Source organism: Phaethon aethereus (genome assembly GCF_964289735.1).
Source record: "Phaethon aethereus genome assembly, chromosome: 2".
Classification (NCBI taxonomy): Eukaryota; Metazoa; Chordata; class Aves; order Phaethontiformes; family Phaethontidae; genus Phaethon; species Phaethon aethereus.
This window is the reverse complement of record NC_138582.1, coordinates 166,534,233-166,678,411: the sequence shown is the minus strand read 5'-3', so window position 1 is coordinate 166,678,411 and position 144,179 is coordinate 166,534,233. Positions and strand designations below refer to the sequence as shown.

The following is a 144,179-nucleotide window of genomic DNA, read 5'->3' as shown; positions in this document are numbered from 1 at the left end:
CAGCCTCTATCTGCAAACGCATATCAGAAATTTCCCCCGCGCGCTGCAGCTAAACCAAATCACTCTGGGCTGACAGAACCAGCTCTTATCAAAGATTAAGTGAGCAAAGATTACTCTTTATTTTCTTATTTGGGGCTTTCATGATGTCTGGCCACACAGGTCTGTTCCTCTTCCATCAAGGCGGAGAAGAAGATGCCTAAAAGCAGTGCAGAAGAGGCTCCTTCCAGGTGAGAAGTCCTGGGAAGGAGGGTTATTCCGGTGCCAAAGCCGCCACGCAGGCTGTCACACTCACCCCTGCTCCTCCCTGAGCTGCCTGCTGCTGATCTCAGCCCCAGACCCCGACCGTGAGACCACTGTGTTGCTCGATGGGTCACCAGAGCCTTTACCTCATCACTCCTATGAGTCATCTTGACTCCTTTTTCGTAGCACAAAGACAAGGACTGCCAGGCTGGAAGCAGGAGAGCATGCAGAGCTGCAGCAGGACCAAACGACTCCTCTAACGTTAACAGCAGGTGATAGATTTTCGATCGCTGCTTTGTTTTTCCCTTTCCCCATCACCCCCTCACCAGTGTGCCTCCGGTGCCCTTTGCTTTGTGTTTCACTGTGTGTGTGTTTTTTTAAAAAAAAAATAAAAAAGCACCTTTTACACCATTTGCACATACGAAAATAGCAAAGGGAGCCTTGAACAGAAGCCGCATTATGTTTGTTTGGAGCAGTTGCCTCCTGCCAGGCGTGACGTGACGCTGCTTTCCAAGTCTCGGCGTGTTTCGGAGAGCGTCCATCCCTCCTGCAGGCGCCCAGGACAGCCGGGGCCAGAAGCCTGACAGCTCTGCTTGCGGCTCGCACGGTCCCGTGCAACCCTTGCGGGCGGCTGGCCACGGCATGAATCACAAGCCCTGTTTGCTTTTGCAGGTTCAGGCTTCTGGTGGGCTTGAGGCTATTTTTGTCCCTTCTTGGCTTATCCAAGAGAGATGGGTTGTCCTACAGCCTGTGATTTAGCCTCTTGAGGATAAAACCCTTTGTCCCAGGCTTCCAAAGCCTTTAGAGATGAAAATGGGTGGTTTTGTTTTCCTGGGAAAGCCTAGATAAAACCAGGCACGTTTAATTTCAGCCCCTCATAGGGAGGTGCCCGTGAAGACCAGAAGCAGTGTAAGACATTTACCACCTTGGGCTCACAGTCCCTAAAGCCCACGGGTCCTGAGGAGTGTGACAAGCTGTCTGGGTCTAACTATGGACACGTACTTTTGAGCCACGGGGTCCTCAGTGCACAAAATCAGGAGCTTCTGGAGGTGGGATTCGTCTGGTCTATTTTGGATGCCTACCTCTTGGCATTCACTACATCTCCGTGGCCTGCAAAGGGACGTGACACGATGGCATCCAGCGCCAGTGCCCACCCAGGGCATCCCATCCTCTGCGCCTGGGAGAAGCAACCGGAGGCGACAAGGAGACAGCCGGGCACCAGCTGGGGAGCTCGCTGCCATCCCCATGCAGGAGGCCAGACCAAGCCGGCAGCCGCCCGGCGCAAGGGGAAAGGAGACCCAGGCAGAAAAATATCTCGGCAGAGCTGTGAACCTCTGAGGACACGAAGTATTAGGATATGCCCTAGCGTTTGGGTGCATAAATATTAAATAAGCTGCAGAGAGGAGGAGAGAGATGTCTGTGCGTTGGCAGCCCGGGGCAGGGAGCAGGAACGGGGCCGCTGCGTACATCCCGACACAGCCTTGTGTCGGGCACAAAACTGTCAGTGGGCTTGGACAGCAGCACCGAGCATCCCTTGGAGGGGTTCTGCTTTCATATGGCAGCTCTTCAACAGAGGCTGGCCCTGAGGTTTCCTGCTTGTTGTCTGGACTGAGACACTTAGCAAATCCCATGTAGCTAATTACACTCCAGTTCAATGCCTCGTAGCCTCTGGTGCCATTTCTTATGTTAATTAGCAGTACCCAGCGGGGGAGCACGCGTCCCCACTGTGTCTTGCTTTCCCCTCACCACGAGGAAGAGATGAAGACTGCTGATGGAAGCTCTCCTCCGTGTCCCACGGAGACGGGAGAGAGGGACATGCTCCACCCCACAGCTGGATTTGCTGCAGCCATTTTATTGTGGTACCAGAAGCAACCAGGTCGGTGGGGTAGAAAATGTCCCTTGTCAGGACCTGGCACACAGCAGGAAAACTCATGAGATGGGTTACAGTGTGGGCAGCCAGCTGCAGAAGGAACAGACATCCCTTCTCCTTGGGCCAAGTCTTCTGGCCACGCTCCCTATGGCATTACCATGCTGCAGTGTTTCCTGTGGGCTGAGCAGCTCGTAGCACCTCTGGGGACCTGCCTGTGCATTAATTTAGTCTAGATCAATCTTCTCCGGGTCCTGCGAGGGCCAGCTCGGCTGGCAGCATCTGAAGCCCATTGTCGGCACATGAAATCTAAGCAGCACGGAAGCAGGCACAGGTGGGGGACAAGCAGCCGCTGACTTTGCTGCAGAACCATTACATCTTGGCTCAAGAGGAGGAGGCTGGAGGCAAAAGGCCTCCAGCTGGCACAGTCCCAGTGGCTCCTTGGCGCTGAGCACACAGCCAGTGGCATGGGGCCCAAGGAGGGCTTGCATACAACTGCAGCTGTGAAATAGAGGTGCCTGAAGCCCTGGTGGGCTGAAGAGCCAGCCAAGTGATTGTGGGTCTCAGCTGCGAGGCAGAGATGTCTCCAGCATGGCTGACAGGAGTAGGACACACCTTGTGAGGCACCTGCAGCCAACATCGCTCATCTTTCAGCCAGGAGATGGTCAAACACAAGGTCTCAGACCCAGATCACTTGGCTGGTGGTCCCTCAGGCTGGGTCTTCGGTTCCAGAGGAGACGGTGCTGGAGGAAGTGTCTGGCAGTGGTACCTGACCCCATAAAGGCAGCAGAGGCCTGGGCAGCTAGAGGGGATCTGCAGTGTTTGGGTGCAGGTTTGGAGAGCAGCAGAGCAGGGAGCATCAGTCTGGACCTGTCCTCTCAGCATCAGGACAGCATCCCCAACTTGTGACCTCTGGTCCTCCAGAAACATGTCCCCTCAGTGAGCACCTGCAGCAAAGGGGAGGCAGGGTCTTTCCCTCCAGACCTCTCCTCCCATGGGCATCTGCAGGGACCTGACCATTTATACCAGCTAAAATCCAGCCAAACAGCTGTTGGGGTCCTGCACAGTGAAAAATCCCCAAACTCCAGCCGGCAGCTAGTTCAAACCCACTGATACCCACAGGCACCTGGAGCACGGGGAGGCCCTGGGACACCCACTCGCCAGCGAAGGTGCCGGGGTCCTGTCGTGGCTCCCTCGCCGTCTGGCTCAGAAAGCTGCAGTCGTTGCCTCTCCCCACGCCACCCCACCGCATTTTTTTTCTTTTCTTCTTGGATTAAACAAACCCTGCGGTGTTTCCAGCGTGACTAATTCCATAATGACAGCAATATCCCCTGCCTCCCGTGCAGCCCGGGAAGGTGCCAAGTGCCATTAATGTGCTGGTACACATTGCTATTGCATAATCAGCTGGATCTTCCCGGGGGAAAATGAGCTGAATTGGTCTCCTTTGCTGGAATAGCAGGGACCAACGGGGTTTCCATGAGAGAGACTGTTATAAAAGGAAAATCCATATGATGTCATCAGAAACAGCCTTGAAAAACTGCTGTTGTCTGACAAATGCCAGAAAGGAGTCTGTATCTCCACCTAACACACATTTACGTGGTTGTGAAAGTGAAGGGGTTCTTTTCTTCAGTGGTCTCATGCTTCATACACTGTCACTCTCACACACTGACTGGTTCTGTTCATTTCTTCACTCCCGGACTGAACCTACAGCAAAGGGTGCAGCGGGGTTTATCCAATACCACTTGAATCGACTTGAGTTGAAATGTGCTCCGTGTATCTGTTCCTCACCCTGGGCTGCCAGAGGAAAGTCCGGACAGCCCTGGGACCACACCTGGAGAGGCTGAGCACAGCCCCCAGACTCCTGGTGAGATCTCGGCACGATGCTTTGCCCCCCGGATACCCCACCTCTACAAGGAGGGGTGGTGATGTGATGTGGTGTGTGATATCTGGTTGTTACATACCAAAGAAAAGGAGTGGCTTAGTTTCTGTCCCATTATCCCAGAGAAATTTTGGACAAGTATATAGATAAAGAACTGAATTAATTATTCTGTTTTGACAAGGAAGATCCTATGCATAAAGTCCCATTACTGATGCATTGCCACGGAAATGGGTGGCAGGAGGGAGGAAATCCCACCTGCAATACCTCTAACATAATACCCTTCCTTGTGCCCAAAATTGAAAGCCAATGACTGGAAATACACCCAAGAAAGGCTTTAACTTCCAGCCGTTAAATGTTGAAAACTGACACACCTGATGATGGATAGTACTATGCGAAACATCTCTTTAATTTCATTACGGTTGCCAGCGATAACAGCCGTTGTTGGCTCTGATTTCTGGGCTGGCTCTCCTGAAGCAGGGGCGGGTGGTTCCCCATCCCCTCCTCCTGGGATTCACGGCTCTGGGTACAGCCCTACGCCGACGTTCCCGCATACCCCTGCAGTCCCTCTTTGCTCATCTGCTCAATTTCCCTGACTTGGAAGCACTAACCCGTACGTGGGACGTATGAATGTTCCAGATGACTCTGTTTATTATTAATAAGTTTCTATACGTGTATGAAAGTCCCTGCAGCTCCCTGCAAAATGAACCTCCAGATGCAGATTTTGTATTGCTTCCCTTGGCCGCCTTTCCCCCCTCTGCAGAGCACGACAGAAACGGGTTTCTAGCAGCACGTAGAGGCTAATGAGCAAAGAGGGACCAGCTCAGCCTTTGGGATCCTTCTCTGCTTGTGACCAAAGGTGTTTTCTAAGTGATGGCTGATCAGTTAATCTGAAGTGTCCCCTGGATTATTTCCTGCCCACCATGGCTACTGTTTCATAGCCTGAAGAATGATGTTTGCTCACATCAGGTTGGGTTGGTCTGGGAGATGAATGTTGGTTAGGACGTCACCCAAGTAAATCCAACACTCACGTTTAGTAAGAGCATTCGGTGTTTGTCAAATGCTCGTTGAAGAACTTTGCAATGTTTTGTAAGTATGATTACCCTCATTTTACAGACAGGAGACAGTGAAAGGCAGACCACAAGTGGAACAAACACAGAGCTGGGACTAGTGCTGTTAATCTCGACTCCCAGCACGGTGCCTTTCCCTGTGATTCATGTGGGAAACAGTAGGACAAGAAGGTTTTTAGGGGAATTTTTTTTTTTCTGGGGAAACAACAACCTTCCCAGGTTACCACCAAGACTTGGTTTTTTTATTATTTTTCAGCTCAGCCAGGCTGGATGAATTGTCCTCCACTGTAAGCACCGGAGCTGCCTCTTCTGCTGTGCTTTCAGATAGCTTTGATCTATAGCACAGCAGTTGCCCAGGGCTTTTTGTTGGAGTAACTGAGCAGGGAGCTGTTAGTTTCCTCTCCCATAAAGAAGTTTTCCCCAGGCTTTGGTGTGCACACGTCCAGAGAGCCATCACCGTGCAGAGGGACACGCACAAAGGTCTGCCCCGTGTTTCCAACATCCCACAGCTCCTGCGCGCTGCCTGACTTGCGTTGGGGATGTAAAATCCCTGTTGGGTGTGGAAGGATCCTGGACATGCTTTACACTCTTAACCACTGAAAGAGGAGAGGATGGTTAATGCAGTGGTTGCCTGGACAGTGTCAGTTGCTTCACACACACATACCCCCTCCTCTCACAAATGGCCCATTAAAGGAAATCAGATTGACCTCCACTTTATTTATCGTCACCATCACTTGCTCTGCCTTGTCAGAGATTGATGACTGCTCCCAGTATTTGCCCTGCCCAGACCTCAGTCAAGAAATACTGTACGGCCCTGCTGTCTTCTTGGGGAGATGCAATCACAGAGCTATAGGCAATCGGCCAGATTAATTCCTGATTACAGAGCAGAATATATGGCCAGTGATTTCTCAAATCCCACAGTCAGCTGTTTTAGGCAGCCATAAAATATAATACTGCTCGTATAATGACTGAAATCCATCTAAAACACCAGGAGGATTTAGTTTTCTCTCCTAGGGATGACTCTCCATTCCTCTGACCTTCCTCTTTCTGCATGCTCCTTTGGGTTGAAATCTCTTTCCTTGAACCCAGGGGACCTGCATGCAGCATTCAGGATCAAATCTTCCAAGCTCTCCATAAGCCCGATAGAAACACTCTTCTGATTTTGAAATCCACAGTAACTCCAGGTTTTCCTGGAACATTTTTTCTGCTGTCTCTTGCTGACTTTGTCACACTTCATGGGCATGCTTAGATGAGGAATTAATTGGTTAACACAGGTTGGCCTAGGAAAAGTCAAGCAAAAAACACTTTTCATATATCAATCTGGATTCAGCATTCAAAATCACAGGAGAAGTGCGTATTTGCTTGGTAAGCCAAAGGAAAAACAGAGATGAGAGTAAAGACTTAAGAGGACTGGTATATACTGGCCAGCTCTGACAGTGGGATGTGCCCACGAAAGCCCAAAATGTCAATGCTAAGGCTACCTCTGCCACCCGCTCTGTGCTGCTGGACCCCTCGGGGTCCTGAAGGAGTTAAATGGAGCCCTAAAATCTCCCTCGGTGCCTTCTCCGAGGGGCCCCTCTATCAGGTAGACCTGGTCCCGCAGGATTTTCTCCCACATCTTCACTCCCCGCCCCAAGCAGTGCTCCTGACCCAGCAGCTCCGCGGCGTGGGAGCTGCCATCGCTCTGAGCAGCCCACGGTCCTCTCACAGGAGGCACGGTCCTCCCCCAGCCACGGCCACCCAAAGCCCCGCGCCGCGCGCCAGCACTCCGCCTGCTGCATATCCATGCCGCAGCCGTCTGGGGGGTGGCACGCTGCCTGCTCGCAACCCGCACGCCAGCCGCCCCCCGCCCCTGCGGCCAGCCCGCTCGGGGGGGGCTTACAGCGGGGGTCCCCTCGCCCGGCCACCGGCCCCTCCAGGGGGTCTGCATTCCCACGCGAGACCTGTGCAGGTGGCCAAGAGAGGCTTTCCGAGGTCTCCCCCTCTCTCCCAGCCCCTCTCAGCACGAGGGATGCTCACAAGAGGAGGAAACATATGTGCGGTTCTGCTGGAGAAGCAGCGCACCGCGTGGCACCTCTTTTGGACATCTCCCTTGCTGGAGACCTTTCCCAGCCTTTTATTCCCGTACGTGGCAGAGAGCTAAGCTGCTCTGCACGCATGGGTTATTTTTAGAAGGCTGCACAGCCAGAGACACCCTTTCACTAGCCAAAGTAAGAGGACACCAAATGGTCCTGACCTTTCTCTCCAAGGCCCCATGTCGGGCCCACGCATTGAGCAGAGCAGAGGGTGGAAGGAGGGAAGGAAGGAATTTGTGTACATTTGTTTGGCCAACTGCCCTTGCCTGGGGCTTGAGTTTATATAAAGAAGGTGAGGACACCACGCGGGGATGGAGGTTTGTTGGTCATCACAGGGTTCGGAAGCTCAACTGACAAGGTCAGGGGCTTGATAACACTTTCAGAAACCTCCCTGACAGGTCTCTTGGAAATGCTTCTCCTCATCTCACCCAGGTGCCAACCCGAACGTGCCCAGTGACGCTACCTAGAGACTGATTTTTTTCCAGTGTCCTTATAACACCCCAGTGCTGTGGCAGGAGCATTGATGCGGTTCTGCACGCATCCAAGCCATCACTTAAAAATCATAGAATACGAAATACAAAAAGCTTGCAGACAGGAGTCCTGAGAGGCCGGTAAAAGGAGTCCCACATTTGCTCTGCCCTGTGCAGAGCCTCAGCTGCCCTTCTCTTTATTTAAATCAAATCTCATCCATCGAGGCGCGGTGTTTATTCCCTCACTACCGGAGGTCACCGCTCCTGCAACCGTTGACCGCTGTGACCAGCTCCAGCAGGAGAAGACCTTGGCTGCTCTCCTCAGGCTGATGTTTAGCAGATGGCCCAGCTCTGCCACCGCAGCCCACCTCCCCTCCCTTCCTGCCCCTTGACGGGTGGTTGCACAGGGCCGGGCACTGCAACCAGGGCGGCAGATCCAGGCTTGAGCTATCCAGAGGTGGTCCCTGCTTTGCCAGCGGACGTTGGGGACAAATCACTGCCGTCCTCTCTGCCTCGGATTCGCAGCTGTAGAACGGCACTGTTTCAGCTGAAATGGTGCTCCCCGAGCACGGAGCGGGGCCCCGCGGTGCTTGCTGGAACACAAACATCAGGAAGGGAAACCCTGGCTCCACACTTGCAAGATAATTTTCAGACAGGAGAGAGCACATCGATGCAGGTGAACAGGGCAACGAGACGCTCGCTGTGCCTTTCCCCCCGGCTTTACACCTCCTCGGCAAATGCGCTGCAGCGCACGCAGCGGGCCGCAGGCACACCAAAGGACGCGATGGCGTGCTGCAATTCAGATCATGAATATCAACAGCCTCCCTATCTGCCCCAGCCCCTGCCTGGACGTGAAAGCCACGCCAAGGAAGCCTTTCACATGCCTGGAGCTGCTGCAGACAATGGGGAGGCTGGATCCCCGGGGAGGGCAGCAGGAGGAGAGGAGGAGCCGCTGCTCCGCGACCCGCCAGCTCTCCCGAGCATAAGGACGCCATTGTTTGCTTCTCCTTCAGCCTCCCGTTACCCAGAGGGGGAGAGGCAGGAGACGGCAGAAACCTGGGATTTTCAAACATTTTCTGAGTCAGACGCAGTGGGAGATGGAGGAGGAAGGATTTCCCGCACCCAGCCAGGCTGAAATAAAGAGGCTGGAGAGCGGGCGGCACTTGCCTGGGCTGAGAGCAGCAATCTCGCCTGATAAACACCAGTGCCCGTGCAAGCCCTTACAGACTCGGGGGTACCCTCGGTTATCTCCCCCCAGCACCCCTGGGCAGCACCTTGCCTGGAGGTGGCATCACCCACGGCCTGGCGCTAGTGGGGATATCACGACGGGGGCTGGAAGTTTTCCTCCTCACAGCCAGGGATGTGCAAACCGGTCGGCTGCCAGCCGGCCCGGGCACAGCATGTCCCCCAGCCGCCCCGAGCTGGGGGTCCCCCCTCGCTGTGCCGTCCCTCCCCCAGCTCCTGCCTGTGTCGGGGCTGCAGCAAACAGAAAAGGTCCCCGGCCTCAGGGTCTGCTCTGAAACAGAGCCTCCCCCCCCGGTTTATTCAGAGGTTTGTCAGTTTGGGGGTGGGTTGGGTTTTTTCCCCCAGCTATTTTGGACAGAAGTTTTAAATTATGCACAGTGTCTTCTCCATCTCTCCTTTTCCTCCTGTGCAATTGTTGCATGGGACTGGAATTACCTGAATGTTGAGATTTCATCCAAATGTTGGGAGGAAGAAGGCAAAAATGCCATTAATTACCTCCAGGTTTTAATTGCTTCTATGTATCAGGTATAAAAGAGCAACTGGAAACTAAACAGACCTGCGGGCAAGTATGTTCAAAGGGGCTGCTACCATTTAATGAATGAAATGATACGGGGTTTTGGCATGAGCTTGAATTTAGGGTGACGCTGGCATAGAGCTCCAGGGCTCTTTTTCCAGGTCATAACAAAAGGCTGAGGACAACTGCACTGACTTTGACTAAACTCAAATAGTGACAATGGCTGTTTTTAACATGTAGTCAGCTCGAAGACAGCAAAAGCAGCTCCAAACTTGAAGAAAAGGATCGTGTGCCTGAAATCTTGCCTGATTTTTTCCAACTGTATCATCTAGTCTCATAAAAGACAATAACTCCTCCTCCCAACCTTGCCTTGCTCGTAGCCTGAAAACACCAGAGCTTCAACAATGCTGCAGTAACAAAGGGAGTGAGTCATTCATCAAAGCAAGCATTTGTGCTCGAGACCTTCAGAAAAAAAAAATCTGCATATTCATTTGGTCTTGTATTTAGCTATGAAGTTCTGTTTTACCTGTACCGAATGATATTAAAAAAAAAAAACCAACAAAACTAACACAAAAAAAAACCAAACCCAAAAACCTGTGGCTTCTTGAAATTCAAAATCTGGGTGCAAATGGCTGAAAGATGTACCTGGGCATGAATAGGAATTTTTCAGCCATACGCAGAACGGGGGGAACAAAGGACTTGCTGAAGGATTACAGCTAGAGCAAGCTCTGGGGAAATCACTTCAACAGATAGGTGGATGTAAGGACACCCAAACTCAGGAAATGGCACCCAAAAACTGACAGCATCCAGATTTCCTGAGCACGACGGGAAATGAGGAAGCTGCTGTAATTTCATACCACAAATACTGATCGCCTGCATACAAAAAAAGCAAGCCACGTGGCTTGAGGCACTTTCTTGTGGTTACCACAACGTGGGCACGTTGTCAGCTGCAGACACTCAACAACACTCCAAAGCCCCTTTTAAAGATGGGTTAATACAGACGGCCTTTAGTCTACAAAGCAAGCAGATGCTCTGGCTTCCAAGACATTCCCCTGGATCTTCATAAACCCTTTTTTTTAAGTGGGATCCATGCGAGTTTGTACCTCTAGATACAGCGTAGCCTGGCATTGCAGTGGTGCAGAAAGTCACTCCCCTGAGCCGAGGCTGCTGCTGCCCGAACAAGGTGTCTTTGCCCCAGCACCTGCAGAAGCAGTGGTTTTTGGTAGCTTCAGTGAATCTTAATTGCACCTGTCCAAAAGTAGTGACCTCAGCTCTGCTAACCATAAAACACTGCCCGCTTCTTGGGCTTAATGGTGTGTGGCCTGCCAAGGAATCTTTTTTCTCCCTTTCAGAGACAATCTGTGAGAATTTATTGGCTTTTTAAAGCTGTCTGATCTTTCAGTGAAGGAAACTAATGGAATATCAATGACACCAGGTATTTGTCACAAGTATCATTTATGCAGGAAATATGGGTCTGGCTCAGGAAAGCTCTCCTGCACACGGTTAACCGATTCCACACGCAGGTCCAGGCAGCAGCTTGAATCAAACCCATGCTCCTCCATGGCTGCAGGCTTATCAGTCACTACCAAACATAGAAAAGCAAAAAGCATTCCTAATTCAGTTAACTAATTCAATTTAAAACCCCGATGAAGACAAGGCAGCTTGAATTTTCATGGGAGGCTGAATTTAGGACGATACCTTCGCAGCTGGAAAGAAGAATCCTTGGTTGATTTTAAGCGCCTTTTCAAAACAACAGGTCAAAAAAATTTTTTTTAGAAGTGAAACATTCACTTTCTGATTTTTTATTGGTGTCTCCATCTTTTTTGAGCTCTAACTTTTCACTGAACTAGGACCTGTTTAGTGAAGGGCCTGCTCTTTCTCCATCTCTTTTTCTGGTGAGTTATCCAAAAGAAAATACCATCTAAGAAGTGCCCTGAGAGATGCGAGCCTTCAGCTTTTAACAGAATAAAGCTTCAAACACACATGCTACGTGCTTATGGGATCACCACCTACCCTGTGCGCAGGACTGGAGCCCGCTTTGCTCCACTGGGCATCATCAGAGCCGTGATCGGGTCCCCGAACGCTGAGATGAGCAAACATCCCACAGGCTCTGGGCTTTGGGATACAGAGTTGCTTTCAGGTTTTCTCACCAGCGTTAAACCCAGCTTGGGTTTTCAAGAGCCTGCTAAGGACCGTGCCCAGCAGTGAGCCTTCCTGTAAAACAGTGGAAAAAACTGCTCTTAAAAACATGAAATGTGCCAGAAAGAAACAAGCAACATGGATCATTCCTCAAATTTTTTGGAACGGTGTTTGAATAACAGAAGGGATGGAGGCAAAGGAGAAAAAAGGCCACTTTTGTGCTCAAAGACTGCAGAAATGTTTAAGTACCTGAAGTTTCATGTTAAATTAGTGGAAAACACAGTGATCTGCTGCAGGGTTGGGATTTCAGCTACTGCAAACCTCAGGGGAGAGGGGAGAGGGAAAGCGCAGGTCCTTTCAGACCTGAGCCTGGAAAGAGTGGATACATTAAGCCCAGGATCCTCTAAGCCCAGGAGTGTGTCAGGAGAAGCCTCCGTACGAAGGCAGCAGGAATTTCCTGCCGAGCTCTGACAGCGCAATTAGCAGCAGGGCTTGACGGAGCAGGGAACGAGAGCAGGAGTGAAGGTAGCCAGGGGGGGATTATTTGTTGGCTCACGTGCCACTGAGCTGCAAAAGCCTCTAGTGCTTGTATTCGCTTAGACCTTAATTAAACCATGATGCCCTGTCCCCCGAATTCAACCCCCGGGTTGGTGCATTCCTGCCACCGCCTGCATCCAGCCACCAGCCCACGGGGGAACCGCTCCTGCCTTGCTCGGCGAGCTCCAAGCCCTTGTCCGCTTCCACGGGGAAACGGGGCTGTGACAGGAGCAGCGGTGGCCCAACATCACCAACCCCGTTAATTCCTCTGTTCCTTCAAAGGTACCCAGAAATAAACTGGAGAGCCAAATTATGGCTCAAAATGTAGTTTTTTTCTGGGGTCAAGCGCTGTGACTGTGTGTTCTGTGGGTCTCATGGGCTGATCCTTAAATCAGAGCATGGCAGTGCTGCAGGTTCACATCTGAGCTGTCTCTAGGTATATCTACATTAGATGCTGGCAGTTCCTGAAACAGAGAACAAGAGAGGGAGGGAGAGAGCGAGCAGGAGGGAGAGGTGCTACAGATACTTGCACACTAGAACATCACATGAATATGTCTAGCATTTTTCCAGTATTATCAGGGGAAAATATCATCCAAGATGCATAATTATATCTTAGGTTCCCCTTTTTTTGCGGGGTTTTTTAAGCAGTTATTTTGTTTCATTCTTCTCCTTTTTCTATTTTCGAATTACAGCGTTTGCAGAAACAGGAGGAGGATGACAGTTAACACAAGAGAAAAGCCACGGGTGCTTGAAAGGGAGAGAGAAGGAGAGAGATGCTGCCGTTCCTCACCATTTTGGCAGAAACCAGCATGGTTCCAGCCATGCTGCTCAGGTTTGCCTTGCACCAAGTGTCTTTGCTCTCCAGACCCTCTACTCCAAGCCAAAGGTCCAAGACCCATGATGCAGTTATAGGCACCAGGTTCAGGCAGCTGAGTTCCTCATGTAGGTGGAGGCTTGGGCACCTGGCTCACATCAAGACATCTACACAAAAGCAGCCAAATTTAGGCCTTATTCTGCAAGCTGACTCCCACCCATGGTAACTTGCAAAGGGATTCTTGCTTGGTGATCTGTCAAAGGACAAGACCTTGGGAAGAGAGAACCCCTCTGGGTTCCCACCATCTCGACATGTCTGGAGGTCCAATTTCCCTGAAAACATCCACAAGAAGTTGGTTAAAGCAACTCAGACAAGTCAGATATTTTGCAAACCCTGACAGGTGAGACGTTCACCCATGGTCAACATTGGTCAGCCAAGCCCAGGGGACTGCTCTCTCCCTTCTCCCCGTCGTTTTGTGCAGCTCCGCTGGCTCAGTGCCGCAGCTGGAAGGCAGCAGCCCTTCCAGCTGATGCCAGGGGAGCTGGAAACACAGCACGTTTCCACAAATTAAAGTGCCCAAAGGCACCCAACATTGCACGGTCTCTCCTACTAAGGCTGTCACCACAGCAACAGGGGGCTTCCCGAAAATACTCAACGATATGATTATGAGCTGCTCGCTTGACATCTTGTAATCAGCAGCTACTCAGCATTTTGGCTGAAAAATGGTACCAGCAGGCATTGATAGTGGATGTTTCAGAGGGGAGTTTTACATGATGCACCTTGTCATTGGTCACCTGTGGGCATCTGTGGTGCGTGGAGGACAGATTCCTTCCCGAGGCTTGAGATCTGATTAGAGCAGAGAACCATGAAAGCTATATGGGTCATAAAATCACTGAGGTATAAAAACCTCTATTTACTGTTTGAGATCCCAGCTCTAGTCATTGCCTTCTGTGGCACAGACAGACACCCTCCAAGGAGGAATTTCCCACTGTTTACTCTCAAGGCATGGAGGGGGTGATGTTTTCAGCAATGTTTTTATTCCTCGTCCCACTGACGGGCTCTGACAGTGTTAACCTCTTCAGTGAGGATGTGCACTATCTACCAATCTTAGAGGGATGTCATTGACCGAAATTAGCTTTGCACTTCAGGATTTGTCAAATTGCAATTTTACTAAATGCTTTACTGGTTGCAAAGCGATAGTCCCGATGAAGATAAAGCCACGACCCACTGGCTTCACAGCAGTGTGAGCAGACCCCTTGGTCCCTTCATCCCCTCTGGATTTGCACCTACTGAGATATATGTCACAATTTTATTTTTTTTTTAACAGGATGCTTCTTTTTTATGTTTTCTGAGAATTTCAGAGCTGCGCCTGGATCATGTTTTCAAAATTTCTTCCGTATTTACAAGGCTCACAAGCTCTTTTTTATGTCTGCACTTATTTACTTCACCTAACATCAGAAGCAGCGCTGAGTTTGGGGGTGGGGAACACAAGGACCAGGTATTTCAGGTTGCACAATAAAATCAGGTGAGACAGCAGCACAAATAAGCTGCAGGGCTGCAGCAAGGACAGGGAGAAAGAACTTCTCATGCCACTCTGTATTAGGGAAAAAGCCCAAAGAGTTGGGGCCCAAATATAGCTGGACTGAGAGCTGAAAGTGTAAGATGCCAGTTGGTCCAGAAAAGAGTTAGTAGTATCAGATGTCCTGGTCCTTCCTGTTCAGACACCTTGTGCCATCACACAAGATGGTGCTCAGAGCTCAGAGGAGCCAACAGAAAAAAATCCCACTGATCTTAGCTGTTAAGATGCATGGTCCTATTCATAAATCCACGTGTCAGTGTTAGGCACTGTGGGTTGCTAAAAAATCCTAGCCCAGATGCCCAGCAAAGAGATGCTGTTTTCTTGTACGATGACAGCCATTCTCAAAGTGGCACCATTGGGATGTGACACCACTGAAGCACACCTGGCTGATGAGCATTTGTGATGAATTAAACTCCCACTGCCCTCCTGTTTTCTCTACAAATGTCCCATTAGGATCTAAGCAACAGTCAGAGTCGAGAATGCAAAGACAATTATGTACCGGAATTTAAACAAAACATTAATTACCAAGATACTCTGGCAGATGACGGCTCCAACAACACTCATTACACATAACCTTCATCAACTTATCTGCTTTTTCATGTAAGCAGAGGTAACGAACTTAACTGAGATAAGAAAAATAATTAAAAACCATATAACAAGATGTTTTATTAATGACACGTACATCTCCATTGCTCTAAGAAAATTGGGCAATCTGTTCCTACACCACAGCTCTCCATCAAGGGTTTATATTTACCATCACTTTAATAATGACTTGTTAAAGTGCTATCATCTCATTCCCTTGGGTTGGCTTGAAGAAGGAGGGGACAAAGAAAGCCTTTATTTATTAATGGCACCCATTGAAGAGCAGTTCTGTGCCACAAAGTGGGGTAAAGAAGAATAGGAAAAAAGCATTGCAAAGAGGATCCCTGCTTAGATGATAGGTCTGTTTTTAAAGAAGAGCCTCAGCAATGTCACAACAAAATGCAAATTTATTAGAAAAAAAGTCTCTAGGAAAAATACTTCCTCCTCCAAAAAAATCCACCTTGGTTTCTCTTCTAGGTCTGTTCTCAGTTGAGCTGGTATCAAAAGTCTTCACTGGGAGCAGGAGCAGACCCATCAGGGAATCTGCAAGGTTCGGTGAACCTGAGCTCAGTGATGGGACCACAGAGCATAGCCCCGGGACACGAGACTTATTTTCATTGCCCTTCATAGAACGCATGACACTGACGTGTCTGAAAATTGAGGTCCTCTCTTGATCTCTGACCAAACCCTCAGCAAGACAAGCTTTTCTAGACTGCTCCATCAGCTCGCCTCGATGCTGCCTCTGAGGACTGCACACAGGAGCATCCGCTCCTCCCGTCCTCAGGCTGGTACTGACAGTGCAGCCACCAAGGAGATGACTCACCAAGGTGCTAAGCGCCTTCCCTGTTCCCACTGAACTCTAATTTACTTAATCACCACAGATTAAAGCGTGCCTAAATAAGGACAGGCGTTAGATCTGATGGGACCTGGTTCTTGTTCTGTTCACACACTATCTGGCTGGGCAAGTCCAATGTCCCTCATCTGGTTTCAGGCTTTCAAAATGAAATGTTTTCTTCCTTTTCCAACAGAAGTTTAAAGCATACATTTCACCTCAAAGACGAGGGTATAGAAGAACCCAGTTTTCAGACAAAAAAAATATTTGTGAGGGTCTGACCCAAAAAAAACATTTATTTTGACCATAGCTCTGCACGCAGACCAGGAGGGACCAGGACCCCTTCTCTGTAAGGACTGCTTTGCTCTGCTAACCTGATCTTTCCTGAATGCACAGCCTCAAACAATGTGGCACTGAAATCAGTCCTACCTCTTCTACATACTGCTGCACAGCCTTGAGTGAGTCACTTAATCTCCCTCAAAGGCACACTGTATGTCTAGGGAGGCATGGATACTCCCTTTCTGCCATCATTTGGCTGATGGGATTGCAAGGTCTCCATGGTGGCATCCATCTACTACTAGGTGTGGACACATTTCTAACATTGGAATAAATAATAGCAATATTTGGCTTCTCTGAGACACTTAACACAAGCAGCTCTTGAAGTGCTTTCTAAAAGATGTAAAATGTCATTATTCTTGATTGGTAAATGGGGCCTTAACCCTGGCAGGTGTGTCTAGAGACTACTACAGTGCCTTTCATCCACTGCTGTCTTTGAAATACGGTAAGCAACTGAATTGCCTCATAGGAACAACCAGGGCTGAGAGCCACTGGTGGTTCATGACTCTCATTCATCAGAGCACTTTCACGGACATGTCTCCCTGACCTCCAGGAAAGCCATGCACCCGCTTAGTTTACAAACAAGCTTCAGAAGGCATCTGCTGGGCTGGCATGTTGGAGAAGCTCAAGTTTCACTTCCCAAAATGTTTAGCACTTGTTTGGTTGGATGGCGCTGTGAAGTCATTCAACCCTGCCAAGGTTTCACTATAAGAAAAGACAAAATAGTTGAGGTCTGGTATAATCAGGGTTTTTTTTTCATTTAAACATAAATAATTCCAACAAATGAAGCACTTGCCTAATGCTGAGATGAATCAGCCATGGCACAGGACTGTGCAGCACAGTGAGCATCGTAGCCACCCACCCTGATACCATCATTGTGTGGCCAACATAGCCTTGAAGACCTGCAAAGGGTCTCCCATAATAGGTCACAACACGGATGTGCCAAGGGCTTCCCAAGAGTCTCGCAGAGCCCTTCCAGCATGGGTTGGGTCTGTAAGATGCAGAGTGACCAGCAGTGTCAGCTTTCTAGTCAGAGTAAAAGAGACTGCTGCAAGGTCAGGCTGGGAAAGCAGGGTGTTGTGAGCACCATCCATGTCGCACACACAGCGAGAAGCGGTCTATCAGCCAGGAAGAATACGAGTCCAAGGCCAAGAGCAGGAATATCTGCCCAAGAAGAAGCAAGAAATCTCTCCCCCAGAAGACCGTGTGGGCTCACAGCCTCTAACAACTGGTGATTCAGATGATGCAGACACCTGGTGAGGGCAAAGCCTTGAGCCGTACGCAGGAAGCCATGCACAGAGGTGGCCACCACGGCAGCAGGACATTCGTACCTCCCCAAGGCCCACCAGCCCACGCATGCTATGGCGAGGCCCCAGCTCTGCGGGGACCTCATTGGGATGCCAGGCGATGCTGAAACCGCATACTTTCAAAGCAGAGAAGGAAACAGCAGGGAGTACACATCTGCATGTGACCTGGGTGACACAAGCCTGCAAGCACAAATTACATACTTTACAAGTGACATTTGCTGTCATGGGGGGAGGTTTGAGTGAGACTATTTAAAATTCAACTAAACTCTGCCTGGAAAGAGAACGGCATGTGGTCTTTTCTTTTTCACTCCCCAGGGTAACATTGTGATGTTTATAGCAAGGAAATCCCTCTCCTGCTCCCAGATTTGGCAGTGGGTTTTGCCTCAGGGATGGGATGTTACATGTGAAGCTCTGGCTGCTTTGCAAGCTCCAGGCCAGAATCCCTGTCAGTAAGCACCATGGGAATTGATTTACACCATCAGAGGGTCTGAGTTAGACCAGCTAGAGATACACAGCTCAGGAGATACTCAGTAGAGTTGTCCTACCAGTTCCACCGTGCAGATGGAGAAACAGAGGCACAGTGATCCATGTGCCTCTCCAGTGCACGCAGTCATAACAAGAGGTCATAGCACAGATCTTCTCACCTTGTTCACATCATCTGGAGTGGTGTCCACCTCCTCTTTTACACTACCTGCAGTGAGAGTGACGAAAGAAATGGTAGCCATGCACAGAGGCTCCACGTGGGATCAGAGGCACTAGGTGACAAGTGAGTAGGGGTGCCTTACAATGCTTTTTTGGGTTGTCGTTCATGTTTTTTTCTTGCTTGATGTGCAATACCCAGCATCAAGGGACTTCTCTCTCACTCAGCCTCAAATCCTACTGACTTCAGGTATCCTACATGCCTATCTTCTTAGCATCTCTCCCATGTGATATGAGGCCAAGATCATGACCAATGAAGTTAGTTACGGTGTCGGGACCTGTTCTGAAGGAGATGAGACCACCTGCTAGCCACGCAATTACATTCAGCCTTCCCTTCTCTGAACTTTTCCCATTGTTTCTTCTAAGCTGTTGTGCAGTTTCAAAGGGGGAGACAGAGAAGACCCAACATCCTGTTCCAGAATCTGGGATTAAAGAAGGTATTCTGAGGAAAGTAGGCAAAATGCTTCAAGGCAGGCACCTGTTCTGGGTTATGCTGAAGAGTTGTCAAAATTCAGAGTTGCTTCCACCAGGAGAAATGACTGTAGGATCAACATCTCTGCAGTGCAGTCCTGTTCACTGAGAAAGTCCTTTTTTTTCTCTAGAAATGGTGGAAAAGAACTGAAAGCTTTTTCTGAGTTCACAGCTCCAATCCATTTTCCAGATAACTCAAGGCATGAAAAATGTATTATCGCTCTCCTCCTCTCCATTTTCTCAGCAAATGCTAACAGCACTCCTGTGACTACATCCATTGGATATTGTCTCTCCAGTCTTCTGGTCTTTCTAACTCTCTCTGGACATACACACTTTGATATACAGTTAAACTCTCCCATCCATATGTGGCTTGCACATAGCTTTGCTTTGATTTGTCGTAGACGGCTGTACCGCAATGATGTTATTAAGTCAGTTATCTCATAACACAGAATTACTTAATAATTTGCTCGATTTGTCCTCATTGACGGAAACAATGTGTTCAACAATGTGTTACCTCAGTTCTTAAGAATTTTAAGCAGTCTTGCAAGGCCTTGCAAGGCCATTTTATCAATGGCATGATCAGAATATATGACTCACTGCAGTGCTAAAAGATCCTTCAGTCTACTGAAAAGAAGCAGGTCATAAACTGAAGCCAAGTTCAAATCAGGCAAATTCAGATGAGACAATTACCAGTCACAGGGAATACCTATCAAAGGAGTTGGTGGACTGCCTATCTCCTCAAGACGCAATTCTTCTGATTAAATGGCTGTACCTACAGGGAAAAGCCAACGCTGACTCCTATCTTGCTATGCACCTTTTAGACCCTGTAGCGATCTAGTCTATGTGGTCAGGAGAACCAGAGGGTTATTCTTGCCATCCTAGAGAAGACATCTAAAATCGGGCAGATGAATCATGCCCTTGGAGTCCACATTTCCTACGACCTCTGGTAAAGGGAGCCAGGAGTGGCCACATTAGATATAACTATCTATATTATGAATGTCCAGTTAGGAAAGAAGAATTCCAGTTTTGCTGCTCAGCTCAGTTTCCAGACAGACATGTCTAGCACTCTTTTGATATGTTAGGCAGCTGTATATATATCTGCTGGCAGATATGATAAAAGACCTATGGAGTCCTGCACCTCTGGTCATCCAGGCCTCGGTCTCCTTTAAGTCCTTTGTCATGTCTCAACAGCAGATGCCATAGGTATCCTGGGTTTCAGCTGTCTGGGATAATCTGGAGCATCTCACATAGCAAAAGGTGCCAATGCTTAGAAAACTAAGTCCCTCCTAACACAGTCAACAGAGTTGTTCATCTGACCAAATGAATCACTCCCTGGGGTTCACTGACTGGATGGACAAGATCTCCACTGACTGTAACTCAGACACTTAATGCTCATGTGGACACCACTCTGCAGACACTTGAATTTAGCTGTCTCCGTCTGCGAGCTGAACCCTTCCCTTCCTATCAAGCAGGGAGCTCAAGTCTATTGACAACATATAGATATCTATCTCACACCTCTTGAGGGTCTTGTGGGTGTCTTTCCCAACTTCCAGCAGCTGCTCCAAGAGGGAGGGAGCCTGTAGGCCTGCATCAGTTCCTACCAGACCTGTGTGGATGCCTCAGATTCCCATAGCATCTCAAGCCCCGCCATATACCTCCATTTAGGCAACTGAACAGTGCCCTGTACGTTTTCCAGGAACAGACGCATTACTCAAGAATGCATTGCTGGACACAATGCAGAAATACGTGGGTGAATTTTTATGGCATGTGTATACAAGTGCTCAGACTCAAAGATCAAATGGTGTTTCTGGCCATAAAGTTTCTAAATGTTCCTTACGTATTTTACAGGATGTTTGCTTTGCTCAGTTCATTGGTGTAGGCAAGACACTTTTACCGTGCTTTATCACAGGATTTCCAAGTGTAAATGATTTATATGAATACTGATGCTTATTCTATCAATGGGAACACTCAGTGAAGTTTAAATACAGTGAAACAAGATGCACTAGGACAGAAAACCACAAGCTGCATGTCCATAAACCAGTTAAGCTTATCAGAAAAACAAGTCAGAATGTGTAAGGGGGCCAAAGCAAGCTCTTGATTACACAGCTTAGCGTCCATAGCCAATGTGACTATTAGACTCTTTTCAGATGAGCAAGTTATAATCCGTGTTGGCATGTGTGAAATAAAGAATTGGCGGCACTCATTAAGAAAGAAAAGAAATGGAAAAACATGAAAAAGAAAGTAGCTTTACTAGCGTTTCCAGTGTTGAATCATTTGCATTCAGGGCTGTGGCCATGCTAGGGTGAGAAGGCATCTAGTTTGGGTGCCCAACATTGACAAACCCTACTAGGGAATAATGCTAAACCTCTTCTCCTGGAAGCAGGGAGGGAAGGAGGGCTAGAGCTCAGCTGCTGCGAGGGATTCCTCTTTCTCCAGGCTCCCCAGGAAAGCCACCCCCCTTTCAACATCCTGACTCCACCCTGGCCAGATCCCTGCACTCTGCTCCCAGCCCCACGAGCTGTCTTCATAAAGGCTGCTCTTACGATGTTCAACCTCTCCTTTCCCAGCAGAGAGGGAAAATCCTGGCTGTTTGGAAGCCAATGGCAATATCCTCAGAGACTGTGGGGAAAGCAGAAGAGGGCTTCAGCATTTCCCCCATCTTCCTGTGCCCAAGCCCTTACTGGTGCAGACTGGAAGCAGACTCTAGCCCCTCTTGCCAGCAGTGCTTTCCCTATAAAAATAGGAGTTTCCAACAGAATGAGTTTTCCCTAATTGTTCCTGGCAGGCGTTTCACTGTCAACCTCTCCGTGGGCAAACTGGCTACTGGTCCCTCCACTAAAACCACAGCAAACAAGGTCTGGAGAACAAAACTCGAGATGACAGGAAGAGCCTTAAATAAAAAGGAAGGAAGGAAGAAACAAAACCCGCAGCAGGCGCATAATCGAGTGAACCAAAAGGCTTGTCCACACTACCAACAGCCAGGAGACAAATCTGCCGTGGTGTGAGAGGCAGATCAAGTGGCTCAGCAAACCATCCAGGGTCTGAAATTAAGCACCCTATGATGAGTTGCTGGGGCCAGGACTTGAATTTGGGGTGGCTGGGAGTGGAGAGGACAACTTAGAGCTGCCTGCAGCGCCCGCTTTCTCCAGGGAGGTGCCTGTTGCCCGCCTGGTCCAGCACTAGAGGGTAACAGAGAGTCAGGCTGCTGGAGCCACATGGCTGGGACAGGTCTTGCTGATGGAGATGGAGGGCTTGGAAGTGGTGATCCCAGAGAGGTAAGAGCAGACATGAGCAAATGAAGGGGCAAGTTGCGCTCCCCTTACTCACCTTGCTATGGGGCACTTGTGGGGCTTGGGCTGCACCAGGGAGAGAGCAGTGGGTGTGCTGGGAGGATGTCCCTGAGCACTGGTGGGAGAAGAAATGAGGTGGCATCAGAAATGGGTCATTAAGCTTTGCGGGAGTGCAGGGCCGTGGGGCGGGAGCCCAGGGAAAGGGATGAGGAGCCCGGTGGAAGATGCTTTCTGCCCTAGACAGGATGATTTTTAGCAAAGAGACAACTTACTGCTCTGCCTCTTCACGCAGAGCAGGAGGTGCATCCACTCAACTCCATCTGTAATTTTCAAAGCCCAGGTTGCTTGCATTTAGCAGCTAAATAACATGCTTTTGAACACAGAAGCCCAGTGTAAGGTGTAAATCCACAGCTTGCTGCTTCTTCAGTTCAGGACCTCATCTTCTGGACATGGACATGCAAAGCCCTGCCAGTCACCCGAGCTGCCCGCGATGGCAGGAGCCAGATCTTCCGCCCGTGTCAGCTGGCATCAATCCTAGGACCTCATGCATATGCAGAGCATACAGCAGATCAGCTCTTCTTAAATACTGCTTGTATTCCCGGAAGGGCTGTGCCCAGTCATGCATCGCTTCGTAAAGTTGTAGTGATTTTTTTTTTCCTTTAAAGCTCCAATATTTTTTGAATCTTTAATCAAAATTGTAAAGCCTAAGAGCAGGTTCTCTAGCAACTGATGTTAGGTATCTAGTGGTTAGACAGGACCAGCAGTCAGGACTCCTGGGTCCCATTTTCAAATCTCCCACTGACTCTTTGAGTGACCTTGAAGAAGTCAATTAATTTCTGTGTCATTTTCCAGACAGGTAAAAATGAGGAGATAATTCTTTCCCAGCTCACTGGGGATTGTGAGACTTAATTGTTTGCAGGGCACTTTGCTACCCTCAGATGAGAGGTAAAGGACTGTTACTACACCGTAGCTGGACGAAGGCCGAAGCTCAGCGTGGAAAGCCATGAATACTTCAGGACCGAGACTGAAGTGCTCAGAGGGCACCTCTGTCTGCTGCAAGGAGGCAGAACCGCTCCACCCTGACTCCCATGCCCTGTATATACGGACAGTAACTTCCCAGCAGGGAAAACCAGCAGTGCTCTGCACCTGGGGGTCCAGCCCTCCCCATCAGCTGCCCCAAGGCTGCCCTGCCCCAGCTCTGGAGGCTGATGTCTCCTTGCAGTTGTGTTATGGAGGCAGAGGCAATGAGAAGGAACCAGCTGCCTCCATCCAGAGCCACTCGCACGTGTCCGTCTTGCAGCCCTCCCAGGCTCCCAGCCTTGGCACGTCTGGGAATCCTCACCGGTAACGTGCTGGTACCTCACCAAAGGGGATGCATCACCAGCTGGCAGCCTCTCAGCACCCAGCCACAGCTATGAAGTCCTATCTGGGCTATGAGCTGCTTTGTGGAGCCTACCAAAAACTCCTTTAGGGCCTTAGCTTTGCTGGAAAAGTGAATATTTTCACATATATAACAAGGTGATCCTTTTGCTGGGGTGCTCTGTTGAGGCCAGCGGAGCTGCGTCAGGCCACGCCAGCCTGCCCTGGGGTGTAAATTACTCCTGTAGGAAAGGACTTCTGAGTTTGTATATGTGTAAGTCTATGTTTGCCTCGGAGGGAAGCTTGTCACTGCCCTGTCTGCAGAGCTGATCACTGCACAGGTTTCCCTGGGCAGGAGGGAGGAAGAGGAGCTGCCACCAGGGAACCCCTTCCAAATTAACCTACTTACCGTGGCACAGGGAGAGTGGCTGTTTGTTTGCTTTAGGCCATTTCTGTGCAAGCAGTAACTAGAGATGAGCAAAATTCAGAAAATTTCTACTCCCATGGGAAATTTGAGCCTTTCAGAGGTCGCTGTGCATCCCAAATCAGGCCAGTTCAGCAAAATGAAATTCTGGTTGGACTCACTTGAAACAGTCGCATTCTCCCTGGTGAAAAACTGGGGAAAGAAGAGGGGGGAGAAATGGGGGAAATTTTCTTTTATTTACAGGAAACTTCCCTTTTAGAGAAATCATGTTTTTCACTTGTTCCAGTCCCAAACTGCTCCAGAACTAATGCCAGGAATTCCCTCATCATACTCAGTTTTGCTGTCTGCGTCTTATTGTACCTGGCATTTGCTGTGACATATGACGATGTTGCAGATAATACCGGGAACATTTACCTTGTGGAAGTGTCGTGGAGGGAAGGTTTCCAAGAGCCCTTTGTTAACCTGCTGTCACCAACCTGCAGGGACCGTCCCAGGTCCCTCCCACCCTGCCACCAGGGTCCAAAGCCCTGTGGCTCTTTCAACGTTGCAGCTGCAACAGCATGGGTGTATTTTTGGGGAGCTCAATGCTCTTTCTGATGAAAAAAAAGCAGCAACACTGTGAATTTCTGTCAGTTTTGCCAAATGAATTCGTTTAGAATTAAAAAACATAAGTTGCTTGAGATGGATTTCACTATGAAATGCCTCTTTGTTCAGAGATTTCCTTTCACTCTGTTTTTCTTCTTAACGTGAAAAATGCTTAAAAGCAAACTGAAATGTTTTCTCTGGGATTGAGTGAAACTTTTTTATTAGACCAGGAACAATATAGATGTGTGTAATTATCTTTCAGCATTGCCAGCAAACCAAAACATCTCTTACTCACCTCATTGTAATTGAAAGCGTCATGGGACACCCCGTTAAAATTGAAGCCGTTTGCAATTGGCTTGAATCCAAACAAATAACTTAACTGAAACTCTTGTTTTTACACAAGGAGCCATGAAAACATTACCATAATGAATATCTGTCAGAGCTTACTTTGGGGGACAACTGCCAAATGGTGGTTCTGAATCTAATCTCATCAACACTGCTGTAATTACAAGTAAAATCAGGTCCGTGGATTGCTGTTTTCCTGGTATTAAGCTAATGCCAATGCGAGACAGACCAGATCCAGGATGAGGTTCATCTGATCACATGTAGATGCCCATATTTGAGTTCCCTTTGCAGTCACAGAAATCTAGTTATGACAGTCTGTGGTGTCTAGGGAACAACTCACCTCCTCCTAAAATAGGTGTTTAAAATAGTTTGGCTAAACCACACCTTAAAAACATTTATGTCTCTACGCCGACTGCAAAAACAGCCCAGGGTGACCAGCTCTGATGGAGACACTGAGGGTGTAGATGTGCAACAAGGAATGCAAGTGCCTAAATACAGGCTTCTCATGCCCTTTGAGACACCCTGGTGTATCTTACTTGGCTTCTAGTTGCCACTCAAGAAGGGCACAGGTCTCACACAGGTCCCATCTCCTATCTGCCAGTCTCATGCAGATGTCTCTCATAACATGGGGCATCTAAAGTGGCACTTGGTGCCTGATTCATCCCCTTGAAGCTGCATCAGATGAAAATTATTCCCAGAGTCCTCAGGATAGCAGGACTTGGAAATGCACAATTTGGAAGCGCTCCTGATGGGACCATATTTCCAAAGATGGATCATGTAATGGCAGCCCGCAACGTGACAGTCCTGCCGAGATTTCAGGGAGGTTACCCAGCCGAGTAAGTCAGTCTCTTGTTACCTTACATAAGACACATGGCGAGAGGAGGAACTGCCATGGAGACTGTATGGTGCTTTCTTGGAAGGTCCCTGCATTCACTTCCAACCTTTTGTCATCTTCTGTATAATCACTTCCATGATTTTCCTGCTGACAAGTCACACCTCTTGCTTCGGAGGCCATGCCAAACTGCACTCCCTCTTTGTGATGGCGGAGCTTGCTTGCATCACGCTAGGAAGCAGGACATTTACACCAGTGGGATTGCACAGTCACCCCCAGATAAGAGGAATGTAACATGTCAGCAGTGTCCATGTCTTTATCTCTGTAGGAAAGACATATAGGAACATGCAGATCTTTGTGGGGTCGATAGAAAAAAGTATCCTTCCCCTGCAGTTTGTCTAACATGAGTGGTGCGGAGTGGGTAGCACCATTTGACCAACAGCCCCTGTGCCATTTATCTGCTATTAGACCAGAGCTGCCACTGCTTTATATCATGCATTTCCCTTCTGCTGTCATTTATTATCAATAGAGATATTTTATGTTTTTGTAACTACTTTCATCCTACGGATCCCATGGTGTCTTCTAAGGCATGATCCAGATGCAGTTCTCCTGTTCTGCAAGTAGATTCGCTCACAAGGACATCATGATGGGCTTTGTCCAAGGGGAACCCATCTGGGCTTTCTGCCCTGGTGGTTTTTCTGCTCATGGGTGTTCTGGTCAGCGGTGGTTTCCCACGTAGTAATGGAAGAAAGCACAACCATCCCATTCAGATTCCCCTGTTACAAAATACTTCCTAGAGGATGGTTTGAAAGAGAGGTATGCCCCAGGGTGAGAAACTCATAAAAGCATGATTTCTGCAAAGGGCCATATGTGCAGACGTTTTAGGGACCAAATTCACATCATATCTTGGAAAGAGGGCAAATCCGTCTCTAGAGATGACTGACTGAAGTGAAAATAGACTGCACAGAAGTTTGATTTTAAAATCCTGAGATCCAGTGAAAACAAGACTGCAAATCTGAGGGTCTCTTATCAAATCTGCATACCTCAGCTATAGATGTCTACCTCTGAGCTTATTTGCTAGACCTCATTAGAGTCCATGAAGACAACCAGGGTCTTTTAGGGCATAATCCAATAGGGCATGTCTTGCAAATGTCTACTTTAGGATGAGGTAAATTGCTGGACTGTAAAGGGGGTCCAGGATGACTACTCAGAAGTAAACTTCTGCATTGTAGATGTCCAAAGTTAAGAGAGATTAATCTTACCAGTCTCTACCTTGTAGCAGCACCTGTAAGCCCAAAACAGAGCAAGGAATCTAAACAGTAAACAAGAGTCATGCTTTCATCTTGACCAACACCTTTGTGTTCTCTGTCTTAACAGCTTTCAGAGAAATGGAGGAGATCTGAGAAACAGCACTGGACTCTTTGTTGCTTCAGACCCATATGACAAGTCAGTGAAATAAGCCTTGCATGACAATCCCTCTAAAAGTAGTCAAAAGGTTGCTTAGTTTAATTACCCAGGCTAGAAGGTGGTATAGAAATCAGCAAGTGCAGAACCACTGATTCACACATACCCAGAAATAACAATCTTGATATTTAGACCACTGAAATAAAAAGAGTGGGCTGGAGATGGGATGAGAAACAGTAATCTTTGAAACACGACCCATCTTCATGTTTCTTTGGAGATTATGATAAGAATTGTGAAATTACAGGATGAGATGCAAGTTTCATATTTAGCAAATTAAAGAGAGCTTTCTAGGCTTTCCAGGAGGTTCAGCCAGCTTCAAAACAGAGTGGACCAAAACTAAACATCACCCAGACTAATCATGATCCTGGTCAGAAGAATAGATCCAAGAATATTCTCTCTGAGCACCTGATTCACAATTGATGGGAGTCTTTCCACTGACTTCTCTGGGTTTTGGAGACATGTGGAGCTTTTTCCCCTTGGACGCAGATTATCTTAGGCCCATGCCTACAGCTGGTAATAGAGGCAGTGTTTGCCTGTCTGCATTCCAGAGCTAATGCACATTCCAGCCCGTGCAGAGGACTTTGCCTCACCCCCGATGCACAAGGTCACCTCACCTTTGATCCTCTGCGTTGGTGTAAGGCTATTCGAGGGGGCTGTGTACTGACTCAGCAGCTCGCTGCCTGCTGTGTTTCTCTCCTTAACTGGATTTTTCGCTCCAGCGGAGCTGTTCTCAGAATGTCTGAAGCTTACATGCCTGATCTTGAAGCTAGCAAGAGCATAATTATTCAGCAGGTGCAAAGCTGGATAATGCCAGTACAGCGCAGCTCAGGCATGCGTCAGGCAGGATGATGTGTCAAATGATTGTTGCTGTTGCCACAGGAATAACAACACAGGAGAACAGCATCACGTAACGTCATGGCAAATTGTCACCTGTCAGTAGGGCATCCACCTTCACGCGCTTCACCTCAGCTGGAGAAGGGGACCATACTTTGGAGACATTGTGTACCTTTGGAAGAAGTTTTCATATGAACTTGATGAGTCTTATTTGTGCTGCTGAACCCCAGCAGTAACCGGTATTCCTGAGCTCATGAGACATGCACCAGAATCTTAAGATGGCCAAAAGACAGAAGACAAGTGACCAACAGAAAGACAAATTGAGGGGAGGGCTTAAGAAGTAGTACATAGACCAGGTATGTCCACTGCTTCTGCTTCTTAGCTTCTCACTGTCCTTGTAGGAAGGGGTCTGGCCATCTGCTTTAGTCCCAGGGTGGACTCATGAGGTCAGCCTAAGCAACCTTGACCCTCAACTGAAAGTCTAAATCACACAACTGCCTCAACACCAGCAAAGCCTGAGATGTCTCCACATAACCTAGACCAGAAGGGGAGATGTACATGAGTCAACATGCAACTCAACAGCCCTAGGTGGGCCACGCTAGAGACTTTCCTAGTAAACTTGCCTAGAGTCTTGCCTAGTTTTCCTTCACTAGGTACCACTGGCACTCCTACAATCACTACCACTAGTAAAGTCCTATCCAATCACTGGCCAACATAGCACCATATCACACAGCTCTCTCTTTAGAAGGACATGGCTCTGAAGACACCACAAGTACCCCCAACACACTCACTGCATTAGTTCCCCCTATATTTCAACCATCACTAATGTACGCTAATTAGTACTGTTGGGAACTCTTGAGAAAAGCATGGACAAATACTGAGAAACTACTTAATGCCAAAAAGCCTAAAATGTCTTGGCTTTACCTAGTTTATACTGTATCATAGTATCCAACTCACAGCACAGGGCACAAAAATAGCTTCCAACGATAGTATCATTTTGTTATAATGGGCTAAATTCAGCCCTGAGGGGCTGTAGAAATTAATGGAGTTTGACCCAACATGTGGCTAATGAGGATGGTCTATTTCGAGCCCAAGGTACCACACTTCTGCCACTACAGATTGGCTGGGAATAATTCACCTCTTCAGAGACACTGCATTCACTTCCAACCCTGGCTATGTTTGCTCTAAATAGAGGCAGCAAAAATAGACATCAAAACCAAAAACATTTCTTTCAAACTCCAAATGCCTCTGGCTCTGATTTTGATCTCGCATGCAGTAGAAGCTCAAGTGAGTGGAGAGGTTTATTTCTCATTTGTGTCAGTAAAAATGAAATGGGCCCACTATGTTTAACATTGCTTTAGAATGCAGAACTTTTAAGACGGTATCTAAACACTTAGAAAATGTTAACCCTGAGTAAACAAGGATAACCTTTACTTCTTCAGATCTCTTCCTATGGATAATTTCTTTGCATCTTTTGATTTCTGTAACCACCTAGTTTCTAACTTCCCTGCCCATACAGCTAAATCCACCTACCCAGAAGTGCCTTCTTAGGAACTTCAGAATCAAGCTCATCCAGTGTGAGATTTCTAGTTCTGCATGACCCTGTCCTCATCTCTAGAGAGCATGTAAGCCCATGTTCACCTATTCAGACCAATATGTAAGTATTTACCCGTAAGAAGAGGTGCATAAGGATGCTTTCTTGGAGCCTGCACTGTTGCTCCCTCCTTTTGCATCTTAGTCTTAACCACCAGTTTGAGCTTGGCTTTTAAGTCTTTGCTTCTGTTTGTTTGTTTTGAAACAGGGCACAGCCACAGAGGATCAAAATAGACCCTCAGTTCCTGTATCCCAATTCTCCATCATGCCCTCTATTTTCCACAAACACTGAAAACCTCCAAAAAAGCAGAATGCTCCAGAAAGTACTAAACTGCAATTCAAGTGGTGTCAGATCTTCCAAACTCTTGTAATTTTTAATGTAATGTAGATGATTTGTGTAAAAGATCTCACATATTCCCTCTTCTTACAACTTATCATCTCAGCTATTCTTAGCTGAAGACGTAACTGAAGAAGGATCTCCTCCAAATGTCTCAATATAGCCTAAAAGTTTCAGCTACACCTCTTCTAGTGGACTAAATTGTGCCAGGGAGCATTTTATGGTCCAGAGGCCAACTACCACAGTCTGGCTGTGTCCATACTATCAAAGTCCTTCAGCCTCCAGAAGAGGGTGACCTCATCCAAACTGCCTATGGGGAAAGGTTCATCATCCATGTGAACTTCCAAACAGTGACTGGAAACTGTTTGGGACATCGCTAGGTGTCTGGGCCAAAAATTGTGCCAGGGATCATTCTAATAACTGGAAAAAAAGAGAAGGCAAATTCTAGGCAGTCAACACTGTTTCACTAGTGTAGATGTATCATTTAAAACCTTCCCATAATCACCAAAAAAAAGACTGGATCAATTTTTTCTGGACTACTTTCTTTTAGCTTGCAGGTTGTTCTCCTTTTCCCAGGAAGAAAGAAAAATCTTCACTGCTGATAAAATCTGTGCTGAAGTGGAGCACATCCACATCTTCACCTTTGGGATAAGCTTATGTTTTCATTTGTATAGCTCATAACCTTAGCTCCCTAAACTTGTCAACTTTCAGCAAGATAGCCAAAGGTGGGGCTTAGAACTGTTAAGTATGGACCAGTGTCAGCTACAGCTATGTAGATTAGGACTTTCCAAGGAGGCTAAAGAACTAAGTGCCCGTCTCCCTTCAAACCCAAAGGCTCTAACTGGTCTTCACTGATAGAGACAGTACCTCCCAACAGCACCACTCCATGTTCCAGCAGAGATGAGGGGAGGATAGCTAAGGTATTACATTTAGTCTTTTACCACCAACAACCATACTCCATTAATTACTTGAAACACAATGACATAGAGAGCTGATTTGAGATTCTCATCTACTTAGTCATTTGTTAACTTCTGATAAAACCGAGCTTTGTCTTTGTACCTCTCTTCGCCAAACGAAGAGGCCAAGGCCAGCAAGTGAACCTCATCTTTCACACTACTCACCTGATTCAATCAGTCACATATTGTAGTTGATCATTACATTTTCTAGATAACTACTTGCCCTCTATTCTATGATGTAAAAAATGTTTGGTGCGCTAACCAGCATTTAATGGGAAGGAGGAGAAAAGACAAAGCTCCACTGATATCATAACTTTGTCATCAGTTTCATTGGTGTAAAATTGGCAATAATTTAGCAATGTGTTTGGTCCGTAATCAGCAGGAATATCTCATCTCTCTAGACTGAAAACATAATCTTTATCCTTCTCTTGGGTTTGCATGGCAAGGTTTTGGTAGTGGGGGGCTGCAGGGTCGGCTTCTGTGAGAAGCTGCCAGAAGCTTCCCCCATGTCCGACAGCGCCAGTGCCAGCGGCTCCGAGACGGACCCGCCGCTGGCCAAGGCTGAGCCCATCAGCGATGGTGGCAGCGCCTCAGGGGAACGGAGTGAGGGAGGGGGAAAAAACCCAAAACCAGCAATTGTAGATGGAAAGAGGAGTGAGAATGTATGAGAGGAGCAGCCCTGCAGCCCCCGGCCCAGAGCAGGAGGGGCAGGAGGGCTCCGGGCGCCGGAGCAGAGGGTCCCCGGCAGCCCCCGGGGAAGCCCCCGGGGAGGCCGGCTGTGCCCCTGCGGCCATGGAGCTCCACGGGGGAGCAGATCTGCACCCGCACCCGGGGAGGGCCCCACGCCGGGGCAGGGGGATGCCCGAAGGAGGCCGTGACCCCGTGGGCAGCCCGTGCTGGGGCCGGCTCCTGGCAGGGCCTGTGGCCCCGTGGGGAGAGAGAGGAGCCCCGGCTGGAGCAGGTTTGCTGGCAGGACCTGGGACCCCGCGGGGGCCAGGCTGGAGCAGCCTGTTCCTGAAGGACGGCACCCGTGGGGGGACCCAGGCTGGAGCAGCTCGTGAAGAACCGCAGCCCATGGGAAGGACTCATGTTGAAGAAGTTCATGGAGAACTGTCTGCTGTGGGAGGGCCCCACGCTGGAGCAGCGGCAGAGGGTGAGGCATCCTCCCTCTGAGGAGGAAGGAGTGGCAGAGATAATGTGTGATGAACTGACTGCAACGTTCGTTCCCCATCCTCCTGCACCACTGGAGGGGAAGAGGTAGAGAAACTGGGAGTGAAGTTGAGCCTGGGAAGAAGGGAGGGATGGGGGGAAGGTGTTTTATTTCTCATTATCCTACTCTGTTTCAAATGGTAATAAATTAAATCAATTTTCCCCAAGTTGAGTCTGTTTTGCCCATGACGGTAATTGGTGAGTGATCTTTGTGTCCTTATCTCAACCCATGAGCCTTTTGTTATACTTTCTGTCCAGCTGAGGAGGGGGAGTTGACAGAGTGGCTTGGTGGGCAGCTGGCATCCAGCCAGGGTCAACCCACCACAATCCTCAATATACAGCCACTATAACTCATTCTCCATGGACCACTGTAATACAAAAGTTTCCCAATGAAAAAACTTCACCATCTTATTTTTTATCATTATGATTTCTGAATCCTCAAAATATGAACCTAGTCTTCCTTCAGGGCGCTTTGACCCCACTTACTCCATTATACAATTCACGCTTAAGGCCTAGCCCTTACTCGTGGATGCTCTATGTTTCTTGGGAACTACCTCTCAAACACAACTGCAATCAGCTTCACTCTTCCAGCTAATGTATCTGCTCATATCTATCAGGCCTCTCATTTGGAAGATACTGGGACTTTCCTGGGAACAGGCTGACGTGTCTAGCCTACAGTCTTTAAAGTCACTATTCCTAACTAGTCACCAAATCTAAGGGAAAATGGAAACTTTGAAAATCAACTTTAGAAACCACCATCAGTTTTGAAAATCTCAGCTTTGGACCGATGCCCTCATGGTCGAGAGAGATCTGTATTCATTTGATAGTAGAGACAAAATTTTGCTGTCATTTATAACAGCATGATCCTGGAAGCAGATTTAGTTAGTCCCTACAACTATTTCCTTTGGCTAAGGGTAGATTTACACATATGTAACAGATTATGACCTTTCTCCCACCTACTCCAAAGCTTTGGCACCACATGTATTTATAGCATTATGCGTACAGTAAGCAATCACTCTGTAAAATAGCAAGGCAACTCCAGAGAGTGAGTTGTTGCCAATAGCAAAGAACGGGTTAGTTGAAAGGGTGGTTAGTGCTCTCAAATACTGAGTGGTTAACAACATGTCAAGTGGCTGTTGAGAGAATTCTCATATTTACTCAGAGGTCAATTATTCACTCATAAATTTCTTGGTTTGATTTCCTTATAGTCTATTTCCCCTATTACACATTCATAATCATATTCTCATAAGTTCTCCTCCTACAGCTACTAATTATTCTCTATGTTCACCACATACCCTTTTGTGCCATATAGACAATGAATATTAATTTCCATAGAGCAGAGATTACTTTTTTATTAAAGCAAGGTTCTTAGAAATAAATGCAATAACCATCAATTAAATTTAACAAATAATGAAAAGTCATTAAACAAGAATGCCAACCAAGATGCTGAGCTAAAATTCAAATGACATCAATCATACTTCTCTTGTTCCAAAAGGTTGATTTAATCAACACAAAGTCCACAGGGTTTCAGTAACGGAACTATTCACACACTTTACTTTTTATTTCTCTAGAAGATGCAGTTACCAGCTCTGTAGTTGGGGCAATCAAGCAGCATCTCAGCTACTCTGGAAAAAGGTGTGCTCCACGCGATGTGCTTCTGAGAAATCAACAAAGGCATCTCAGACTTCACACGGCATCTTCAATCCCCCACATGAACAAGATCAGGTATAATGAACTGAAGCATTTGAAATACACCACTGAAAATAGGGGCTCGCATTGTCTGGGGACTCAAAACTATTTACTTCTACAGGAGACAATCAGGTGTTGTTCCTTTGTCAATGAGGAACTTCAAAAAAAAAAAAAAAATGCCCAAGCCTTTTGAGGTCTGCAAGGGAGTTTTTCTGCATCAACACTTCCCTATTCTCAAAGTAGCTGGGAGGGAAGGACATGTTCACCAAGAAACTAGAACTAGATGAAGAAAAGTACTCTGTTGGGTCTTACAAAATTCAGTACTTTGGATCTTGGCTTCAAGGGAACAGGGTAAGAAACTTGCAGCTCTGGAACTGGATATCATCAAGTATTTATTTCATACAGCTACATGTTACATAGGACTGAGCAGTTACACATGGTCATTCACACTGTGGTTACATGCAACAGAAAAAGCATACAATAGTGTGCATCTTGCCAATTGTGTTTTAAACACCTATTTGGCCCTGAGCAAGAAAGAAATAGTAACTTCTGCAGTAGAGCAGTCTCTTGGTCCAGAAATTGGATTGCGTCCTAGAGCTATCTCATAGATCTGCTTTCCAGAATTGCAGCCAGACATACACAACTCCCATTAAAGTAATTGATTGCTCTGTGAGCTTAATACTTCAATATCCCAGGCTCTATAGATTATAATACAATATGCTATATCATAATATATAGCAAATAGCATTGAAGTCAGTTAGCACTGGCTAAGTAACGACTAAACAGAAGATGGATATTAGAGTTCAGAAAAAGGCACAAGGGATATGTTAGAAGCCAGTAGCCAGCTGTGCAGAGTTTAACCTGTCTATGATATTTCTGTGCAGGCTGCAAGCAGAAAATCCCATCCCATTATCTCCAGAGAAGGAAGAAGGATCGTGACGAGAGAAGGGTGAATTATTAAAGGATAGGCCAAGTATGACTGAGAGCTTATTAAAAAGAGAGGAGGATGGGTAAGTGGAGAAACAGCTTGCTAGGCTGGTTCTATTAAAAACTAAGGCCAGATCCTCTGTGTAAATTAGAATAGCTCCATTGACTTGGGTTGACTGGTTGACTTCTCTGGCTTTATGCAGTTTACCAGCTGACATTTTAGCCCATTAACTTGAAGCATTGCATGTTTTCCTGTGAGCTTGGTCTTTGTTTGTTCTGCCCCCCACTCTTTTTTTTCTGCCAGAACTGACAAAATTCTTCAGCTGAAACATCTGAGGAACGACATCTCATCAAAGATGGACGTTTCCATGGAAATATCTGTTTCAGATTAAATTTTTTGAGTCTTTCACAGATAAAATATAAATAACTGGTTGGACGAGTTTTCAATAAATCAAAATAGAAACTTTGCTAGAGAAGCTGAAATGTTGTTTGGGTTGCATTTTTCCTCTCTTTTCTCTAATAAAGAACATACAACGCCTGAAGAAATGACCAAAATGAAAATTTGCTGAAAACTTCCAAGAGGAGACAAAACCATATATCAGGTTATTCCCCCACAGATGCCCACATTTACAGCCCTGAGGGCAGAAAGAGACTAAGAGCTGGTGGCAGTGAATGCAAGGCAGAGGAGGGAGAGGGAGAGATAAGTACTCCTGGCTTCTCGCTAGATGAGGGCCTTTTCTTTTTTCTCCCTCTTTTCCCTGCTCCTCCCTTCCCACTCATTGCAGCTTGTGCCTCAGACTGTAATCTGCTGGAAAAAAACCCAGAGCAAGCTGCGCCTCCCCTGCACCAGCCGTTGCTGATAGAGAGATCCTCTGACATGAATCTAGAAGGTTTTTTCTTCCTCATTTTGAGCACTGATTTACCCATACAAATGGACTGACATTTAATCATATGGGGAAATACGTTCCAGGGGTGAAACTGCTGTGACTGTTTTCTAAAATATGTTCCCAAGGAAGAAGAACTGGTTATGGAACATTTTGGAAAATTATTTTACAAATGAATATGTAAAATAAAATGCAGAGTTCTGTTCAAGCACATAGAGGAGTCTGACCACAATGGAAGTTGGTAACTACGTCCCTGGGAGTCTCCATTGGGAGTCTCAGCCCAAGAATACTAGAGGGAGTAGGAATGCATCCAGGATCCTGGACATATCCTAGCACCTCCACATCTGCTAGTAGTCCCATGCCCCAAAATAGTGCTGGGAAACCACTCCTGGAGGTCTTACCCAATATATGTAATGACAGCCAAGGCTGTGCTTTACAATGCAAAGATAGTATCAAAGATAAAAGATTCAGGTGAGTATTTCCAGGGCTTTACCTTACCACCACTACCCAGAAAGCTCTATGTAAATGAAATGTTCCAACTTAATCAATCCCTGCTTCTGGAAATGCAGTACCAGCTTCCTTGGCACAGTTCAGAATAGCAAAACATGCAAGAAGTCTCCTACGACTAAGGAAGAGAGCTAGAGCTACCAGCTGCTTTGAACATTTGTAGAGGAATACTTGGCGACTGGGTTGCAAATACACCAGTATATTCCATTTTCCAGGAGCCTGAAGTATGTTTGGCAATACACGGGAGAGAACTGCTGTTGGTGTGAAACCTCAACTGGGAGGTTGACTAGAACAATGCATAAGTCTCTCTCTATTTCTCCTTTCAAGGTTTGATCCATCTATTTTGTATGCTATTATACGGGAATCAGCACACAATCTACTGACTAATCTACTCCAGGAAATTACAACCTGGAGACCTCAGCAGCAGAGCAAGCGCCAGGAGATGCCTTTTGGAGCAGGCATAAAGCTACTCCAGGCTACAGTGGAAGGCCACCTTTTTGATAAAGCTGGTAATGATTTCCTTTCAAAGCCAGGCCAACAAGGCCTACAGAAAGACCAGATTTTTTCAGAGTGTTGAAAGGATGTCATCTTCTGATATTAACCATAATAATTTTGGGACCTTCCATAGGGCCTGTTCCGTGTGCCTAGTAGAGTGTGCGAAGTTGTTGCTGACTTTGGTGGGAAGTAATGAGCCTTTTTAGGCCATCTGAGAAATCTACTCATAAATACTTTTTTTCTACCTTTTTTTCCTTGGTGTTACTTAAATAGATTTGGTGTTTCCCCACAGAGGTGGTAGGTACTATAGAGACAAAGTACATGCCATAATCATTCAGTACAAAAAAACAATGACAACTCTGTAATATAATCAGCAATAAGGTCCTTAATTATTGTTATTGAGCCTTGCAGCCATAATAGGTTTTCTTTTTTCTGCATTCCCTTAAACAGATTCAATGTTTTCCTTTGAAAAAACTTCTCCCAAGTAACCAGCGATAGGACAAGAGGAAATGGCCTCAAATTGCGCCAGGGGAGGTTTAGATTGGATATTAGGAAAAATTTCTTCACTGAGAGGGTGGTCAAGCATTGGAACAGGCTGTCCAGGGAGGTGGTGGAGTCGCCATCCCTGGAAGTGTTTAAAAAACATGTGGATGTGGCACTTCAGGACATGGTTTAGGGGACATGGTGGCGCTGGATTAATGGTTGGACTTGATGATCTTGAAGGTCCTTTCCAACCTAGTGATTCTGTGATTCTGTGATAATCCTACACATGGATGAATATGGTCATGCTATTTTATTGCTTTGCATAAGGTTCCATATAGAATGTGCCACTGGACTTACTTTTCCCACATAAAGAATAAAAGATGTGTTTAAATCATTGCTTAAATTTAGGTAGCACTTAGCTGCTGACCAGTGTGGATATCCCATCTGCTGGAGCTAAGGAAAAGACATGCAGATTTGTCATCACTGCCAAAGCAGTTTTGTACAACAAGTGCTAATGCAGAACGACACAAGAACTACTTATTTTGGTGGAGGCAAACGCCAGTTTTCCCCATGAACTAGTTAGGTGAGGTCACACAGATTAAAAAAAAATAGTTTGTTAAACCATAAATGCAATTAAAAACAAAGAGACTGCACTGGCTATGGGTGTTATTCAGTGTGTGTGAGGGGGTGCCAGAATCTGGCTCTGAATAGTTTTGATTAACAAACCTGAATCTGAATTGTTGGAGAACTGTTCATTTCGTTAAGCCATTATTCATGGCCTGTGACTGGTCATAAGTAATGTTCTGCATCCTGATGAGAGGATTGAAGCTTACACTGGAATGATGAATGCCTGACAGCAGATAATAAATAGTGTACTTCCCTCACAATTCACAAATGCTCTAGGCTTGCTTTCTGGATTGTAAACTACGAGGCCAACTCACTGAACAAGTACATTGAAATAACATTCCCAAAAGCAGCAGGATTTCAGATCTTTCTCTATGGGCTAGAGTTTAATTTCCCTAAATCAAAGCAGTACAGGTCAAGCAGGTGTCCTAGAGCTGCTTGTTGGTTTTGTCTCGGGCCCAGGCAGTTGGCAAATACAACCCAAGCCCTCAGCCACAAATTCCTCCTCAGGGAAAGGAAGAGCTGGGGGCTTCCCTGTGAGGTCAAAACCCAGCTCTCCCGAAAAGTACTATCACTCCATGATCCAGGCACTTCCACTTGTAGTTGGACCTGCATAAATACTTGCAAATAACCACCCACACGGTCACATAAATAGCAGCCAATGGAAGCCAAGTAATTCATTTTTCAATATATTGGCCAACAGACTGTCTTAATTATTTAACTATTCTGGTAAAAGCTAATGCATAAAGAACTTAAATGGTGCATGGATCTTGCACAGGGCTTTCAGCCAATGGGAAATTTCACACAGAATGCCACCAGGCAGTTCAAAGTCTTCTCTGCATGCAAATGGAGCAGACCACGCTTCTGCTACACGGAGCTGCAGGATGACTAGCCGGGGCAACGCATTGCAAATGATGCTTGGACCAACACATTGCGATACTGTTTTCCAGGGTTATCGTAGTCTCTAAACACCAGTTTGTCTTGCACACGGTCATATGTATCTCCCCAACTAAATGTAATGCAAGTATGCAAGAAAAATGTTTCATTTACTGACCCAAGAGTAAGTGAAACATAGAATAGCTGTCAAGTAAAGCTAGGAGATAACCACCTGAGAACATCAAGATGCATATGTTGCAGCTGAATGTTTGATAGACAATCACGTGCAGAACACTTTACCCACAAACAGACCGAGAAAAAAATTGTTTGGCTTGAGATTATTTGTACTTCACAGGTTGATCTTTCAACCAAGATGAAGAACCAATTAATTGAATTAACATGGCTTATCAGTCTCCAGAGCACTCAACACTTTGCAGCTGTGTGAAATCTGTTGCCGTGGCAGGCCTGCCTACACGTCTTCAGCTAATAGCACTACAATCTATTTGCTTCCATTTACAGCCATGTCTTTGCTAGCTGTAAATGACAGCAATGGCACTCATTAACTTGGTGGCTTGGGACAAGCTTCAAGTTGGGAATGGCTTATGTGAGAATCTCAGTTCAGCATTATCCTGCTGGGATGGTGGCTCCAAAAATAAACAAGCAGAGGCTTCCCGCTGACCCACTGACACAGCATTGGTTACGTTTTCACACTCGGCACCTTTTTAACAAACGATTGAACTGTGGTTGCATGAGGCAATAGTACACGCTCTGTGAGTCTTTTGTGTCTGCTCACAGGGCTGTGTCTGCTCCAGCATCGCAGTGGGCCACGCAGTGCTTCTGTTTCTGATGGGTGGGTGATAGGACCAGGAATCATCGACTTTGCTGATCTTCCAGGAGTAGTACACAACTTACCACACTATATTTCTTCCCGTGTCTTTACCAGGTTGATTTTCAAGATCTTAAAGGATAGCTTCAATTTCAGATGGGAGAGGTAGCAGATTGGGTAGTCCCAATCCTGCCAGAAATTGTCTACGTAGCCTCAGTAGCCTCAGCTGAATTACTCTTTCTGTGCTTCAATTTTCCTCATGAAATTATATTTCCTTTCACACTTAAATGGTAACTCTTTAGGCCATGGGTTACTTCCTACTATTTTTTGTATAGAATCCAGCACAATAAGACTAATTTTGACAAGATTATTGAATTATCTTGATCTCAATTTTTTATTATTAACCTAAATTTCATCCTGCTTGTCCTACATAAGTGCATGTTCCTGATGCTAAGACCCTTCTGTTACTTGTAGATATTTATCAGAGAACCCGTTTCAAGGGCCTTTTACTGGAATACAAATTCTACAGCAAAAAGTGTAGGACATTACTCCAAACTATTTGGGGATGGCCCAGTGTCTCCTGCTTTGGGAGTCGCCAGGAACCAGTCAAGCAGCAGCACCTCCATAGCTTTGTATATTCAGGAAAGCGAAGTTATGTGGAGCTCCTGGTGTCCCCTGGACTCCTTTTCATTACACAGGCAGCAAAAGGAACAACTGGAGAAAAGAACAATACTATTCCCAAGCACAGCCACAGAACTCCTTTAAATTATCTCTGCTTTTCCAATATCTAAAGCTCCTTTCTCCAACAAATGCCACCATTCTTTGCAGCTCTCCAGCAACCAGGTGCTGAAGATCACCCCACATTTGAAATGCCCTGCTAGGAAATCCTCCAGGGGAAAGCCACTAGGATTGAAATGCTGAGAGTTGTTAGGAGTTTTTCTTTAAGGATTTCCAATTTCCTACCTTTTCTGTGGTTCATTTTCCTTTCCTCTCCCTTACCATCTCCCTGTCCTCCATCTACCCTTCCTTCCCCCTCATAGCTCATGTACAGAATTCATACATGCCTAAGTCTCCCTTTCAGTACATCTGCAGATACTCTCTCCTCTTTTCCTCTCTCAAGCCTACCCACTTTGACTCCAGTTTCTCTAATTCAAGCCACACAGACCACCCCACCATATGAGAAATGCTCTTTCACATTGTTGACACTCTCATGTTCCACTAGCAGCCGTGTGAACGAAATTCCAATCAAACAAATGGTCAGAGTGGCAAGTAAGCATAACTCCAAAGACTTCAAAGAGAGGTTGTGGTTTTCATGCTAGCATTTTTTGTGGTAGTCATTCACTGCTAGTTAGGTCTAGTATCAGCCTTAACCAATCAAGCCACTTCACTTTCCAAAGCCAGCCCATAATTAAAAAAGAAGGCCAATAGACTCTCAATGATGATGCAATGATGTGTTCTCAGGTGCTCTTCCAGGCATGAGGCCAAAAGCTAAGTTACCATTTATGCAATTTGAAATGAATGGCATAAAATTAGGCACTGACTAGAATTTCTCATGGCAATCCTTAATCGTTTTGACTTTATTTTTCCAAGAGTCAGCAGGTTTTTCTTCTGAGAAGTCCTTTTAGAAAAAAAAATGGAAGGCTACTTACCATGACTATCAGTTGACTCAGATGACAGGACACTGCATTTACAAGACCTTTCGTGTTCTTCACTCCTCCTTTTCTGTTTCTCAATTAGGCCAAATTCTACTGCCTTTATTCATACTATTGCTGTATTTTATAGCTCACACTGATGATTTCAGTAGTGACTCCTAGAATAAATTACCACTTCAGAATGCCAAGATGACCCACAGTCCTTGCTGAGGGCTGTTTCAGGCCTCTGTCATGCCTTTCTTATCCCGTTTCATGATCCACAAAGCCAGGACTTTCTCACAGCTCATCACCTGGTTCCCCCAGAATTGGTAGACAAATACCTTCCCATGTTTACTGTGTTTAATGGGAAAGCATAACCATGTCACTAACGTGGCATGCATCTACTGTTGCTCTTATTAATTTAGCCATCCCATCATGTATCTATCAGTAAGAATGGTATGTGTTGTGCTGTTTCGAGGAGACAAGTTTTATATGTGACAATGGTTGTCTTGGTCAATGCCTCACTGAACCAAGTATTACATTAATATTTCCCACATTTTGGGGATAAAATTCCTAATTTTAAGAAGGGGTACTAGCAATTGAAATGATAATTCTGAATATTTAGAAGCATTTAAAAGTATGAACCTCTAAGAGTTATCAAAACATTGTGTACCTATCCTATTTCCCTCCAGAGAAAGTCCAGCCAATTCAACAGATCACTTTTAAGTGCTGTGAAGACACCCACCCGGGCTGGTGCACAAGGCAGAGCTTAGCTATGGAGACTCTTCTTGGAAATCAGTTGGGATATCTGCAAGTATAAATCACTGAGCAAAATCACTTGCTTACCAGTTGTGTCTCAGAAAGAGAGCAAGAGTGCAAGGTCAAATCCCCAAAAGACAGGGAATGCCAGAATTAAGATGATCATGACCTAGTCTAGAAAGGACAAGCTGCTACACTTGATGCTATGTAGCCTCAGGGGAATGTGCAGTAACTGGTTACCCCAGTGCCTTATAAAATCTACTCCCAGGCTTTCCACAGTTGCTATTAATAGGAGTTATAAACAGCCATGGAACAATAACACGAGATTAGCTGTTATTATATCTGTTTCACAGATAAACTATCTGACAACCAGTAAAACTGAAATGGAAACCAAGCCTCTCCAGCCGTATGGGTAGGAATGCTACAGCAGCATACTGGAGAGTGCTCACAATGGGTAAGCAGATAAGGGCAAAGACAAGTTTTAACCTACTCCACTGCTGCACTCAAGCAAAACAAAAGTACAATCAGAAGTGAAGTCCTGCTACTGTTGTCATGTCCCCACTGTGGTCCTTTGATGACAGAATTCCCACCTCTCATCTCTGACCAACACCGAAAAGGTATAACATGGATATGGTCCAAGGCTGCAGACAGACAAGCAGTTAGGTTACTTGAAGTTGCTGTTGCCTCCTAGATGATTATTTCTGGCCCTGTGGTATTCCTTCTGTAGTTTGAAAGACTCCAAGTAAGCCCTAATCTGGTTGAGGCCAAATTACTTAGGCTAAAGAATTTAAATAGTTGCCTTGAGTCAGCTGGTTTTGACCGAGTGGGGGCTTTCTTACAAATGTCCCTGCCAGCTGAATTCTGGTGGCAGCTCACCTCCAGCTCTAAGGTGTTGATGACCACTTTAGGGCAGTAGGAGACTTTTTAAACTTGACCACATGAAGCAGAAGACGCAACTAGCGCACTCACTGAATGGGAGGCTTCGCTAGTCTTTGAAAAAGCTGGAACATGATTTGGTTGCTTGCTGAAAAAAAGCAAGCTCTCTTGCAAAGGCCTATCATTTGCAATTAGGGAGGACCAGATACGTCACTTGTAGGTCACGAGGTGATGAGCTCTACAGAGCCTCCCACCTGTTGGTCACCCGTTGAATTCAACCCAGCACCAAAATTACAGCCAGGCAATTTAATTATAAATTTGCTTCACACTGGGTTGAGCACTTTTCAGGCACTGTTTCTCATGTGGGTGTCTAGCATCTGGCACAATCAGGTCTCATCTTAGCTGGGTTCCTTAATCAAAGTTTCTGGATTTAAAGTCTATAGGAATTTGGGGTTGAACATAAATTGTTAATGTTAGTAAAAAATCGATTCATCTTATCTTTAGCACTAATTTAACTCAAATGAAGGACTCACATTTTCTGCTATCGTAGCTACAGTGAAAAGTCAAGAAGAATAAAAAAAAACAAGACCCCAAAATTTGCAGTGTTATTTTTTTTCCTGAAAAATAATTTGTTGGGGAGCAAGAAGGGAGATAATTTGTCCTACAGTTTTTGAAAGCGGGTTTCATGAATCTTTCTCAGCTTGACAGTAATACCGATTCCTCCCAAACAACTCAGGCTGAAACAGACAACTCATAATGTTAAAGTTAGGTATGGTTACAGTTGACTGAAAAAGAGACTTAGAATGGAAATTGTTATGCAACTGCTACTTTACGAATTGCTGCCAGATCTGAAGATAATACTAAAAGTAGCCATTTTCTTCGGATTGACTTGGTACTCTTTTATCCTTCTGTGGAACGACAATAGTAACCTCTAAATGATAGTATTGCTTGGAGTGTTCTCATTTCTATTTGCACAGACAAAAAGAAATAAATACACTGTATTCAAAGGCACAAAATCTTTGGAATTCACAGCATTTAGTGAAACGTAAAGTGATCAAAGAAGTACCAGTTTAATAAATTCTGATATGTGCATATATTCCAACAGGGAATACGCCATATTTTACTTTGGTGAGAGCAGAGTCCCAGCTCACTTAATGCTCCACTGTATTCTCATCAAAATCTCTCATGCTATATCAAATAGGTCACTGCACTGAAATCACAGCTACGTTTTAAGTAGATTGCGTTAACTTTATGAATGCATCATAAAATGGGAACTCCATAACTTTGTATGGACACTGTTTTACTGTTGCAATTTACCATTGTAATGGCACTATTTAGGAAACAATGAATGAACTGCAATGAGATAATTAAGGGATAATCTCCATTACTTTGAAGTATACAAAGCAATAAACACCTGCCAAAACTGATTAATAGCTGAAGTGAAGACAAGACATTTAATCAATCTAATAAACCAGTTATTGTAAGAATATAGCAGCTTATGAAACTAACTATGAAACATTTATCTTATTGATACAAACTGCAGTATTTTCCTTTCTTTAGGATGTTTTATCATGAGACCTTGATTGTTCTTCCATTAAAGTCAAGGCTAAAACTCCCATTGTGGGCCCAGGGTCAAGCTTTCACTGAGCTGATATCAATGAAAATAAATGATTCCTTTTAATGTAGAACTGCTAAAAAACACACACACACCCCCCCTTATAAAACATCCTATGGCATTGAAATGGGGACACGTTTTAGTGGCAAGGACAAATGTCGGGTGTCATGACGAAAATCTGGATTCCCTACTATCTTGTACTGCAGTTTCCTGCAAAGTATTGTTTTGTCTGTGCCTCCACCTCCTATCTGTAACATGGAGATGAAACCATTCACTTGCTCCATGGCGTTATTTAGGACTTAGTTCATGTAGCATAGAAAGAAAGACAGATAGAAGACACTGTATACGCTTCAGAGTGTCTCTAAAGCAAAAGCAAAACATAAGTTGCAAAACCAATCGTACCAACATTTAAAACATACATAACACATTGGCTTACGGTGAACGTCATATGTGTCAAGCTTTGCAAACCATGCTTTTCGTCAGACAAGATGTTTGTATCTCCTCATCCCTGCATAGAAAAGAGGCATTAGAGCACATGTTCTCCTACCACACGTCACAATTGCCCTTTCCCTGCAAAAAAGTGGAAGATGGATGACTCTCGGACTCGCTCTGAAGCAACCCCTTTGTCTCAGTGCTAGTAGGAAGCTACTTTGGTTTTATCCAAATATAAATATTGATACAGAAACTCATACCAAATAATAACAGAGGTATGAATTTATTGTTTCAGCAAAAGCTTCTATGCAAATTAACCCTCAGATAATTAAAAATGCCTCCAGTGCCTAGGCGGGTAAAAGATCAAGCACTTGCTGGATTACAACATAACCAGTGCTGCGATAACACATTATAATAGCTTCGGAGCAAGAGCCCTCAACCTTTACAGGTAGCAGGACTAATTCCATCAGCCAACATGTACTAACTCCTGTTTGTCTGTGCTCGATCTAACCTGTAAGAGACTGTTTGCAACTGCAAGACTCTTGTCTTGAGAAGCCAAAGCTAAACAGCAGGTTGAAACTTGCACAATTGGATGCAACGCAAGCAGTGGCATTGCACTCATTCCCTGTGCAAGTGTTTGTCGTAAGAGTAGGATGGGCAAACCTAAAATACGAGTCCCAGAAACCTGCAATACTGGTATCTCTGCATGTGCTGCTGTTTAGGGAGTGTTAGTTTTGTGAGAGAAAACACAGCTAGATTTTGAACGACGTTTTCTACGTTGAACAAATGCAGCGATTTGAAGACTCACAGCAAAATGTTTAAATGTGTTGACTGTAGGAATACGCTCCCTGAAAGTGAAACAAGGCCCCAGAGCTTTAAGTAATTTTCCCCAGAAACCAGATGTGGCACTACTGCAGATTAGAAATTCCTTGGGGCTGGGTCCGTAGTCTCCCTTTACAGTAAAGCGCTGCAACAGGAACAGCTGCTTGCTGTTGCTGGAATTAAACGCAAAATGGCCATTTCTGCAAGCTAACTTGGCAGTTGAAACACCATGGGTTTGCTACTGTTAAGTAAAACTGTTCAGAGCTACATACATATTTTTTATATATATATTTTAAACGCACACAGGCAGTGCTTTATCTTTTTTGGGGGGAAGATAGCTGTAACCAGTTTTACTAAAATTCATGTTGCCTGGGTGTACGCCAGCTACAGAAGGATTTTCCTCAATTAGTTAATGGAATTTAAAACGGTATCTGTCCTTTTTGGAGCCAGGTTGCAATAGAGGCTTGTATATACATTATAATTCTTTTTTTTTCTGAGGAAAGAAGGTTGCGATTCCTTACTTGCATTAAATAGAGCAGCATGCTTTCTTAAAGGTGGTTTTTTGATTTCACACTCTGACAGCCCCACAAGAGAGGCATTATTCTGGGTGGGCTCCCCACCTGCCTTCCCCACCATGGCACCAAGGCCCTGGCTCACAGCAGGTACTTGAGGAGGGCAGGAGGAGCAGGGCATGCAGACTGCAGCCTGCCTCCTGTTGCACCAGCAAACAGCAGCATTGGGAATTCCTGGAAAGTCAGACATGCCTTTTAAAATGCTCTAGGAAAAAAAAAAAAAAAAAGTATTTTCTTTGGGAGGAGCTGCCAAGACTGGCCTCAGCACCTTCCAGTTACACGCTCGCCTCTGAAAAACACTTCACAGCCACCTGTAAAAATATTTCACTGCCCACATCGCCTCCTCAGGCAATTTACAGCCGTTCCCGAAGGAAACCAGCCCCCGCTGAGCCCCGCGCTAGTGCGGGACAGCCCCGAGGGGGAACATGGCGCACAAAGCCCCTTCCCGCCTCCCCAGGGCCTCACAGCTCCCAGGGCCCCCTCGAGTGAGAGTTAGCCCCGCCCCCGCCCCGTAGCCCCGCCCCTCCCTGGCCCCGCCCCCTCCTCGCGACGAGGAGAAAAGCCTTTTGTACGCAGTAACAATAGCCGTCGCCCCCGCCCGGCCCCGGCTCCTCAAGGCACTTCGCCCCGCCCTCCGCCGTATCCCCGCCCCCTTGTCCCCGCCTCCTTGTTTACCGCGCAGCGGGGCCCGGGCGCTGCCCGCTCCCCGCCTCCATGTTGGAGCGTCCCGCGGCGCGGGGGCGGGGCGGGGCGGGGCGCGGGCCGCGCCGGGCGGGCTGACAGGCTGCGAGCGCGGCGGCGGCGGCGGGTGGCTGTGGCGCAGCGCGGGGAGCGCGGCTGGGGCGCGCAGCGCGGCTCGGCTCGGCCCCTTTCCCCTCCCTTCCTCCCCTCGCACCGCGCTTCCCTCCTCGCCCGCGCACGGCGGCGGCCCGTGACCCGGGAAAGGGGGGGAGGAGGAGGAGGAGGAGGAGGAAGAGGAGGGGGGGGCGGCCCGGCCCGGCGTCGCTCCGCCGAGCCCGCAGCACTGCCGGCGGGAAGGGGGGTGGGGTGGGGGGGGAGGGCCGGGGCGGAGGTGTGAGGGGGGCCGCGGGGATGAGATAAGCGCGGCGGCGGGGGGGCATGTAGGCAGCGGGCGGCTGTGCCGGGGGACGCGCTCGGGGGAGGCCCCGCGGGGCGGCTCAGGTGGATGCGGGGGGCGGTGTGAGGCGGGGGCGCGGCGCGGGGGGCCGGGGGCTCTTCCCCCGCCTCGGGAGGCGGCGGCGGGTCTCGGGGGGGAGCGCTGCGGACGGCTTCCCGCAGGGGGACTTGAATTAATTACTTTATTTTTTTCAAGGGGGGGGTAGATTTGCCTTCCCCCCCCACGGTGGAGAATTGGCGCCTGGAGGCGGCGGCGACGCTACCGGAGGGGCCCGTGCGCGCCGTGCTCCCCCCCGGTTTGGCTTCGCTCCTGGAGGAGTTGTTTTTGTTGTGTTTGGCGGGTTTTTTCCGGCTTTTTTTTTTTTTAAATACAAATCTGCATATTGATTTTTAAACAAACAAAACAACGCGCCCCCCCGCACACGAGCCTGCCTCTGGGAGGGAAATAGCCAGGTGAAATCTCACTCTGTTTCCATGGACAACCCGTCCATTATCACCCAGGTGACTAACCCCAAAGAGGAGGAGATCCTGTCCTGCACTCAGGATAAAGGTGAGCTGCCTTCTCTCTCGCTCTTTCCATGTTCTGTTTTGTTGTTCGTTTTTTGTTTTTCTTTCTGGAAATCGCTGCTTAAACATGCAAGTAGTAACAACTTGCGTTTCTCCGTGACCATATAATCCTCTCTGGGCTGCTGGGAATAGAGGAGGACTTGTTGGGTTTGGGTTGTTTTTTGTTGGGTGTTTTTTTGGGTTTTTTTTTTGGTGGGATGAAGGTATTTGCATGAAGGTCTCTAAAACTGCTTGCTGGATACAGCTGAGAACTTGTTACAGTGTTTAAATACTGAGTTTAATCAGCAAGTTATTTAAATAAAATACTCTAGTTCCTTTAGGGTCGGCAAGGTAACTTTGTAAGGTTGATTTGTAAGTTAGCGCCCTGCTTCAGGGGAAGGATACCTGTGCTGGGTGTGTTGGAAGGTTTTGAAATCTCTGCTGTGAGGATTTTAAATTCTTATTCCCCGTATTTTGGAAAAGAGGGTTTCCTGATTCCTCTCTGCTTTTCTGTATTTCTCCCTGCCTCACATTTAAGAATCTGTGTTGCTTTCAGGTTGGTTGGAGGATTCTTGTGCGTCTCAGAAACACGGGCTACTTTTAAAAGCGGGCTCTGTTTACTCAGTTGTTGCTTACGTAAGGCATCACACTTGGCTTGCGTTTTACTCCAAAATAAGATGAATCCAGCCTGGCCGAAGGAGCTGCTTCACCTCAAAAGTCTAGATGTTGACAGTTGCCATTAACCTTGCTTGCTTTTGGAAGCTCCGACAGGTTTTGGTCTTTAAGTGGTTGTGTCCTTGCAGCTGGCCATGAGAAGGGTATGGGTAAGTGGCAGGGTTCAAGTTCTGGGGAGTTGTGTGTGTTTGCTCATGGATTCTGGAAGTTATTTGGATATCGATTTTATGCTTTGTTACAGGCAGTGCTGGTAAAAAGGGGGGAAAGGACAGAAATCAGAAGTAGTGTGGGGATATTCCCTAGTAGGTGTGGTAATAGATCTCCTAGTAGTCTTCTAAAAATGGTAGATTGATATATTGCCCCCTAAAATCGATGCTTTTAGTATCCAGAAAGCTTCCATTTTTGTGTGCCTCATCCTGTGAATAGCAAGGAGTCCTGTATCGTTGGAGAAGTTGCTCCCTGTTCTGTCTTCTCATGTCACCAGTGCTGACTGTAGAAGCATGGAGGTAGATTAAAAAAAAAAAGGCCATCAGGTTGGGGGGTGTTTGAATGAAAAATTATTTTTTTGTTGCTCAGTATAAGAGTGCTCACGTAACTCTTTAATTCATACTGCTTGTGAAGTGATACTTCCACCTCGAGGCCTTGTTTGTCTCAAGACATTTGTGATGTTTTCGTCCTGTTTGGCAGTGTTGAGCGCGGGGTATCTACAGCGAATAAGGTGCTGGTGCTCTGCCTACGATGTCTGCTAAGACCTGGTTTGGAGTAGACTTAGGTGATACTGTACTTGGATGTTGTGGTCTTAACGGCCCGTAGTGAAAGAGCTCCATTAATCTTGTCAGCAGCTGATTGAAATTTTAGTGTAAAAAAGGCAGTTGAGACAAGAAGAGGGAAATTTGACAGCTCAAAGTAAGAGTAAGCATCCACATCAAACAAGTGTCTTCAGAGTCCTCTGTGCAGTGAGCTATGCTGTGTAGCGAAAATATGCATATAACTTGCATAACTATGCAGTAACTTGCATAATATGCATTGTGTTCTTGCTATTGGTTTGGCTTTGGCAGAAAATCACGATAGTCTTAATTGCACAGCAGGGGCTTTTCAGACTGCGTGTTAGCAGGAGTGGGCTGGGGGAGAGCGGAAGGAGGGTGGTTGGAGTTGGAGACAAGAGGGACACTTCAGCGTGATCTTAATAAGGAGGTGGATTACCGTTTTTTCTGTAAATTTTTTTTTAATGTGGTTAAAGTGAGTGACTTGGATCAACTATGTGCTCTGTGGTGAGACTCTCGAATCGCACCAGAGCAACTTTTGCAGAAAGAGAATTGCAGGTCTGTCCGTCCTGGGCTCTGGAAGGAGACGGCTGCTTGCTCCTACCTCTTCCACTACAGGTTTTCCCACTGCTCGAGGTACGGAGCTTGTGAAAACTCGTTGCGCTACCTGCCTTCCTTGCGTGGTTGCATATGGCGTCACCCAGTTTTCTGTTAGATTTCTTCACGGTTTTAGCAGAGCCTTTAGGTCCGGTGAGCTACGAGAGAGCCCGAAGCTGAGATGATGGATGCAGATAGGTTCTTAGTGGGAGACTGATGTCTGAAGTGAGTCTTCATTGCTAATTCAGATTGAACTGGATGTAATGGTACAAAATGGCTAACAAATATGTTAAGACATAATGAATTAACTCTTTATTCAACAAATACAAGAATCCCCTGAGCCTATCTTCTGAAATTCTGTAATGCAGTGAATTGCAACATCACTGTACTGTGTAAGCAAAGGCTGTCCAATTTAATGAAAACCTGCTTTTTTTCCTCCGAGTCTAGTGTTTGACTATAGAAATGTGTTCCAGGGTACTAACTGTCATGTAGTGGCTTCAGGAGTCAGGGTTTTCTTAACGTTTTTTGGGACCTTCTGTCAGTGTTTCTCGTTTAAAAAAAAAAAAAAAAAAGATTTTTTTTTTTCTTGTTGTTGAGCTGGAAAGGAGCAGCTTTATAGTATCTGAGCTAAGTAATGCATGTGTATACCTTTAAGTGTTTGATCATTTTTTTCCAAGATTTTTTTGAAGCATTTAATCAGCCATGAGTCCAGCATTTAGCTTGATTTTTTTAAAATATATTTATGTTTTAAAAGAAGCCTGATGTACAGTATATGCTTATACCCAATTTCTTTCGTGCAAGGCAGCACAATTGGCAAGAAACAGAGCTCTTCTCTGGTCATGGGGCAATCATGTTTTTAGGTAAATATTGTGCTTTACAAAAAAATGCCTGAATATTTTCTTGCTAATCCAGATGTATTAAAAATTAGCTTTTGAGATGTGAAGCAACTTAACAAGTGACAGCTTGGTAAAGAGGAGCTTATTAATACTAAGATGGAATTGTTAACGTTTATTTTTAATAAACAGTAAAAAATTTAGAAGGGCGGGGGGGGAAACAATCTTGGTACAAGAACCATTCCCTAATATGTTGCCACATGGTGGTGCACTGTATTTAGTTGTCCGTCAAAATGAAAGCTGAGCATGGAAAGTTGCAACAATCATATTTTTTTATTATTATTATTATTATTGTAATGTTTGCTCTGAAATGCCTGTGGTGTTCATGCTCTTGGAGGATTTTTGTCCCTATCTCTGGCATTAAATCAGTTCTAGGAAATGGAAAAAACTTATGTTCTCCCAACTGGAAGTGATACGTAGACGATTAAAAAGATTTTGAGCACTAAATTCATGAAGAATTTAATTCCTTGTTAGCTTTTTAAGTAATGAAAGTAGTAGTTCTTCACAGAAATATTTTATGTTGTGGTCATTTGGCACTTCTGGAAATTGGAATCATTAACAAGACGTGTAACTTGAAATTAAAATGGAGACTTAAGTATGTGAAGAGGGGTTTGTTACACCAGTGGTAAATGTGGGCAACTAAGAAAAAAATGTAAAGAAAAACTGAAAATCTGAATCTCAGTATAATCAGCTCTACAGATCAACAAACCAACTGTTTATTTTATAATGAAAGTATTTATTCCTATTAATTAGTTGAACAGTGACCTCTAATGTGAAATCTGTACAGTTAAATCTGCAGAAAACAGTACAATGCTGACAAGTCTTTGCACTGAGTGTAATACAGAGAGTGTGATCATGGATGGGTAATAGGGATTCAGTTCAAAGAAGTGAATCTCCCTTTTTTACCTACATGCTTTAATTTGATCCTCATAACTGCTGCAAATTCTTGGATGTTTCCATGTGCCAGGTTAAGTAATAGCGTAATAATAGTCCAGGCCTCCTTCAGGTACCAAATCCTTCAGGTTGTGGCGGTGTGTTTTCTCTTTGCAGATACCTCTTTCCTGATTTCTATAAAATTTGTCTGTCAGCTGAGCATCTATTTTCAATTATTTAGAGTAACTGAGTGTTTTAGTGTATTTAGTGTATTTTCTTCTGCACTGAATTATTTGAAAAAGGTTCACAGTGGAACCTAAAGTGTTATAATTTGTTTTAATGAACAGTATCATTCCCTGAGGATGTTTTTGCAAACAGGCAAGCTTTTTTGACATCCTTTCTTTCAAATAATTGTGGAAAAAACAGCAATGAGACCAGTATTCATTATCATTTAAAGTAACACGTTCTTAAGATCTCAAGATAAAAGCCAAAATAAGTGTCTTTAATTGTGTCTTCAATAAAAAGCATTTTGAAAATAGCTGAAAATCTTTAGATTTAGTCTTTTTTTGCCATTATGTCATCAGGGTTCAGAGTACTCAAACATTTGAAGGTATGTTAATGTTCCTAATACGTATACACACAGGTATAAAGATGTAAAAAATAATTTTAATATATATACTATATATATAATATTAACTTCAGAATTGTAACATTAAAAAAAAAAAAAAGTGGAAACCACTCCAGCATTACATTGGAATGTGAATTGCTCACAGAGGGTCAAAATTTTAAATCATTAACTAATGACATAGTTGTTATATGAAACCAGAGTAACCATACACAGTAGATTTTATGTTCCGGGGGGACTGTAGTAACCTGTAGTAACCCAAAATTTGATTTACGGTACCAGTTAACAAGCTGGAGTGTACTGTCAGTAACTGAATGATAATTTGCACAAATATCTAATATTCAGTTCGTGTCTGTAAGCTGCAGCATTATAATTTCTTCATAGTGCATGTCATCTCGGATTCATATTTATTTCAGTGCGGTGATTTCACTGAAGTGTTCAGAAGTTTAACATGCCTTTTAAAAAACAAAGTTGACCTACATTTTGTCAATTCAGTATTCAGAAATGCAAACAGCGTTTTCTGAGATAATCAGTAAAATGCAGTGTGATCGATGCTACACTTCATCTTTCAGAATTTAATCTGAATATTACAAATAAGCCTCCAGATAACGTGTCCATGTTTGTTTCTTTAAAAAGATACAAAGCTAAAATGCCGAGCAAGTGAAGGCTAAGAGAAATGAACCTCATTTATTTGGTCAGTGTTGGTGAACAACGTTGTTCCTGTTTGTCTGGTAGATAGGTTTAACTGTGGGAAGCTTCTTTTTCCATGACAGGACATTTAATTTATGAGTTTTACTATCTTGTAAAAATCATCATTCAGACATGAAAATGGTTGCAAATTAGTTCTAGCCCACAATTTTTATGTATGTCGAATCTTAATTATTCACTCTGTAAGCAAGTATGCCTTTGTTTTCTACTAAAGTTTGAGTTGGAAGAGTTGTTGGCAATGACCACCGTGGTTGGTGCTCAGTATTACATTTTCCATTAAAAATTCAGTTTCAGGCAATCCTGGATATGGAAATGTTAACTTGGGGAGTGAAGTTGTCCATTACTCAACTCTACCCGACGGAGAATTTCAGACTTCAAATTGTATTTGAAGTCTTTCTGTCCACAAGATTTAACATTTTCCTGTTTTAAGAAAATAGGAAAAGCAAAGCTGGGTCTAACTATCTACATTCTTCCCTAGGTTTTTACCTACTGTGTGGATTGGTAGGGGAGCATGTGGCTGATCCCTCTTTCTCCTCCCTGACCTGGGGGATATATATTGCTGGGAAAGGAGCGAGGCGTGTGGATGTATGTAGGGCCAAGGAGAAGAGCCCAAGTGCTCCAGCCTGTGTGAGGGCCAGAGCAGAGGGTATGAGCTCCTGGCTCTCAGGGCTGCTGAGCCCACGTGGGGACTGAGAGTGGGACAGGGAATAGCTTTAGTGTCCGCTATGGGCTGCCGGCCTTGCTCTGACCCCATCCATCCTCATACCACTCCTGGGCAAGCGGGTACTCCCATGATGAAGTCGGTGGGTTGGGTGATTGTTCCCTTAGCCCAGTTCATAAGCATATCCAGAAAGGGGCAGGAATCTTCCAAGCTGAATTATGCCAATGTCTGATAGAGCTAATGAGCAAGCCTAGTTAGATGTTTAAAGACCACATCTGGATTGCTGCTAAGGATTGTACATCGTTTGATTCCTCTCAGCGGTGGAGACCTGTCTGAAGAAGCTCACAAAAATGCTCAGCAGCATCTCTGAAGTCCTCATGTCTCTCTTCTATTGGATGGTACTGATATAAGCTGTATTTTCAGCGCCGATCTTCCTGGCCAGGAGGCTCGAATAGGATGACATGGTATCAGTGAGTTTAATGCTTTGCTGAATTTCCAGAGCCTTTTGTGAGAGGCAGCAGGCAGGCAACGAGTGACGGTGTTGTTTGTGCTGTAATGTAGCCAGAGATGTTTTTAAGAGTTTTGCGCTGGAAGTGTTAATCTAAATTCTATTTTTGGTGGATTTTGACAGGAGCTTGCTTTATTTTTACTTGGATAGGTTAAGGTGTAAAATGGACATAGACGTGACAAATGTGGAAACCATAAGTAGCATGTAAATAGATTAAAAATATCTTCCAAGAAGTCTACTGTAGTATAACTTTGGCCTTTTTTTATATATTTTTAGAGTGCCTGTTATAAGACAGAAAAGTCAATGTAAGTCCTATACAGTCCAGTCCTTCAGTAGGAGTTACTACTCTGTAACATAGATATTAGAGGTAAAAATACCAGCTTTAGACAAATGAGCACAGAAAGTTCTGTGCGTGGTGTTGGGCCCATGTAAAGTTTGTAGGCTTTATTCAGTGTGTCATCAAAATGATCACTTACATAAAAGTGCCACAGCTTGTTTTCTCTGTACAAGACAATAAAGTATGATTTATAAAAGAAGAAAACCCCATTATTAGAAGTGATTTGCTGTGCTAGAAACTGGAATTCTGTTATCTGGAAAATTTATTGTGAGTTAAATCTGAATAAGTATGTGATAGACTTGGATTCTAAGGATGTCAGGGGTTTTTAAATGAGATATTTTTCCTTATTTCTTTTTGCAAGGAAGAACTATTACTCTGTTCTGAACCTTTATTAGTATATTTAAAGCCTGACAGACAGGGGCAAATAAGATACTGCAGGCTGTATTTTGTACAGAAGAGCAACGCCAAATGAAGGTTGTCTGGTCTGTCACAAAGTCTGTGTATGTAACTTTTAAAAATATTTATAAAAATTCAAGACAATTTTGTAGGAAACAAATACTTCTTGAATGTCAACCTGAAGTTACAGTTTGTATATTGATTTTTTTTTTTTTTTTAATTTAAAGACGAGTCATCTCTCAGGAGTAACTGGTCATCCAGTTCTGTCAGCTGTTTGCTGCTGCTGTTGCAGGGCCTCCTTATTTTCTTGATGGAAAGTGATGTATTGATTTTTGTTCACCCACCCCTCAGCTCTCTTGCTTCCTGCGTTGTCCTGCAGGATTCCCAGCAGAATTAGCAGTAAAAGTAGTCTTGGTGTTTCCTCTTCTGCTGTAATCAGCAGTAAAATTTTTAAACTTTCTTGTTTATCTGATGATTTGCAAAGCTTGGTCATCTCCTTGGTATACAGGACTCTGTGCCTCTGGGAATCAGAGGGAGAGGTGCGTCTCCAGCGCTTGGGGATGAACGCCTAGCCTCACAGAACATTTTGGGGTAGATGAACCAGTTTCCATCTTCGTAGCTGTTACAAAGAAGTTCTGCCATAACAGATATTGTTAGAGTGGACACATGTAGAAGAATCCACGCATATTCCTCTGAAGTATGTAGCTGTTCTGAGTGTGCGTTTAACAATTTGCATGCACTGCTTTATTTTTGTCCCCAAAAGCTGATTTGTATATACATGTCTGAATATTTACATATTTGCATTGGATACCCATGAATGCATGTACACGTGGTTGCTGGGGATCTAATTATCAGAAGGCTTTGGTAAAGTTCAGGATGTTACATGTAAGTTTTGGAGCTGTTTTGCAGTCTAAGGTTTGCTTGAATTGCGAAGCTGGCAATTTTTTCTACTGATAGTTCAGATAGCAGTACTCTGGAAAAGAATGGTCAACAGTGACACGTTCCTGGAAGGTGTTTAATCATTTATACTTGCTTCAGCTAAGCACATTGAAAGAACTAATACTTACCACCTGGAGAGAAAGGAACTTTTAAGATTATAAAGGACCTCAATAAACCTTCACAAAAGCCTTACAAATTTAAAAAAATTAGGCTTATGGGACTCATGTAAACTAAAACTAAAATTGGTTAAAGATGCACATTAACAATTTGATGAATGCAGTGTAAAGCAAAGCATTTCAGGAAAAACCATTTAAGCATGTCTTTTACAGTGATTCTTGGAGTGTAGCTTTGACCTCTGATTAGTGGTTTTTTTAATTCTCTCCCTTGCTGTGTTTTGCCTTCATGCCTTTTTCTCTTCTCATCAAAAGTTTCTGGATTGCAACAGCCGCCTCTTTTTGCTATGAAGTTTCAGGGGTTCAGAGGTGTTTGGCCCTGGTGACTGTGTCCTGGGATAACTCTGGAACGAGAAGCTATAGTAGATGTCTGGGGAGAGAGATGGTGCAGTGATGAGGAACCCTGGACCATACTGCATGGAAGGACTGGCCCCTGGCAAGTTGGCCAAAATGGCACAGGAGCTCTTGGATAAAGAGAGACGTTCTTGGTGTTTCTTCACTCACTGTTAAAATGTAGGAAGATAAAGGTCTTCATCTTGGGCCTGATACAGGATCACTGGTGCTATATAGCAGCTTTGGTTCTTAAAGCCAAGACATACTTCTTCTTCGTAACAATTAGTTAAAAGCCTTGAGTGAATGTTGTGCTGTATTTAAAGGGAGGAGGTGCATGAAAAATAACCAATAAAATGAAGTATGCCAGGGCTCGCTCCACAGTACAGCACGGCTTCAGAATTAAAGACAGAATATCCCATTTGGGTAAAAAGAAGCGGTTGCTCATGCATCGTATGGGTGACCTGCGTAATCCTTGAGAAGATATGGTTGCCAAAATAATTTATCTGGGAATTCCTAACCAGGATTAACTGGCAGCAATTTGCATTTATTATAATAAAACTAATCTTATGAAGGTACTTAAAAATAATACTATAAGGGTACTGATCGTATTTTTGCATATGGATCAAGGGTCATCAGTCAGTACGGGAAGGAAGGGAAAAACACCTTCACATAGTGACAGCTGAACATGACAAGTATTTGAAATGATACGTATTATGAACTCTCACCAACAGTTTTCCTGTGATGGGTTATGTGTGCTGGAAGGTGATTCCTTTCGCCAAGCTGGGCAGCTGCCAATTCTCATTCACTTCTTATGATATGAAGCTGGTTTTGTTGAGAATCAGTAAGTTGAAAATTACTTGAGAGTTTTGGAAGTGGAGGGTGGATGTGTTAGTTGGGCAATTAAAAAGAGAAAAGGAACAGGGTGCTGAATGCAATCTACAGTGCAATTCATTTGCTAATTACACATTGACATAAATTGAAAAGTCCCAGAAGGAGGGAGTTTACAACATAACTGTAAAACAGTTTGCATCTGTGTAGAGGTCTGTGCTTATCCACAAAGGAATGAGATTTTAAGTGGATTTGTTTAATCAGGTTTATCATGAGTACATAGTTGTGGGATTCCTTTTTCCTCACATTTCAAAGTCTCATGCCTTTCTGGAAGATTCCCTCTTGAGATTAAAGATGTCAAGGAAGCAAGTATGGTGAAGTTTAGTGGTGAATGAAAGTGAAACCTGAAAAAACACAAGAAATGTCCTTAATTTTAGCATGGATTGGATATTTGGATATTTTTAGCTCCAGATTATCATAATAAAACTGGCAGTTTAATGCAAACTGAGCCCTGAAATGCAAATGCCTTTTTTTCTGCCCCATGAGCAATTTGACACACTCCAGCAAATTCTTGCTGTCTGTATTTGAAAGGATGCTAACAACTTAGACACGCTACTTTAACTAGTATTACTACAAACAGCATTCACGGTTAGTATTAGGATAGAGGTTTTGGGGTGGTTTTGTTTGTGGTGGGTTGTTTTTGTTTTTATAAGGCTTTCAGATTTGTTGGCGCCCAGCATGTTACCCTACAGTTGCCACCACTTTTTCTTTTATAAATATGTCGTAACAGGAAGAAGGATAAAAATTTGAACAAAACTGGAAATCAAACTTGGCAGTTTTGAAATGGGAATCTGTTCAGGTCTCATTGCTCTATTTACATGCTGTACTATTACTGCTGTGTTTTATTATAAATTACCTGTTGAGCATCGTTCTGGCAGGCAAGTGAGCTCCAGGAGCAAAGTGTTCTTAAAAACGTCACTACCTCTGTTTTGGTAGTGATGGATTCTTTCAAATACCTTTAAATGGACCAGCTGTTTGTTAAACATAAGAGCTAAATGCTGTTACTATCTCATGTTCTAAGACTGTAATATTATTAAAAGGAGAAAAACAAGCTTTCAGACGAAACCTGCCCCAGATGCAAGAAACAACTTCTGTGGATTCTGAAGGGCTGGGTGCCCCCGGGTCCGTCAGGGAGGTACCATTTCCATTAGGTGCAGAGTTGCACTCAGTAACTACAATACCGCATCTCAAGAAAACAGGAGAATCCGAAGGAGGTTTTGCTTTATAATTTCTGTTCAAAGTGTCCTTTCAGGAAATGTCCTAAATAGAAAGAATGAAACTATGCCACTTCATTTTGCAATGTGTAATATGCTAGATTAAGCCCTGAAGTGCAAAACTTAATGTTGACCTTGTAGCTGTTCTGTTAAAATACAATTGTGGTTCTGTTAAAATCCAATTTCCACAGTGGTTGGAATTCCTGTTGCCCCAGATGGTTCTGATTCTTCCCCCCATGACACAAAAGTATTTCTTTCACCAAACTCTGTTGAAATAACTCTTGCAGTCTTCCTAAATTGTGTATCTAAAAATTAGTTGCTTTGCAATGTAAGAAATAATTCCCCTGTGCTCCTAGAACAGAGAAAACTGAAAAACCATCACCACCCCCCCCCCCCCAACCAACCAAAACAAAACCAAGGAAGCAAACAAACAAACAAAAAACCCCAGTAATACTAACAGGGATGTAAGCTGCGAAAAGGAAACTAATCATGAAAATCCCAGAAGGCAGCCTTTTGATGATGACCAGAAAGGCATGGCAGTACGATTTTTAGCAAGGTAACCTGGCACTCAGCCTGTACAAAGCACAAACCGGCCTCTTGAGAAAGCGGAATGTTAGTGTACAAGGATGTGCCTTTGTTTGAGTAGTGTTTGTACTAAAACATAGAAGTAACACTGGTTTTGTTTTGGAAATGTCTACAATGTGTACTAGAGAAAGATAAAAGTAAAATAAAGCTGGGCTGACTCATGGCAGAATATGGGGAGATAGTCCTAAATTCAACATGATAAGGTTAGTATCTGTTTCATTTAGGCTTTATTTATCTTTAATGGTGTGGATGGGAGGCCGTTGGAATTCATTTAGAATAATTTTATAAGTCTGTAGGTAAAAAATGAAAAAATTGTTAGTTTTTCAGTAAGCAGTAACGCACCTACTGCTTGCCAGGTTGTTTGCTGGTTTTTTCCTTTGTTAATGTTGCAAGGTTGAAGTAAAATGTTTCTAATGGCCACCTTAAATTACCAGTTGGAGTCAAGGTGGGAAAACAAAACCAGAAATCTATGAGTTTTTAAACTATTTTCAAGTAACTGTCAGCCCAATACATGCTGCTCTTTTAAAAACAAAACAAAAAAAACCAAAAAAACCCCACCAAACCCTGCGGATTTTTATTGTGAAGTTGATTTCTCAGGTCCCACTGTAGGTGGTCTTGGTGTGATAGCCTTCAAGTAACAAATGGTTTTATCTTCTCTTCTGCTAATAAGGTCAGTAAATAATTCTGTTTTGGATAATAATGACACAGTTTTGAACGGATAATAATTTTGGCTGGAAAACAGCTTCACAGTTTTCACCTTTCTAATAGCTGATAAGGTGATAGTCAGCTAGCTGGCTATTAGAAAGTATTTTACAGGAGTAAACAGGCTTTCTTGCTTTAATTAAGACCATATGTGTACAGCAGCTGTGATTGTTCGGGAATCTGTATCCTGTATTTTCACTTAAATAGCTGATAAAATGTTGCAGTTGTGGAAGTGACTACCAAGTCCAGTAGGCAGATGTTTTTGAAAGCAGTTTTTGTTTTGCTTTCTATTTCATCATACAAAGCAACCAAACATTTCTTGAGGTTTGATGGTCTTATGCTGTAATAAATTAAACACTGAATATTTTCCTATACCTGATATGGTTACTGTTTGAACCCAGTATTGAGAAACACTTTGTTATAAATATCAAGTTTACTAAGAGGCAAAGCACCCATAAATTCCTGTGTTTTCTTTGTGAAAGTGTGGGTTAACTTCTCTGTAAACAGTTATCTTTGCATGTTAAATAGTAGTAAAAATGTATTGAGCAAGAGGCTCGAATATGAGCATCTTAAATTCTTGATTTGTATTCTAGTGAAAGGGAGCAACCAGTATTTACTAGAGAAGTCACTTCTTAATTCTTCTAGGAAAAAATTTAAACATGTCAACTGAATGGAGGACTTGGATGCTTAACTTGAAGATACTTCTTTGGCAATGTTTGGATAAAGCGGACCACTAGCACCCTTCCCTCTAGAAAACATCATGTCTATTCATATCACTTCCCAGAGGTTAAATGCAGCCCTTGGAACAGTCACAGGAAATAATACCAATGTGCTTCTAAACCATCACCCGCCTTTTGGCCAACTATGCCACTTTTCTTAATTACTGGGAGGACCACATGTAATTATTCTTGCCCTGCATGAAGCCGGGAGGTGCCTGGAGATGTCCCAGGGCCCCTGCACTCATTGCCCATTGCTAACTGCCCTCCTCACCCGCTGGTTTTTTAATGCTATGTTTATTCACAAACACCACCTGTGTATTATTTCAGCATTTCGATCCTTTTTGAGGAAAAACTGAGACAGATATTCTGCTGTCCTTCAGCTGAGGATGTGTGTCTGAAAGAGATGCTTGCTTGGAGGAGTCCTAAATAATGCGATACTTAAATACCTGGTAAAACATTTTCAGTTAAATACATAAGCTGTTTCTAGCGGTGCTGGAAGTGCTTTCATGTGCCTTAACCGTGTGGTCAGGAACAAGATGATTTTCTTTGCTTTGGTTGATAGTTAGAGGTCTGGGTGTCTTCAATTTTGTTCAAGGTGTTTGAATATTTTTCCTTTTTTTTTTTTTTGATAAAATAATCTTTGATATTCAATCAACATTAACATGGCTTTGTCATGTGTGCATGTAAATAAGATGGTTTTGTTTTAATAACTGGTGGGGGAAACGCAGGTGCTTGTAGGATACATTTGATTGCACTCTTGTAGTTCTCTGCTTTAGGATGACATGAATCACGTCCTGGAGACTCCGTTAACAGTAAAGGAAGCATGCACAGTTTTTTCTCTGACCCCCGTGCTTGGTTGTGTGCAAAAATAGGTGGAATGGAGTTCAAAATCCTAATCTGACAATTTTGTCATCAGCTTCGCACACTGTACGTACAGCACTGGAGTCTGGCTGCAGTGAAGAGTAACCAGGGATACGGAGTTGCAGACTCCCACCGTTTATCTTTAGCCTCCTCTTCAGAGGAGGAGGAGGAGGAGAAGAGGGAAAACTTGGCAAAAAAAATTTCAGCGGTTGTTGGTGGTGTTCTGCTTCTCTAAGTTTAGCAGTGTTGGGGGTGGTTGTTAAAACAGGCTTTCAGATTTTGGAACCCTCTGTTCTGAGCAGCGTTAGGTAACGTGCTTCAGCATGCTGGCAGTCCATCCATGCTGCAGCTTCCCAAGCCAAAATACCTGGCTGAATTTAATCAGGAATTTAGTAAAAACGGGAGAAACTTAAAAACTTTCCCTGTTGCAGACAAGAATTGCATCGTTTGCTCACCAATAAACTTCAGGCAGCAAATGCAAATTGAGATTTGTGGAAGTTTCTTGTCACACTGAAGTCATATCACTTTACTCCATAGAGGCAAACCTGATCTCGGCATCAGCAGGGGCTTGTTGTTTTGCCACTGTAGAGAAACTTCTCCTTCTGTCTGTTAGGCAGCCAGGAGAACAATATAGAGGGTTATGGAAAGGCTGCATTATTGCAGGGGCCTTTCTGACAGTTTTCACAGTTTCTATAGGATGTTAACAAATCTACCATTGAAAAAAGCTGCAACTGAATTTGATAAAATATCGCCTCTACTAATTCCTTCCCTGATGGATTTTGCCAGCTGACTTCCTGAGTGAGTACCACCAACAATTTGATGTGCTTACCCTTCAGCATTTCCACAAAATCTGTGTTAATTGTCTGTTTCTAAATTAAATAAGTATACTTGTAAGATCATGTTCCTTTGCGTAGTTATTTATGAAAAGTCTTTGTGAGAAACATTTAGTTCCCTGTTCTTCTGAAGTCTGTGGCATCGAAGGAAGATCAATACTCAGCTCTGGAAAGGGAAGGGAGTTCATCTGGGATGATCACTGACACTGGCTGTAGAAGTAAAAGAGATGCTGTTGTGGAAGGAATGGGAGAGATCACATGTACATGGGTGTCTTGAGTGGGATTCTGGCTGGATTCATCCCATAGACTTACTGATAGTCCAGGGTACTGCTAAGGAAAAAAGTCATCCAAAGTCTGCATCCCATTAAAAGACTTGATACACTTCTCTTTTAACGTTTATATTCAGGAAACATAAATTAACTGCACTCATGGCAAAATTAATTTTTCATAGCCCTTTAGAACTAAGACTGTTTGGTTTGGTTTTTTTATAAATTTCATTTGACTTATGCTTTCAGTGATTTGGGTCTTGGCTTCAGGTCGCTCTCATTAGTGGAAGGAAAGACAATAGCAATAGAGGAGCCTTCGCCAAGCTCTGTGGCCATGCCTGGGAATGGGGGGTGTGACCACTACGCTGCTCGCAGGGCTTCCATCTTCCTAGTACCCATTTTCCTCCTTTCATGAACTTAGAGCTGTAATATTTTGGAATCTTGTCTCATCCCGCAGGTATGCGGGGCTTGGCACCTGTACAGGACCTTGTTTGTGTGAGCTTAAGTTCAAGGGGAGTCATTTTAACGCAAGTACTTGCTATGCATTTTGGATTGGCAGGGGTTGAATCTACAGCCAACTTTAAACTTCCGTTCTGAAGTTCTGCTTTAGGACCAGATTAAATCAATCTGTAAGCTCAGCTGAATGCTGTGTGATTCCAGTGGTGCTGGTCTGTGACTCTAAGGATAAAATTGAGCTCGCTGCTGGAGCTTGACACAGTAAGATTAATGATGAAAGCTTGCAGTTTAGTAAATATTTACAAGGCATTTAGCAATTAGTGAGATGCTAACGCTTTTCACCCTTTTTCTGTGATCAACAATTAGCAAGGTGGTATTTTATTTCTAGTGGCAAACTATAGTATCGTCTGCTCTTCCTCTACTATTGGTGTCCCAGGAAATAATTTAAGGGAATGAGGATGCCTAAATTGTAAGGAGCTGGAAAAAGAAGATAGGCTTATGTTTCTGGGGTAAACAGAAAACTGAGAAAAAGGAGAGTAAGGTAGCTAACATAAAACTGGAGGAAGAATGGGTGAAACCTTTTAAAGAGTTCTGTGTAATGTAAATGCCAGTTTAAGAAAAAAAAAAACAACAAACCTCGCCTTCTAGATGTCACACAAGCCGTTTTTAGCTTTTCTTACTTGGCAATATCATTTTTCAAGGTAAAAATACTAAGCTTTAATTTACTGTTACTTAAAAGAATTTAAAGGAAAAGGCCTGTTGTTCATACAAGGCCGGCAGACATGTTAGAAATGGATTATTTTTTTAAAGTAGTATTTTTTCAATCCATTATTGGTATTTCAGCTGTTGTAAATACTTGTGTATAATTATTTAAAGCACTGAGAGTGAGTTGTTTCATGTGTATCCAGGAGCACAAACTGTACGTAAATACCTGTTGTTCACCTTTAGGTAACGGGGTTTGTTATGGTGATAGATGTTGTCCGGGCTCCTAGTGCTACACAGTCATGCAGGTCGGAAGGGACACCTGCAGGTCCCTGCTCCAAGCAGGGCTGAGGATTCTCTGAGTGTCGTCCAGTTAAGTTTTGTGTATCTCCAAGGATGGAGATTTCATAGCCTGTCTGGGGCCCTCTTTTAGTGTTTGACCACTGTAATTCCTAATATTTAGGAGGTATTTATCCTGTTGCAACTTGGATCCATTGCCTCTTGGCTTGCTCCAAGAGTCTCGCTCCATCTTCTCTGTAACGTAACCTTAGGTAGCTCTGTCTGCTTAAAACATTAAAAGAAATGTATGAAGGGATAATAAAATGCTTGCTTCTCCAGTGTTTCAGTCTTCCTCAAGCAGTTCTCAGTTCACTTAAATAGGATTCGCCTGCAAAGAGCTTTTTTCTCCATTATATTTGTAGTGATTTTCAGTTTGAAGCCAGTGCTTCATTCTGTCCTCCCACTTGCCTTGGCTGTATTTTTTCCTGAAGATAGGAAGATATTGTAGCTATAGGTTCCTCGCTTTATGGAATAATACAGTTTTGTCATGCTCTGATGTACTACTCATTTAAGCCATTTTTCGGTTTAGCGTAATCAGCTGTTGAATGTTCTTATCCTACTGTGCGTGCGCAGCTTTTAAAGTTCTCTAGAATAAACAAAATCCTGCTTTCAACAAAGTCTTATAAAGTGTCAAAAAGCTTAAGATTTTAAGTCCTTTAGGAAAATGGAAGCTGAGTACATTTGAAAGGGATGCTCCTCCTTTTTTCCAGCACCTTCTGGTTAAGGATTTGACATGCTGGTTCTTGAGACACTATACCCAAGTTACTGAGTGTTTCAGTAAATATATACTGAATATATATAAAAATATATAAATATAAAAATATATATAAATATATCCTATTAATACAGGAACTTTTTTTAATTGCCCTGTGACATATCCAGAAAAATAATTTGGAGAAGGGTGAAGACAAACGCAGAATCTACTGTCTGTCATACTGTCAAAACACTAGTGCTTTTATGCCCGTGTGTTGTGTGTCTGGGCTATAGTTAACACCCCCTCACACACACGTCCCTTTTTAATTGGGTTAGTTTTCTCACAAGAGGAGATGGGAATGTGTGGTCAGTGGCAAATAGTTCTGCCAGTTTTAGCAGATTGCATAATGGTGGTTTTACATGTGGAACATGTTAGGGTAGGGACTCGTGTATATTAAGGTGATAGCTACAGCATAAAAGTAAGTAAATAGGAAGAACACTTTTACATGTTACAGTGCTTATATCTGTTCATTACAGTAAAAAGCAGTTTGAAAGCTTAATCTCTCAGGAAAACTGTAAACAGATAAGCTTAAGAGATGCTGTTAACAGAATGTTGCATTGGTTCCATATATTTCATATATATGTTGCTTTGGTTGCATATATTTCAAGTAGAGAAAAAGCATGTGCTTTCTTAAAAAAAAAACAAATGAGACTCCCCAAAAATTAAGAAAGGAAAAGAAAAGAGGGGAAAAAACCCAAACCAAAAAAACCCTCATGGGTTTTTGGTGGGGTTTTTTTTGTCTGCTTCCTTTGAGGCCATCCAACAGAATACCCAGAGATGCTTGGCTGTGGTTGTAGGCGTACTGTTTTTTCTGGGTATGTGTTGATGTGAAGGTAATAGTGCTATCATTGTTACCCACCCTCACCTTTTCAAAGATGGAAAGGTAAAGAATGGGAATTTTTATTGTTAGTTACTATTTGTTATTACGGTTTTTCATTCCTTGACAAACATGGTCCTGACTATATAGTGGTATATATAACACTTCTGAGTAGTTTACTGTTGTTACTCAGGGTATATTCATATTCAGTCCTTAAATCAACTTAGGTTTAGTTGGATTTAAAATTTAGATGAGATCCTTTGCCTATAAAATTCAACTTTCTTTGCATTAAAACTTGTCAGTTCATAATATCCTGCAGAAATTCTGCATGGCATTTTGATATACTTTCTGTAAAACACACAGAATCTGAGCCTATATAATCGCAGTGAGTAATAGTTATAATAGTCACTCTTATATACTATATTATGAATGTGAGGAAACTTTGGGCAGTAGTGTCACTGCTCTACCAAAAATTAGGCTGAGGACTTTAATGGTGCCAGGTTGTTCCGGTCTCCTGCCAGAAATAACATGATGATACATAAACAGCTCAGTGTTCCTGAACAAGAAGCTTAAATAATGGGTTACTTTTAAATAAATTGCCATCTGACAACTTTTTACATTTTTTTCTGTTAGTTATTTTTTTCCCCAATGTATAGTGATTTAAAATAGAATATGAGATTATAGAGTAAGGTGGTATATGTGTGGACTTGGCATAGAGAAGGAGAAGGTTGGGTTTTGAGAGAGCAGCAGCATGGAAGACCTTGGTGGTTGGGGTGCTATTTCAACCTTTCTTTCGTTCTGCCTGTTCTTACTTTCTGTGCCAGTTACATCTTACATCGCCAGGAGGTTCTGCAGGTCACTGAAGAGATCTGAATCATACAGTCATTTAGGCTGGAAAAGACCTTCAAGATCATCAAGTCCAGCTGTTAACCTAGCACTGAGAAGTCCACCACTAAACCTTGTCCCTAAGTGCCGCATCGACATGTCTTTCAAATAGCTTCAGGGATGGTGGCCCAAGTGCAGGACCTGGCACTGAGCCTTCTTGAACCTCATACAGTTGGCCTCAGTCCATCGATCCAGCCTGTCCAGATCCCTCTGCAGAGCCCTCCTGCCCTCAAGCAGATCAACACTCCCACCCAACTTGGTGTCATCTGCAAACTTACTGAGGGAGCGATCGATCCCCTTGTCGAGGTCGTTGACAAAGATATTAAACAGAACTGGCCCCAGTGCTGAGCCCTGGGGAACACCATTTGTCACTGGCCGCCAACTGGATTTAACTCTGAACTCCAGTCACCCCAACTCTTTGGGCCTGGCTATCTCCAGCCAGTTTTTTACCCAGCGAAGAGTACAGCTGTCCAAGCCCTGAGCAGCCAGTTTCTCCAGGAGAATGCTGTGGGAGATGCTGTCAAAGGCTTTACTAAAATCCAGGTAGACAACATCCACAGCCTTTCCCTCATCCACTAGGTGGGTCACCTGGTCATAGAAGGAGGTCAGGTTGGTCAAGCAGGCTGGAGTTTGTATCCTTCAAAATATTCATCTTCATTCCAATAAACTGTAGTATTTGCAGCTGACATAAGTCCTCTCTTTTCAGTTCTGTGCTTCCCCGTTTTCCTCAGCTGACGCTGACAGTTGTATCTGCACAAAGGTGCAGGAAGAGCAGGGGTTAAAAACTGCGACGCGGGACAGCTTACCCCTTGCGAAATGCTCTTCTGAGGTTATGGAAAAGTACTGTTAAGACTAAGTAGGGATTTTTTGTTGTTGTTGTTGTATTAGTGCTGGGGGTTCTTCGTTTTGGTTTTTTTTTTTTTTAACTGTTGTGGATAGGATAAGCTTTCTCTGCTGTTTGAGTTTGACTTTCCCTGGACATGTAGGACAACAGTATTTTAGGTACTGCTTTTTGCCCTAACTTATTTTAGGACAGAACTTGCAGAGCTGAAATAGTTTAATGCCTCATACAACCTGCTGTTCACACAGCCTCAGGAAGAATGCCTAAACTTTGCATTTATTATTATTATCATCATCATCTTAGCATTTCATCAGAATACCGTGAACATTAATTTTCAGTGCAGAAGATTAAAAAAAAATGACAGGGTAGATATTTTGTATCTCATTTTAAAAAATCCCTCTGAATCCTGTCTTCAAAGAAAAAGATATATATAAAATTCCTTTTGTATCTCCCAATAAAATTCTGACATATCCTTCCTTTAGCTTCAGCTTTACATTTTGCAGTGTCCTTTTTGTTTTATTGCCATAAAACCCGCTAGTCATAATAAGCCAACTCTTTCCTTTCTCTAAACTGAATCGTGATAGCAGGTTGCTTATACTCTGTTCATTCTGTCAAATAAAACAACTTGTGTTAATTACTGCTTTGGTTTCTCACATTATTTGGGCATGCATGCATGCTATTACACTCGGTTGCACATTTTCTGATTGTTTTCTTGTTAGTTTGTTTTGGTGACAGTTATTAGTGTTTCACTTCGGTGTTTTGCTTTAAGATTAACATATCATCAAGCTGTGTAATAAGATACACTCGGTATTCTCATGCAGTGAAATGGCAGGGGAAGGCAGGCCATAGTTTTGCACTTTATGCAGCAGAAGTTAAAAAAGATTAAAAATATCTGAAAGTGGATTAGCCAATTACTTGGCGCGCTCTGTTACGGGATAGCAAAGCCAAAACTGAAGCATTTACAGTAAAACTCATGTTCGCAGAGGTGGATTATTTTTCCATCTTTGCCAAATGTTGCAAAACACTGAATATTAGTACCAAAATAATCCATGTAGCCAGTTTTTGCGTTATTTGGGGATAAGTCTTGTCTGATTTACCAGCAGTATTTGGTATCCTTTTAATAATATATTGTGTTGCATGTCCCTGGTATGGATAACTAGAGGTCTTTTTAATAATTGCAGTGTGGTAGATAAACAGTTAAAAGAATGTCTTTGCTTTTGGAGGCAAGAAGTTAATCTTTGACAGCATATTTTTGACGTGTTACTGAAAATCATTTTGTGCGCTAGCTCTGCTGCTATTTTCAGTCTTTGTTGTGAGGGCTCTTTTCAGCAAAACTGCTGTCGGCGATAGCCCCGTGGAAGCAAAAATAGCAGCTAATCAATGTGTGTTTTATCCATGGAGTTAAGCACTTAACTTAAATGGAAAACAGATCTACTAAAAAAAAAAAAATTTTCCAATGTGATGTGACAAGCTGCTGCAGCCTCATCTTCTCTGTTTCCTTGTGTGCCTTTGGTTCCCTTTCTGGACATGAGTCTAAACAGGGGTTGTGTTACGTGGAAGAAAGGTTGTGTGTTATGAGTTTGTCTTTTTTTCTTTTAATGGTTCATAAGGCTTTGCCTTTAAAATGTGATTTCATGTGGAATAGATCCTGGTTGTTTCTCTTCTGGCCTTTCATCAATGGCGTATGCTTTTTAATTACTATCTTGGCCTACTTTTTTCAGGTGCTAGTCACTAGGTTATCTACTAGCAGTGCTCCACACAGAGTTTAGCCTAAAAGCATTTGGAAATCCTGTACTCTGAAGTAGTTCAGAAATCCAATAGAAGTTGCTTCAGAAATTATTGAAACATTCAGGGTCTCTTTTGGCACGGAGACTTTGGGTGCGGTCCCGGTAGTTGTACATCTTGGTCTGCCACTGATAATTGATTGCCTTCTCATTTCCTAAAACAAATGGTGTGTTTGGAGTGTGGTTCATATTTATTTCTTACTGCTGTCCATAAAAAACTGTATTCTTAATGTGCACCTATTTTTTATTAAAACAAGGCCGCAGCCCTTTTCCTTAAAAAAAAAAAAAAAAAAAAAGGGATTATCAGGTCGCTTCCTGTAAGTCTATCATAGAATGGTTTGGGTTGGAAGGGACCTTTAAAGGCCATCTAGTCCAACCCCCCTGCCATGAGCAGGGACATCTTCAACTAGGTCAGGTTTCTCAGAGCTCCATCCAACCTGACCTTGAACGCTTCCATGGATGGGGCATCTACCACCTCTCTGGGCAACCTGTTCCAATGATTCACCACCCTCGTAGTGAAGATTTTCTTCCCTACTTGTCTGAATCTTCCCTCTTTTAGTTTAAAACCCTTACCCCTTGTCCTATCGCTACAGGCCGTGCTAAAAAGTCTGTCCCCATCTTTCTTATCAACCCCCTTTAAGTACTGGAAGGCTGCAAAGAGGTCAAGTCTGACCTCTTCCCATTGTCTTCATAAATGACACTGGTTGTCCTTACAATTCATCCATTTTTCCTGCTTTTTTTTTTTTTACTTCATGAGCTACCCGTAAAGACAAATGTGCTGAACAGATTGTTAATTGTTGCTGTTGCTTTTACTGGAGTCTATAATAAGACATTTCGTGATGGAAAGGTGGTTGTACATGTTGAAAACCTGATAGATGAACACGTCACCGTTGACATGAAACATTACAAATGTGCCTGTAGTCATTTCATTCATCACTACAAACACGATTCTCTTCATCTGCTTGGCATGCATATATATGCAGAACGCCTGAACAGATTTAAGCATGCCTGTGTGTCAAACGGTAGTCTAGATTGAGCACGGTGGTAGAAACATTTGTTGTTAAAAGAGATTGTTTTAAGTTTGGGGACCTCCTCTGTTGGCTCTGCTGCATGGTGATGATGGTTATTGCTTGAAACGTGATGGGAACCTGTTGGTGTCCGCCTGAGCTGTAAGCATAATTGGTCTTGAACATTTAATTTCCTCTTTCGTTTGGACTTCTTGAATTCTGCAGGGTTTTTTTAATGTTTAAGCTTCCTGTTACTATGAACGTTTGGACATATACAGTGCTGTCCAGATACAGTGTGTACTTAAAAAAAAAAAATCAACCTGGGACAACCACAATACCATTTTTTTATCTATTCTTGTAAAGATGCCTAATACTGGTTAAAGTGTGGGTGGTCAGTTTATACTCTACCTGTAAGGAAAACTTTAAGGAAATGCATATGTGTTTCACTAACTGCTGAGTCTGTGGACCTGGGTTTTTTTACCAATACTTCACACTGTCTTCAAAGATGAATTAAGAAAGAGTACAAAATTTCATGAAGGTTTTTATTTGTTTTTTTAAAAATCCCCTTTCCTAGGCATTTGAATTCATAATTCATTTAGGAAAAAAGTTTAAAACAAACAAATAACAAAAGCACTAGAAAACCCCACCTAGGAAAAATACTTTTATTTCCATGTGGTTCGTCACAGAGTGGAAGCATTGATCTGGCGACAGCTTTCTTAAAGGGAGCTGGGCAGCTTTGCAACTCAGGCAGAAAAGGCTGTAGTCAGGTCCTCATTTGATCAAAAGGGGAAACGTGCCCTGTTGAGAGGTGCTGATTTAGGGATTTGAGCAGAATTACAGATCGCTTGTGTGTGTTACTGTGTCTCTGGCACTTCTTAAACTCTGAAAATGCAACCTAAAATTGTCTTGTTAAGAAAGTAAGATTCATTCCTTAAGGATTAATATACAGCTCTCTCAAAATGACTTTCATATTTCATCTAGGCATGAAGATTTGTTACAGCAATTGTTTTTTTAAAAAGGTCTGATACGAGTCCTGCATTTGTGAAGAAGGATCAGTGCGATGCACGTGTTGCAGCAGACGTGATAAAAGCTGCAGTTGTGAAAGGAGGGGATCTGCAAAGGGCAAGAAGATGCAGGGTCTGCCACAGGAGGGAATTTCTGTTTGGGCAGAGTCCTTCACCTGTGACAGATGACACCTTTTTAAGCCACATAAGAATTTTGGAGGTGCTGGAAGATGCAGGAGGAGACAGTCTGTGGTCTATGTTCACACTGCGTGTATTGTAGGGTGGACTAAGATGTAGCAGTGAATTATGGAGTTGTTATAGAATCATAGAATGGTTTGAGCTGGAAGGGACCTTGAAGATCACCTAGTTCCAACCCCCCCTGCCATGGGCAGGGACACCTTCCACAAGTAGACCAGGTTCCTCAAAGCCCCATCCAGCCTGGCCTTGAACACTTCCAGGCATCCACAGCTTCTCTGGGCAACTTGTTTCACTGTCTCACCACCCTCGTCGTCAAAAATTTCTTCCTTATATCTAGTCTAAATCTAAGCTCTTAGTTTAAAACCTTTACCCCTTGTCCTGTCGCTACAGGCCCTGCTAAAAAATCTGTCCCCATCTTTCTTATCAGCCCCTTCAAGCCCTGGCAGCTGCAGGAAGGTCTCCCCGGAGCCTTCTCTGCTCCAGGCTGAGCCCCCCCAGCTCTCCCAGCCTGTCCTCCCAGCAGAGCTGTTCCAGCCCTCGGAGCGTTGCTGGGGCCTCCTCTGGCCCCGCTCCAACAGGTCCATGTCTCTCCTGTGACGAGGGCTCCAGAGCTGGATGCAGCACTGCAGGGGAGTCTCACCAGAGCGGAGCAGAGGGGCAGAACCCCCTTCCTCATCCTGCTGGCCACGCGGCTTTGGGGGCAGCCCAGGACGCGGTTGGCAGTGAAGATGATACGGAGCACATAAGAAATGTTTGCATTTGCTGTTTGAAGACTGCTGCCCTGTACTGTGGTACATCATAGCAACACACATTCAGTGCTGTCCTTGCTTGGTAGCTGTGTGGCAGTGTTGGCTTCAGGAATGCTCTCTGTTGGGTGATGAAGCACCCAATGGCGTTGTGATGGGTGATGGACCTTTATGACATAGTAAGTAAATCTTTGAACTTCATTTATAGAGTTCTCAAGAAAGGACTGAAACTGAATGTTCGAAATAATAAAACTTGCTGTGAAATGGTAGCGCCAGAGGTTCATGAAAACACGTGTCTCTTCTTGCTATAATAGGTTGTAAAAGTGAGTGCTACTGATGATGTCAGTACAGTGTGGTAGACCGCTTTTCTTGGACATCTCTGTCTTCTGTGCTTTCACTCAAGTACCTGATCACATTTTGCATTTAGCACGTGCCTTACACACTGTGTAAGAGTCCTGGAGTGATTCAAACCACAGAATACGGTGGTGCAACCGTATTTTTTTTGCAATTTTTGCAACCAGACACTTGGGGAAGGGGTACAGCAGGGAACACGGTCCAGCACGTCCTCTTAGTGTTCAAACAGGCTTTGATATAGGAAGGGCAGCTGAGAGAGATCCTTGAAGGCGTGACTCTGAAATCATAGCTAAGGAGGCACCAAGAGCACAACAGTGGAAGGTGGTTTGAAATGGTGGCGTTCATTGGGGGATTCAGGGGGGGAAGCAAGCAAAAAAACCATTAAAATCTGTGCACGTCAAGATGGCAAACCTCAATAAACTCTGAGAAGTGGGAGACACAACCCACTCTAGTTGCAAACCTGAAAGAAAAAAGAGGACATCAGATTAGGTGGCAGTATGGAGACAAGCACAGACTGTCCCAGTTCAAGTGAAGGATAGAAAATACAGTTAACTTGCTAACTTGGTAAGTTTTGCCAGCACAAGAAGGAAGGAAGGAAGCCAGCAGAAAGTCTGACCTAGTTTCCAGTAGGGATGATTTGAGCAGGAATAAGTACAGAAGAATATTTTTGCTACTCTGATATCTTCTTGTTGTTGTGGTTTTGGTTTTTTTTTTTAATTAATTTTTTCTGTTCTGTGACTTGCGCTTGTCAGAACACGCACCTGGCAGTGTCTGTGGGGAAGACAAAGAATTGGTGGGTATTGCAGTAATGAAAGGAAGGCAAAGGATTTGGTCTGCTGCTCAGCAGAAAGAGGAAGTTACCAACTTCTGCCACTAAAATATTTTATTAAAATGGGGGAAGGGAAGCTTGTATCAGTCTTCGGCAAAGACTTTAATTGGGAGCAGATGGCAAATTAAATCACTGGATGCCTAGTGGCTGGTGTGAAACTATACAACTTCAGAGCTGTGAGCTGTTACCTTTGACATCTTGAGAAGAGTAAATAAGCTTCTAAAAAACCAGAATGAATGTAATACTTCGGCTGCCTGATTCATAATTTCTAATTTCAGTTTTCAGAAAGGAACACAGAAACATAAGAAATATTGCAAGAAACCAAGGAAACCAATAATATCCAGCAGATTTTTCTTTTCAAAAATAAACCGTGTCAAAAAAAAAAACAATTATTTCTGTAACTTGGTCAGAAGGAAAGGAAAAACTAGTCGATCACTGTGAGTTGAAGTAAGCTTTTAAGACTCTAAACTAGAAGAAAGTGGTTTGCATATAAACTGCTATAAAATGGGTGCAGAAATCTTTGCATAATGTATCTGTAGCTCAGGGCCTCCGAAGGGATGCGGCAGGTGAGATGTGCAACGGTCTGTTCTGGGTCTGGCGCTGGGCCGTCATTAGTGGCGTGGATGGTGCAATGGGGAATATCCTGAATCTGCAGGTACCGAAATAAAAGACGTACTGGGTGTTTCAACTAAAAGTAGAAAGGGACTGGATAAGCTAAATGCATATCCTGTGTTTTTCATGTTACTTCATGAGACTGTTTCGAGATTGTGTGGAACAATCCACTGCAAAAACTGAGAAGAAAGGACGGCTAGTTGTGTTGCTAGTCCACAGAAAATCCTGAGATATCTGTAGTAGTCGGATTTGACACGCAGCAGTAAAAAAAAGATATATGCCTGTTTACACATTCCAACATGACAGCTGATTTGTAAGAATGGTGAGGTTGTCCTGCTGTACCCTGTTTGGGAAAGACTTCTTCTGAACTGTTGTGTAAAGCTTTGAGCACTGCATTTGGATTTGAGAGCTTTCCAAGGAGCAGGGAGAAAGAAATCAGACTAGAAAAGCTGACCTGCAGTGAAAGGCTGAACAAACCGAGGATTTTTTTTTTTTTTTTTTTTAATCCAGGGCAGGGGGGGATCCTGATTTTTATTTGTTTATATATCAGTCCATAGTTCCTGTGACTACAACATTGCACTGGTTAGTTTGCCAACAGAAATCACAATAGTACTGGTATTGGCATACATTTTTTGATATAGAAAAGGTATGTTGGTGAGGTTAATCCTGCATGTAGTTAATCTGTGTATAGTCACTTTGTCTCCTTTCTTCCCACCTCTTCTTGCTATTATATTATTAAACATTACATTTAAGTGGCTATGGGATCTCTGTAGTTGGACACGAAATAAAGGATGAACATTTAAAAGCATCAGGTTCATTCATACCACTGGAAGCAGCTTGAATCAGTGGGTCAAACAACCTAGAAGAAATCAATTAGCTGTCTTTATTTTGAGTACCTTTTCTCTTAGCCATATCGATTGCTTTTTGCAGATTAACTCACGGGACTGGTGCTAGGGAGGGTGCTCTAGTATGTCCTCGCTTTGTGGTGCCCTGCGCACATCCTGCAGTGCTTTTGGTGAGTAGCTGGCGTTATTCAGCAGACCCACAGGCATTCGAAGAGACATCGGCTCCTTTTGATGGGGCTCTCAATGCAACAGTAGGTGCTTAAGTCACCAGTAGTTTGCTGCTGTGCTGTCTACATCTTAAATGCTATGAAATTATTTAGAGTAAATCCAGGAAAAATTGTAGTGGAGTTGGCTGCTCGTCTTAGTCAGCAACTGATGGAATGGTGAGTCTGCGAACCGGGCAATCCTACCCTTCTCCAGGGCCATGTATACAATTAGACAAATTGCAAATGCCTTTATGGATAGTATAGTTGTTTTACTAGAGTCGATAATTGAGGAAGTGCCAAAATAATGGGAAGGGATGATAGGAAGGGTTTTTTACTCTGTTTTAGGCCATGAGATTCAGGAAGAAGGACTTGAGGAAGCTGCTGGGACACCCCCACACACAAATAACATTACAAAATGTTACATTTCAAGGTACAGAAATTTGATGCCTGGTTGGTTCCTTGGTTTCCTCCTCCCCACAACATACTGGGGTGGTCCTGGCAATGTTGTGATGGCCAACAGAGAGGAAAAGGAGATTCACCCTCTTAGGCTGAGAAGGAAACAAGCTGTTCTGAGGACAGAAGGGGCTGACGATGGAGTCCAGAGACTGGCATAGAGTGAGCAGACAGATCAGTAGAGGGGATAGATGCCTCAGTGCAGAGAAACTCAACTGCTTTCAGACTAAAAGAAGAGAAATTAGAGTCGTAGAGTCCTCCTTCCTTTACCCCCTCGATCTGCGGCACTGGCTTCCCAGGCTGCTGCAGCCAAGCTCTTCCGCTTGCAACTGCGTCTTCCTACCCATCCCCGCAAGCCTGCGGTGGCTGCCACTTCCCCCGCCCCGCACAGGAGCCGCTGAAGCGTAATGCTGTGTCACGTGAATAAAGGTATCGGGACATCGGTGGTGATGCCATTGTAGTGGCATTGCATTTGTACCTTTAGATGTGGTTTATCTGCTCTCTGTCTTGATGAATAACGTTGAGTGCGTTTGTTCAGCTGCAGGAACTTTTTAGTCTTTCTTTCCTTCAGTTTCCTCCCAGAAGTAGGGAGAAATAATCTCGCCATGGAGAAGTTTAGCAAAGATTTGATTGCGAGAGCTATTTTGTTTTTTTTTTCCTGGGAGAATACGTTTGTAGTGGTAGCTAGAAGAGAAGAGAACTGAATGTGCAGGATTAAGTTTGAGGCCCCGAGTTTCCTGTATGAGGGGCGAGGAGCTCACGAACCCGAGACGCCAGCCAGAAGGAAGAAGGGTAATGGACAAAGGCAGCCCGTGCGCTGTGCTGCGCAGCGTGCCGCTGCTGCGGGGCACGAGTGACATCTGTCACTCATCGCTGTCTGTGCAGAGCTGCCCTCCTCGCCGTGCCGAACGCAGGAGCTGGACGAGGGCGTCTCGGCAGAGTGGCGCTTCCTCGCGGGTTTAACAGTTCGGAAAGCGAGACGGTTTAGTGTCTGGGAGGGTTTAGGTAAAAGAGCCCCTCCTATGAATTTTATTATTTAAGGCTAAAGCAAATGTTGAGAAGTAGGAAAATAGAAGTTATCGGAAAAAATAACAGCAGGCGTTCTCTGCTCTGTAGTTCAAGAGCCGCAGGTTTGTCGGAGGTTGGAACGCCGCAAAGCCAAGCGGCTTGGGAGTGCCATTTCCAAAACCTTGCTGGGACCTCGCTCCCCTGCAAAAGCTGAGTTAGAAATGTGTTTCTGACAGGCTTTACAGCTCGCTTCTGATCTGGGAACTGATGAGCAGTGTTTACAAGCTAGTTCTCTGCAGGCCGGGTACTAGTGAATCTGTTTCCCATGTCTTCCACCTTAATTTGCCTTTTTGTAGGGAATGCGAAGAGCCACCTGGAAGTCCAACCTGCAGCAAAATATTGGCATGCCAGTAATAATTTTAAAAGCATTTGTAGTAAATTAAGTAAATGATAAAATGTTCGGTTTCCTGCTCTCCTGCTGTGATAATGAGCAGAGTATCCCAGCTCATGTGGAACGCAGTACCTTAAAGAAGAGAAATTAAAAGATACCTTTAGAAGGTAGTTGGCTTGAAAGTTGACTTAGTCCTCTAGTTGCAGCCATACAGTCGAGTCCATAACAAATTTCTCCCAATCACCTTAATAAAAATGACTCTTTGCCCTTGATATCCCTCCCCCATTCTATTTGCTTGCCCTTGATATCTCTTGCTTGGGGAGGAGTGGCTGGAGAGCTGCCCGGCAGAAAGGGACCTGGGGGTGCTGGTTGACAGTCGGCTGAACATGAGCCAGCAGGGTGCCCAGGTGGCCAAGAAGGCCAACAGCGTCCTGGCCTGTATCAGAAATAGTGTGGCCAGCAGGAGTAGGGAAGTGATCGTGCCCCTGTACTCGGCACTGGTGAGGCCGCACCTTGAATCCCGTGTTCAGTTTTGGGCCCCTCACTACAAGAAGGATGTTGAGGTGCTGGAGCATGTCCAGAGAAGGGCAGCAAAGCTGGTGAGGGGGCTGGCGCACAAGTCTTATGAGGAGCGGCTGAGGGAACTGGGCTTGTTCAGTCTGGAGAAGAGGAGGCTGCTGAGGGGAGACCTTATCGCTCTCTACAACTACCTGAAAGGGGGTTGTGGCGATGAGGGTGTTGGTCTCTTCTCCCAAGTAACCAGTGATAGGACGAGAGGAAATGGCCTCAAGTTGTGCCAGGGGAGGTTTAGGTTAGATATGAGGAAAAATTTCTTCACCAAGAGAGTGTCAAGCACTGGAACAGGCTGCCCAGGGAGGTGGTGGAGTCACCATCTCTGGAAGTGTTCAAAAAACATGTGGATGTGGCGCTTTGGGATGTGGTTTAGTGGGCATGCTGGTATTGGGTTAACAATTGGATTTGATGATCTCGAAGGTCCTTTCTAACCTTCATTATTCTGTGATATTCCTCCCCCATTCTACTAATCCTTCCAGCAGAGGCAACGCGTAGAAATGAAGAAGAGAAAGTTTATTACATTTGTCCTGTATTCCACAGACTGTAGCGCGTGGTCCTTTCTCAGAGGACACCTTGTCCAGTTCCTTAAGTGTCGTTAACTTGCTGGTGGCTTCCTGGAAAAGATACTTGAAGGCTCCGGGGAATTGAACTTGGTGATACGCCTTCCACCACAGTCATGCCAGACGCAAACACTTAAAAATACTTCTATGGTAGCAGTATAATTGGACTCTCGCTTTCTGGTTTCTGAAATGTCTGGGCTCGTGTTCTGCAGTTTGTTTATTTTTGTACAAGCCCGAGAAGGAGTAGGAAGCCTGAGGCCGTAGCGGAGCCATCAGCCTGCAGAGTCAGGGCTTAAGCAAGTGGCACGAGATCGATGCGGCTGCCGTTCTTAGAAGGATTCTTACTCTTCCTGGAAGTTTTCATCCTTTTAACAGGCAGTTATTTTGCTCCCTCTGCTCTCTTACATAATTTTTGCTGCTGTAAATGGTTTTGGTTGTGCGATTTGGTTTTATTTACATGTGCTATTAGTAACGTGGACTGTAGGTGCCTACTCGAAATCAGGATTCTCTTGTCTCCTTCATGTAAACAAACTGGTTTTCATGAATGCCTGAAAAAATCTGTTCCACTTCAGATTATAACTGAGTTATGGACCAAAATGTGTTATACTCCTTATTGTGGATACGGTAAGTGATTATCTTTTTTGATGGCAGTTGTAAAGCTATACAGTATTGTTTTAGAATTGGTCTGATAAACGGTGAAATATTTAGTTACAGCTTAATGATGGAAAACGGGAGCTTATGGTTTACCCTTATTTGAATGCGTACATGAATCTTCTCAAAGTAATAGGGCAAATACAGTACTGTTTCTGGAGGCTTAAAAAGAAGATTTGCTCTCTAATAGTAAATTTTTAATGTGTTATTCATGAGGGAAGCAAAGCTGAAAGCTGTTTTTTTTTTTCTCCCCTCAGCAGAAATGAACTTGAAGAATATATTATCTGTATAGAAAAAAAAAATGTAAAGGACTTGTAACTCTTGCGAATACTGGAGTGGTACATGCAAGTACTATTGGAATTTCCTCAGGGAAAAGGAACCAAAATTTTGTTGAAAATAGACTGATGCAATCATTGAATAATTAGTGCGATATCATTGACATTCAGTTCCTAAAAAAGTCAGAGTAATTCTAGTTAGAATATGCTTTTTAGAATGATAGAGTGACTGTTTATTGAAGTTGCTTTAAACTCCGTGTCTGAGAATTATTACCTCTCTGGTTTGGTTACAGGGCTGGGCTGTTTTTCTTACTTGTGCCTCTTTCAAGCTAGCTTTTCCAGATGTGTGCGTACACATGCAATGTATTCATATGTACTGTTGGTTTATTAAGGCAGGAAAAATGTGTGTGAGCTTTTCTATCTGTGGCATGTAAATGGAATTTGGAAAAATATTTAAAACTATTTAGCTTTATGTAATACAATAAATTCTTTCAATATGGAATATTTTAAACCTGGTGCAACCTTATGTTTGTAATTATATTTTCTGCTCTACTATTACTGTAAACAAGACTTATAAGCCAAGTGACATCATCTTTAATGTTCTTTTTATTTGTACTTTTCAGTGTACTTTCTCATTCCTAGATCATGCTTGGTTCAGTTGCCTGAAATGACTCGAGGAAAAAAAAATACCAAGTTGCATGTTCAGACAAGAGCTCTCAAGATATATTCTTTCATTGCCTTACTTGAATCTTGTGCAACAATTAGTTTATTAATAGGAAAAATATCTGTAATTAGTAATAATCCAAACACCAAATACCACAACTATATATTGTGGAAGGCATAACTTAAATTGTAACTTAAATGCTAAGGACCTCATCTAGCAGTACTTCCTAGATATAGTTAATGTCATTTCTAGATGTTGGATAAAACAGTGCATGTTTATTTATGCTACCTGTGATAAGGGAATAAAGTTAGGATGTTACAAGCTAAGTACTCCTCTAGACCTTACTATTAAATTATATGAGCGCCTCTCAGTTCTTAATATATATTCAGCCCCAAGCTCCTAGTGAAACACTGTGTGTGTGCCTTACTTAAGAATGAAAATGAAGCAGGAAAAATGTTGTAGGTGTTTTTTACCCTGGGTTTAAAAAATTGTTCCATAGACAAGGAACCATGACACAGAACTTAAGAAGCCACTTGTCCAAACAGATGGAAATCCAGAGTGGAGCAGAAAAGTGAATCCAGTTCTTTTTAGACTTTTAACTGTGGTTGTCTGAATTGGTGGGGTTGACCTTTTTCTCTTTGCTTTGCGGTACATATCTCCTATTAAAAGTACAATACAGTATTGTCTTTTGTCACTTGATCCAAAGTTTAAAGAAACCTCAATTTGATGTCCCCAGCTGTCACTTGGAGCAGTTAGTACCTTCTGGCATTACTTGCATTTTTGTATTGTCTTTCCTTTTAATGGAAGTATCCAAAACGTGCAGTTGCAAGAGAAACTTTGTATTTCTAGCTCTTTTTTTACATGTTCACTTCCAGCCACATTCCTTAATGTTTGCTATGATTTTTAGCATGACATAAAACACAAACTGCTACAGATGTTTGTACCGTAAGCAGAAGAGCAGGAGGAATGTTGCAGATTTGTAGAACTTGCATTTTTTTTTTTTTAACGTTCTTCATGAAGGTACACCTATCTTTGAGATTGAACAGAAGACTTAAGATTGTGATGAGAAACTTCAAACCTGTGGCCGGAAAGCAGGCAGAAACATTACACAAATGTTGTAATTATCTCGTATTGTTATTGGATGGCGATGAAGCATGCTTTAACATGTGGCTTGTTGAAGGTATTTGGAAACTCTGCTCATCCTTCATTAAAGGAAGGGATGAAACAGCCTCTTCAATGCTTGGCCTCACCTATAAATGTGCGCTGGCCGATTAAATAAGAACTTTTGAACAACTGAATTTTCTCAAATGAGGGGAAAAAAAACCAACCAACCAAGTTTTGTAGATAATGTGGTTGCTCAAGTACTGCCTAACTTGGTGTCCAAGGTATCCTCTGTATGAAAAAACTTTCCACTTTCACCTCTTGGTGAAAGGAAGGAGGAAGAGCGGAGAAAAAACTGCTGTGAAAGGTCCATCCAGAAGCTTTGCCCTGTTTGTGTAAGCTCTTTCCCTTGCGAATTGTATTGTGGTCTTTGAGCTGGTACACGTAATATTTTGGGCAAATAATCTTCCATGAAATGTTCTGTCATCAGACTTTCTGTATGTGGCATTTTTCTTGCGACACAGCATGGGGAACTCGCTGGAGTCCCCAGGAATCCTGGAAGCTGGGGTACACTTAGCAGCTCATTTTGGGTGCGGGAGGTTGTGTTTTGGTGTACAGTGTTCCTGGTTCAGCCTTCTTGAGGAACCTCACATTAAGCCCTAGCCTTGAGTTTCGTTTTGCTTTTCACATAAACAACGTTTTCCATTTGTATTTTGAATATGCAGATTAATAGTTTGGAGTGGTTAGGAAATAGTTGCACTGATACGGGTGGGGGAGCAGAAGGATTAAATGAAGGGGTTATTTTGCAGCATTTTTAGCGTAAGCAAGCCTGATGGATTGTTTCTGGTCTTGGCCAAATCCACTGACTTACAGGAAAGACTAAAGCTGTGGTGTGGGGGATGGTGATCTTTGCCCTAACTGTGAATATTTGCAATATAAACAGCTGAGCTATTCAGCAGCAGCTCTCAGTGGAGGGAAGAAAGAGGGGGGGGAAAAAAAAAAGGCATTTTTAGGGTGGGTTCTAGTGTAGGCAAATCAGAGGAATTATGTCCTACAAGTGCCTATCAGCGGGGCTTTGTGAACGCTGCCTGTGCTCAGCGGGGCCGATGGTTAAGGGGAATATCCACCGAAATCACTTTGGAGCTATAGTGATGTCATTAGAACAAAAAATAAGCAATGGTTCTTTTCAAAGTGCAGACCCATTACCACCTAGACACTGCTCACCACTGGCTGTGCGGGTCTTGGCAAGAGATTTTTGGCAGTGCGTGTCTCAAACACACCGGACCTCGCTTTGTTTAGTTTGTGGGGCTGGAGTTCCTCGCTCGCGCGGGGACCGCGGGAGGGGACGCGTGATTCCTCGCTCGCGCGGGGACCGCGGGAGGGGACGCATGCCTGCCTTTGTGCACACGCAGTACTGGGGTAGAGTTCTTCAGCAGAAAGGAGGATGTCTCCATAGTATTGTAAGAGTTGGCTCCAGATTTGTACTGTTGATCTTTGTTAAACTTTGGTCTGGCAAAGTCGTCTTTGGTCATGAGTTTCTCTTGTCCTGTTTTCCTGTGTCCTCAAGAAAAATACAGTCCTGTAAGAACGGCAGTAATGGAGCCAGTATGCAGCTATTTGTCCTCCTCACTTTGGTTGTGAAGGAGTGGGAGAGATTCCAGGTATTTATCTTGTTTTGCAGCGGGCATGCAATGCTTTTCTGCCTTAGCTCTGTATAGCTTCAGGAGATTAATTCAAATGCAGAACTCTGTTTAGATTTTAGTAATTCATTGAATATGCTGGAGCTGGGCAGAGGCTGCTAAATGGGCAGGGAGAGGCTCTGCCCAAACTGATAGCACTCAGCCAGAAGAAAGCTTTTAAAATCGCTTGTGCCATGTCATAGTACAGGACATAATACTTGCTCTTCGGGCCAAAAGGGATTTTTAAAGCTGTCGGGATGAACGGTGCACGCAGCTGCAGCAGGTGTGACCGTCGGACACGACGCTTTTGTCGACGCAAGTTTTGCTGCACACGGCCGGGTACCCCGGCAGCACCCGTTCCGTTTTCGGTTAGCGGTTGTTGTTGCTGTCCTGCTCTTCCAACACGGTTTGAGTTACGACCCACATCGCAGGCGGGTTGGTTGTGTGAGGCACAGGCGTCTGAACTGCGGGCGGGCAGAGCCCACGTGGGCGAGGGCCGCACAGAGAGCGTGAAATAAGAGGAGCAATGACGAGTGTCGTGTTGGCTGGGGCTCTTGTGACCTTGGAGCTTATTATTTTGGGGAGAGGAGAAGGGACAAATCCTAAAGACGGGTTTCCAAGTGCTTGAGTATAGATGTAGGTATAAAATTAATATGATTTAATGTTTATGGGCCTGTAGGCCTGGGAGTTTCCATCTAAACTAAGTGCAGTAAATGTACTGGATTGGTCATCTGATTTGGGTTCCTCCATGAGATCATCAGTGGCTTCTCTTCTCTGAGCCTGATTAAGACCTCTGCGATTAGAAGGCCTGGTAATAAGACAGGGATCCTACCTCTCTAAGAGGTGAAGAGGTGCGAGACCTGGCTTGCTTTAAGGCCAAGAACGACAGGGCAGGAGGATCTGTTCAGTGTAAATGGTAAAAGGCTGGCTCTTTTATCCTGAGAAAGACGAGGATGCGAAGCGGTGGGGATAGTATTGTGTCATTAGGTACAGAATCACAGAAGGTAGGGGTTGGAAGGGACCTCTGAAGATCACCTGGTCCAACCCCCCCTGCCAACCTCGGGTAGGTTGCACAGGAACGTGTCAGGTTTTGAAGGTCTCCAGAGCAGGAGACTCCACAACCTCTCTGGGCAGCCTGTTGCAGTGCTCCATCACTCTCACAGTAAAGAATTTTTTCCTCATGTTGAGGTGGAACTTCCTGTGCTGCAGTTTGTGCCCATTGCCCCTCGTCCTGTCACCGGGCACTACTGAAAAGAGACTGGCTCCATCCCCCTGACAGCCACCCTGCAGAGATTTATGGACGTTGGTAAGGTCCCCTCTCAGCCTTCTCGTCTCCAGACCGAACAGCCCCAGGTCCCTCAGCCCTTCCTCGTACGAGACGCTCACCCTCTGCTCGCCCTCGCCGCTGCGCCAGCGCAGAAGGCAGGCAGACGCGCTGGGCTGCGTTCTGCCCAAGCAGCCGGGGCAAGACCGTGGGCTGAGAGGGGCCGGGACCTGCGCAAGCCGTGAAAGCAGAGTAATTCGGTTGTGCCATGCCCTGGTTATCGCTCACCGCTAGCACAAAGGCACATCCCGAAGAAGTAAGCTAGGAGAGAGTTTTAATTTTGTTAATGGGCACAGGTGGCTATTTTTACCTTCTTTTATTCTACCTTTGCTAAAATCAATATATGGCCTTTGGGGATCACAGGAGTGGGTTTTGTAGAATGTATCCGCATAATTACAAGGATCGTTATTTTTGCTCAGGTAAGCAACAAGAAGTTACTGTACGGTTGGGTGGTGGGGTTTTTTTTGTTGTGTGTTTTGGTTTTTTTTTTTTTCCCCTTGGTAGAATTAAGGAAACAGTTAAAAATAACCTTCTCCAAACTTGTAGTTCTGAAGACACTGGCTATTTAGCAGCTTCAGTTATTACTCAGCGGGCAGTTATTCATGCTTTCTCATAACTTGCATGTAAAATAGCAAGTGGCTGGGTTTCTGCTTCGCAGGATTGTTAGAAGTTAAAGCATGGGTATTAAATTGTGTGCATTCCTTTTAGTACAAAGTTTAGGATATTTCAAATAGGTCAAAAGTACTTGATGTTCTTGGTATTAGGAGAAGTAATTAAACGTGTCTGCAGCTGTTCCAACCTGCAGCTGAACTGTCAGCTTGGTAAGAGGCATCAAAGTACTTGTTTAAGGCACCAAAATGCTTTTTAAAAATTCCCTCCCCCCCTTAAGCTTAATGGAATAAGAAAAATTAATTTATTTTCATTTTTTGTTATCTGAATTTCTAAAGGGGCAATAAAATGTGGCTTTGTTCTAGAAAGGAATTGCTGGAAGTTGGGTGAGTTTTGATGCTTTTTTTTTTTGGTCAAAACTGCAGTAACTTTATCATACAAAGCTTGTGGTTTCCTGTATCTTTTGTTTCAGTCCTAATCTAGTTTTAGCTTTCTGAATATCATATTTCCAGGTGGGAATGTGCTGGTTTTAATGGCCTGGGAATGCTGAGTGGGTGAAAGAATCTTCAGTCAGAAGAGCTAGGGATTAATATTTTGTAACTTAGTTCAGTTGAAAATACACTTAATATTAAGCAGTCCATGCTGGTACAGTGGTTGCTGGCATTGCTTGGATTACCTTATAGACTGTTGATAGTTAGAATTAAAGGCTTTTTAATTCTTAATGTAACATTTTACATTAATCTTTCTTTTTTTTTAATATAAATCATGAAGTTGCTATATGAGGTAAGTTGAACCTTTTCTTAAAGGTGATTTTGATATTTAGTTCAGCTTTGTGTTTTGGTATGACATACATACCCAGCCCGTAAGGGAATAAAAAAATGGGTGTATCAGGCTGCTAAACATTTTTACATAATGTCAGATGTATATTGGTTTTGCCTGTTCCTTCCTCTGCAGTCAGTTGTTGGTGGATTTTTTTGGTAGTTGATCAGGATTCAGACAGTCGTTTAGATGTTTTAAACTTAATATGAGTACATTACGCTTGTCTTCCAAAAATTCAGCGTGTATTGTACTGGTCTTTTTAAACACACCCCAGGGAAGAGGAGTTTGAAAGCCAAGGAGAGAGGGTTCATGCTTCACCAGGGCAATGCTAGGTATTTTAGCAAATTATTAATGAGAATTTGCAATACGCTTTTTTTTCCTTACCTCTTCACTTAGGAGTATAACAATAGATGCTGTGTTACAGAGAAGTGAAGTACAGCTTGAAATTTTCGTCAGAGATACCGGCTGCTGTTCTGCTTATGACATTTCCATGGAACTGAAAAAAGTGGTGGATGATGTAATTACTTTAGCTTTCATAGGTGTAGATCTTACTGAAAACTTAAATTCGTCAAAATTCATTCTAGCTTTGACTGGTGAGGGTGGATGGAGTAGCTTGAAGAAAAAAAGCAGCAAATAAGATTGCAAATGTTTTTCTCGCTGTAATATGCACTTGTATTGCATGTTCATAAATATTGTAAGTATTTCAAAAAAAAGAATTTATAAAGGGTATTCTAAACTTGGGTAAAACCTAATCCATGGAAGCTAAAGCTGAAGGAGAAATTACTTTGGCAACAATTCTTCTAAGTTGGATTCTGTCCAAGCAGATACACTCAAGTGTCTTATGGAATACTCCTTGAGAAATCCCTGCAACTAAACATGCAACAATTAAGTTCATAATCAAAATCTGGTGTTTTAATTTTGCTCCTAGAAACATTGGTTTCAAATAACCTGCTAAAGTGATACTAGCTGTATGCTGGCTGTAACTTGATTTCAAGAGCGTTTTTAGATTTTGGATGGTATTAGTACTGAAGCAGAGGTCATACAGTGATTTAGAGAAGGCTCCTTCTTCCAGATGAGTGGGATTCCTCTTGCTTGCTTTGTGTCTGTGTTTCATAACAGAGAAATTTCTGGGAGGCGGAATGGGGAGAAACAGTAATTGGTCCAAATAACTACATCTCTATTAAAGTCGATGTCTTTTTGAAGTTACACAACTTCTATTTTTCATCCGAAGAAAGAAGGTAGATCTTTCATAAATAGTCATGCATGTACCTTAGTCCGTTAAGACAAAGTCTTTTCCAGAAATTACGTTACTGAAATGGCTTTGGTTCTATAAAGCATATTACCAGAAACACTATTCTTTTGAATGTGGACATTCTGGCAGAGTGGATGTTTTATGAGAAAGGCGGTCAGTATCCTCAAAATAGCAACGGGTTGGGAGAAATAAGTGGTAATTGGAAATGGGCATCAAAGGAGCCACACAAAAAGAGGCGTCCTAGCTTGATTTTTACTGTTGGGGATGTATCTTTTGGGAAGCAAACTTTGAATGAGCGATTTCCCTGGCAGGAGTGAGAATTGTAGTCTGTCCCAAAACGCCTCCAGGGAGTGAATGAAAAATTCCTAAGGCAAAATGGAGAAATAAAGCTTTTCCTTGCAAGGGAGCACCCTTTAACAGCATTTTTTCGAGATGAATCTGTTAGAGAAGAGCTGTTCCTAGGAAAGAGATGAAAAAGCTTGCAAAAATAGACTAATGCTTTAGATTTGATGTCTTAACTGAAGTGTTTGCTGCAAAAAGTACAGCTGGGAATGTTGCTTTTACTATGGGAACATCTTACAGCTCTATTTAGGAAAAGTAAATTAAGCTTACTCTCCTCAGATGAGTGAGGTTTTGGAGGTGTAGTGGTATTTTTGAGGGGAAAGAGAGTAGAAGAATTTCTTCCACATTAGGGTTTGATGAACCGCTTGTCTCCTACTTTTCGAGTCAGAAGACGAGGACCAAAATGTTCATCTATGTTTGAGTCAACCTCTTTGTGGTGGGAGGCAGAAAGAAACTCAGCTTGATCTCACAACCTCAGGTTGTGAATTTGGTCATGGTGGGTCCAAAACCCCCAAACATCTATTTATTAAACTGAAGAAACTTGGTAAGGAGATAAGCCGTTCATAGGTATGGTGTCAGGCAATATTCTGTAGGTTTGGATCACGCTTTGGCTTGAAAAATTAATCGGTTGGACAATAAAATAGGTGCGCAGGGGGATAGCTTGGCGTTTTACATGCCGCACAGTGCCTGTGGAGCACAGAAAAAGGGACTTTTGCAGCTCTTCAGTGACTTCATACGGATTTCATGGCATAACACCTCACGGAGAACAGCGTTGGTTCAAAGTATTGTGCCTTTTTGTCCTTTTTTTTTTTTTAAATACCAGCTTTAAATTAAATTAAAGTTCGGGGGGAAACTGCTAGCTGTCTTAGCGATGCGGCACTCGGCGAGTTGTTCTTCTCTGCCTTTCCCACCACGTTCTGTGTAAGCACAAGCCGAGGCGGAGCAGATCGGATACTGTACATAGTTTTGCTCTATAAACACATGCTTGTTTACATTTGCTTCATTGCCATTTTGACTCTAATCCTCTTCCAGTGCCAGAGGGCATCAGCCGTGACTAACAGACCCCGCCATGCTGCCATTTTGATCCCGTGTGCTGCTCCTGTTTCCGTTTGTTTGCTTCTCCTTTGCCTTCCCACCCAAATATTTAACAAATTATTGCTAAATATCCTCCAGGATTTAAGAGGCCAACCTGGGAGCAATTCAGAAGAGTCGAGATACATGAACATACGTTCTGGTTACTGACTCTGTGACTTTACAGTTGAAGGCAAATTTAAGCGCTGAGTCCTTGTTCATTAATGCTGCACGTAAAATGGAAATAACACAAAACCCTTTTTTGCAAATAGGTCTTTTTTGCTCTACCAAATTCAGTTCCAATTGACTGTTGCAGCTTGATTGTAAGCTGCTACTAGTATTTGGCAAAACCTTCTTAAAATAAACCCTCTGACATACGTGCAGTTAGTGCTCCCTTACACACCCTGCAGAAGCTCAGCGTTGCAGATTTTGCATCTTTAAACTTCCAGGTCTTTGCTGATCCAGCTTCACAAAACCGTGACGTTACGCCGACAGTGCAAATGCATCGAATTCTTTTTATCAACAGCAAAAGCCGGGTTGGATTCATGGGCCACATCTGCTGGTGAACTCTGTGCAGTTTGCCCTTTTTTTTCCCCCCCTCCCTCCTTTTCTCTTCCCCCCCCCCCTCCCGCCTTTTACTAGAAGAAAGGTTTGTTTGTCGGCCGCCCGCTCGGGGCGGGACAGGAATGCAATGCATGCACAGACCGCGCAGTATTTCCTGTTCAACTGCCGCTCCGACCCTCGGCGCTGGGAAAATCTCCAGATCCAGCAGCTCAGTCCTTGCTCAAACAACAAAGAAATGCTGCAGCTTCTGAAACGTTTCCATTTTTTTTTCCCCCCCTCCAGAAAATATATATAATTTTTTTTAACGTGAATCTTCATGGTGTGCTACTGCTGTAAATGTATCAGATTCTATGGATATTGCTTCTATACTATTTACAGACTCCTGTGGCCAAGACAAAACTTGACACTTACTGTGTCACTGTAGGTACAGAGAGGTGGCCCCACAATGTCACTGCAAAAAGTTAGGTTTGTTTTGTAGCATAAAAACTCCGCAATGTTGCCTGCATAGTTCAGTTAGCTTTGTTTTCCCTCCAGTTAAAAATGGTAGTAATCTTTTGGTACTGGAGCTATTTTTGCATTAGTTGCTGCATTTTATCTTGCCCTTAAACTGTTGGAAGCAATGCTTTTGCATTGCATGAATTTGACTTCAGAAGTGAAATAGTTTGTTTTAGCAAAAAAAAAAAAAAATCTTTGAGTTTGATCATTTCTGCCAATGAACACTAAACTCCGGTGGTGCTTCCTTGCCTCGTGTGTGGTATGAAAGTGAGATGAAGGCTTTATTTCTTTTAATTTATCTTTTTTTCCAAGTGGTTCTGGTCCTTTGTACATGTGGCAGCTCTGTTACGGTTCAGACTACCAGCTGATGGAAGAGTGGGGGGTGTGGCTAGTTAATTTTATTTACTAATTTTATTTATGTGTTTTAAGCAGATGTACGTGTTGAGAATTTAGATCCATAGTCGCCTCGGGAACATATGAAGTGCCGTGGCTCTTCTCAAAAGAAAAAAGGCAAATACTAGGAAAAGGTTCCGCTGTGAACTGCGTGTGTATGCATGTATACGTGTGTATATATGCATATACGTGTTAAAAAATACCGTATATCCCTGTAGCACCTTTTTTAGTGTGTTCAGCAGCTACTTAGCCCTGCGTGGAAAGGAAGCAAGCAGGTCAGCCGTGGAGACCAGGGCAGCCCGTCACGGGCCCTCGATCCTCGACGCTCTCTCGCAGGATGCCACGTGCTGACCAGTGGATGGACGCCAGCGCAGGACAGGTACATGGCACAGCTCGGGCTCTCTTCTAGCTCGGAGGACAACCCAGGCAAGGTTGGATGGGCACATTCAGCTCCTGTTTAAACACTGTCCAGCTGTTTAAGCGAAAAGCAAAGGTGGAGCAGCTTGCTGGAGGAGTTACTGCAGTGCTGCTGGAGGTGGACGTCTCCTAACTTCTCTTTCGTGTTCTCATCCATCTTCTGTCCCTGGCTGTTCCTGTGGCAAGCAATACAGGCACAAAAAAGAAAGTGCTAAGTGTTAATTAGTTCCTTCCTGGATCACAAGGAGACCTACTTTTCAGTCCTTTAGAGATACAGATCTACATGTACTGCTTCTCGAAGTTGGAAGTGGTCTCAGTGTAGCCCTGTTTAGCTTGTCAAGCACTGGAGCAGGAAAGGAACCGGCCAAAATCTGTGCTGTGTAATTTGAACTTGAAGGTATTTCGCTCAGAACATAGTTCAGCGGGTTAATTAGGCTCTTAGAACAGTTTTTAACTTGCTTCATTATTAAATGTGGATGCCCCTGAAGCAGTGGATCTGCCTTCAGTCTTCGAGCTGAATAAACACAGGGGGTTGGGCTTTGACAGATGCATGTCCTCTAACGTAGCATTTACTAATAGCAACCCTCCTAATTTTTTTGAATGCTGCAACACTGCAAGACAGCACGGGTGTTTAAATCATGGCTTATATGAGAAGCTGATGCATATGATATGAAGGTTATACCATTGTATCTATGTATGTCCAACCAAACTGCAGTGTACACCTGAAGTGTACCACCTGCTTTATGGTTTTGGAATTTGCCTTGGGATCCATCGGGTTTATGTGCTGTTTTGAGCCTTTTTATTGTTTCTTATCCCTCCTTGTCAGTTAAGAGGCTTCTGTGTACAGTTGCTGGTTTTAACATTTACTAGCTAAGTATATCTCATGATGCATCACAGCTTTGTACAGGGACAACAGTGCTGAGTTCTCAGTCGTGTATTAAAGTGACTTCAGAATTTCACTAATTTTGAAGGGCCCCTCAGTACAAGAAGGACGTTGAGGTGCTCGAGCATGTCCAAAGAAGGGCAGCGAAGCTGGTGAGGGGTCTGGAGCACAAGTCTTACAAAGAGCGGCTGAGGGAACTGGGCTTGTTCAGTCTGGAGTAGAGGAGGCTGATGGGAGACCTTATCGCGCTCTACAGCTACCTGAAAGGGGGTTGTGGTGAGGTGGGTTTTGGTCTCTTCTCCCAAGTAACTAGTGATAGGACGAGAGGAAATGGCCTCAAGTTGCGCCAGGGGAGGTTTAGATTGGATATTAGGAAAAATTTCTTCACTAAGAGAGTGGTCAAGCATTGGAACAGGCTGCCCAGGGAGGTGGTGGAGTCACCATCTCTGGAGGTGTTCAAAAAATGTGTGGATGTGGCGCTTCGGGACATGGTTTAGGGGGCACGGTGGTGTTGGGTTGATGATTGGACTTGATGATCTTGAAGGTCCCTTCCAACCTTAATGATTCTGTGATCCTTAAAAAATGAACATCCAACAACAACGGCAGGTATTTAATTCACCCAGACTTGAGGACTGTAATAAATAATTTATGTAGGGCAAAAGAATTTTTTTGCTTTAGGCTGCCACAACAAAAAGGTTTCCAAAGCTTTTTTTGGTGACATACCATACATGTTTCCTTCGTACAGTTTTAGTTGTCTTGAATTAACATTTGTTACGATGATTTTTCTCCTTTTGTCCTAGGTACTATCTGAAACTGTATTTTTATAGGTCTTTGGCAGGTATGGAAAGCAAACTATAGTGTTCTGATATCCACTAGGTAACTTCTCTTTGAATGAGATAAGCTGTTCTTGCATAACCATTTGATCTTGGCGTGCAGCTGCAACTTCGGAGCCTGTTTTCTAAAACATCATGGAATGGGTTAATAAGAGTAATGTTCAGCTTTTCTTAAAATTCCTAAAAGTTCATAAATCATATTGACATTTTTCACATCCAAGTGCAGTGACCTACTTTATTTAAAGTGAGATAAGAGATTATCTCAAAAATAAGTTACTTGGTTATTTTTCTGCCGTGTTCCCACCTGTCTTACGTGTTTAAGCTTTTATTTCTTGGCCCCTTGCCATGCGATCAGCTCCATCCAGAGCAGACCACTAATGCAGTGTATGGGAAAGGGTTTGTTGGGGAGGATAGTTAAATCACAGAATCATTAAGGTTGGAAGAAACCTTTAAGATCATAAAGTCCAACCATCAACTCAACACCACCATGCCCACTAAACCATGTCCTGAAGTGAATGTTTCAGAAATGATTTTGGAAATGTTTCGGAAAGATTTTTCTTTCACTAAACTAGTCTGGGATGTCTCCCTTCAAAGAAATCATTTCAATGGAAAACCCAGAACCTGAAGTTTGTTTAATTATGTTGGGGTGGGGGAGAGGTTGACAGCTTCAGCTGAAATGAAGACAATTCTGGGGTGTATCACGCCGAATATGAACAGAGCTGTTTGCTTGGGTTATACATGTTTGAAGGTTAAACCAGTTGTGGGTGGTTGTTTCAGGTATGTGACAGTGCTGTTATTGCTCTATTTTCTGCAAAGCTCACGTGAAAGTTTAAACCTTTCAATGATAAGCTGCAAATGGCATTTAAAACCAAAATTATGTGGGCATCACATGCAGGTTTGGTATCAAGTATTGTAAAATAATTTCTACCCTGGTCAATACATCACAAAAATAGGAGCTGTAGAAGGAAAGTTGCTGGTTTTCGGCTACTTAACTCTTTCTAGCTTGAGTCATGTAGGATATAAAATTTTATTTTTCTAATAAGGTCAGATGCAGCCTCTTAAGATTGAGAAATTATGCATCTCTAATCATGTATAAATTTTGAAACCGTTTCCTTTTGAAGAAAGGCTTTGTTTAATACCACTTTATTCTGACGTGCATCTTCCTATTTTGTGTTAAAAACAAACTTACAAGCAGAGAGCTCACGATACACAGATGTTCATTTTATTGCATTTAGCAAATTCATCTGTAAGCACACGGAAAGCCTCTTCGTTACTCAGTTTATATTATTTGAGAGGACTGGCTATTGCATTCATTTAATTAGGAAGAATTCAGCAGTAATTAGCTTGCTCACGCGCTGCAGAGGGATGGGCTGGATTAGGAGCCCTCTGGTCTTCCTGTGGTGGCTTCCCGGAGCAATAAGGGGTTTCTTGTACAACGGGTGGACAACAATCTCTGTCTGTAATTTCACACAACTACAGCAAAATTTGATGGGAGAAGCCCTGAACTAAACTTCTGTGGAACACAGTGCACGAGGGAAAAGCTTTTTCTTTGCTGTGAAACTTGTGTTGCTCTTGGAACTCTTGGGGGGAGAACAGTAGCCCAACGCCTCTGCCTCCAAAGGCTGGTTTGAGTGAAAAGAGGTTTGAGAAGATGCTGTAGATTGCTTCTATTAGCATGCTCTTGTATTCATTTCTCTTGTGATATGTCTGTAATGTTTGGGGTTTGGTTTGGGTTTTTTTTTCTTCCTGTTCTCTTTGTGGAACCACCCAGTATGGTATCTTCTGTTTAAGCTTATGTGACTGCAGTAATTTATTTTAAACTTGCTTTTACCTTTCTTTGAACCCCTCCCCAGGCTTAGTATTGCTGTGGGTTCATTGGGACTTGCCAGAAGACCTCGATAGGCACGGTTCTGTGGACCATCTTTGACCTCCAGAAACTTGCAGGCAATTTCAGAATTGACTTACCCGCAAGCAGCGGGTAGCGCAGAGGTTAGGGGCAGTGAGCCTTGTCGTTAGAAGTAGTGCAGGACAGCAGCTGGAAATTATAGGTGGGACTTTGTACTTTCAAATCGAGGGAAATCTGGACCAGAAGGACTTCCCTTCTGGCAGGGAGAGCTCTGTTCCTGTTTCTGACCTTGTCTGCATATAATCTTTTAGAAATTCAGATAATTTGACAAAGTGCTTCGCTGAAGGCTCTTGCAGACCTCTCTGAGATCCCTGGGGAATAAGTTACACAGGGGTCTGTGCAGTCTGCTCTTCATTGTAGTCTTAAACTATATGGAAAAGGGAATAAGGAAATGAGGTGACAAAATTGATAAGGGAAAGGGGTGTGTATTTGTTTGTGCATGTATATGTATGTGTGTGCATATATGTGCATCTGTATATAGATTTAAAACTTAACTGTGAAGAGTTGTAGGAGGGCGACATGATTTTGAATGACTGGCCTCTAAAATAGCAGATGAAATTAAGCGTAGATACACATTAAACTTTCTGCATGGGAAGAGAGAAGAATTCTTGACTTACAGTTGCAGCGATGACTGAAATACCTACTAATGAAGAGACCTTGGTGTTATAATAAGATCTTCTGAAAAATTACCTTAGCCCAATGCGCACTTGTTGTAAAACACAAATAAGATATTAGGAATTCTTAGAAAAGTAAGAGAACAAAGCATTGTGTGGGTATATAAATTCATGGTGCTCTCCTTTCATCCTGGATACTGTGTGTGGTTCTAGTCCTTCTCCTCCTGCTCAAAAATGTGAATTGGAAATGGTACACAGATAAGAAACAAGGAACGTCACGGTCATGAAACAGCTGAACTGTTGACTGAGCTGTGGACCTTCTTGCCACGGGGTACTTTTGGCGCTAAAAGTTGGCGTAGGTTCAAAACGTGGCGGGACAAAGTCATGAAGGAGGAATTTGTTGAGGACTGTTACATACGCAATTGACGTCTTCGGGTAAGGAGGTCCTTAAACTGCAGTTACAACGCGCCTGGGATGGTGTTAAGGAAAAGCATTGCTCCTGTCTGGCGGTGTTCCTTTCTTCAGCTCTTCTGCAGATACTGGTTACAGTCTTCTCTGCTTTCACGGATACCGTGCTTTCGTATTGTGAGTTGTTTGGCTTGGGCTGTTTTGATACGCAGTGTTTACGTGTTTGGTATGCAGTGTTCAAGATGTAAAAGGTCACTTAAAGTTGTCTTCAGCATTCCGTGGTGATGGGGTAATGGCTGTAGCACTTCAGCAGATGCTGTAGGAAATCAGCTCCAGAAATGGAATCCACTCCAGGATCGATACTGCCTGGTCTTACCTATAGGCTTTTAAGGAACACCAGGTTTTGTCCTCTGCAGTTTTTTTTCTCTTTAAAATTCACTGGCTTCCAGAATACCTAAATTCATGGTAGTGATGCAATATTAGTGCTTCTTTACACCTTTAGAGTTATAGTTGTCGTATTTGTACTGTCACTGCTTCAAGAAAAGCAAATCTAGCAAACGGACATGAATTACATGTGGTCCAGTGTAACTAAGGAAGGAGAAACTATTTTCTGTGATGCACAACACGTAGTTCCTCAAAACAAGATACAGTGCAAATCTTCTCTACGTATGCAGTACCTGCGTGTGTTAATACTGTGTGGCACGTAAAGCCACTCGGGAAGTTCTGTTCCTTACTGCATCCGAAATTATAATTTATTAAGTCACTGTAGAGCCTCTATAACATACTACTTAAAAACCCAGCTGTCTTTAAATTAATGTCCAAATTAGCAGAAAGACCTGTTTGAAACACCACGGTATCATGAGTGGCAAAATTGCCGAGATTAAAAACAACATGAAGGAACGTTTTTCCAAGAACAAATACTTCACGGAGCGAACGTGAGCGGCCATTTGATATGTATAATTTGCTCAAGGAAAACAAGAATTCTTAAATGATTTGGGCAAACCAGTACCTTTTGTCTGAGATTTTTTTTTTTGAAGGTTTGTTTAGGCTATTTACTGTGTTTACTGCCTCGTTTGGGTGTCTCTGTGGAGAAGGTAGGAATGTTAGTTCTGGGGTGGTTAATGCCGTTCCTGTTGGTCTGCTGTGCAGCTGAGGCTCTTACAAATTTAAAGAGGCTGCTGCAGTTCATACCCGGGGGAAAGGCTCACCCCGAAGAGCAGCGCAGAGCAGCAGGAGGCAAGCACACCCCAGGAGCCATGAGAGATGAGGAGTTCAAGGTATGAAGGCGCACATCTTCATACTGCCGGCGCCTGTGCAGCATCCCTGCTTTCACCGCTCTCCATTAAACAGAATCACAGAATCACTAAGGTTGGAAAGGACCTTCAGGATCATCAAGTCCCACCATTAACCCAGCGCCACCATGTATGTCCCCTAAACCATGTCCTGAAGCGCCACATCCACTCGTTTTTTGAACACTTCCAGAGATGGTGACTCCACCACCTCCCTGGGCAGCCTGTTCCAATGCTTGACCACTCTCTCAGTGAAGAAATTTTTCCTAATATCCAATCTAAACCTCCCCTGGCACAACTTGAGGCCATTTCCTCTCATCCTATCACTAGTTACTTGGGAGAAGAGACCAACACCCACCTCACCACAACCCCCTTTCAAGTAGTTGTAGAGAGTGGTAAGGTCTCCCCTCAGCCTCCTCTTCTCCAGACTGAACAAGCCCAGTTCCCTCAGCCGCTCTTTGTAAGACTTGTGCTCCAGACCCCTCACCAGCTTCATTGTCCTTCTCTGGACACACTCAAGCAAATGCCGGAGTTGTTACTGGGCAGAATTTCTCTTGAAAATTTGGGACTTCATCATCTAATCTGTTAATGTGGCTCTTTGCGTGTCCGGACTGTCCGTGGTCTGATCTTCAGTGTTACGAGGTTTAGGGACAAACACACTGTGGTTTAGGGAAACTTTTGCCTTGTTGTATTCAAAGACCTCCTGAAGACTTAAGCTCAGAAGTACTCTGCAACATCTCTGATACAAACATTTGGTAAGCAGTTTTTCTTGCCTAATGCTCTCGCTTTTTATTAACTTTATAGAAATAGATCCTGTGTTGAAGACCTACCTCAATCCCAGCCTAGAATATGAACTGGACTTTACTCTAAAATGCCGTCTTGGCTTTGGGAGGATTATTTTATGCATAAAAATTGCCTGTGGAATGAAGTTTAATGTTACGTTCTTGTACCTTACAAAGTCCAAGAAAAAAAAAAGCTTATGATAAATGCCGTGTAAGAGCATTTCTATTCTAAGCATTCAAATTTGATTATTTGCTATCGTACTTCTAAGTGGAGGCTGAAAACAAAATACAAATTATTCGGCAGGTTCCTGTGGCACTAGCTGTTGGGGAACAGGATACGCAGCGTTGTGCTTCCCGTTTGAATTTCAGCATGTTTCAGTGTTTAGGGTCAGAACGGAGTTCTCCTTTGCCTGGATGATACTGCAACAAACTGGCTTGTGCCTGTGATGCAAATTTTCTTGAGTGCTGTTTTGAAAAGCCCTTCATAGCTGCCTAGGCATCCTTTGGGGATTTCTGAATGCATCTTCCTGCAAATTTGTTGCAAACAGGATGCGACGTTTTGAGAATGAGCTTTTTACTGCAATGTATACCACTGTTGGCTTGAGTTTTGCATATGTTTTCTGTTTAACTGGAGTATTGAAAAGCAGCGATTAGATTGCTTTCGGTTTACAAATGGCTTTAAAGTGATGAAACACTTCCTTAAACGCGCAGAGGCACAGAAATCTGTGCACGCTTCTGACTTCATACTGTTATCTGAGCACAAATATGTACGTTGCCAGTTGCCTTGAGCGCACTTGATGTATTTGTAATACCAGGAGGAAGGTAGATGTACGTGGCAGCTCTCTAATAATTTGGGAGGGGAGGAAAGATGGGGATTTATGTATTGATGTGTGTAATGGGACTTACTAAAAATTTCTCTTACCCTCCAACTTTGGGTTGGGGAACTGTTTTTTTCCTTCTAATGCAGAATGTAAATAAACTATGTGGTGCGTAAGTCGCTATTAATCTGCTTGGTGCTACAACTTTCGTAGTGTCCTTTTTTCTCAGTGTAATACGCCTTTTCATGTTCGCTACTTTAAGATGCGCTGCTGCATAGCTATAAAAAAAGAATAAAAAAATAACGTGTTTTGGCTTGTCTGGGTGCATTTTAAATGAAATCATTTGTTGACTCTGACAAGGAAGCCGTTAATCTCTATGGTCTAAGATACTCCTCTGCTTAATGGAGAGGGTAAGTTGTCCCCCGCTAAGGTAGGGCAGTACAACAGAGGGGAGTGCCCGTCTCTGGGACAGGGTGCGTGGTAGTTCGGCTTTGCGCGGTATTGGTAGTAATAGTTGTGGTGAAGCAGTGATTGACGTGGTTGTCTCTCATTGTGTTGCTGTGTGATGTTAACAAGTTGGATATCGATAGCATTCGGTACCATATGTTGCAGTGGTAGAGATAAACATCAAAGAAAAAAGGGTATTGCGCTCCGATGTAGGAAACCAATACTTAGAGCTAACAGTACATCATTAAAATATTTGGTGATCAAATCAAGTATTACTTAAAATAGTCTAAAACTTTTTTCCAATTATTTTATTTATTTTATTTTAATATGTGTCCAAGATCTAATTGTCAAGAAGTTGAATCTTAAGAAAATTAGTACATGTCGTATGTGCATTTCTTTTCTGCAAACTGTTGCTTTTATCTATGGTTTGTAATCTTTAAAAATGCTATGCTTGGTTTCATTGAGCTGCGTGTAATTTTTTTACCTGGGTTTTTGTGGGTGGTTTTGAGTTTTCTTTTTTTTTTTAATCCTTTTAGACCAGTAAGTTAAACAGAAGTCCTGACCTTTCTTTTCATCTAATAACACCCTCTCCAGCCTTGTTCCTGCAGCCTGTGTTGCAGCTCACAGTACTGCCTCTCTGTTCTGTCTTTTGTCCTCCAGCAACACTAACAGAGGAAACTCAGAAACATCTCGGATCTTTTTCTGACCCTTGCAGGAGTTTGTGTTCCACACAGGATCATGTATTTGGCTAGAAAATATGCCCGGGCATCAGTAGGCATTTATCGCGTCTTTTCTGGTTTAAATCAGTCCTGTTTGCCTCCTCAGTCCAGAAATCTATTTTAGCAGCAAGTTATTTCATGTCATTTACAGTATCTACTTTGGATATTTCTGGGAAGACTCGTGGAACAGTGTCTTAGTATGACGAGACCTTTGGCTGAGCGGAGATCCAGCTTGGTTAGCAATAGGCCAACGTCGTCATGTGGGTTGGACAAGCAAAAACCATGTTGAATCGGGAGGAAGGGGGGCCTCAATATGATGGAAAATTTCTGTGAGGTTATCTTAAGATTTGAGAAGGACTTCTGAGGTAATAACCTTGTGTCTTAAATTCAGTCGTCGTGTGTCTGAAAAACTAGGTCTGTGCCACATGAATTTATTTTTCTGTTTTTTTTTTCCTAGTGTCCCAATGTAATATCAGCTTGAAGAAGCAGAGGAGTCGAAGTATCTTTAGCACCTTATTCTGCTGCTTTCGTGACTACAATGTCGAACCACCATCAACTAATAGCACCAGTGCTCTTCCTCCTTTGGTGGAGGAGAATGGAGGACTTCAGAAGGTCAGGCTTTTATCTTATTTTGCTGTCATACAGATCTTATAAGGTTAAACTCTGTGCTGCTTAAAGTGTGTCTTAATAAGTTTCCCTCTTGGGGAACATGCTAGGGGTTACAGAAAAAATTACTATTTTGATGGTGAATTGCAAATATTATCTGTTCAGCTGCAATTTCAAACTAACTTGACCATGAAGGGTGTTGGCACTACGTATTTTTATAAGCAAACAATATTTAAAGCTTGAGTAGGACACTAAACCAGTGTGGACTTGTCATAATACTTCAAATACTGAGTTGTCTCTAGCTTTGGTTCAAAGGGAACCCAAGTACAGGAAGCTTGAGGTATGTCCACTGGAGCGTAGTGGAACCACTTTGAATGTTGGTTGAAAAGGGTTTCCAGTCACTGTTTTTAAACAGTTCAAAAAGGGGGAGAACCATAATTGTTTGGACCTTTTTTCTAACCAATTCACCTGTATTTAATGCACACTGAGTCCAGAGGTATCAGGTTTTGGCCATTTTTCCAGGTTATTAGGTTTTGTTTACCTAATAAGTCAAATTAATTGATACACACTTCTAGCACTTCAAAGCGTTGTATGTGAGAGCAGCGTGTTATTTTCATTGAGTTCTAGTAGTAATATTGCTTTGCCATATTCATAAAATCGCAACACAATTTTATACATTCTTTTTAAATCTGATAACACTGAGAGAATTTGCATTAAAATCTGATAAAACTGATTACAGAACGATTTCAGTTCATTATAGCAAACACAGGAATACCATCTTTTCCGTACCATGTTTTTTTTCAGCACTCTTAAAATTCCACTACTGCTATACTCTTAATTGAAACACCATTCCCAACCCATTTTTGCAGAACTTTAAAGGATTGCAAGTATAGGTGTATCCATGATGGGGAATAATAGCAGAAGTTGAAACAACTCTATCTTTTCAACCTTCTGCTTTTCACACTAATTTTTCATATTTGATGCAACTAATTTCTTACCTACCTTGTCCAGTCCATTTTGTTTCAGATTTTGCTGGTTATGTTCAATTCTGACAAGCTCAGGAGAAAGAGCAGAGGAACTGTTTGGTGGGAGAGAGGAAAGGAAAATAAAGTGATTGAGACCAAGAAGGTATTTGGGGGTGTAGAGGCTAAATCGCAACAGTTCATGCTGAAACTGCTCATGAAGAGATAAAGTGCACTGAAAATTCCTCTGCCAAGAGGAGGAATTGTACATGTATTTTTAGACTTCTTTTGCTAGCCAAGGTACATTTTGACTGCAGTGAAGGAAACCTAGCCTGGATGTGCTAAAGGGAAAGCTGAGTAGTGTGTAGCACGTATGCGTACGTTCACCTGAGAAAAGAAGTGGGTAACTAGTAAAATTTCCACTATGCTGGAGAATGGAAAGGAGGCAGAAATGAGGCTGCTAGCAAAATTACAGCTGAGAGAAAGTGGGAGTTCATTAGAAAGAAAAACATAAAGAAAAGAAGAGTTTGTTTTTTTCTGTAGAAAACATGAGTTAAAATGGTCTGGAGTCAGTAGTTTTCAGATTGCATTTTGTAAAACGCTTAATTGCTTTCTAAATAGATGCTATGATTGTGTGTATGTTCACGCAAGTTTCCATCCTCACTCCGTGCTACCTTAGTGAGCAGTTTTGGAATTGTGCGATACTTGTACATGAGCCCAAGACACAAATCACGGAATTCATAGAATTACCAGACTACAGCTTAATACAGTAAAAAAGTTCAAGGAATATGTTAAAAAGAATTATTAAAGAGTGCATTTTCTTCAAATAGAATGAAAGGCACTCGGATGTATACAGACCTTCGTAGAAGAAATCAAGTATAGCTAAGCTTTTGGGTACCCCTTAAGTGAGTGCAAATAAGTCTGTGATATTTCTATTTTAAATGCAGTATTAAAGACTAATAAGTTTTGTATGTGTTCTTATATGCTGTTTTTATTTTGAGTGCTGACATCGTTTAGTGCAAGTAGGAAATTTTTTAAAGAAAGAAAAACAGCATTGAAGGCTCGGACATATTTGAATATCGTTATGCTGTTAGGCTAGTGCTTTTTAGCAGGACTGTGTGCTGGAGCTGTGCAGGCTGGTTGGATTTGATCGAATCACACTGAGCATCTTGTCTAGATTCAGAAGTAATAAGTAAGTTGGGGGAAAGTACATGCAACAGTGGGCCTCAGTTTCTAAATTGGTGAAATTAAATGTCCAGGAATGACAAAATCACCTGTTTTAGGAAAGAAGAGAAAGCCTGACAACACACTGCTTAAACTCCTCTGCTGTTTAATTAAAGCTCCTTTTGCATTATTCTGCCTGCCAGGTCAGGATAGTTTAAATTCTGCTGTGCTGCTGTTCAAATGGTCACTTAATTACATCTGTACTCTCTTTTGTGTGTTTTATTAATTATTTATCACGTCACAGGTGACCTCTGGCCATGGCCCAGTCAGTTCACGTGTTGTGACCCTTTCCTTCAAAAATGAAAAAAGAAAATTGCACAATAATGTCAAAGTTACTGTTAGAAACTAGTATAAAGTGGCTTGGATGTACTTTCCTTCTGTGTTTACTGTTCAGTAGAGTCATTACATGACAACTGGTGATAAAGACTCCAGAGGAAGCAAAGGAATGGAGAAGGCTTCTGCTGGTTTCGCAGGAGTTCAGTGTTTGTTCTATGTTGCTTCTGGCGTATTCTTGAAGTTGATGTGACAAGCTAACTTCCTTCTAATTAGGAGTCTCGATTCTTCAAATGCTAACCTGTTGTAAAGGAGGGAAAGCGGGGAAGAGTATTTATTTTATAAAGTAATTGAAACCACAGTTCTGAAATTTTGTTCAGAGTAATTGTGTTGTGCAATTTAATTATTATTATCATTAGTAGTATTATTATTTTGCTGTACTAGAAAAAATGAAATCAGTGCTTCATTTAGTATTTTACCAAATGATGTGACTTGATTACACTTGGCAAGTCAAGTGTCATGTCACTTCTTCATAGGACTGGAAGAAACACCAAACTGAGCATAGTTTTGAATAAACGGGGTTTTCCAGCGCTGACTTCTAGTCCATTAGTAGGGAAAAAAAAGCCCCAAAACTTCTTTAAAGTATTGAGTTCACTTTTAAACCTTTTACTCACAGAACAGCTGCTTGTCCAAGTTTGACTCTAATACTGGTAACGAATGGTCCATTCTTTCTCTAAAGTTTCAATACCCCATTTTTCAAAAATAACTTGTATTTACTGAAACTATTGTGTATTTGTTTTTCTTAAAATGTTACAGCTTTTTAGTGCAGCACAAAGATGTATTCTAAGTTGTAATGTCTATTACAGTGGGTATATCAGCCTGTCTGCAGCTTGGATGCAGAGCCAGAAGTGTCAGTGGGAGCACACAGTGTTCAGCCTCATGAAATCCTTGCTAAATTTTTTCTGCCTCCTCAGCAGCAGGCAGCTCACCAAGACCTTCCAGCCAGTTTTTTTCAGGGGCCAGAGTGTTGGGAGAGGGAAGTGTTTTCTGTTCTCTTCTGAAGAACTTCAAATCTCAATTTCTCTTCTTCAGTTAGCAACTTGACTCAATTTGTGTGTTTTCTGGGCATGCCTTCTGGGTGTAAGTCGTCGTTTGTTTTTTTTTTCTCGGGAAGTTTGTTACCTGAGTTTTGAGGTGTTTGCAGATACAGATTTCATCTGCAGGCCTCCAGGAACTATCTAGATAGAGAAAGATGAGAGAAACTAGATGCAAACTTTTCCTTTTGCTTTCAGTCGTGGTGGGTGAGGGAGCTCTGACAAGTCTATCGGTGCTTTGCCATTTGACTTACACCCCACTTCCACTAGAGTCATCTCTGCTTGTGTTTCACAGTTAGATACAAATCGGGCAGATGGCTTCTGTTCAACAAGATGAAACATGAATGAGGAAAGGCTTTTTTATACTTGTTGGATGAGAGGAGAAGGTCTTAATCTACGTTCAACAGGGAAGAAGACAGAATTAGAATAAGGTTTATTCTGGGGGCAGCAGCTGCCCCCGCTGCTTACCATGTGACAGGAATGAAGGCAGAAAGGTCAAGTCCTTGAATTTCTACCTCAACTGTCCTAACCACTACAAAAGTTAGGTCGTCTTCTCCTCACTGCTTTTTGCTGCACAATGCTGTCATCTCCAAGGTGGTGCTGGAAAGCTGTTTTGATCACCTGTTGTCATGTCTCCATGCTCTTCTCTGCTTCAGGGATCTCTATTTATAACACAGTGCAGGAAAAAGGAGCTTCTCTACTCCACAAGAATATGGCTCACCAGAGCGAGAAGAGCAGAGCTTCTAGGGAGCACATTCTTGAGGTCAAAGGCAGTATCTCCTTCATGTAAGACTCTTTGATGGGGAGACTACTAAAAGCGTGGTTTCTGAACAGAAGTGGGAGCCACTGAAGGCTCTGAACAGAAGTCTCACCACCCCAATGTGGAGGAATATGAGATAAATATAAATAATAGTACTCTTTTTCCTGCTTAACCTTTGCTGATCAGAGCAAGAAAATTCCTAGTGTTTGGTTCTGTTGGTCACCATCAGCATGCAGTATGGCAGGTCTAGTTAGAAAATGAGAATCCCCTCTGTATAGCTGTGTTTGGTTCCTCTGACTCTGCCTACTCATTCTGGCCTTCTCTGCCTCCCCAAAAAGTCTTCTATATTAAGAGAAAAAGCATGATGGTCCAAGTCAATGAAAGGGTCAAATAGTTACTCTATTATTGTTTTTAAAGAACCTATCACAGTCCAATATAAGCTTTATGTTAGAAACAAATATGATAAATTTCTTCTTTCCATCAGCTTCTTCTCTAAAGGGGTTATTCTTCAAAATGAAACAGCTCCTTATCTTTGAATACAGACTGTTCTCAAAAAAATCATAGTAGTGTGGTCTGTCACTTAAGGCTTATTGATCCCCTGTGTGACTATAGAAAGACAGCATTACTGAACGGACGCGGTACTGAAAATGTTGTGTCTCTCAAACTAAAATTACGTAACTAAGGGAGAAGGTAGGATTTATTGTCTCATCTGTATATATTGTGCCATGAAAAAAAAAAACTTATTTCAGTGGCTGGACAGATCAGTTCCTGGGTTATCTTAGTGATACAATGGGGAAATTTTGGCATTCTAGGAACAGCTTTGTCCTGTTACCAGCATCAGGAGCTCGTGGAAAGACTTCAACAAATGCAGTCATCTGTCATCTATTTCAAACGATAGCATACGACCTACTTCCCTTCCTGTTCCAAGGCATCAGGAAATGAGGCAGGACACTTTTAAAAAGTTTCCCATAGCAGGCTTGTTTTTAAAAAGCATTTGCCTGTTCGTGAACACTTACCCTTTACCAGCAGACTCTTGCGTTTATCTTTCTGCTTGTTTTTCCAGTTGTCATCATTACTGTTTTGATTTTTTGCATAGGTACTTTTAGGGTTCCTCTTAGGAAATTCGCTTGTTTTCCTTGGTTTTTTTTTATTTAAGAAATTCTGCAAGAAAAACAAAGCAAAGAGTGATGCAAGTCCTTTAGCACCTTAGGTTCTGGTTTCCCGTGACAGTCAGGCTTAACAGTAATACTGCGGGGTGCATCTTGCTGCAAGGGATGGCCAAAATAGAAAACAGGTTATGCCATGGTGAGCACCTCTTGAAGTCTGTGGGAAAACCTGAGGTGGTACACAGCTATATTTGTGTCCAAGAGTAAGATAACCTTGTACCATAACTGTGGATATGCCTCTACCTCTCGTACACTGTTTTCATCTGTTGACAGAAGAGAAGCTCCAGTTGTATTTTGTTCTCTCTACCAGTGAATGCAAAATATGCCTTCAAAAACAAACCAAAACCACGGCTTCACAATCTGTGGTCTGCCTGCATAACCACATCCTTGATAGCAATTTGATCTCAGGCCAGCAAATCTGACTGGCAGTTACTCAAATTTACTCCTTTCTGAAATGGCCCATGAACTCCAGATGATGTTCCACTAGCAGGACATTAACATGTTGAATTATATCTTTTTCTTTTCTTTTTGCCATTATCTTGAGGAAAAATTGGATTCTTACCTGGGTTTGTGTGTGGTTATAGAAATCAGTTACTTTTTACAAAAACAAATTTCTTGATAGTTCACGGTAACTGATGCTCTCTAGCCACTTTATCAGCTTCTCTGGATTTTGGACAAACTTCAGTAAAAATTTCTGCTGTTGTAGCAATAAAAAGAGGACTTTAAAAACAGTATTGAATTACATTTGTTTGTCAGTTATGTGTCAACACTGTTGGACACCAAAACAAATGAGCACAAGACCTTTTCAGCTGGAAGAAAATGCTCCAATGTTGAAAACAGCTCTTTCAGTAGATAAGTCAGTCTGCTGGTAGTCAGAACCTGTGTTGTCCAAGTAACTAAAGAATAAAACCATCTAAGCAACATCTGTGCTAGTAAGGTCAGTGTCCCTTTTTTTTATGTGCAGTGCCCTCCAGAAAACAAATACTTGCTTTTGACAGGTTAGAAAGATTAGAAAATACAGTTCCTGCTTCCCAAAATGCCTTGTGTATTGAGTTGGCGACCGTGTGATCAGCCTTTCTCCATTTAGAAGCTGTAAATGGAATTGTCTTTGTCTCTGTGTGTCGGGTCCCAGGATGAGAAGAAAAGGTCAGGTTGGCCAGATTGTCTCGCCTTCTTCCAAGTAAGATACAAGACTGAGGCTGTGAGAAGAGCACTGATACTGTTGCCTCTTTCTGGGTGAAGAAAGTGGGATTCCTTGGATTAGTTTATCATCACTGAGTCCATCTTGGGCGTTCTGCTGTTGCCTCAATGAAAATGCTGTTTTTTCTGAGGCAGTTGTCTCAAGTGAACTTAACTTCAAGGAGTGGGTTACCAAGGTCTGGCTGAGCCTCTTGTCGCTGCAGTGAAAATAGACAAATATACCCATTAGTAGATCTTAAAGCTGAAAAAGTTACAGTAAATACAGGTACTTCCTTATTATCATCTTTATTAATCATAGCATGGGTTTTACCAGTCCAGTCTCCTAAAAATCATAAATGCCAATATACTAACCAATCATTTCAGCGACTAAAATGCAAGATCTTGTTTTTATTTTTTTTACCCTGGTTTCTTGAATACTTTGAACTTTTGGTTTAAAATGTTTGAGTGCTACATTTACTGCTTCAGACCTTTGTTCTACCCTTTAAAAGCCATTACCCTTACAGTGATTTTTTTTCTTTTTCCCCAGGGTGACCAGATGCAGGTCATGCCTATACCAAGTGTATGTATTTTTATCCCTTTTTCTTTTAATAATTTTCATAACTTTTGCTTTGATTCATCTTATGTTGCAGTCTAACAGGTCTGTTTTGTGTTGCATGTTAACAAAAGGATTTTACGTTTTGTCTGCAATGTTGTATACTCAGAGATGGATTGAACTGCACGTGTTGTACAGGGACTAAAAGAAAAGTTTGGGTTTTATATGGTTTTCATCTTGCATCTCGGTTAAATTTGTTTCTGAATTTTTCTCGTTTTGAAAATGCGTGAAGTAGTCCAAAAGTTGAAGTTACTTATTTTAACAGAGACAAAGGTGACTCATCACCACTATGTGGGACACAGTTGCAAAAACCTTTTCATCTAGTTTTCCCCTATATTGGAGTTTGAAAAGAAGAGTTAGAAACTACATAGTTTGAAACAAGCCACTGCAGGGAAACAAAGAGTACACTGACCATAGCTGCATTACTGCACTCGTTCGAGATGATGCTTTCAGTATCAGCTGCTGTTTTATGGGCTTTAATATTTCTGCTTATCTTCCCTGGATTAAATTTGGAATGCCATTTGGCATCTGAATTATTTTTCAAAACTAAATAAAAGGAAGGGAAAAAAATAAGTTCTTCAAACTGAAGCTTTTAATTTAATTAGGTTTAACCTTTTTTGGTCAAAGAGCTGCTCTTTTTCTGCTTGTTTTTTATGTGGATAAAGACTTAGGCTTTTTAAAGCTGGAAATACTTTTTTTTTTTTTTGAGCTCCTTTGCTGTTTATAATACTTTATTATGGCAAAGTTTTCCAGGAAATAGCAGTGCTGGTGTGTGGAGTTACTGACACAGCCCTCTTTCTTGAGATGTTTGGTAGCCCCTGAAGACCTGAATATGCCCCATTTTTTTTCCCTCTCTCCCTTCCTTCTCCTGTAGCCCAACCTTACAAAAACTCCTATAAGAACCCTGTCCATGCTGCAGTGCGGTAGTGTCAGGAGATCGCCACAACTGTGCGGATCACTTCCCTTCTTCACCACTTTTTCTTGGATTTAAGAACTGTTAGAAATTACACTTCATTGCTTACCTGTTATTTCTCATATGAAATTACTTCTTACGTGGCTCATGCGTATGTTTGCATGCATGTGTGTACGTATGCACACGTGCATGAATGTAATTCATAGCTATGCAAGTCTGAGAATAGAAGACTTTTGGATGGTTAAAAATACCGATTTCTAAATTACTTTTCCTTTTACATACCTGCCAGATTCTGTTTGGTGACTGTAGGTGCTCTACTAATAGTTATTTGAACGTAAAACATGTTCTGGCTGTGCTCTGGCCTGGAATAGAATTTTGCCTAAGAGTGAATGTAGGTATTAACAAAATAAGAATTCAAAGAGAAGAAAATTTTGAAACGACAAATAAGCACAGCTTTGTCAGGTGCCAACATGAAATGAGATACTCTGCTAGAACACTGTCTTTGCGATGTGGAAGCAGTGCTCTGTTAGATTTGGGTAGTGGTAGGAAAATGAACAATTGAAGAAGGGGGTTCTTTTCTCTTTTTTTTCCCCTTTTCCCTCCTCTCTTTTTTTTCCCCTTTTCCCTCCTCTCTTTTTTTCCCCTTTTCCCTCCTCTCTTTTTTTTCCCCTTTTCCGTCCTCTCTTTTTTCCCCTTTTCCCTCCTCTCTTTTTTTTCCCCTTTTCCCTCCTCTCTTTTTTTTCCCCTTTTCCCTCCTCTCTTTCCCCCCCCCTTTTCCCTCCTCTCTTTTCCCCCCCCTTTTCCCTCCTCTTTTTTCCCCCTCCTTTTCCCTCCTCTTTTTTCCCCCTCCTTTTCCCTCCTCTCTTTTTTTCCCCCCCCTTTTCCCTCCTCTCTTTCCCCCCCCTTTTCCCTCCTCTCTTTCCCCCCCCCCTTTTCCCTCCTCTCTTTCCCCCCCCCCTTTTCCCTCCTCTCTTCCCCCCCCCCCCTTTCCCCTCCTCTCTTTTTTTCCCCCCCTTTCCCCTCTTTTTTCACGCAACTGCAATTTTGCTGACCTACATTCCCAGCACTTTAATAAGGCAGTAAAACTAACTCATCTTTGCACTCATGACATAGAATTCTCAGTGACCAGGTGACTTTAAACACACTCGTTCCTCTTCTCCAGTGCCATCTGACGCCTTCTTCCAGCAGGACATGCACGTGTTGTCAAGCAACCGTCACCCGCAGGCAGTTGCGTGACATTTACTACCCGAGTATCAGAGTGCTTCTGGCTGTCAAACAGAAGCCAGCCAGCATCAGTACGTAACAGCCTAAATAAAGACAGAAGTGAGCTGCCTGTGAAGAAAGTGGTAGGAGCAAAGGTGCAACGTTATATTAGAAAAATGCCTAAAATTAGAGCGGTCCTCTTTGCCAGTCTAACAAGGGCTGTTTTCCCTGAGCACTGGAGCCCAGAGGTTCACTCCAAGACACCTCTTGACCATGTGTTTAAGACCCATTAAGGGCAGAAATGCTTGATGGTCTGCTACATAGGGTCACAGGTGAGAAACAGGCTCTTTGAACTGTATGTATTGTACATGCCAGGAGAAAAATCCTCTAAACACAGGGCGAGCTTGGTCACAATTAAAATGGACATCTACTTTTTATAGGGCTCGTTGCAAATGTCATCACTTCAAGTGTTTAGAGAATTCCTTAGTGACTCTGAGAAGAGCACTGGCTGCTCCTCACTCATTAAACTTCCAAGTTGAAGCCTCTAGTCAAAATACCAGGTTTTCTGGAGCTTTCTCATGCATGTATAAAATCTGGCAGTCTGCTGAGGTCACCTGTTTGAAAACTTCCATCACTTTACATACATACAGGCAAATCAGTGAAGTATATCTTCTGTTCAATCAGATTTTTCCTGCATTAATTGCACTTAATTTAAAAACTTGAATGAATATGAATTGTCACTTGGTTATTTGTAGAGATAACTGCTAAGCAAGAAACATGCCAGCTTCAAGTTAGGTTCTTCAGGAAACGGAAACAGTGTGGCTTTGTTTTTTCTCAAAGATGAACTTTATCCTGTTTGTATCTCATATTCTGAAACTCTTTACAGATAAGGCATAGATGAAACAGCAGGGCAATTGATTTTTTCCTAATGCTGCAAAATTATTTCTTTTTAGGGCTGAAATAAACACAAAATTAGAAAAAACAGTACCAGCTGACACATTGTGATAGACCTGACTTAAAAATATATTAAGTGTAGCTCAGGCGGCCTGTGCTTTCATGGATTTTTCTCAGCTTTTTTTGGAAAGGAGTATGGTAGAGAAATCAAAGTAGACCCATAGCAACTTCAGCATTTGTTTTCATTCTCCTGAACAAAAAGGTAGATGGAAGTACAAAGCCATACTCATGCGCCTGCTTAAAATGAGTTGAAGTGTCCATTTCTTTTGTTCAATTTAAAATGCCAGTGTTAAGGCATGGTACCAAAAGTAGTCCTCAGAATCCCTGCAGAAGTTAAATCTTAGCACTGGGATATTGTTTTTTCACTTGCCCTCCCCTACATTTAGACAATTTCTTGTTACGACTTTTTCTAGATGAAATTTTGTGAACTGCCTGTTCTATAAGCAACTGGCATCTTTTGGCAGCTGTGTTTTAAGTGGGCATAATTTATCTTCTATTAGAGTATTTCTATGTGTAACTGGTGGGAGAAGCTGTTAGCTACGTAGGGTGCAACCAGAAGTGTGTATTGAAGGGAACATGAACAGCAAATTAATGTGCTGCACTTAGGCAAGCCAACACTTCCAGTATACAAAGAAAGGAGTTACTAATTCTGATACTTGTCTCTGTGGGAAATAGGGCCTACAGGGAAGAAAGGTTATGATTGTTTTATACAGTAAATTTCTGAAAGATTTGTGTTGACCAGCTGTTTATGCTTCAACCAAAAGTCCTGTTTTCTTGCCACCACCACCCCCTTTTTTTTTTTTTTTCTTAGGGAATATACTATTTCCACGGGACTGAAGCAGTGCAGCAGTCGTTTCACTACAAGGTCTGTTAAGCTGATCAGCCATGAGACCTGGCTGGAATGCATAAATCCCAAACAGTGACTAGTTTAAAAGCTTTAACTTGTATACAATTTATGTCTTATTGGAACTGAAGGCCGAGCTAGGACTTACAGTACTGAGATACCACGTGTTATTTTTCTGCTGAGTTCTGTGGAAATCTGTGGTCTTTCGGGGAGTATTTCGTAGTAAATACGAGTTGCTGTTAGCCACAATTAAATACTCTTAATCATCTTAGATATCTTTAAAGCTACTATGTTTAAAAAAAGAAATTATCAAAGATCCATAACTATTTGCTATTAACTATGATGGAAATCTGGTAATTAGAACTCTTCTTGGATATGTCTCCATTAGTGAGGAAATTAAAATACAATATTGAGTAATGCTTGCTTCTGCCTAAAAGCTCTGCTACTCTTGGCACGTGGAAATTGCTTTGGATCAGAAAGCTTGAACAGCAAAACAAATGGGCTGATAGCCTACGTATAAATCCTATATAAATTTTATATATGTTTTATATAAAAATCCGTATAAATTTTAAGTTCCTAAACCCTCAAAATGTCATCCTCACCCCAAAGTCCTACACCAGATGTTTAGCAGTTTCGCAACTTCTAGTGCCTTCAGCTTCAGAATAGTTTCCTTATCCCTGTTAAATGATCAGGTGGCAAAGATCTTCTGATCTTCAAATGTATGAACTGTTGACCCAGGTGCCTTTGAAAACAGGATCAGATTGAATTCAAGAAGCCAAAGCTTGTAGGAAGGCTGGTGTACCCTAGTGGGAGACTTGCCCCTGGAAGAACCTTGAGGTATAGTCTTGTTAGATAAAGCTAGGTCAATAATTACATGTTATCTCCTAAAACAATGCTGGAAAGGGAGAGAAACTCTAGCAGTAACCAGCATCTCTGCATAGATACCGCAAGTAAGCTTGTTCCTCTCCCAGCGACTGCTTTTGAGAAAGCGGAGCTACAGGTAGATGAAGTAGATGGGCATGGGCTGTCTCTCACTGTGCAGTCAAGCAGTTCGGGTTCTTAGAGTTGAAGGTTCTCACATTTTTTAGTCCTTGGTGTATGTCCATCCCTTTCTGATGACAGGCATACTAGTTTCCAGATAAAAACCAAAGATACCTGTGGTAAGACAGTGCTCATATTTTTCATATGCATATTTTTATATGAAAAAATACCTGTTTCCACATATTTTCCATACTTATAGATATTTTCAGTTTGAAAAAGAATTCACATAGCAGAAGAAACTGATGTCTTTGAACTGCTTCTGCAGCTTAACTCAGAAATCCGAACTAAATACTAACAGTCTGAAGAGTACAAAAATGAACCGAACTATTCTTTAAAAAAAAAAAGTATGCTTAAGGTTTCTTGGGGTGTTCCTACATTTTTCTCTTTTTCAAAGACAAGATATCAGTATCAGAACATGGGTTCTAAAGATTATTTTCTTCAAATGGGTTTGATTTTTCTTTGAATAAGCTTTTAGTCTAGTTAGGTTGAAAGTCTGGATCCTTCTTACTATGAAAAATTGAGGTGAGGTGCCTAAATACCTTTTAGATTTTGAAATAGGAGTGAGAAACCAAAATTCTTTAGATCTGGTCTTAGTTGCAAACAAGCAGAGGCAGAGCTTTAGCAGTTACTGAAGTAATGTATACATGGGACTCTATAACGTAGAAAGGATGTCCTATAAATCTTGGCCTGGTTAGGTCACTGTGATGGATGGATACTTCACAGGCATTAAGTAGAAGTTGTTTTTTCTTGAAGGTCATTGTTAGATGTGTGCTGAGAGAAAATGCATTGAGACAAGTGGCTTTATAAGCAAGACAGCTTCTATTTTGGTAGCTGAAGAAACCGTTGTGGATGTTAATTGTAAGGAACTATATCAGGGAGCACGCCTAAAAATCCCCCAATAACTTACACTTTAGCTAAAGACTTATTTAAGTCTAGAATCTCATTTGTTAGTTGCTTCATTTAAACAAGAACTTAGTAGGCATCGTTGGCCAGTATTTGTTAATTTAAGACGATGTCTGAAACTACTCCGTGGCTAGTGAAGGACCTGTACTTGCTGCTGTAGGGTGGTCACAGAGTGTTGGACTCATCTGTCACCCACTGCCTGTGAAGGGGTGGCCTCAGCCCTCTGCAAGCACCCCGCAAAAGGCTACTGAAAAGAGCAAAAACCATGGCAGTTGCATCCTTACCAGAGCAACATCACCCGAACAGATAAAAAGATAGCAAAAGAGTGAAGTTCTGAAGTTCTGTATCCAGCTCTCAATTATTTTAATTTCCTCTCAGACTTGAGCTTCTCCCTACTGATACTTTCCTAGAAAGCTAGTCCTTTTCCCTCAGCCAAAACAAAAACCCTCTTGAAGCAAGCGGCAGCAGCATTTCAGCGCCTGGTGGAAGTGTCCTCTCCCGTGTCTGGTGTTTCGGGAAGGATCTGGTACCAAAGCCTGAAGAAACGCGACGGGATTGCAGACTGGGGTGTTAAAGCAGGGGATGAGCCATCGGAAGACTCCCGTGTCTGCATTGCTTTCAGAACAAATGTCAGTCCATGCGCTTGGTACCGTTTTTTAGAAAGGGCAGCGCACTGCAGAGGAGCCTGGTTTAGGAGGGCTTTCCTTACTGCGATTTTAATACCTTGATTGGGAACGTAATTCACATGAAAGCTGGTGATCAGCACCCTCACAAGTGGTAAAAACAAGAGTGGAGACATGTCCTGGAAGCTAAAATTAGTAATGCTGTCTTCCTTCGGGATCGGCCTCTCCACTTTAACATCTTTCGTGGCGAACAGAAATAGCAATTTGTGTAAATCGGGGCGACGTGGCTGGAAATGGCGTTGACTGTGAATAGGGTAATGGCATCCACAACAGAGGCACTAGGGAGAGGGTCACTGGAAAAGATATCCTTGTATCAAATGTCCTATTTATCTCTGTTATTTTTTAGCCTGTAGCGGTGGTTTATGGTTTCATTTCCAATGCTTTGGAGAACATTCTAAGCAAGTCTGTCATTTAAAAAGAAAAAAAAAAAAAAAGCCTGTATGGCTGTTGCATGAGCCATTAATTTCCATGCGTGTACTTGCGATGGGCCCAGAAAAACGTTGAACTTCAAGTCATTTATTTTCAGTTCCCAGTAAATACTAGAATAGTAATGTTGGCAGAAGAGTGCCCTTTCAATAGAGGTTTTACTTTTTCTTTTTTTGTTGTCTTCCTCTTTTCTTTTTGTTTTTAGCCACCAGCTAAATACCTCCTGCCAGAACTGACAGCATCAGACTATGGAAAGAAGTGCGTGGTCATTGATTTAGATGAAACTTTAGTGCACAGTTCATTTAAGGTAAGTAAATTCAAAAGCCACCTCTTGCAACTTGGATCTGTCAGTGAATGTTGTAGGAACTGTTAAGCCTCTTGACACATTAACTAGCCGTACAGGCTCTCCCGGGATGCCTGGTAGTTCTTTTTGTTACTCCTATGATTATTCATCCTAATTTAGCTGTAAGGGGAGTAACACAGACATTGCTATTTTTTTGATTCTGAGAAAGTCCCACCAAGCGCAGCAAGGCCTGGAATGGTTATTGACTTTATGACTTTAAATGGTCGTTGTTCCAGCATGGACCTGGGTTTTAACAGGGACAGAACTTGTTGCTCTGAAAATACAGTTTTGTTTTTGATGTTCAGATGATGCCGTAGTTGGTCTAGGAGGCTGGAAATTCAGCACAGCATTGTGCTAGGTAGATGTACCTTAAACCAGTAGATTTTGGGCACCAGTGATTGCTGTGCTGCTGCTGGAGAAGATTGCTTTCCGTGTCAGGCTGATGTCCCAATCGTAGATGTTTTAAGCATTCAGTTTTTACAACAGGAAAGCAAATAGCATTTAACCATTGCTGATGAGTCAGTCATCTTGCAGAAGCAACTTTTACAACCCTTCAGAATTCAGCATGTGGTGGAAGTAGTGGTATTTTTCTATTGTTTAAGTAGGGCTAAAGTTAGAATAGGAGAATTCAGAAACAAATAACCTAAATTGGCCCAGAGTAGTTGTAGCATTTCTGATGAGCCAACGTCAGCCATGAAAAGCATCTGCTAGTTTTATACTTCGATACCGGAGAATTTATAAGAATCAATAGTATGTTTCCTTACTAGTAGCAAGCTAGAGTTACCACCAACAGTCTTCGGGTTTTAGTTGCACTCCATTTTTCACTGCTAGCATAACCTGAACATCTTAATCCTGCAATATTTAGTTGCCAGCATTTAAATGTGCAAACCATAATTCATGTTGTGGTTAGAATTTGGCAATGGCCTGTCTTTGTTGACTTAAAGAAGACCTTATATGGAGATACTAGAACAAATATTCCTGTGCCTCAAACTGAAACTAAGATTTTTCTCTCTCTTTATGGTGCCTAATAGTATATAACAATTTGTGGTGGCATACAGGAACCTCTTAACCTTAGTGCCAGATCCTTGTCATCTTATACCCAGACTGCACTTACATTTGAGAATTTTTTGAGGGTACTAGACACAGAGCTGGATTGGGAAGGTAGGGACTGTGCTTTCGTAATGAAATGAGAGTCAAAAATAGGAAGAGAAAGCTCGATTTAAAAGCCTAAATTGACATAAAAATAATGAAGGCTTAGTGTTACCTGAAGTATAAAAATAAGTTTGTTTTCTGAATGCTGTGAGTAACTTTGTACTGTGATTTTTTTTTTTTCTGTTTGTTTTTTTTGAAACAAAATGAGATTCAAGTTAGGTGGTTATTTTTTTTAACCATTTCTAAGAAGTATGTGTTTAATGGTTGACATAGTGTAAATCCTTTCTTGTAGGATTGATGTTTGCCTTTATTGCAGAGTGCTTTCTTAGTGGGCTCATCTTAATCATCTCATTTATTCAAGTAATATTCAGTGGCTATTTAAATGATCTTAAATATATATTTAAGAAAAATCAAAAGCTTATTCTAGTCTTGAACACTGAATAATGTTTTGTGTTAGGAAAACTAGTCCTTTTCTGTGTGAAGAAAATAGTGTTGGGCAAATGTTGGAGTTTCTGCAGTATTAGAGTCTTACAGCTACGATGGCGTTATCTCAGTGTGAAGGCCTATGATAGGACTATGTAAGAAAAAACCAAGTCGCGGAGGAAATGACTTTAGTTGTTTAGTGCCTGGCACTGGCCGGTGATGCCGGTTGGATTTTGTTTCATAAAGGGAGACAGAGATACCTCAGCTGAAGTAAGGCCATGGGGTGATCAAAAAAACCCCATGGATTTCCAGAAGACCCAAGGGTTTTAACACCTATATGCACACTGCTCTGCCTGAATAATTAAATTACTTTTGCAGTTTCTTTTACTTTTGTGGTGTTCTGCGTTTTGGGTTTTTTTTTCCCACTAAAACACGTCTGCTCTACCCAGGCAGGTCCCCATTTAAAAGCTGTAAAAGCATACATAAATCTGTGCCTTTTAGTACAAAAGGCTTTATTTAAAACATATGATATTTTAGAATTCATAATTCTGTTATGAAATAGGCTTCATATTTCAAATGCAGATAATTTTTTTTTTAATACAACCAGAGAGGCAGAGTATTTAAAGTGCTCTTTTATGAAGAGAGCAACATCTGAAGGAGAGTAATTCTTGTCTTTTTATGCCCCTGCATATTTGTGAAGCTTTAAGGAGGTACTAGTCTTTCATGTTAAGCGCATATTAAAGGAGTAAAGTTTGGGGTGCTTTGGCAAGAGTAAAAAAGGAGTAGATAGACATTATAGTTATCATTCCCATCATAAAACAATAATAGAAGCAAAAATCATAAATTATTAAATCAAGGAGATGTAAACATGGTTTTGTATAAAATGAATTAAACCACATGCAAGTCTGGAATGTAGTCATACTCAAAACTGGCTGTGAAGCTCTTCTAGAACGTGGAAAACTCTGAAGCTCTTTATTAAATAGAAACAGTTTTAACTGAAGTAAATTTTTTTTCCATGGAAATACATTGTCGTCTTTCACGCTCTGTCTCTGTGGTTCCCACTCGAGGCATGTACGTGCTTCATGTGTGCAAGCCCAGAAACCTTCATCCAGCAAACTGTTGCAGACCTTTCTCCTGTCTTCCCATCACGATGAAGCACAGAACCCCTGTCCATGCTCTCTTCCTTATCACTTGTGCCAACAAGAAGGCTACGTAGTGCCTAAAGTCTACGTGAGGGTTTGTGTTATAAAGTCTAAGGGTGAATTTTATTTGTTAGCAAAAATGAAGGTGTCTCAACAGAATGTGTTTTCTCTGACATCTGATTGGTGTTGCTCCTGTTAAGAAAGTTTAGTAATAGTTGTAGTTTTTTCAGTTGTATTTTCTTTTCAGTGGGCTTCAAAACCTCTGCAACTTGCAGTGACCTATTCTTTTTCTGCTGCTACAGAGTATTTATCTTGCTTAAGGGAGTCATGCATATATAAATTCTTCAAGTGCATGCAAGTCTCTTCAAAATATGCATGGAGCTGGCACTTGCTTGAAAACTTTGGTGGCTGAGTCTTATTGACAGTTCATTTGGGTTTCTTTTAAGATGAAGCTTCAGAACATTTTTGTCTACCTGCGCTCTGGCTATGAGAGGTGCTGCAGTACATTTTCTCTGTCTGAGGGGCTTCATGCAGGTGACAGATTGGAGCTTCCCCTCCGTCTTTTTTCTGAGGCAGAAAGGGGGGTATATCCTTTGAAATTGTTTGATGTCAGCTAAAGAAAAAAATCTAGATTGTATCTGCGGGTATTTGAGGAATTCTTTAGATCTTACTAGCACAGTGGTCAGCAACAGGATGGAGTTTTCCAGCATGTGGTGTTCTGGAGGTTTGGTTGCCAATACAGGTTGGTCAGGATGAGTAGATTCAGCGTAGCTTCTCATTTGCCTTCTGACACAGCACTTGCAGATGTCAGATCAAAACATCTTCCTTATTACTTTGCCACTGAGAGAAGGTGTTGCCCTCTGTATAAATTCTTAGGGTCATTTCACTTTCCTTGCAGGAAGGTCATTTAACAGTGGAATTAGGATCTGGTTTTTCCAGATCCAAGGATCAAAGTGATGCTGTCAGGTTAATACTGCAGGATTCTTTTTTCCTACCATTTTCACAGAGCACCCGTAGGCTCACCAGTTTGTGATCAGCTTCTCAGGTCTTTTTACCTTGGCTGCTTTCTCTGCTTTCTTGGCACCCTCTCGCCCCCCACAGAGGGATTTGAAGACTGTTTCTAGTCTTGCAGATTCTTCAGGGGCACCTCCTTGGAGGTACTTGAGATCAGTCTGTTGTCTGATCCAGAAAACCAGGTGGAAAAGTCTGTTCAAGACTGATGGAGCTGAGTGAAGATGTTTTCCAGCCTTAGTAGTGCCGAACCAGTTACCAGCCAGACTACTCCTAGCCTTTGTTTTAGGCTGTTATCCATGAAGCATATTGTCTGTTAATCAGTCCTATTAAAACTATATTTGGCAGCTCCATGTCTCAGCCATTTCCAAGCTGCAGGTCATTGGGTGAGTTACAAACTTCAGCCGGGCATGTTTACATGATTTTTTTTTTCTTTTTTTTAATCACGGATGTAATGCAGGAGCCGTACCAAAGGGTTCTGCCAAGTTTGATGGCTGTCTGAACTAGTAAACACTGTTAGCAGTGTGTTCCCCAACTACCACTACTGCCTAGCCAAGATTAGACTGTGTACTCTTAAACTGTCTACAAGGACACTTTTCTGCTTTCCAGTGTAATTTTACTTGACCAACAGTTTTTCACAGTAAGTTTTAAGAAATAACTTGTATTCAGCAGGCTAGAAAAATGGATTCAAGGACTTGGACAGAGTGTGCCTGCTCTTCCCTTTTGGATTAAAATGCAGTTTTACATGATTAATTTGATTAGTACAGCATGTTCTTGAGGTATCATATCTTGAGAATCATTTAACTATACAACTTAAGTCTTGTTGCAGCTCCTGATTCAAATATAACCTTTAGGTATTGCTTTTACCACTGTCTTTAATTAATTACGAATTGATGACCCAGAGCAGAATATGTGAAGCACATAGCTGAATTTCTTTGTCATCATCTACACAGACTTGATGAAAGAGTTATCCAGGTAGATTTTTATCCTGGTAGTGGGGGTTATTCAAGCCATAAAACGTATTACACTGTATGAAGCTTAAAAAGGTGAGGGAAAAGGGAAATGCAGTATCTGATGAATAGGGCTGCGTAAGACTTTGTGCGTGTAAAGGGCACACGCGCAGAGTGGATTTGCGTAATCAATAATGTCTATTAACTGGTTCCTGAGAAGTAAGTACTCTTTTTTTTTTTTTTAACGCCTCTGAAATTTTCCCTCTGATCTTATTTTTAATATTGATTTGTTTCCTCGTTGTTCTTTCTAGCCAATTAGCAATGCTGATTTCATCGTTCCGGTTGAAATTGATGGAACCATACATCAGGTAAGCGCTGTTGTTCCTTGAGTGTTGTTTTGGTAGCGGAACTGTCCTTGCTGTCCCAGAGCGTTACCATTCTCCATTTGCTGCTTTACATTCAATACCTTGTCCTTTCATGTATGTCCTTTCCTTGTCCTGTACCTCGTGTACTCTGGAACGTATCGTCCAGACAGGCATCCCTGTTTGATCAGGGATGTAGTTTCTAACTACTAAGTCTCGATTTTAACTTTTTCAGTTCTCCAGAATCTCTCTCTCAGGACTTCAATACTTGACTCTGTCAATTTTAAAACAATTTCAAACAGGAACTGATCTAAGGGTGGATTTTCAAACATTTCTAGGCCCAGAAAAAACTACTTGAATACTGCATTTCTCATTCCTTGCACAGACGTACAGGCTGTAAGTTGCCTTTAATGTCTGTTGGTAGTTCATATGGACAAAGCTTTATAAAAGTATCAAGGAAGAACAGACATTTCTTCAGTTTTTGTGGTAATCTGTGTTTAAGTTCTGTCCCCTTTTCTTCCTCTAAGTAATTTAAGTTCCTCTGATAGGACTTTTTATACACTTCAGCATCTTTAAAAGGTCCAGAAAAAATTGCAAAGAGACTAATTTTTATATCTTATTCTTAAAGAACTTCACTTAAGACTCTGTGACATGGTAAATGCAAAACACCCATAATTTGAAAAGCTGTCCCCTTCATGTATCTTAGCTTGGTGTCTTTCATCAGTAGTCATTTCTGAAAACTCTGAATGAAATAAATTACAGTTCTGTAAATTCTCCTCTTCAGACAGACATTAAAGTTCTTGCTGGAGACAAGTTATACTGGTTCATGTGCAGCTGAGCCTTTCTGATATATGAATCTTGCAAACTGAAACATCTTCTGTTGGTTGTTGTAGGTTAAAGATAATGTAGTTACTGAGTTGAAAATCCTCCCTGGAAGTGATTTCAATGGAGATTTTAAATACTTCTAATTTTTAAAATGTTGTCTTCTCTGTATAGATTATTTTTCCCTGGGCAAATATGTTCATATTTTTATCTTGGAACAATTGATAGACCATCAAGTTAGTTTGCAGTTTTGTTTGATTTCCTGTTAATGAAAAACATCAATGTAATTGTCACTCTTAAAATAATTGCTAAATAACAGCTGGTGGACTGAAACATGTTTTAAAGTGATAGTCGCTTTGACAGTTTTTACACTGTGCCTGCTTTATGTAGAAAAATTCACTATCTAGGGTACTTAAACCTGTAATGTTCACCAGAGCTGAATGCTTAAAATACCTAAGTGATGCTTTGGGAGGTTTGTATTGTGATATTGTCAGTCCTTGTTTGATGTGGGCTTTAATTGAGATTGGTGCTATAATAAAGACATTTTCGGTCCTAAAAATGCTCTTGAAAGGGAATAAAATAGGTTGCCTAGCAGTTTTGAATAGTTTAGGATTGTGATCACTTAGCTTGTCATGATTATATATTTACATTTTGAAACAAAACCCAAAAAAAGTCTCTTTGGGCTTTACAGTCAAGCACTTCAAAAGCCTGTTGCTTTTCCATCCCCAGCTGCAAACTTGCAGATTTTTCACCAAACATAATGCACGTAAGCATTCAGGATGACTGGGGGGAGCGACGACAAAAACAAACACACGAAACAACTGGTCAAAGGGAGTGGATTTGTGCATACCCTAAACATGAACAGGAGGAAGGATGCTCTTAATAGAGAAGGTCAAGTGAAGTTAGTCCTCAACGCTGGAGACTTCCTGCGTAATTTTGAAGGAACTTGGTTAATCTCTTTGTATTTCAAGTTCTTAATCTCTAAAATAGGTAAAAATCTCAATTGCATCTGTGTGGTAGAAAATAAGTTAATTGTAAGGAATTTGTGGTCCTTGAACTAAGGGTAGTTTATACAGTATGCAGAACAGTAAAAGTCTTGGATTCGTGCGTTTGTAATACCTCTGCAGGCAAAGTAATATACTATTATCCAGCAGTCGTCTTTTTTTTTCTTTGAAGTGTGGTAATCTGAAGGGCGAAAGCGGGTGTTCTGGCTTAGTCTGATGTGCATTAACACAAGCTGTAGAGCTTTGACAACCATTTTCCACTTCAAACCTGTAATTTTTTTCATTCACTTAGACCATAAACTGAACTGATATCAACAATTTTTGTTACCCGTCAGAAATTCTCATCTGTATAATGCTTGTCCATTTTCTTAAGCAGTTTATCTGTTTATCAGTTTATAATCTGAGTATTCAGATTAATCCACCTGTTTAAAATATCATGGGATATATGAAATGTTGAGCTATATTGCATGCAGTGCACATCCCTACCTGCTTTACCAGTAAGCCTGGTATCTTAGCGAGCAAGAGATTGTCTGACAGAGTATCGTTGTACTTGAACTCTGCCGTAGACAGAACCCCATGGAAAACAAATGGAGAAGAGCACTCAGAAATGCCTATTCAGAAAGAAACTTGAACTTATACAAGATTCTTCATATCTCATACACCAAAACGACAAGTTGTGGCAAATTCAGTTGCCGTATGGTTGAAAGAGTTTTGAGACTGACTTACCTAAACAGCCTTTGTTCATGCTAAATGTTGTAATTTGTTGTTTGCAACGGAGGTATTCAAAAAAGGCTGTCTATAGTTTGGGGAGTTTATTTTCCCTTATGTCATTTATAATCCAAAGGTTAGAGAGGCTCTTGTTCTTCTATAGGGAGGACAATTCAAATGATCATCTTAACGGGTGCTTGAGTAAACCAGCTTCCCTAGATGAAAAAACAGTTTTTCTGAACACTTGTCCCTCTTCCATCTTTCTTTTTCTAGCTTAATTTACCTTGTCTTTAGAAAGTATTTTTCATTTTGTTTTATCAGGTTGGACAGGGCTCTGATCTAGTGGAAGATGTCCATTGCAGGTGGGTTGGACTAGATGACCATTAAAGGTCCCTTCCAACCCAAACTATTTTATGATTCTGTGATAACTCATGTGGAGGCACCCCTCTTTCCTTCTGTTATAGGTCTTTAGATGCCTACAGAGACTGTGCCTGTCCACAGGGCAGCTGAAGTTACAGGAGATGAATCCCTGCTTTGTGTGGGAAATGATGGCACAGATACAAAAGGGCAGTTCTAATGCAAGCTGACACTCTTCTGGCCAGTTCTCTTGTTTTTCTCTGGTTCTCTGAATAAAAGGAAATGAGAGCTGGTCCCTTACTCTACCAATTTTTAAGTGAAAAAACTGTGGGAAGTCCAGTGAGATGTGTTGCAACTGAGGGTGCTCTTTAGAGGAAGTTCATTGAGGGTGAAGATAGTGGCTGGTGAAAAGACTTCCAACGTGTTTGTCCTCTCTTCTGGAGTGTGCTTTCCATTTAACAAGTGCAGAGCGATCACAATCCCCAGATTAGAAACTGTGCATTAAATATAGCTTTAATCCACAATGGGTAAAGATTTTTAGGGTACTGTGCTGCTTTGTCTTTCATCCAAATTCATTTGCCATGCCTGTGTGCCTTGCTGTCAGTGTGAGAGTGAAGAGGGCAGCCAAGAAGAGTTTGGTTCAGCAATACTTGGAATTTCATTCTTGAATGTAATTTATTGAGTAAAACCAGTTTTTAAGTGTTTTTTGTATTCCATTAACAAGTGCTTATTTTTGGTTGTTGAAAGCTAAAGCAATGTTTGATGTGTATACTTTGACTGTAACGTACAAAATTTTTTCTATTGGTGGGGGAAAACGCTGTTCAAATAACAAACTTTCTCTCTATAAAGGACGAAATTCCTTAATTCTCCTGCAGAAGGCTGTGGCCTGGTTCAAGTAATCCAGGATAGGCTGTATCCCTTCTAGCTGGCCTATTCTTGGTTACTTGCACTGGGAGGCAACCACGACTGTGTGAACCAGAAAAGACGAGGCTCAAGGACGCATGTTACTTTCTGCTCTCTGCTAAGAAGAAGCATCCAGCCCACAAAACAGGAGATTACAGGAGCTTGGGTTGTCATGGGCAGATTTCTTTTGTCATTACTTGGAGATTCCATTATTGTAAAGCCGGTTTTGAAAGGGAGTTCCTTGTGTCCTATTTAATTGCTTAAAATTGAGCTGGGTTTCTCTTTTGGTTTACAAATACCAAGTCTTTTCAGGTTAAGACTGCTTTGAGTTATAGAAAATGTGTGTGGAAATACCAAATGCTTGAAAACAATTAAAGATAATTACTTGTGTTCTGCCATTAGCAGCTGTAAGTACAGAATCCTGTGAAAACATGCCTAGTGCCTGATTTGTGCCTTAACATTTTAAGAGTAAGGTTCATTTTAAATTAAAAAAAGAGAGACTGTATTCCTCTAAATTTTTACTGTGATAAGGAAGAAATTAGTGAGCATACAATACAGAAAAACTGGAGGATTGTTTTTTTTAATGCCCTGAAGACAGTATATAAGTCTCAGAAAAATGCCAGGAGCCAGTTAGTCTAGAGACTTAAACTGAAGACATCAGGCAACAGAGGAAAAAGCCAAGCCACAAATAACCATGCGGCATTGAGATTCAAGTCCAGCCGCTAACAAAGTAAAGGGGAAAAAATTCCAAATGAGGAGGAAGAGGAGAAAAGAGCTGCTCTGTCAGCTGAAGAAAGCTTTTTATGTGAAGTAAACCAAAGAGATTTTGTAGCCCAGGATACCAGTACACTTGCAGTCGCTTCCAGGATCTAAGTAAGACTTCTCAAAAAAAACTTCAAGGGGAATAACCATACAGAGTATTAAGATACGTTATTCTGCAGAAAATCCCAGTGTTGTTACAAAAAAAAGGGGGGTGAAGGAGTTGGGTCTTTTTAGAGAGGGAGAGAGTTAAGGGAAAAATTCGGTGAGACCTCATCCTGAGAGATTACATTTATTATTAATAAGGTGTTTAACATGAGGCGCCGATCTGTTGGCCAGAGCCCAGTAGGAAACATTTAAGGCAGAACAGCAAGAAAAGCTCAAGCAGAGGAGGATGAGGATGCTCCGTGGTGGATCAGGAGGTCTAAACTGCAGAAGGGAGACAATACAACTTAAAAACGCTGTGTACTTACAGCTAATGCTGACTAGCTGCAGTGTTAGGAGACCTACAAATTGCCAAAAGAGCGCATACTGCGAATACTTGCTTTTGTAAGCCCTCTCCTGTGCACAGGCTGTAGGTAAGGAGCTCTCGGTCTGTAGCTGCTGGGTTGATGTGCCGTATGCTCTCTTCATGGAGGAGGTGGGTTACGTGGCGAGCAGCAAAGTTCATATCTTTGGCTTAGGAGTTCGTAATTGCGTTCCAAGTGGAAATACTTCACCGACACAGGAATAGATAGAGGTGGAGAGTGAAGAGGAGACTTCTTTTCCTGTGGCTGAAATCACGAGGTTGTAAAAGGGAAACTAATACTAGATTCCAGTACTAATTATCCAAGAATGACTTTAAGACTTTGGGTTGTCCCTTTTGTGCCCTCAAAAATAAGTGTAGGAATAGAATTTAAGGCTAAAGAATGAAGAACTTCTTACAAACTGCAGAGTGAAGGAGTAACTCGCATCCTGTTGTCTTTCCTCTTCTAATTGGCAAGTTGGGTAGTCTCTGGGTACCCAAACGCAGAGGGACTGCAGCTGTCATTCCACCTGTGTCTTCAAAAATTTGAAGATATAATTTGGAAAGGAAATACTACAGAACAACTTTGTGTAGTAAGATTTAAGTGAAAAATTAATTGCATTGTTATGGGAGAGGAAATCACTTGGCTTATGCCTAGTGAAAGACAGGAAACTTTGCTGTAGTTATCTGGAAAGAGAGCAGTGTTGAAGTACGTCTGTTAAACTGTCCTTAATTCATAAAATGACACATTTTTTAAATTGATTGGTTAAGTGCTGCTGCCGTTGTTTAAAGAAAAGAAAAACAAATCTGGGTTATAAATTGTTACCTGTATCAAAGTTTGAATGTATTGCTTGATTTTGAGGGGCCAGAAATAGTTTAACTAAACTTCATAGAAATAACTTAAAGCAGATCATGTCTTCATGCTATAAGCTAAAGTGGAAAAGTAATTAACATTTCTGCTTTGGTCATGAAGGTACAGCTCCATCATACATGTTTTTAATAAAACTTTGCTTTCACATCTAGGTTTTCAATTTCAAGTCCCTATTACACAACTCTCTTTATTCTTTTGCTAAAGGCTTTAATTGTTACACTTCAGTTCAAGCTGGCATTTCCATATTGTTCTCCTTCAGGCTTTTTCTCTGGGTGCCTTATGTGTTTTACCTCTCTATTAGTATGAATCTAGTAAAATACATACAATTAATCTAGTTCTACGTACGAAAGAAAGAAATTCCTGAAATTGCATCAGTCTTGCAGTTCTCCCTGAATTCAGCTATATGCCAGACTTCTCCACTTAAAATTTCCAGTATTAAGATTATTTGCCAAACGAAGGAGATAAAGTGCTGCCAGTGTTTTCTCTCAAACTTTTAATCTAAGTGCAAACAAGATAAATATTTTTCAAGCAGACTCCCCTCTTCAGCTTCCCAGTGTGTTGTGAACTCCTTGTAAGCTTTCTGAGCAGCAGTTATCTTATCTTGGTGTTTTCTGTGAACGCAAGTCATCTTCCCTGCAAGGCAAGGAGGCTCTACCAGCTATTAGTCGGGTTGTTGGCAGTAGGCAGCCGAGCTTGCCTGTATGGTTGTCAGTGCAAAAAGGCAATATAGCGTTGCTGAAAGCAAGCTGCTCAAGAGGAAAGACATCCTGAGTTTTTATCATCTTTATGGCAAGGTCACAGTAGAAGACTTTGTGGTCTTTGCCACTGAATTTTGAAAGCGCCGTTTGCTAGACGTTCTGCGTGGTGCTAAGAAGGTTTTTGGTGAAAGCTCTCTGCAGAGCCAGGTCACTGGTAACTCTCCGGAGTGAGATACGGTACTTAGCGCCTGGAATTTAAAAGAAAATGAAAGAATTAGCCACAGGAAGAAAACAGTTCCCTATTGTGCAATTCCTGTCATCATAAAGGTTTCATTAGATTTATTCTTTTTGTAAAGCTCTTCAGGGCTGAAGACACAAGCACCAAAATCGTTTCGGTTGAGAGATCTGAATCCTCACTTCTTGAGAGGCCCTACTGTCTCTCTTTGCCTTTAATGAGATTTTTCAAGAAGCATCACTCCAGATGATGCACAGTATTTGCAACTGCATAATCAGCATGGGTCTTGGCAGCTCATGCATTCAAATTTCTCATTATTGGATGTCTGCTTTTATCTTGTACACTTTTTTTTCCTTTCAGCATTTCATTTCAACTGCTTCTATGCTAACTTTTGTTTCTTTACGGGTTAGGATTACAGGAGTGTTTTGGATTGTTTTTTGGTTTGTTTTTTTTTTTTTTACCCTAAACGCTGTTTGACCAAATAGTCGTTGTCATTCCAGGTTTATGTATTGAAACGACCACATGTGGATGAGTTTCTTCAGAGGATGGGAGAGCTCTTTGAATGTGTGCTCTTCACAGCCAGTCTAGCCAAGGTTTGTCCCTCTCTTCGTCCCATTAGCCCTCCGGTGCTGGTCAGTGGACTTCTGGTTGGGTTTTCTATGGATAATTATTTCCACAGTTGGTACTATCTTAATTTTTCCCCTTCTTTTCTGCTTCTTTGTCTGACAGTGTATACTTTGTCTTCTAGTGTGTGGGTAAGTGTTTCCATGGTAACACCATCACATATGGGCTTGTCTCATAATGTAGCCTCCATGCATTGCTCATAATGCCAATATGAAAGGCTTACAAGTTACCATGGTTATAGCGAGAAATTAGAACAAATAGCGTGCGAGTAAAGCAGTATATTAAAGCTGGGCATGAAATAAAATACGCTGTATTTAACGCTGTCTACACGATCAGCCGGTGACTCAGAAATTTACTGCGTCTGAAAATTGGGAACACGGTTTTGCTTTGTCAAGGTGCAATTGCAATCTGGAGTTAGAAAAATCAGACACTGTGTAAAGCTTGAAACATCAACAGGAATATTTTGTGCCCTCTGGTCTCCGGTAGCAGTAGTACCTCGTAGGTAGTTTTGTGGTAGACGTTACAGTAGGAGACATCTTAAATTCTTCACTTCTTTCAGTGTGTTGTATTTGTGGTGTCTTGTTTGTAAAATTACATTGATTATTCCTAAATAATACTCTAGCATAGTAAGCTTTTATTCCAACCTAGTGTAGAGATGGTGGAAGGGGACAGGACCCTGTTCAATCTGCTATAGTGCCTGTTCTATCAGAGGATTCTTCCTTGTGCTCTGTTTACCATGTTCTGTTCAGTCACATTGTGAAAATCCTAAATAACGGAACAATTTCATACTGCAGTTAGATGTCTGTCAGTTTTCATAGTCAAGAGATGATTGATTTCAACATGAATTTTGTTTCTCGGTTGCAAATACAGGAAAATGGTAACTCCTGTCCTGCAAAAATAGGTTACAACTGCCATTTTCAAGTACATGGTTACTTCATGTTCTGGTTTATGTGGATACTTTTCCTTGGACTGTTTATATCAGTTGTTGCATTCTAAGCTGTGCCTCATCTTATATATCAAATGAGAATTTCCCAATATTGTACATAGGTATTTTTCATAATAACATCTTTGTCTGAATCTTTTATGGCCCAATTATGCAATTTGGTAATTTTACTGACCCAGTGGCTCCGTGGGCATCATTTGAAAAAAGCCAGATCAAGCTCAGTACCTTCATTCTAGCTTATCTTGAGACACATGGAAATAAATCAGCTGGGGAAATGGCTTTATATAGATTTTCTGATAGCATTGGTTGTTTTTATGGTAGTTAGGTGAGATCTCTGGATCCGTCAACTCCTAGAGTAACTTAAGTTGGCCCTAAGAATAAAACCTAATCAACAAATCACAGAAACCATTAGCATGCAAGTTAGCTTTCCACAGAAAGATAACCATCCTACTTTTGTGTTCTCTCTCCATTAATCACTTCAGGTTTGCACATATGTAAGTTAATTAACAAGGAACAGGGAAGAAAATGAATTGTGTCCCTTCTTTGTATAGTTCTGTGAATTAGCCTTATCTACACATTGCTAACTTCATGTTTCTAACTTCTATTTTTAAGTATGCAGACCCAGTAGCCGACTTACTGGATCGCTGGGGTGTGTTCAGGGCAAGGCTCTTTAGAGAATCCTGTGTTTTCCACCGAGGAAATTATGTGAAGGATCTGAGTCGACTGGGACGTGAACTGAGTAAAGTTATTATAGTAGATAATTCTCCTGCATCTTACATCTTCCACCCTGAAAATGCAGTAAGTATTCTTGGTATTTGAAGTATTCAAGCATGACTTTATCTTTCTGGTCCTTGCCCAGACTTTCTGATTCAGAAAATAGATTTTCAGAATGCTACCTGTATTAGTTTATGTGCTTTCTTTGGCTGCAGGTAGGTTCTAGTATTCACTGCCGAATGGTGAAGGACCAGGGCAAACTGATCTTGACAATGTGTCATAACTGTTCATCTGCTTTCAGTTTTAGCTTTTTGGCATGAAGTCCATCAGTTTGGAGAAATAACCGAGTGGTGTAGACCCTGAATAACTTAACCTCACTCTAAAAAGTGAAGCTGCCCTCCAGCATACTTTCTGTTCTTTGGAGTGGTGATTACAGAAAGGATGTTTTACTTGAAATGTTTTTGGTACTCCATCTTTTTTCATTGTGTGAATGAAAATATTTTATTAGACGAGATAACTAATGCTTTACTGGTTACTATCTGAGTTCTGTATTTGTGGCTAAGGGGAAGAAGGAAAAAAAAGTCAAGATCCTGTTGTGCTGTTATGCTTCTCCTTTTAAGTATTTGTGTGATAACTCGCTTCATAATTAGAAATGTTAGTCAACAAGGTCATCAAGCTTTAGGAACAAGGATAAAAGGCAGGCAACAGTACTTCAAGGAAGAATAATTAGGAGCAATGCACATTTTCAGCGTGGGTTTCATATCAGCCCCAGAAACTATGCAGCAATGGATGGAGCAAGTGCCAGACCATTCCATCAATCAGTACAGATGCTCACATCTGGTTTGTAGCTGCCAGGATAGCAAGCTGGAACTCATCTTAGATCTACTGGTTTTTAAACAACCAGGCTGTGCAATGTTTTCTTTTTAGGCTGCCTTTTTTGTGAACTGTTAAAATTAACATAGGAAATTTTTATTAGGAGCACTGTTTTGCATGGTCCTGCCTCTCTGGAATAGCTTTTTTGTTTTTTTACGTGAACTATTTATCTTGCAGCATCCAGCTTTTAAATTCAGATCTCAACACTGTGATGCCCTAAACAGTTGGGTGAAAACATTTTTCTGGTTGGTGCCACACATGGTTTAAAGTCGCTATTTATAATAACCGGGAGCTGTAGCTCTAATTTATGTTCATGGTTAAAATTAAAAATGTGATCCAGATCATCATTTGGTATCTTGGAATTCAGTGCCAAGAAAATAATGAGCTGTAGAAATTTGGGAGATGAAATTAAGGGTCTTGTCAGAGTGGTTTAATCATGTATAGAAAAGTGCTGCTAGCTAACTGATACTGGAGTCCCTGCAGAAACCAGAGCTTGTAACAAGATCCAAGATAGTCTTTAAAAGACCTCCATATACTTCCGTAGTGATAAGATACACAGAACTCCCCCAAATACAGCCTTCATATTTAAGGAGTGTTATTATATGCATTATTTTCTGAACCTGCTCTCAAGGTCTTATATTTTAATCGTAGAACTGTTCTTTACTCGCTGTTTAAATATTTCCTCCACAGCCTGGTGCCAGAAGGGTTGCCTATGCGTAGTGACTCACACTGGTAATACTTAGAGGGGAGGAAAAAAAGATTTGCCTGTAAATAAAGTGTCAGTACAGCTCCATAACCTGTATCTTTCTTCCAGTCTATTCTGAATATCAAGGAGGCAGAGCAGATTGAGGTGTCTGGTGTTGGGTTGTGTAGGTTACCTGGACATGTAGAAGGTCAGCTGCTTGCCAACCGTTTCATAGTTGGATTTGGGTTTGATTTTGCATGCTAGAAAATGTGGACTCAAACCTGGTGCTCTGCTTGAATGCTAGTGACAAGCAGTTTGCATTACTGTGATGTCAGTGAGCATTACAGGACATCCACACAGCCAAAACTCACGTGTTTTTCACATCATAAAGTCACCTTAATATTTATTGGTTGCTTTGTTTCAGGTGCCTGTGCAGTCCTGGTTTGATGACATGACAGACACAGAGCTGCTAGATCTTATTCCTTTCTTTGAAGGACTAAGCAAAGAGGAAGAAGTTTACAGTATGCTTCATAAACTCTGCAACAGGTAGCCCTTAACTTTGACTGACTTCTGCTACTAGATTGCAGTTGCCAGAGGGTGTCTCCATCTCTTTCAGCTCTTTCAAATGTAAGCTTTGGGGAGGTCACCCCTTCCAGAAGTGCTACTCTTGATCTTCCTGTTACATTGGACACGAAGGACAATCATGAGTGATGCTATTAAGCCTTCAGAAGCCTGACTCCTAAGGTCATGTGTTCAGACTACTTTTTTAAAGGAAAAAAAAAAAAAAAGAAGCTATTTTAAATGGGACTCTTTTAATGAATTTCATAAATGGACATCTTTTACTGGATCAGCTTTTCTTAAAACATGCCAAAAAAGAAGCTTGTATTTCAGCAGTTGAATTTCTCTCCCTTTCTTCCCCTCCCACTATGCAGACAATTTTACCCCCCTGCTTAGAGCAGTTGACCTGACTCTGAATTTTTTCTTACAGAATGAAGTGCCTTTTTGAATGTTATTTTAAGATAAAAATTCATTTTTGTATAAGACGTATTTCCAGACATCTTTTAGTCTTGTATTGTCTAAATGCTTTAAAAGGAAAAAGGAAAAATTTTATAGAGCACTGTAATATATAACAAAGGAAAAAGTTGAAACAAAAGATGCTGGGTTCTTGTCTCCACAATGACATTAAGTCGTATTACATTTTCTCATGCTCAGAAGGTTTAAGCGTTTGTGGGAGGGGTGATTTGGGTTAATTACATGGTTGTTTCACTGATACGATTTTAGGCACAGTTTTGAACATATCTGCAGTTGTTTGAGTATTAGGGAATGATGGAATTGAGAAAATAAGGTGGCTAATAGATCTAAAGCACCTTTTTATTCTAGACAGATGAAGTTCTGTTGTCTCTGCTTACGCACAACTGCCATGCCTCTCGTTTTTTGGAAAACCATTATCTTGGGAGAATGGGGAGGAGATCTATTTATTAGTTTAAGATTCTTTTCTTTAAAAAAAAAAACCCCATCTGGGTAAGCTGGATCTGTATTGAGCTGTTCGGAGTACTTTTTTTCTTTTAATTGCTGCTACTGTATACTCACCAAATGGAGTTGACCATCGGCTGTTATACTGTTTTTGCCACTGTGCCTGTGCTATGAAACATTTTCTGTAAGCTGCAAACTTGGGCAATAAATAAAATGCAGGCTTCATAACCCAACCCTATGTTTTAATCCTATGGTATCTGATATACCAGGGAACTCAGTTAAAGGTGACCTGCAAAGGAATTTTTTTTTTCAATTGGGATGAAGCCCTTTCCTTTCTGTGGTACATAAAAATGCAAGAAGTATTTTTCCCGCATCTCTGATTTGTGTTTCTTCTTCCTAAAGGTGTAAGGTACAGACTGGGAGCTTTATCAAGTCTTGCTAGAAGGACAGAAGTTATTAGCCTAGACTAAAAGTGGTCCTCTAGCTTTGGAGTTGAGTAAGTCTCATCTCTGAGAACCTGCTTAGCATCTTCTGTAGTGTCATAGGTATCCTTTCAAAAGAATAACTTTTAAATACTTTAAGCCTTTGAAGAACAAGGCACACTTTTTTTTTCCTTTCCAGTGTCACCTTTTAATTATTTTTCCGCACCAGAAATCTACAAACATAAAAGTTACAGCTATGTTTGGCTGTCATCAGAGAAAACTAAATGGAGTAGCTGGTGCTTCTCATTAGCCTAGTGCTCAGTTCTGAATAGCCGATCCCCTTTGCCTTTTCTAGTTTTCTTGAAAAGACTTGATGACTTAGAAAAAAATCTTTGTAATGGACTTGGATAGTCCTCCTTGTCTAACGCATTGGTGAAGCAGCTTAACAAATCCATTCACAGAAGGGCAGGCCAGCCTACACAGGCAGCGAGGAGGTTGTCGTAGGTGCAGTATCAAACTGAAAGATGACTTGCCCCCTTGCAGTGCGGCTGTGCAGCAACCGCTCTGGTAGCGAGGGACGTTAAGAGGCAGTCCCGTGTCGCTCGTGAGTCTGTATGGCATCACTGTTTTGTTTTCTTACCAGTTGGCATTACCTTAGTACTGTATAATTCTGTGCCACAACAAAAGACAAAACTGTTGAATTTACAAAAAAAAAAAAAAAAAAAAAAAAGAAAAAACCACACAAAACCTACGTTGTTTAAAAAATGGAGGGGGGGAAAAAAAAAGGACGTATGGATTCTGGTTAGTCCATTAACGTTTACTATCAATTTAAGATTGTTTAATTTTGTATTTGACTTCAGAGCAATGAAACTGTAAGCTGCCAAAAAGTTGTTCTCTGAGCAGTATTTTCAACTGTGTTTGTAGCTTCGAGGCTTCAAATCCAGTTTGCAGGGAAGTATTCAGGTTGTAGTTAGTTGTGCAGGTATGATAGGAATGGCTGAAAAAAATTCAAAGACTTTCTCGCTAGCATTAGACCAAACAATCTTCCAATTAGACCATAAATAATCCCACCGAGGTGTTGCCATTTAACAGTTGTGACCTGTTGTACGTGAGACGAACCATGTCATTAGTTGGCATTTATGAAAGCAGCGATTTCATGAACCAGTTGCCTTAAGTCTGTGAATGAATGTTGATTATTAAAGTGTCTTGCATTGTTTTAAAATCCACATATAATGGACAACTGAACTTCTGCACCAGCTTCTGGAATAACGGTTCTGATGATGTTCTGTACAACCATACTTGTTCTGTATTGTTTATTTTGGCTCTTGAAATCCACAAATCTAAAAAAAAGAATTATTTTAACTTCATACAGCATTAAAGTGAAACTTGGGGACAATACAAAGGTGAAAAACTTAGCAACAGTTTTGATCTCTGCTAGTATCTTCAGAGTATTTTCTATAACTTCTGATTAAATTCTTTTTTTTTTTTTTTAACTCATTCCCATTGGAATAAAACTTGGAGTGCTCTACAGTCAGGTTTGGACTTACCTGGGTATTCAAATTTGGCTAAAGGGATCAAGCTTGTCATAGTTGTTTATTTTGACACTATCATCGTACTTGAAATTTCAAGTTTTAAGTTTGTGTGAATATACATACGCTATATACTTAGATTTTCTAGATTTTAACAAAGCAATATAGTTCTGTCCACAAAGCCAGATAAAGGAGTGGAATGTTTGTAAAATTCACAATACGGGTATATGATTGTATTTTAAATACAATATTTTAAAAAGTAAAATAGGAAAAATTACTTACTACTTAAATCTCGTGCATATTTTGAAGTGCATGCAGGTTACCAGGGCTGTTCTAAACCCTGGTTTTCAATTCTATTTCTGGATATTATAGAAGTATTAAGTCTTTTCCAGTTGGTCATTCTGTTCAGCTAAAGAAATGTTGCCTGGCCTGAAGTTCTGTTGTCCTTCTTATGTCGGGTTAAAAAAGGTTTTTTGCCTGTATAGGTATTTTTAAATTAAGCTGTAAGGCAAAATGCCTTAGATTCTTGAAATTCAACTGAAGTGTTACGACTAAATTGCCATTTGTAAACTAGGGCTGTGCGCAGAACACTTGTTAACCACCAGGAAGCGTGGCAGGTTTTGGGTGGAAGATCGTAGCAAATGTACAATATTGCTGTGTTCATTTAGGTAGCTTTGGAGGAATAATTTGTCTTACTTGTTTTGCCCTTTTAATCTTTTTTTTAAACAGCAAAGTTATACATGGAAGAAACTCAACACCTGAAGAGATTTGGTTGTCAGTGTACGCAATCACTTTTATCACAGCATGATTTTGATTAGACTGGTTGGGGACAATAAAGTATCTAAATGACACCGGTGTGTACTGATGTTGCAGCTTTTGAAATTTCAGTGTAAAAAAAAAAAAAAAATCTGTAGCTATATAATTTACAAACACATAATCCTATGTTTTACAGATTCTTTTTGAACTAATAAAACACAGTACCGCACAGCCCTATTTGTAAAACAAAAGCAGTTTGTGCCTCTGATTTCCAAGGTGCTGTGATGTTTTGCCTTTGTGGGGCGAGGAGGGCAGGTGAGACTTGCGTGGGGCAATTGCTTAAAAATCTCTGGGCTAACTATGCAAAACCAGCTGTCAGTTCTCTGTTTCACATTATATTGTAAAAATCCAGCTGACTTCTTTTCTTTCTTGTTAAAGATCTATTGGGAACTTCTTAACAGAGGAGTAAGCAATGGAAATATTTCTTTTTTCTTTTTTTTTTCCTAATAATGGAGCTGTTTACACTTTAATGCAATGAACAATCCAGCGATACTTGAGAAACACTACAGATACCATATGAGTGTTTTCAGGAGAGAGAAGTGTTGTCAATCAGGTATTGAATGGTTTCTTTACTGTCACAAATAAAAAAATTTTAACAATATAGTTACTTGTGCATGTAATACTTCTCTGGGAAAAAGAATTTCTGCACTTCTCCTTCAGTGGTGGCCACTGCCCTAGATTGACGGGGATTTTATTCCTGCTAACGCACATCCATGTTAGGTAGCGAAGTCGCCCGTCTCTGTCCCGCTCTCCCCATCTCCTCTTTTAAAGACTCCTTACTGACTGCCCCGGCACCTGTGTGTGCAAACAGAGCTGGAGAACTGCTGATGAACTCGCCTAAATAAATTGGGGGGGGGGCTCTGGCAGATGTTCCAGCTATTTAGGTCTCTTGGATGAGATCATACAATAATTTGTTCAAGTCTCAAAGCTGTGTGACTTCTTTTGAAGGGCTTACTTCAGCTGCTTGAATAGCTGTTCTTAACATCACTGCCATATCCAAATGAATATCTGAATAAAACACTTTATTGGGTTGGAAAGTCTATTTTGAGACTTTTTATCTGAAATAGTAAGACTTAGGCAGAGCCTTCCTTTCTAGGAAAAGGCACATATTCATGCTTTATGAGCAGAAAACCTCAGGCCTGTTAGAATAAGCATCTAGCTCAAGACAGCATGTTAGTTGCAATTCAAAATATTTTTTTGTTATTCCTGTGATTGGTTGGAATGACTTAGACTGCCCTTACTTTGTACCAGTGGGATGGGTTGTTTGTTTGTTTTGTGTGGTGTTTGGTTTTTTTTTTTCTTTTAGTTTTACCAATCTCCTTAGCTGCTACTTAGGATAGAGATGCCTTTCTTTCACCCAGTAAAACAAGCATTTCAAAATCCATAAACCAGCTTATTTGTAATGGTGAGAAAGATGCTGTTGTTCTAGCCTAGCTGATTGAAAGTGTTTGAAAACCAAATATGCCATAGTCTATATACATATATGCTTTCCAATAATTTTTTTTTTCCCCCCTTTTTATTGTCTTCTGACTCAACCGCTCTGACATTCCCTGCAAGATGGGATAGGGCTCTTCCAGGAGGGCTGCAGCTCCAGGAGATCCTGCAGGCTCCAGCAGTTTTCCTGGCAAGCGACCTTCGCCATCCAGACTTCCTACCAACCCAGCTATGCTGGCAGGAGACAGGCAAAGTTCTCCTGGTCTCCTCTGGTGGTTCTGCTGGAGCTACTGGAAAGATTAAACCGTCTTTGGGTAATATATTGGTTTTGACAGGTTGGCAAACTCAAACTTGAAAAGCTTCCAGGCGTGTTTTGTTGAAAGCCTTCTCTCAAGTGCCGTTGCGAAGGGAGTTGTGCTGAGGAGCAGGTTGTCCTGTAATTGCCTAATGCCACATTAATCGGCGTTTCTGAAGCACGGGACGTACACTAACATCTTGGACTTAATAGAGAACGATTTGACTCAGTAAAGCAGATCTGCATCTGCAATTACACACCTTCTCAAACGGTGATTTAGAAAGGTTAGATTCGGTTATCATTTAAACCGGCAGCAAAGGGAGGTTTTGAGGCAATGGCTGTGTCAGCTCAGCCGTATCCCCCAGGCCTTGGCGGACCCTGTGCTGCACTCGTACCTCCCACCGGTCTTCTCCGTGTGACTGGCGTCGTTTAATTCTGCAACCGCCTTTCAATTCAGCGATGGAGGCACATTCGATCGGGATGTAAATTGCAGGAAAATGCAGAAAAATGAGTGAAACGCAGCTGAAGCCCGTCGGCCTTAGCCATCGTCTCGGGCTGGACTTCGGCTAGGACAAGGCTGTTGCCACCTGAAGGCGAATGGAGTCACGGTTAAGCCCGAAACAACGTCACCCCCTCTGAGAACCACTGTTCTTGTAGGTGATGAGGGCTGATGGTTCTGCTTATACAAATGCAATAAACCTTGAATTCCCAGCACTTCAGGAAAGGTTGCACTTGAAGAGCCTGAGGGTCGGAGTTACTGCCTTGACAGTGGGTTTTCTTTGTCATATTTTAATGAGCTTTTGTGATAAAAAACAAATTTCTTTAGTGTAACTTTGATTTTTTTTTTTTTTTCACGCTTTGATTCAGTTTGGCAATAAACCATCTGTGTTATTTTTTTCATCCTCTTCATGGCTGATAATGCATGTCCTGGTAGTCCGCTGCCAGAAATCCCCCTCTGCCCTCCGTGTGCTGTTCTTGGGGGAAATACTGGCGGGGGGAAGAAAAAACTTCATTGAATCAGGCCAGAAAGTTCTCCTTGTTCGTTCCTGTTCCGACTCTTTGGACTTGGTGGGCTTTAATGAAGATTAAAGCCTTGACTGCTAAGCATCAGGGGCTTCTTCCTCTAGCAGTGTATTTGGCAGGTAAGTTTAGTTCCCATTCACTTTTTTGTTAACCCGCTGAGGTTCAAATTGAACAATCTCACTGCTTCCGAAGCCTGTTCATAAGCCGGAGATGAGAAAGAAGCAAGATCCCCGGCTCTGGGGCGGTGCGGGGGGATAAGGTTTTGGGAGAAAAGCAGTAATGCAGGCTGGTGGGGCTTCCCACATGACTCCGGTTGCGTTCCTGCGGGCAGTGTCCCTTGTGTGGCGTTGCAGCGCGCCCGGGAAAGCAGGAGCTCGATTCCTCACCTGGCTGCCCGCGGTCTGCACGTGTAAGCGGGGCCTCGAGAGCGGATCCGCAGGCGCATCGCCGCGTTCTCTTCCGGGCTGCCGTGGCATCTGGCGCTTGGCAACGCCGGTTGTGAGTACACCCGTCCGTGGTGGTTTTGAGCAAGTGACAACCAGCCTACAGTCAAACAGCATTTATACCCTGGGGGCCTTGGGGGAGCTGCCTTTTACTTGAGTTGAATTGGTTCAAGGTAACCTTGTGAAGCAGCTTTTCACCCGGCGCCCGACTCTGAGGTAGGTCTTCAGACAGGAGCCTGTGAGCAAGTACCGCGCTGAAGCCATTTGGTGTAAATGAAGCACGTGCTAGCAGGTTAACCCACAGAAATGTGAGAGTCTGCCATGTTTTCATGTGTGTTTTTAACAGGAAAATAATTTTATAAATGTTTTTAGCATTTTTTTCTAATCTCTACCTAATGACCTGGTTATTCCGTGCCGTACCGTGAGAGCTTGAGACCTGTAGACACATGTAAAATTTTTGTGCATTTCTACGGACCTGAAATTTGCAGGCGTAATTCCTGGTGTCTTGGGCCATTTTGTTCCTTTGTAACTAAATGCGTTTATGCGAACAGAGGAGGATTTTTGTTGAGAACTCCACGTCTAGCCGGGCAGGGCCACGTGCCGTGTGAGAGCAGGGCTGAGGCCGAGACGTGCGGGTCCTGCCCTTGGCTCAGCACCATGGGGCTGTGTAGCTCTGTGACCCTCATTCTTCCTTTTAGTATTTTCTCTAAATACTAAACGGAGCCTTGAACTCGTCTGAATCCTCTGTAACACATCTTGGTGATTCAGTTAAAGCAGGTTCAGGTGAATTATAGTTCACCGGTCCTGATCTCTAACCTGCTGAATTGATCTCGAAATAATAACCGGAGGGATGCGAACAAATACTTGGGGTGATGATGGTTGCGGTTGGCAAATGGTTGACTGTTGCGTCCTCCTCAGAGGAGGATGACCAGGCAGCCGGGACGGGAGCTGGGGGTGGTCTGGGGTGACTTGGGCTGTGGCACGGCACAGCGGTGGGTGCGCTTGGCTTTTAGACGTCTGTGATCAAAGTCTTCACAAAAACCAAGAGGGTTTTGAAGGCTTGGGCCATGCAGGGCTTGGTCGCACCACGAGATGGTGCAGCTGTGCAGCACTGGCTTTTAAAGGCGCCATAAAGGAAATTTAAAAGACGTTATCTCAAGTAAAAGCGTCACTGCAACTTTGGTATCTGAATCTCCTGCCGGGGCTCCGCTCCACAGGTGCACGGATAATGTCTTCCTTCAGTTAAAAATCTTTCTTAGTATTTCAGAGGCCGTTTCTTCATTTGCCCAGTGAATGCTGAGTTTTCTTTGCAGAAGGAACTGGCGGCTCCACAACTGAATACATGGCAGGTAAGTATTCATGATCACTTTAGTTACTGATTTTTTTTTTTCTCCCATGAAAATGCAGAAACGTATGATTAGTGCATGAAAAATAAAGAGAGAAATCAGTATTTCTCAAGTAGTCAAGTTGTTACACCTTTCCTAGTGTGGTGAACCTTTTTTCCTCCAAAAGCTTTGCTGCTGACTTTTTTTTTTTTTAAAGCAACAAGATTTGGAATTGTTTGGGCTTTGGCTGAAGTACATCCCAAGAACTGTGGACAAATGTTAAGTCTCCAGGAGCAGGGAGGAAAAAAAGGAGAAAGAAACCTGGTGCCAAGCTGGCAGGTGTGTAAGACGGCATCACTCCCTGCGCCTCTTCCGCTTCCCCGCCGGCACGTGTGCGCTGAGCCGTGCGCGACGCCCGCGGCGCGGCCGAGACCCGAGCCAGCGCGCGGGGGCGAGGAGAGGGTTTGAGGCCGGGCCAGAAATGCAGCATCTGCTGGGGAATGGCCCACGCTTGCAGGGCTGCGCCTCCCCGCTAGCGCATCATCCAGTGTCACATGCCCAACACGCTCTTGTTTGCTGCAGGAAGGTGGTCCTGCAAACCCCAAGCCCCCCAGCAGCCCATCTCCCTGGTTTCCGCTCTCATTGCATTACCAGTTGCGCGCTCCTTCCCACCTGAAAGAGGCTTCCCTATGAACTGATGGAGTTCGGTCTCCTCTGCCTGGAGGAGGCTCAGGGTGGCCTCGCCGCAGCCTTACGGTACTTAAAAGGTGGCTACAAAGAGGGCAGAGGCGCTCTCGTCACAAGGAGTCATGGAGAAGACAAAGGGCAATAGGTACAAGTTGCACCAGGAAATGTTTTATCTTGACCTAAGAAAGACATTTTTTACAGTGAGAACAGTCAATCACTGGAACAACCTCCAAGGGACGGAGTGGGGGAGTCCCCATCACTGGAGGTTTTTAAGATGAGATTGGACAGGGTACTAGATAACCTCGTCTAGGCTCCCAGATGATCTTTTGAGGTCCCTTCCAACCTGGGCTGTTCTTGGGTTCTACAGTTCCCACGTGTCTTCTTCCACCTCCTGGCTGACCGGGAACGGGGTGGCCACCTCTCATGGTGAAGGAGGAGAGCTCTGCGGCTCCAGCAGCCAACGAGGATTCATCCAACCAGGGTATCAGCCCCCAGCTCTGCTCCAAACCCTCCAGCTTACCTTGGACACACCATTTGCTTCTGGCTCATTTTTTCCCCTGCTCTTTTGCCCCCTTCTTTTAAAGGAACAAACAGATTTCCCTGAGTGTTGGTTGTTTTACTTCTCCAAGTGCAAAACATCTGGATTGGAGGTCACGCTAAGCCCCTTGCAATCCTGCTCCTCGTTAATTCTGGGGTGTGAAACCACTCTTCTCATTCAGAGGGAGCATATATGCATTTTTATTTTGCATATGTTGCCATTTGATTAGAGAAACAGCGTTACTAGAAGGGAAGATGAGTGTTCACCAATGGGACAACATGGGGCCAAGAGATGCTGATGGGTCTTTCCAGACACGCATGGGAGAAGCAAACCCCCTCTGGCTTCATCGAGGAACATGATGCACCATGGGGTGAATCACTTGTCTTTAACCTGAAGGGTAATTCATCCTCTTATAGCCATCCGAGTATTTCGACAAGATGCAGCTCTCGCCTCGAATCAGTATGTTTATTAATATAAGCTGCCCTTGCTAAGAGTGGAAAAGGTTGTTCTTGTGTATTTAAATAGGGACTGCAGGTTTTCCTGCCTTCCCATGGTGAGGGGGAGGCTGCCTTGAAAGTTAAGTCCCAGGCTGGGATCCATGCTTTTCGAGGTGACAGCTTTGCCCATCACAGGCAGCCTCCAGCCGCACAGGGCACTGGGGGCACTGGGAGTAAGGGGACGCTACTGCAAGTAACACCTGCATCTCTGTTAGCAAAACGAAGATGTTCTGTGTGCTCCAAAAATCAGATTATCTATGCATACTTATTCCCTGTGAGATGCAGAAAGAAGGTTCAACTCGATTAATGTAACCCAGCCAATATGGAGAATTCAAATTAAAAGGGGAAAAATTCTTTGAGAGGTGTCTCCCAACGTTTGCAGTGAATACCGTGTGCCAGGGAAAAGGTCAGGCTCCAGTTAATGACTTGATGTTAAACGTGGCTCTGATCTCTCCAAGTTCCTGATTTTCCTTGAATCGCTTCAGTCGCTCAGCTGCTACTGGGGCATAGGCGCTTCTCACCTTCACTCCAGTGGAAAGGAAGGAAATTATCTGAGTTCCCATCCTCTGAGGAGTTTAAAAAATCCACAAATAATACGTTTTCTTATATCTTTTGTAGAGGCTGCAGCCTCACCTCATTTGATTCCGTATCACCCTGGCTCTCCTGAAAATCCGTGCTTCAGGAGCTGGGGCATAAAGGCTTTTCATCTGCCTGCGGTGAGTCAGCCGCAGGCAGCAAAGGCAACCAGATTTTCTGGCTGCTTTAGATTTTCTAAATTTCAACTTTACAGCAAATCAAGTTCTTTTAACAGCTTCTTCATAACCAGGTTGTCAGCTCTGATGCTTTCATGCCCTGTTTTTTAAAATAATGAACTTGATGTGCTCTCTGACAGGCCGGATTGCACAGGCATGAGTTTTGTATGCTTGCACCCATTTTTAGGGATCTCATCACCAAAATGGGTAACAGCTCCATCCTGCAGACAGAAGTGTTGAAGCAGAGAGACTAATTAGTCATAATAGCGGGTTCCCCTCACTAATATCTTTTTCAGCTTTAGAGCAGATACCCCCCCCCCAAGAACTATTGCGTGATATTAGTGAAGCAGAAATTGGATCATTATGAACTGCTGTAATTAAAGAGAACGGCAGCTCATCCTCCAGCAAGACAAGCGGTTTGATGAATATACAGACGCGCTCCAGCAAATGAAGCGGTTCAGAATCTGATGAAAGTTAACCCAGAGGGAAGTGAAACGCAGGTTAGCTGCCGAGACGGTCGGCAGGATGAGAAATCAAAGTGGTTTATAGGTGTCTCTGCCCTCAGAGCAGAAAAAAGTAGTCATGGTTTCATGTTCCTCAGCAGCCTTGTAAGAAATGTGGTGTTAGAAGGAGGAGCACTCCATTGAGGGCCAACATACCCATTTTACAGAAGAGAAGTGGAGGTATAGGAGGGAAGAGGCAAGGCTCTCTCAGATCATGTAGGTGACCTGTGGCAGAGCTTGGACATTGGCTCTGGGTCCTCTATGTCCCACCCCATGGTTCACAATGTTGAATGCTCCAGTACCTTGTGAGCCCGTGTGGCTTCCACCCAGGTACTCACAGCTGCATGGGCTGGTGGTGATGAAATACTGTCAGTCTTTACTGGACTGAGGCATGTTTGATTTACAGGTCCATACAGGCTTGCAGCCCAAACCACCTTGGCTTCGCTGGAGGAAGAAGGACATCTCCAACCGCAGGCAACCCTTCTCCATCTCCATAGGAGAGCATCACCCTCTCGGCTCTGGCACACCTCTCCAGCCCCCATGATATTTGCTGTGGTGTGGGGCCAGACTGGCTACAGGAAACCACATCCAATGCAGTGGCCAATGCCTTGGTACAGCTGAAGGACCGAAGTGGAGGGACGAGTATTCTTAAAAGACTGATCCTGCTTGTGTCTCTGTATCCTGCCATTGCATCAGCTTTGGTTTGGATCTCCGTCCGAGTCACGCAGGCTGTGCTCACCTAACAGCCAAGTGCTAGAACGACTTGGGTTCACCAATCAAAATAAATTCTTTGCATCTTGGTATAAAACCACAAACCATCTCCCGCCTCTGCTTCCCCACAGGTGTCGATTCCAGGCGCAGCGCATCGCCTCGAGGCAGCCCATCCACCAGGCTTTAAAACCTCCCATCTCTTGCCTTGTGGTAGGATCTTGCTCTTGATGGTTATTTTCAGCAGAAGCTGGCAATCTTGAAGGGCAGCACAACGTCTGGAGTAAACCTGGGTCATGGCTGAGACTCAGCTGTAGCTTATGAAATCATCTTGATGCAATATGACAGTTCAGGTGAAGCTTGCCACAGGGAAGCACCTCTTGTGCAAGAGGAGAGGATTAACAAGTGTGCGGTGAGCTCTAGAGGGGCATTTTGGTGGAGGGGGGACGTGCGTTTGCTCTCGGAGACTTCCAGCTTCAGTCTGGGCCATCAGAGGCTTCACTTTAGGAGAAGCGATCCCGCCTGCCACGGCACTGCTGGGAAAGCCAGGAAAGGTGTGGAGTGGAACGGGATTTTCTGTGCTGAGTCCTCCCACTGCGGTACGCCGTGCTCCGGAGAGCCGGTTCTTCTGTAACAACGGCAATAGAGCCGGGTGAAAGTGCTCTGAGCTGCTTTTTTAAATGCCAGCCTTTTATCAAAGCAGACCGCAAACTTGTTAATAGCATTTTCAAAGTTCAAAACAGTTCTGTGATTATTATTTCCCTTTTTTTCCTTAAATGAGCAGCAACTAAAGCCTAATTACTTTTATCTTCTAACAGCCTCGAGACCTGTTCTAAGTAAATAAGCTACACTACTGTAATGAAACACGGATATGGGAAAACCGGTGAGCTCTATTTGGCCTCTGAACATTCAATTTTAACTTGCAGCTAGCCTTGACCACTGTTTGAGGAAAAGAAGTGGAGAGAGATGATGATTTCTAAATGGTCCCAATCCAAGCCTATAAATTGCGTGAAGGCACAGTCCTGTTTTCCTAAATGCCTGCTCAGAGCTTATCCTGATGCTTTATTTAAAAATGCACAGGGGCAAGGTAGGAAGGGAGAATGACTTTATCAGGCTAAGGTAGGTGGGAGGATGGGAAACGCAAGCCTCGGGTACCGGAGCTGCCTTCAGATCTACAACAGAGGCAGCAACTTTAAAGCACCTCAACGTAACGTTAGCTGTCTGAGTTGGAAAACATGCAAGATCGGGAAAAATAATGTCAGATGCTTTTTGCTGGGAAAAACAGTTGTGGGAGAAGTCTCCCTCATCTCAGGTCAGCCCAAGTTGTTGGGTGGCAATAGCCAAAATGTCCTATCCTCTTGAGGTCAGTGTTTTCCCTGCTGTTATCTGCTCCAGGCAATGTTTGCCTCCATTACTTGCCTGGCCAGAGGTACGTAACGTGGCTTTGTTCATCATTCAGCTCCCCCAGCCTGAATCCGAAGTGCATTGCTTCCAGGAAATTTGAGCAAAAGTTGCTTTAGTCATGCCCAAAGCCCCATGGAAAGAACTAAACCCTACTGTCTCAAAGTCATCGGCTTAAGCTCGGTGGGCTTGGCGGGGCTTTCCAAAGATCATTTCCTAATGCAGTTGCCCCCAGGGAGAACCCTGTCGTGCATGGCTTTGGTTACTGCCTGGAGTAAATTGAATTTTCGGACTAGGGGAAGATGAAAGAGAGGCACTATTTTAAACATTGCTGTTATTTTAGGGAAGTTACCTGCAAAATGACGTTGTTGTCAGTGGGGCTGTGGATGCAGTCGCACCTGACTGATGGCCTCCCAGCTAAACTCCCAGGTGATGGGTCTCTTAAGCCACGGAGAAGAGATCTGCAGTTCAAACACCATGCGGAGTAGAGGTGCGTTTTCCCAGCGATGATTAAAATTAGAGATGTGAGCAGGGAGATCTCTCTGCATGATAAATCCAAGCAGAACAAATACATGAATAGAGACCAGAAGATTGCACTGTAGGGAGCTGCGCTGCAGGAGGAGAGCGGGGAGATGTGGTGGATGACAAGGTCTGGATCACTTACGCCATGCTTCTGGAGGAAAAACAACTACAAGTTTAAAAAAACATACCATTGCCAAGGGGAAAAAAAAAAAAGTCTCATTCGAGGAATATATTCAAAAGGAGAGTTATGTAGAAGCTGGGAAATAATTGCTGCTGCTCTACTGAATGCCAGAGAGACTTTGACCGGAGCTGTGGTCAGTGCCAGTGTGCTGTAAGGCAGAAATTACAGATGAGGTGGGCTGGCAGAGCCGCGGAAGGGACAGAACGAAAAGCATGGCCCGTAGGAAAGAAGCACACAGAGAGAGGCTCTTCTGGAAGAGAGAGAAGGTCGTTGTCAGGATAAATGCCTGGTTTTCAGCAGGATGACAGATTTGTGTCATGTCTAGAAGATGGCTTCATTGTCAACAAAAAAAGATTTCAGCAATCTATTAGGACCACCGTGCAGCTACGGCCTAGCTATAAGGGCACATGATGCAGTTGGACGAGATGATTGTTGTACGTCCCTTCCAACTAAAATTCTCCTTTTATTTTCTTGTATGAACGCTGAGGCAGGATGCCTGGAGGAGCTGTGAACTCCCTTTAGCGGAGGTACAGAACAAATCCAGCCAGCGGACTCCGGCAGTGTACGAGTCTGCAGGCTCCAAACGTGGCCGGGCATGAGCTGTGAGGCCTTTTCAGGATCCTTCACACTTCATATTTCCCTTGTGTAAGTGGGGACACCCCTCATCCGGACAAATACAGCACACACCCTGCCTGCCACCACCACCGCGATGCTTCTTTCCCTTGACCACCCCAGCACCTCTGGGACCATAAGGCACGGTGCGTTTCTGTAGGTACATCTGCAGCTGGGATGTCCTGGCATGAATGCATCCGGACTCATCTTCAACACAAGTGTTTTCAGAGCTCCCAGCG

General features: G+C 42.9%; 1 protein-coding gene across 1 annotated transcript; it reads left to right on the top strand.

The window, feature by feature from the left end:
* The first annotated feature begins 46,891 nt into the window (after window positions 1-46,891).
* CTDSPL (CTD small phosphatase like) lies at window positions 46,892-130,525 on the top strand. Its single transcript, XM_081996371.1, has 8 exons — window positions 46,892-47,586; window positions 98,309-98,463; window positions 105,663-105,695; window positions 112,901-113,002; window positions 118,028-118,084; window positions 125,441-125,533; window positions 127,072-127,305; window positions 129,204-130,525. Exons 1-8 carry the CDS (start codon window positions 47,511-47,513, stop codon window positions 129,327-129,329), a joined length of 876 nt encoding a protein of 291 aa, XP_081852497.1. The 5' UTR covers window positions 46,892-47,510; the 3' UTR covers window positions 129,330-130,525.
* Window positions 130,526-144,179: the final 13,654 nt, after the last annotated feature.

Bases quoted from the DNA above. Each gene is read 5' to 3' on its own strand.
- CTDSPL (XM_081996371.1), top strand. From the start codon at position 47,511: ATGGACAACCCGTCCATTATCACCCAGGTGACTAACCCCAAAGAGGAG. The intron at 105,696-112,900 runs GTATGTATTTTT...TTTTGTTTTTAG, and splicing joins AGGTCATGCCTATACCAAGT to CCACCAGCTAAATACCTCCT. The intron at 125,534-127,071 runs GTTTGTCCCTCT...TCTGTGAATTAG, and splicing joins TCACAGCCAGTCTAGCCAAG to CCTTATCTACACATTGCTAA.